The sequence below is a fragment of the Argentina silus genome (genome assembly GCF_951799395.1).
Source record: "Argentina silus genome assembly, chromosome: X".
In the NCBI taxonomy this organism is placed as follows: Eukaryota; Metazoa; Chordata; class Actinopteri; order Argentiniformes; family Argentinidae; genus Argentina; species Argentina silus.
In genome coordinates this window covers 33,106,248-33,250,426 of record NC_139653.1, presented here as the reverse complement: position 1 = coordinate 33,250,426, position 144,179 = coordinate 33,106,248, and the positions used below count along the sequence as shown (strand labels likewise).

At 41.3% G+C, this 144,179-nt stretch overlaps 7 protein-coding genes and 1 pseudogene across 14 annotated transcripts; 6 read left to right on the top strand and 2 right to left on the bottom strand.

Moving 5' to 3' along the window:
• Positions 1 to 26,684: 26,684 nt before the first annotated feature.
• b3gat1a (beta-1,3-glucuronyltransferase 1 (glucuronosyltransferase P) a) lies at positions 26,685 to 36,583 on the top strand (the record flags this gene model as incomplete). The annotated part of the gene is made up of 4 exons (XM_083694531.1): positions 26,685 to 26,796; positions 28,233 to 28,741; positions 34,871 to 35,167; positions 36,497 to 36,583. The coding sequence occupies 4 exons, from the start codon at positions 26,685 to 26,687 to the stop codon at positions 36,581 to 36,583; spliced, it is 1,005 nt and encodes a 334-aa protein (XP_083550657.1).
• A 4,349-nt stretch (positions 36,584 to 40,932) lies between these two features.
• LOC310822342 (beta-galactosidase-1-like protein 2) lies at positions 40,933 to 56,550 on the bottom strand (annotated as a pseudogene). Its single transcript has 15 exons — positions 56,546 to 56,550; positions 55,287 to 55,331; positions 55,112 to 55,180; positions 54,978 to 55,049; positions 54,119 to 54,222; positions 53,741 to 53,843; positions 52,818 to 52,886; positions 51,722 to 51,884; positions 51,079 to 51,159; positions 50,942 to 50,954; positions 46,205 to 46,358; positions 45,736 to 45,922; positions 41,665 to 41,752; positions 41,304 to 41,376; positions 40,933 to 41,019 (listed from the first exon to the last, which is right to left on the bottom strand). The product of its transcript is annotated as a beta-galactosidase-1-like protein 2 (transcript).
• A 275-nt stretch (positions 56,551 to 56,825) lies between these two features.
• Positions 56,826 to 63,448, top strand: LOC310822745 (beta-galactosidase-1-like protein 2; the record flags this gene model as incomplete). Its single annotated transcript, XM_083695207.1, has 18 exons — positions 56,826 to 56,989; positions 57,096 to 57,164; positions 57,431 to 57,526; positions 57,623 to 57,731; positions 57,886 to 57,978; positions 58,331 to 58,412; positions 58,579 to 58,643; positions 58,769 to 58,853; positions 59,016 to 59,153; positions 59,251 to 59,331; positions 59,615 to 59,721; positions 59,881 to 60,027; positions 60,159 to 60,230; positions 61,413 to 61,491; positions 61,728 to 61,815; positions 62,673 to 62,784; positions 62,963 to 63,079; positions 63,318 to 63,448. 18 exons carry the CDS (start codon positions 56,826 to 56,828, stop codon positions 63,426 to 63,428), a joined length of 1,815 nt encoding a protein of 604 aa, XP_083551333.1. The 3' UTR covers positions 63,429 to 63,448.
• A 2,118-nt stretch (positions 63,449 to 65,566) lies between these two features.
• Positions 65,567 to 71,644, top strand: ilvbl (ilvB (bacterial acetolactate synthase)-like). Its single transcript, XM_083695924.1, has 14 exons — positions 65,567 to 65,962; positions 66,736 to 66,937; positions 67,261 to 67,388; positions 67,575 to 67,825; positions 67,973 to 68,072; positions 68,205 to 68,302; positions 68,397 to 68,533; positions 68,627 to 68,761; positions 68,867 to 68,981; positions 69,129 to 69,298; positions 69,432 to 69,502; positions 69,602 to 69,673; positions 69,765 to 69,870; positions 70,347 to 71,644. The coding sequence occupies exons 1-14, from the start codon at positions 65,849 to 65,851 to the stop codon at positions 70,523 to 70,525; spliced, it is 1,878 nt and encodes a 625-aa protein (XP_083552050.1). The 5' UTR covers positions 65,567 to 65,848; the 3' UTR covers positions 70,526 to 71,644.
• Positions 71,645 to 77,258: 5,614 nt separating this feature from the next.
• On the top strand, positions 77,259 to 89,137 carry fam118b (family with sequence similarity 118 member B). 5 transcript variants are annotated; one of them, XM_083694538.1, is made up of 9 exons: positions 77,259 to 77,497; positions 77,954 to 78,043; positions 78,302 to 78,554; positions 81,625 to 81,852; positions 83,755 to 83,883; positions 84,128 to 84,443; positions 87,582 to 87,623; positions 87,806 to 87,871; positions 88,161 to 89,137. In XM_083694538.1, exons 2-9 carry the CDS (start codon positions 77,961 to 77,963, stop codon positions 88,172 to 88,174), a joined length of 1,131 nt encoding a protein of 376 aa, XP_083550664.1. In that variant the 5' UTR covers positions 77,259 to 77,497; positions 77,954 to 77,960; the 3' UTR covers positions 88,175 to 89,137. The 5 variants fall into 5 exon arrangements, with proteins under 5 accessions (XP_083550664.1, XP_083550663.1, XP_083550662.1 ...); XM_083694537.1 differs by having other exon boundaries at positions 78,251 to 78,554; positions 84,128 to 84,425; XM_083694536.1 differs by having other exon boundaries at positions 78,251 to 78,554.
• A 113-nt stretch (positions 89,138 to 89,250) lies between these two features.
• On the bottom strand, positions 89,251 to 98,307 carry srpra (SRP receptor subunit alpha). The gene is made up of 14 exons (XM_083696163.1): positions 97,993 to 98,307; positions 97,376 to 97,459; positions 97,119 to 97,282; positions 96,658 to 96,812; positions 95,367 to 95,532; positions 95,020 to 95,170; positions 94,751 to 94,893; positions 94,484 to 94,602; positions 94,271 to 94,357; positions 93,889 to 94,061; positions 91,246 to 91,459; positions 90,932 to 91,095; positions 90,547 to 90,645; positions 89,251 to 90,324 (listed from the first exon to the last, which is right to left on the bottom strand). Exons 1-14 carry the CDS (start codon positions 98,113 to 98,115, stop codon positions 90,196 to 90,198), a joined length of 1,971 nt encoding a protein of 656 aa, XP_083552289.1. The 5' UTR covers positions 98,116 to 98,307; the 3' UTR covers positions 89,251 to 90,195.
• A 5,881-nt stretch (positions 98,308 to 104,188) lies between these two features.
• On the top strand, positions 104,189 to 107,623 carry tirap (toll-interleukin 1 receptor (TIR) domain containing adaptor protein). 3 transcript variants are annotated; one of them, XM_083695186.1, is made up of 6 exons: positions 104,189 to 104,308; positions 104,760 to 104,828; positions 105,432 to 105,556; positions 105,892 to 106,467; positions 106,622 to 106,801; positions 107,123 to 107,623. In XM_083695186.1, the coding sequence occupies exons 3-5, from the start codon at positions 105,550 to 105,552 to the stop codon at positions 106,792 to 106,794; spliced, it is 756 nt and encodes a 251-aa protein (XP_083551312.1). In that variant the 5' UTR covers positions 104,189 to 104,308; positions 104,760 to 104,828; positions 105,432 to 105,549; the 3' UTR covers positions 106,795 to 106,801; positions 107,123 to 107,623. The 3 variants fall into 3 exon arrangements, with proteins under 3 accessions (XP_083551312.1, XP_083551314.1, XP_083551313.1); XM_083695188.1 differs by having other exon boundaries at positions 104,197 to 105,556; positions 105,892 to 105,962; positions 106,100 to 106,467; XM_083695187.1 differs by having other exon boundaries at positions 104,197 to 105,962; positions 106,100 to 106,467.
• A 6,882-nt stretch (positions 107,624 to 114,505) lies between these two features.
• Positions 114,506 to 140,303, top strand: st3gal4 (ST3 beta-galactoside alpha-2,3-sialyltransferase 4). Its single transcript, XM_083696333.1, has 12 exons — positions 114,506 to 114,732; positions 127,705 to 127,768; positions 129,143 to 129,214; positions 130,300 to 130,372; positions 130,735 to 130,824; positions 132,070 to 132,167; positions 132,606 to 132,669; positions 133,070 to 133,165; positions 134,323 to 134,512; positions 134,781 to 134,918; positions 139,738 to 139,890; positions 140,049 to 140,303. The coding sequence occupies exons 3-12, from the start codon at positions 129,193 to 129,195 to the stop codon at positions 140,136 to 140,138; spliced, it is 1,014 nt and encodes a 337-aa protein (XP_083552459.1). The 5' UTR covers positions 114,506 to 114,732; positions 127,705 to 127,768; positions 129,143 to 129,192; the 3' UTR covers positions 140,139 to 140,303.
• Positions 140,304 to 144,179: the final 3,876 nt, after the last annotated feature.

Sequence of the window (144,179 nt, the reverse complement as noted above, 5' to 3'; positions counted from 1 at the left end):
TCTGGGAGGGGGACACAGTGGAGTTCTCCACTGTGATGGAGAAATCTTGGAGAGGGTAGGCTTTCACAGGAAGGAATAGCAGCTCTGTCTTGTCAAGATTGAGCTTGAGGTGGTGTGCAGACATACAGGCAGAGATGTCTGTGAGACACTTAGGGACATGTGTCGCCACCTGTGTGTCAGAGGGAGGAAAAGAGATAAAAAGTTGAGTGTCATCAGCGTAGCAGTGGTAAAAGAAAGCGTGTTAAAAAATTACAGAGCCAAGAGATTTGGTATACAGAGAGAACAATAAGGGTCCTAAGATAGAGCCCTGGGCAACACCAGTGCTGAGGGTGCGTGATATAGACAGCGACCCTTCCACATTACCTGGTATGAGTGACCGGCCAGGTATGATACAAATCAGGGAGGGTGGGAGGGTGGAGAGTAGGATCTGGTGGTTTACTGTGTCAAATGCAGCAGTCCAGAAGAATGAGAACAGAGGACAGGGATGAAGCTCTGGCGGTGTGGAGGGCCTCCGTGACAGCAAGGAGAGCAGTCTCAGTAGAGTGTTTTTGGACAACAGATGGGACAAGTAATGGCTTCTGGTAAGGAAAGGAAGGATGTCATTTGAGATGGATTTGAGAAGGGGTGAAGGGATGGGATCGAAAGGGCAGGTGGTTGCCCGATTGGATTAGATACGTTTTAGGACATCTTCAGGGGAGACGGGGGAAAGGGATGATAAACCACAGCCAAATCTACTCATGGTAGTAGTGATAGCCAGAGGTTGAGTGAAAGAGCTGCTAATGTCATCAACCTTCCTTACCAAGTAGGTGACAAAGTCATCTGCAGAGAGGGAGGGGAAGGTGGGTTGAGGAGTGAGGAGAATGTAGCAGATTCCTTGAGTCAGAGGCAGATGATTGAATTTTAGAATAGTAGAATGAAGCTTTAGCAGCAGACACAGAGGAGGAGAACTTCAGGAGGAAAGAGTGACAAGAGGCTAGGTCGTCAGGATGGACAGTTTTCCTCCATTTCCTCTCAGCTGCTCGAATGCCTGTTCTAAAGACGATCTTGCTGACCTAGAGGAGAGTGGACAGAGAGTCAAAAGATGAGGAGAGAGTGTACATGAGGATGGAGGAGGCAGCATCAGTAGACAGAAGGGATAAGGATTCAGTTGAGGGTAGGGACGATAGAACAGAGGAAGAGAGAAAGGTGAGAGTGAGGGTCCGCAGGTTGCAACGGGTAGTAACAGTATGGGTAGAGTTTGAATGGGAGGGGATAGATTTCTGGGGAAGGGAGAAGGATACAAAGTGATGGTCAGAAACCGGAAGAGGGGTAACAATAAGGTTTGAGGTGGAACAGGATCTGGTGAAGACATGGTCAAGCTGATTGTCAGCTGGTGAAGATCAAATGAGGACAAGAGGGAAACTTCTCTGATTTGATGTTGAAGTCAACCAGGACAGTGAACTGTGTGCCGTCCTTAGGGAAGAAGCTGAAATGACATCAATCTCATCTAGGAAGTCACAAGCTGACCTGGGGGGTGATTGATAACAACAATGTGAAGTTTGACAGGGAAAGTAACAGAAACAGCATATAATTCAAATGAGCATATGGACAGATGTGATGGAGAAAGAGCATTAAATGTCCACTAAGGTGAGATGAGGAGCCCTATGCCACCCCCTCGACCAAACGGTCTAGGGGTGTGAGAAAAGGAGTAGGTGCTGCTGGAGTAGCCATGTTCTCCGATGTGATCCATATCTCAGTGAGAGCCAGGAAGTGGAGGGACTTAAAGGAGGCAAAGGTGAAATAGCAGGGATGGGGAGAAAACACATTATAGCCGGTGAGATTCGATTCTAAAGCAAAAAGGAATATAGCAAGCGCTGATGACAACAATACCGAAAGCAGCCTGTGGCTCTTCTCTGTCCTTCCTCGATAGACTCTCACAGAGTCCCTCGTCTTTGTGTGCCCGAGTCTCCCACAGATAGACTCCCATGTCTTTGCGCACCTGAGTCTTCATGCGCAGATGCTGAGAAGATGAGGCTTATGCTACATCTGGCGCTATCAGGCTTAAGCCCCTCTCACCTACAGTAAGTAGGGGTTTGAAGGATGTTTGAAAAGAGAATGGTTTGCCTTATCACCTTGCCTTATCTGATAGATTGGTAAAATCAAGTTTATTATTGCAGCTCATGAATTACAGAGATTAAGAATGGAAATGGTTAAAATGTCAGGTTACGTCATCACACATTCTCTCACAGCGCAGAGTAGCGGGGGAACTGTTTTAGCACAATTATATTTCGTGAGAGGGTGCTGTGAGGGGGGTGATGATGTCTTTGGATGAACCTTAATTTAGAAATAATTAATGTCTTCATGGACACTTCATAAAATGATGTCAGACATTGGATATATGTGGCAGTGTGTCCGCAAAACTGCATATTAATTATCTCATAGGATATAATGTTTCTCAGCTGATTCCGCGCATTTCAGCTATATGGACATACATATGTTACTTAAAATATATAACGTACATAACTCAAAGCGGTGCCAGAGTTGAATGTTGAAATGTGAAAAATCAACAATCAACATCAACTCAAGAAAATATTACCCTCCCCCATCAACATTACATCAGCCCAGGGACGGACTGGGACAACAAAACGGCCCTGGATTTTCCGGCGGGGAAGGTGGGTGCGGGCAGGGCTGCGCGTAGCCCATAGATCGCGTCGCCCACCGGTCCTGCAGATCGACCGGCCCGTACACCAGCCCCGCAGCTAAATCTCAATTTTCGCTAAAGCACGGAGCAGATAAAATATTGTAATGTAATCTTGTTTTGTGTTTCTTTATCATAATGTCATGCTATGAACTAACGGAATTCGTTAAATGAAGAGCTATACTGTTCTAGGGGAGTGCGATCATTCCAATAGTTTTTCTCCCGTGGCTAGATAAATTGTCACGCTTTTCTTTGTTAATGGGAAATTGTTATGAATGTATGGAGAAGAGTGGGCATGTCTAACACTCTGTATTTGATACGTGTTAATGTTTGGAATGCTGCACGCGGCCTATCCACGAATTATATTCAAATGTATTTAATACAGTACGTGTTAATATTTGGAATGTCACACCCACTGATTTACAAAGCACAATTGTCCACAATTGTAGACATGATATGTTCTAAATTAAGGTTTATCCAAGGACAGTACGGGCAGTAAAACTGTTAATATATAGTTACAAATTGCCAAAATCAACTGAGAAAACCCTAACCCTATCCAAATGGAAACAACAACTCATAAGCTATTCTTCACATAATTAATCAGGCGACAATGTTTGTAAACACACTGTAAACATATCCATCATGCTCAACGATGCCTCCTGGTGGTGGTTTTGACGAGGTGAATGACCTAAAAAAAAAACCTCACCAGCGGCATCACATGCCCTCGCGACATTGTCACAGCGGCTGCACGGCTCTAAACTTCGGCCTACTGTATCAGCCGTCCTACAGACAGTAATTCGCCCACAAACTACCAGTCAACACCTTCAAACACAGCCAGATGGCCAATCAAAACAATAAATAAAAGCTATTCAACAGAAACTATACAGATACTAGCTAGAAACTGACAGACTAACCAATCCCACTTATTCAACCAAAAACTGACAAAATTACTAGCTAATCACACTTAATTCAAATACAGAAGGAATTCTACTCAACCAATCCTGCAGACACAGAAGATTCTATATCACTATCACTTACTAACATTTGCTAGTAATAAATGGTGAGTCAATTGTTTACTATAGTAAATTATTTATAAACTAATCAACATAGCAGTCTTTCACCATAGATGTACAGGTTGTGATGATTGCTGTGAGGGCAAGTTATAACTCAGTCAATCTGTGGGCCTCATGAAATGAGTCGCCAGCTACATAGATTCAGATGAGTCTTTCTCTCCCTCTCTCTCTGGAGGGCTGTCACACACACGCTGAGTCCCAAAGCACCAGGAGACCGGGGTTGAGCTGAATTAAACTGAGAGGATGTCCTTTCAAGCTCTGCGGAGGGCCACAGAGACACATCCGCCCTCACTGAGAGATTGAAAGTAAGAGAGAGAGAGAGAGAGAGAGAGAGAGAGAGAGAGAGAGACAGTGAGAGAGAGAGTGAGACAGAGAGAGAGAGAAGGGGGGGGGGTGCGCATCCTGGCAGCCTGCAACCGTTTAACAACCCTGCTTATTAATTAACACCAGAAATACAACAGTTGCCCGATAGACCCTGAACAAATCTCTCTCTGCTACTGGCTACTAACTGCTGCTGCTGACCAGCAATGCATTGCAAAGCATGTTGTATATTTGTTATGAATTGATTAGGGATGTCATTTTTTAATATGAAATCACAGTATATTTAGGGGTCTAAGCAGTGAAGCTGCACAGAATCCTATTGTTTTTGTTGCTGATGCCTACTATTAGGGGTCTAAGCAGCGAAGCTAAGCAGAACCCTATTGTTATTCTCCTGCATCTGCCATTTTTGCAATGTAATGCAAACAGCTTTTAAATGCAGTAGTAAGGCAGAAGAGCTTGCAAACATGGCAAACATAAGTCTAACACTCTCAGGACCTAACAAGTCATATTCTGATCTGTCACATGGTGGTGCTATAACAAGCACATATTTATATATTTTGATCTGGTTGACTTAGAGTCATGACATGTGGAACAGATGGCCAGGGGTATGTGTTCACCTAATCCATAGAATATGGTTGTGTTTGACCACAGGGTGGCACTATTAAAATGTGTTAGCTTATAGCAGACATGTTGTTTTAGCTAATCTAATGAAACATTTTACATGGATTTTATGTTGTCTATGTATACCACATTTCATACAGATCTGCAAAACAGGCTTTGGAGAAGAAGATGTTTAAAGTATGCTACAACATTGAAAACAAAACAGAATACACCATATGCATTTCTCAGACTTTTCAAAATGACAGAAAACGCTAACAGAACTCTATTTTGGTTACTCAAAATACATTGTGGTCAAGTATTCTGTAGGTTCCCTGTGAAATACTGTATGCATTGCAATATTGTGCAGTAGCTTAGACCCGGGCATGGCTGCTCGCAGCTATATTTACCCATGATTTTAGTTTATACACTAATGAGGCAGGTGGAATGTTATTTGGGGATGTTTTTGTAAATCAAGCATTATTGTTTGACTCCCTTGGCAATCAATATACACTATTAAGCACATAATGTAGCCATGTACAGTATAGTCACGTAATACACAATACAGTTACAGTAGAATCTAATGCCCACAATTTCATATATTTGTATGGAACTATTTTAAGTCAATTTCCACTTTTTAATGAAGATACAGTACAGCAGTGTGTGGTCAACGTTATTAGATGTAGGCATTCCAACTAGCCCCCCACCACAATACTGTTATCTATCTTTAGGTTAGGCTGCATCATACTGTATCTTGAAAAATTATCATCAGACACAACTGCTTTGCCCTCCAATAGCAGTGATTGTATTTTTCCTTGTGCCTGGAAACCACACATCCATGAACTTCCTACCACTGCATCTTAATTTCAGCATGATTCGCAGTGAGCTCACTCTTGACTCCTCACCTGTTATTAATTCATAATGGCTGGAGTAAATTCCTTGGCCTGTCTGTCCTGTTCCAGAATATGAGGGAGACACCAAAGTTTGTCACACTGTTGACTTTTTTTCCTTTGTTACGTTTACAAAGTTTTTGTTAAGTACTGCTTGTCATGGTTACATAATCATTGTCTTTATAACTACTCCTCTTTTTGATAATCATCAATTTAGAAGGTTTTTTCCACCTACAAAGTAACTATATCAAAACCTCCTGAAAATGTGAGGAGCAATTTCAGTTCTGATAAAAGAAACAGTTCAGAAAATGTCCCAAAAATATGTATTTTGAGCAGAAATAATAAAAAATAATAATAATGCGGTTTGTCAACCTAAGTCAGCTACTTCCTGCAATATTATCAAGAGATTAATATTAAAAGCTTGCAATGGGCATGTCATTTATTGATTAGAAGAAAAAACTGCTTGTTTTTGTGATATATTGTTAGACATATTACCATTTACCAGTTAGTTTTTGTGGGCCTATTTAAAAATAACATGTGAAAATTTGTTTTTTGTCTTGGTGTGAGTTAAAGTTAAACTTAGTGATAAGGAGTTTATACATGTATGTGTTGTGTCGTGATGCAACTGTTAGAAACTGTATGGGAAATGTTTTTTAAAACCCCAAGATGCGGCTCATGTCTTCAGAGTAACCCGCTATGTGGGGATTCTTACATCCAGTGTCTACATACAGATATAAGCCACATACGTACTGTAAGTACATGCTTGTGGCATGTTGAGGTTTTTCTGCCAATTAATTTGGCAATAACACAGTATGAATAAAATCATGCATATGCAAAGTGATTACATATCACAATGTGAGGTGACTGAACATACTCCTCCACGCACAAGAACAGTAAATCAGTTTAAACTAAAAAATGAGTGAACAAGTTCGGTTTGCTCAATATGAAGCACCAGTTAGCTGCAGTAAATGTACTCTATATGCACAGTGTAAGCTCTGGAAGATAAGACAGCTGGGCCTTTTCTGAGGCGTGGTGAGATCCCATGGACCTGTGTGAGGCATTGCAGCAGATCATAGCTCATCAAGGACTCCTGGGCCAGTCAGCATGCAGGATAAGACAGCCACATCTAAAACCGAAAACCCCCAGATCTTCTGCATCTCCATGGAGACCAGGCAACCGTGTGCCCCACAGCAATACAGCAGTAACAATCCATGCTAAAGTAATCTCACCACTCTATTTTAAGGATAAACACGGTTTACAGTTTCAGGACTTTACAGTTTACGGTTTCTGTGTACGGTTTCTGGGGTTCAAAAACAAGGGTTTCATTCTCAGGCCCCAAGTCAGTAAGAAGCTTCTTTGCAGTGTATATGGAGCTGGGTTGGGATCCAAGTACAACATGTATTGCCTTTTTAACAGTTGAATGTCACATGCTAGTTGGAATAACATGTAAACAAAGTGTGATATTAATAATGCGCTGGACTGGAGTATATGATGAAAGACATATTTTAAATGTGAAGTTAAATTAAGTTTGTTGTTGATGCACTGTAGAGAAATCAACAATGGTGTCAGTGAATGCCACTCACGCACACGCACACGCACACACAGAAAGAAAACAAATGGTTCTGCTCATAAACATGTAGGCAGAGAGCAGCTGCATGCAAGCAATTTCAGCTCTGGAGATTTTCAGCATAACTCAGTGATGTGTGCATTGTTGAGCCTGGAGAAAGTCTTGAATCTGTTTCAACCCTGAGGAGTGTAAAAAATCAATCTGTCCTTCAGTTGGAGCCCTGTGAATTGGAGAAGGAATTACAAATAATGCTGAGTCCCAGAAACCCTTTTCTTTACCAGAGCAGAGGTCTTCAGCACAACATGGCAGCATGAGAAAGTATAGTTGCCATTCCCCCTGCCCACTGTCCAAAAGAAGCTAGGATACATAACATATTCACTTTTGTAATCTTAAACAGTAAATGGTCAGCAAGCATACAGTTTGTTTGGGTTCAAAGCTGGAGATGGTTTACACTGCCCAAGACAACCAAGATACTGTATCTACTTACGCCAAAACAGAGTTTCTAATTGATCCCATTAGAGCATTAAATTGGAAGGACCAGGTTACCTAACCCTTAGGGACTTTCTCATTTGTCGAAATGAAAAATAATTGTATATATGTATGGGATTACAAATCTTTAAAATACAAGTATACTATGTTATAAGTATACTGAAGTACACATTTAAGGATATGACAACATGAAACAAGTATACTTGAAATCACGCCGCTCACCAGTTACGCAACCCACAGATCGACTGGCCCCCGGCCCACAGATCGACTGGCCCCCGGCCCACAGATCGACTGGCCCCCGGCCCACAGATCGACTGGCCCCCGGCCCACAGATCGACCGGCCCACTGGGAGTTCTCCCAGTACTCCAGATGGCCAATCTGCTACTGGCCATCCATAATTACGGCCATGACAATAAAAGTATACTTTCTGTAAGTATACTAAAGTGCACATTTACGGCCATGACAAGTATATGAAAGTACAGATTCAGTTACATGACAAGGAAGTATACTTTTTGTAAGTTTACTCAAGTACAAATACATTAAATTCTAGTATACTTTTTGTAGGTATACTAAAGTACAGCTTCAATTCCTTGACAATAAAGTCAACTTTAAAGTACATTCAATTCTAGTATACTTTTTGCAAGGATAGTAAAGCACAAATTTAAGGGCATGAAATTAAAGTAAACTATGGGTAAGTACACAAAAGTACAAAGTCAGTACAACTTCAGTGTACTTTAAGTAAGTATAGAAAAACATGAATATATTTTAATATATTATATTAATTACTCCTTTAATCTATTTTCAGTACATTTACTGTAAGTATACTTTTTTTTCCCGCTTGGGTATGCCCTGAAAAATATCACATCATTACATTGTTGTAATTGGTTGAACATTTGTGCTGAAGTTTGTGACTGTGGCACTAATGGCATGTTTGAGTTCAATCAAATCACCCAGCTAGAAATCATTACTGGGATCTAAAGGTTATAGGGCTAATGGGGTCATCAATAGTTAGGTAGATTAATTCATCAAGCTTATGAGGAGACGTTACACTGACGGATCATGCAAACTGGTATCATTTATGGCTGTCCGGGAACTGATTATGATCAAGGATTACAGTACATTTCAAGTGATAACTGCTAAATGAAATAACCTACTGCCTAAGAGTAGAAATATTAGAATCACCACCGAGTCAGAATGCAAATCAAAGAAATTGTATAATGTTAGTAACAGACCACACTGAAGAGAAAAAGATTTGTGCAATCAGGAGGCCTTAACGGAGAGAGAGTACCAGGTTTGCTATTGTGTGATTGAATGCACTGATTATAGCCGCCGTAGTCGCATCCATAACCTTCCCTAACTTCATTAAAGTGAAATGTTCAACCTCCTTCCCCTAGAATTTATGGCTGCATGGCTTAATTGGAGCCATTTCCACTTGTAATGTGTTAATATGGCATCCCCTGAGGTCCTCATTAGTGCACCCCCCCCCTCCCCCTCCCCCTCCCCCTCCACACACACACACACACACGATTTAGTCTGTGGCCAGAGTACCTTGGCCCCCAGCAGACAGCGAGTTTTATCCATGGACACTAGAAAGTATTTGCATGCTGTCTTGATAGTGTGATTCTTTCACTGTGGTCTCTCCTGAGAGACTGGGGCACTGAGGCCTACAAAGACTCATCTCAGATGTTTCAAAGCCACTTGAAAAGGAACATCAGAATGGTGTTGTAATGTGTCATTTGAGATATACAGTATATTATGCAATGTATGGAAATATTCGGTATGGTCTGACCTTTGACTATGACTACAGCTGAGAAACCCTATATATATCCACAGACAATCAGTCAGTAAAGCACTATTCAGCAATCCCATGTTGTACTTCTACTCCATGTACTGTATGCATATCCTGCCCCTTGAAAATAGCCTGTGAGGTTGGTGGTGTTGGTTTGTATGTGATCAAAGTCACCGGTGAGCTCTCTGCAAAGTCATCTTACAGTGACGTACTGTAATGTAGCATCAGCAGATGCAGAGCTGCTGTGTCAACACTGTTCTGTGAGTGTCATTTTTCTGTCCCCCACCAGTGATATACAAGGACAGTAGAAGTAAAAGGATGACAAAAAATTCTAGCCAGTCGATAATTTGAGAGGGCCAAAACAACGGAATGGAGTTGAAGTTTGAAATGTCAGAGGCTTCTCATTTAAAAATTAAGCCAAATTCAAGTTGAGGCATTTTAAGTAAGGTTTCTGGAATGGGAAACAAAAAGGCCTGGTTTATTATGTGTTTAGCATATCACTAATTTGGCATTTTACCAAGGAACTTCAAATGTCAATGTTTCTCTAGCACTGTGACTGCCGATGGCACTTGTTCTCATTGAAGGTTTTACTTACGATGGCTGTTGTACTGTATAGTTGATTCACTTACTTAGACAAATGTACTTATTTTAAGTCGCTTTGGATAAAGGCGCCTGCAAAATGACTTAAATGTAAAAGTAAACACAGTCCCCTTAATGCAGTGCTTTTGTGAGGGTCAATGTTAACTCTTGCAAGCTGCATTCTTAAAAAAATGGAATTACTAAAGCCATTAAAAGAAACTCCACCACAAATTAGTCCTCTCCAGTGGGCTGCCTTTTACTGGCAGGTTCAAAGCTAATGGTAGCAAGTCAGGAGGAAATCATACACGCCAACAGTCTGACTAATTATGTGATTAAGAAAACAACAGACATGTATAGACATTGTGCTCATGTAGACTGGTAAATTGTGTGTCACACAAATGCAATTTCACCTTCCGTAGCTCATGAATGTTCAGGTAACCCCCCCCCCCACACACACACACACACACACACATACACACACATCACTCATATAGTAATACTCTTTCAGGTCACTTACAGTGACACAATACAATACAGCAGTTGTCTGGCATTTCCTATTGAAAAGTATTTTAATAAACATTATTATTATTATTATCATTTCTATACCAATTATTTTCTAACCCAAACAAAACTCATGTGTGCCTCAGCCTTGGATGAATTCCCCCTGGTTTAATTAGTGATGATCAGATTCATAATTATATATTTTTGCCTCCCCACAGCCGTATAATTGGGGGACTTTGACTTGAGAATCCTTTATGTGAGGAATCCATCATCTCTCCCTCATTAGGAAACTTAGAGCAAAGTAGAGCTAGCACTTGTACATGCAGTGTCTGAGAGAAAGGAGGTTATCCAAAACTCCTACCCAGGATGCCTCCACTCTCAAAGGTTAGACACATCATACATCGCTGTGGTCAATTCAACATTAAAACAAAGTATATGATTATTATAAATAATAATGATTACTGCTAAACAAGCTAGCAAGTGTGTCCAGTGCCTTCAGTGTAAAATAAACATGCATCAGCTTGCTGCTTAACACTGAAAATACAATACTTAAAAATACAATACTGTTATTTAGGACTGAGAGTCAGCATTCATGATCTCACTTTCGTATCTATTACTGCTACACATAGGTCAGACAGAGACATGACATGGCGTGACCTCAATTTAACCTTTTGTGGGAGGTCCCAGTGGCAGTCCCTGTGGTCCTAGGCGACTTGTGTGCATCTTACTTGAGCTGTGAGTGCCTACTCTGGGGTTCAGCTTTAAGAACGCGCTCTGGGTGAACTGCACATAAATTAGAGTGGAAAGTGGTAGACAGTCTAGCCCCGTGGTTATCAGCAGAGGATAACCTGCCTGGAGCTGAGCCTCCTAAATCTCTCATCAATGCTGAGGTAGCCGACTCTGTTCTGGATCCTCGGCATCAATCAAGGGCAACAGTCGGTGCAAATGGCTTACTTAACTTTTCCTGAAAATAAAACAGCCATTCTCATCTAAATCAACTTGGAGAAGTGCATTCCCCACTGCTCTTTTGAACTGTTATGTTATATGTTATTAAGCAGCATTAAAGTGGACAGACCACTGGCCTTGTGTTAAGCAAAGGGAGGAGTATATACAGTGGGGGAAATAATTATTTGATCCCCTGCTGATTTTGTTAGTTTGCCCGATTACAAAGAAATGAGCGGTCTATAATTTTTATGGTACTTTTATTTTAACAAATAGACACAGAATATCAACAAAAAAAGTCCAGAAAAACATATTATATAAAGTTATAAATTCATTTGCATTTGATTGAAGGAAATAAGTATTTGATCCCCAAGCAAAACATGACTTAGTACTTGGTGGAAAAACCCTTGTTGGCAGACACAGAAGTCAGAGGTTTCTTGTAGTTGGTCACCAGGTTTGCACACATCTCAGGAGGGATTTTGGTCCACTGCTCTTTACAGATCCTCTCCAAATCCTGAAGGTTTCAAGGCTTTTGCTTGGCAACTCGAAGCTTCAGCTCCCTCCACACATTTTCTATAGGATTAAGGTCTGGAGACTAGCTAGGCCACTCCATGACCATAGTGTGCTTCTTCTTGAGCCACTCCTTTGTTGCCTTGGCCAGATGTTTTGGGTCATTGTCATGCTGGAAGACCCATCCACGACCCATCCTCAGTGCTCTGGCTGAGGGAAGGAGGTTCTCGTCCAAGATCTTACGGTACATGGCCCCGTCCATTGGCCCCTCAATGCAGTGAAGTCGTCCTGTACCCTTAGCAGACAAACAACCCCAAAGCATAATGTTTCCACCTCTGTGTTTGACGGTGGGGATAGTGTTCTTGGGATTGTAAGCATTCAGCATTTCTCTCCCTCCAAACACGAAGAGTCGAATTTATGCCAAAGAGTTCAATTTTGGTCTCATCTGACCACATCACCTTCTCCCAAGCCTTCTCTGAATCATTTAAGTGTTCATTGGCAAACTTCAGATGGGCCTGTACATGTGCCTTCTTGAGCAGGGGGACCTTGCGGGCACTGCAGGATTTCAATCTGTTATGGTGTAGTGTGTTACCAATGGTTTTCTTGGTGACTGTGGTCCCAGCTGCCTTGAGATCATTACCAAGCTCCTCCCGTGTAGTTCTGGGCTGATCCCTCACCCTTCTCATGATCATCCTTACCCCACGAGGCGAGATCTTGCATGGAGCTCCAGGCCGAGGGCGATTGATGGTTATTTTGTATTTCTTCCATTTTCTAATAATTGCACCAACAGTTGTCTCCTTCTCACCAAGCTTCTTGCTGATGGTCTTGTAGCCCATTCCAGCCTTGTGCAGGTCTACAACTCTTACTCTGATGTCCTTTGAATGTTCTTTGGTCTTGCCCATGGTGGTGGAGAGGTTGGAATGGAAGAGATTGATTCTATTGACAGGTGTCTTTTATACCCATAACAAGCAGAGCTTAGGAGTACTTTCTTAAAGTGACAGGAGTAATCTGTGTGCCTCATGGGCATATAACCGGTCTGTATGAGCCAGAATTCTTGCTGGTTTGTAGGGGATCAAATACTTATTTCCTTCGATCAAATGCAAATGAATTTATAACTTTATATAATGTGTTTTTTCTGTTGATATTCTGTCTCTATTTGTTAAAATAAAAGTACCATAAAAATTATAGACCGCTCATTTCTTTGTAATCGGGCAAACTAACAAAATCAGCAGGGGATCAAATAATTATTTCCCCCACTGTATCTACATGGCTGACTCAATGTGGAAACGAGGCAGTCTTGAGTGCCTACACGCATTAAGCACATTTAGACACGTACAGTATCATCTTTGTTTACATGTCAACTCACCTACATTCAAAACATTATGTTGTAAGTGAATACATTCTTATAAACCAGCTTAAAGGTACACTCAGCACAATGATATTATCATAGTATAGTATGGGGTTACCTCCTACAAACAGATTATTTAAACATAGTTCATAACTGCCAAAACTGCCATTATTATGTCCAATGTGGATGTGCCACAAGCAAGGGCATAAATCGCAAAGAGCAATAATTTTTGACCTGGAGGCATTTAATCACCTCGTTCTGATATTCACATTCCCAAGACACCAGCATAACATCTCGCCAGAATTGGTTGTTATTCAGGGGTGGTGGAGGCTGTAATTTACCCTTTAAACAAAGCCCTGTTTTGACTCATTCACCCTCAGTGAATCATAGCCATTCAACCAATCTGTGGTGGCTTTTTATTGTGCTCCAAGGGTACTCATAAATTGGACCCAAGTTGTTTTCTCTCAGTCTTCTTTACAATTTTGCTGCCTCTAGAGAAAGAAAAGCCTATAAATATAACACAGGAATCTGAGATGTACAGTGCCCTGCATAAGTAATGGGACAGTGAAACATTTTTCTTCTTTTAGCTCTATACTCCAAAAGTTTGGAATTTAAATCAAAATCACTATGAGGTTAAAGTAGATATTCTCAGCTTTTATTTGAGGGTATTTATGTAGATATTGCTTTCACCATTTAGAGATGACAACACTTTGTATACATAGTCTCCCTATTTCAGGGCACCAAAAGTAATGGGACAATTGGCTTGACAGGTGTTTCTGTTAGGTCAGGTGTGTTCTGACGCATACTTTATGCAGGCATAAGAAAGCTGTCAATGTCTAGTATTGATTCTAGGCTTTGCGTTTGCCTTTGGAGTCTACTATTGGCGACTGTAAACATGAGGACCAAAGAGCTATTAATGAAAGTCAAGGAAGTCATTATTAGGCTGGAAAAAACTGTCAGAAATGTAGGCAAAACTGTAGACTTACCAAAATCAACAGTTTGAAACATGGTGAGCTCAGCAATTGCAAACAGGCTGGTAGGCCAAGGAAGACTTCTACAGTGGATGACCAAAGAATGCTCACCATAATAAAGAAAAAACCCAAAACAACTATCCCACAGATCAGGAACACTCTCCAGGTGGTAGGTGTGAATGTACCAGAGACTACCATCTGCAGAGTATGTCACCAGCCGTACTACAGAGGCTGCACTGCAAGGTGCAAACCACTAGTTATGCTCAAAAAGAATGGTCAGGGTGATTGCAAGTGGAAAGTTTGGAGGAAAAGAGATCTGCCTATCCATGTTTCATCTGTGAAACATGGTGGATGGGGTGTTATGATTTGTGCATTCTTTGTCATCATGTCCAAGACATACAATTTCACGATTACCAAGTTCAAAACTTAGTGCTGAAGACTGAGGTGCTGCCTAGCCAAAGACAGGGCAAGAAGACAGAGTTGTACAAGGTCAACAAGACAAACAACTGTATCCTGACTGCGAACTGCACCTGTATGGCTGGGTATGTACCTAACGTTAATTTACTAAATTATCTTACCTTTCCATTATTATTTACCCAATCCAAAGTCAGTGTCATTCATTTAATCTAATAAAAATGCACTGCTCATTTGCTGCAATCATACAGCTGTGGTTATTGACATATCTAGCCAAGCAGCATTTAAACCAATGTGTTAATACATCAGATAGCTAGGAATAAATCTCTATACCATTTTCCTGCAGGTTAGGGTCATGCTGCAGCCATGCAGCTGCACTTATGTTAAAAGTTGAGCTGTGAGTCAGGATGGGAAAGACAGAGAAGTCTTGTACTTCAGGAACTAATATGTGGATCCACTCATCCAAGAAAGAGGTGAAGCCAGGCAGACTGAGAGAAATCAGCAGAAAGCCTAAGAAGACAGACAGCCAACTGCAGCCAGCCAGAACAAAGCGTAGGAAGACCAATGTCAAAGGTTATATATGATATATGAGAAATTATTTTTGGGTGAACTATCGCTTTAAGTATTTTAATGCTCTATACCTGTCTAGAAATGTACACAATCTGAATGTAGACAAGATCAGGTTATGGACATGTAAGAAGCAGGTATAAATGAGTACTTTAAAAAAAATGAATTGCATCATGTAAAGCCATTACTATCACACATAATTAATACAAAAACATTATTATAACAAGTTAATGACCAATGGAACCAGTTGTGGTTGCAATTTGTATTAACAAAACAAGTTATCTAACATTTCTTTCATTATGCTTTCAGAGCTGACAGATGAAGACATAGCAGAACTGAAACTACTGGCACCTGAAGCAATAGTATGCAAAGTCGGGCATTTTTAATGAGGTTCTCGTTCCAATCTTTTCTTCTGAGGGCTGAGGGCAAAGACGTCTGCGGTTAGCATTAAAAGGAGTGTGAGTTGATGGTATTTGGTAAAGATTAACACCTTTGTTAAAAGCTTTTCGATTCTGACATCCCACTGACACGTTTTCGGACTTTTGAACTTTCTTTTTGCAACCGACATGCACATTCAAACCCACATGATGTCAGTGTGATGTAGTCTGATAATTCACCTATAGCTGCCACTAGAACTGACTAACTTGTCTTAATTGATAATGTAACTGCAGAATGCAGAATACAGAAGAATGTATTCTGAAGTCAACAGAAACACCTTGTCTGCTCAAGTACAAGCAAATGCCTCCAAATTCATTGGATGGTGCTTCTTCGTACACTCATGTAAGACACTGACCCAACACATACTGGCATAGCAACTAGGGAGTTTTTTCACAGCCAAAAAGAGGAATGTTCTTGACTGGCCAAGTCAATCTTCTGATTTAAATCCAATAGAACATGCATTTAATTTCCTGATTATACAATTTTAGGCACAAAGTCTTCAAAACAAACAATTGAAGACATTATATGAATCTTTCCCATTACTTTTGGTGTCCTGAAAAAGGGGACTGTATGTGTGCCTACAAATCTACATGGACCCACAAGAGCTTGCGTGTGCACACACACACACACACACACACACACACACACACACACACACACACACACACACACACACACACACACACACACACACATATATATATATACACACACATACTTAAAGAGACACACATAAAGAGACACACACTGGGAAGAAAGAATACTATTACAATGAAATTCAATACAAGCACAATAAAGAACACAGCAACAACATTTTATGAAAAACCCTGCCAGACAGCCCATTCTTGGTCATTTCAAAAGCAATTAAGGCTGTTTGAATCAATACCTCACGAATTCAAAATTCACATGTAATGACACCTCCAGGCGAAGTTGTTCTTTTGGACTGTGACAGGAACATCGATAATGACCTATCACAACCTCTCTCTTCGAAGTTCCCTAGGCATCACTGATAACTGTTCCGAGCCCAGTTGGTACAGTATGAGACCAATGAGTGATTGATTAGACAGACAACGACATAATGTCTCCTCTGTGTCTCTCTTCTTCTGACTAGAGAGTACATCAAAATAATACCACAGTGAAAGGGGTTGGATTTTTTTTTTAGTATTATTGGTCTCCGGGAAATATGAGATGGGAGCCAATCGATCTCAAAAGTCAGAGACTGGCTCGATTTTAAACTTGAAACGAGCCCCTGACCTTGTGCCTTTGAAGACTCAGCCTTGCGAATCTGAGGGGGCAAAGGAAGTGAGAGCAATGTGGCATGGGCTCCATCTAGCCCTCTGATAGGTAAAGAAGTGGGGTTTACGCCATGATGTCTTCACTTCCAAATCCTTGCACTCGTAAGAGTGAGTCAGAGGGATGAGTGGAGGCTTCAAATTCCAGTTTGAAATTGAGCTGTAGTGGCACAGGAAAGTAATCCATCGTGTCACAGACTGTCATAACTAACAGAGAGTGGTGAATAGTTTAGTGGGAAAGGGTTGAAACAGGTGATGACACTATTCTGATTATTACTGTATAGAGCTGGAACTGTATAGACCTAACCTCTGAATTAAACATTTAAAATGTTGGCTATATGGGGTACCATGTTTAGTTATTTTAGCAGCTATTTATCTTTATTCTGAACTATTTACAAAAAAGTAAACACATTTATCTGGCTTGCGCGCCTCTCTGCCTTCCTATTGTTTCAGACAGCAGAGGTGTGGTCAAAGGTGACATCATTTAGTGTTTGTTCACAGTCAGAACAACTTTCGTTCTTTAACCCTGTGTTGACATGATGCTACTTAACCAGCAACAGGTGCTACCTTCACGCCTGGTTAGACGTTGTTGATAAATGCTGTCAGCCTCGCTGTCAGACATTGATCATGGCTGTCTGCAGGTCAAACACTGCTCTGTATTTATTATACCTTACACATAGACAATACAGATCCCATTGCACACCATGGGGACGAAATAGTGGATTTCGATACAAATGTGTGCACAGCCACAGTTACCATATTAAAACTAGTTAGCAAGGCTAATTTATCCTGGGGGAACTGTTGTACAATATACCTGGAATTCCCACGGGCGTGGCAATCTCCCTCCATGTTTTCTCCTTTCTAGCCGGATCCTTGTAGTGTCTGAAAGCCTGATTGTACAGGAGAATGTGTTTCTATACCTCTATAATTAGTGACTCCACGTCCATCGTACTTTTACAACCTACACACGGTTGGTTTATTATTGTTTAAAGGAAGTATGATTGTGAATCCGTTGTGAAAACCAATGAACAGATGGGAGAGGCGGGACTTGCTAAATAAACGTTTTGAGACAATGACGTTGCCGCACGTGCGCGGCCAGTGTGGTTTTCATGTTAGAATAATCTGAGCATCGAATTACATTTTGGCACAGTATCATTTCATGAACAACCTCAACATCTTCCAGTGACAACCTATGTTCGTTTTTTTACTCAAATGTTAGAGTAGAGAGTCATATGTTTTTGTTCAAGTGATTTTAGTTTACATGGTTTAAGCATTGTATGTTTTATAACTGAGTGAAAGTGATGGCCGGCCGCAGCCATTATACTACGATATAGAACAGTCGTTCACGGCCGCGGTGGAGTCTAGTAGGGACGGATTTGTGTGTCTCATAATGTGTTGTGTTGAGGAGGGGAAGGTGTTCCTCTGTGGCACCCCCTTAGAGAAATGTGAACCCCCAAACTACATTATGTTTTTTTGAGCATGGATATGTGACCATTTCTGCCAGATTAGGTCTTTATGTCACTGCAGTTAGATACTGTATACTATCCATCTGTTCCAGACCATGCAAAATAGCATTTCTGATTGTCATCCTTCCACCTGATTGGTCTGGATCCTCAGACGTGTTCTTCAATTTGTGACATGTCTGCAAAATTGGACGCGCTGGGTCATTGGGGGAAGCGATTGTTTTGAAATCTTGTGCACATCAAGCGAATACATTCCCCACTGAATTACCGGGTCAGAGGCAATTTGCATTTATACTATGCCTCAATAAAAAGATTGGGCCCCTGCTGTTCTCTCTGAACAAACAAAAAAACATCTTTGCAGTTCATTTGATCTTCCATCACAAAGCGTCTAAAATTATACAGTCGCATCTGCAGTCGACCAATATTTGAGCTGCAGCCTACGCAGACATCCTGGCTCAGTGGAGCATCATTTGTGGCATTCATTCTCATGCCTTTAGATGAGACGGAATGCTAATTGTCTTCATCTCCAACAGCACCAGACTCTTGGCAAACGACGTGAGTGTAGCTACTGTACACTCTTCTCCCAGTATCCACATCTCAGGCAGAAATGAAAACAAACTGTCACGGCCATAGACTGGGATTAAAAACAGAGCCAACAAGGCAAAACACTCCATACTGTATGCAATTTACATATCAACGTATTGGTGTTAACTCAGTGAAAGTGAGTACTACGTGGTTATTTTAGCATCCTGTGAAAGAGGGAGTCCTCCTGTAAACAGGAATGGAATAATATCCCCATCATTACCGTAATCCTCCTCTGTTCCTATCAGTACATTGACCATTGGTTCCTGCTCTTGTAGTGAGTGGCATTATGGTTGAGATATACATATTACAGTATAAATGTAGTGTGGCATGCAGTAGACTTAGGCCCCCCCCCCCACCCTTTTCCCACCTGGTCTACTCATAATCATAAAATAATCTGTTTTATGATCATGAGTAGACCAGGTGGGGAAAGGGTGGGGGGGCCTAAGTTGAGCTCTCAATATGAGAAAGAAGACTCATGTGGACTTGTTTAGAACTTTCAGAGATAATCACATTGTTCTCACACCTCTTTTGGAGGTCTGGAGAATTTTAGATTAGCCGAACTACCTGCTTATCTTATTGAACTGCTTATCTTATCTTATCTATCTTATCTATCTATCTATCTATCTATCTATCTATCTATCTATCTATCTATCTATCTATCTATCTTTCTTTCTTTCTTTCTTTCTTTCTTTCTTTCTTTCTGTGTAGACTGATTCCACTTAAAAGAACTTCCATTAAGATTTTTTATAATATTTACACTTTTGGAATTTTACTTGCATGCACAGCCGAAACCGCTTGACCTGTTAACTTCAAATCAAATTTTAAATGCCCAGACTTGTGTAACTTGTAACTTTAAAATGTGTAGACTGACTCCACTTAAATAACTTTCATTCAGTTTTGATACTATTTACATTTTTTAAAATTATAAACCTTTTTAAGTTGCATTAATTAACATGGGTTTCTATGAGGACCATTGGGTTCCTATGATACATTTTAAAATGCATATCCTCTTACATCTTTTAAGCTTCCAGTTTAGAATCCAGTTTAAAAATGTGTATTAACTGACCTGAAATAACTTCTATACAGATTGTATATTAAATATGAAGCACATTTACTCTTTCTCTCTCTCTATTCATCCATCTATCGTCATCCTTGTAATTTGATTAACTAACTACCAAAATAAGATATTGCAAGCACAAGTTTCTTCAGGAACTTATTTTTCTAGTTCTACATGTACTAAGAGTAGCTACATTATTTTCACATTGATTGGATATTGAAGATAGACATTGCCATAGCTTATTTAACCCTTTGACGCGCATGATCAAACTGGTGGTAACAGTCTAGAGTGGTCCCTCAGATGTAGAGTCTCAGTGATTCGCACACTTGATTAGAACATCTATTTACGATTGATGTAACAATCAGCAATCAGCAATCAGCACAAATTATAGTCTTAGATGTCTTTACAACTGTATGTCCTCAATGTCAGCAGTTTATGTTTTTATGTAGATATTCACAGATGTAGCAACAGCATGACAGTTCTCATTCAAATCGGAAAATGTAGGCTACGCTATTCCTAGCTCAGGGGAAAGAGCGGTCTTGCAAGCGGACTAATTGAGCCAACTTTCAACTGACAGAAACCATAATATAAATTAGCTTATAATGATTACAATTTACAATGTATCACATTACAGGTGAGCTCAAAAGTAATAGAAATAATTGAATAAAACACTTTCCAAAAGTTTAAAGTAATCTGATGGTGGCTATTGTTTGTGCGCGCTGCTATGATGATTTTTGTTTGGGCTGTCGCACTGTTTTTTCACAGAAACATTTTGCACAAATGATGTCTTTACAACTGTATGTCCTTAATGAGCAGTTTACTTTATTGATGTAGACTTTCAGATATGCACAGAAGTAGCAACAGCATAACATTTACATTTTAGACATTTAGTAGACGCCTTTATCCAAAGAACAAGTACATTTGTCTAAAGTAAGTGACTCATCTATATATCAGTCATCATAAGAAAAACAAATCTATGCTAGGACCAGGGGCCATTGGCAGTCATAATGCTAGAAGAAGGAAGGATTACTTTATTATTATTATTTACAGTAGAGAAAGTGGGGATGAAGAGGTCTTTAGGTGGGACAGTCAAGATGTAGCCTGAAGAGATGGGTTTTCAGTCTACAGCAGAAGATAGGTAGTGACTCTGCAGTCCTGACAGTTGTGGGAAGCTCATTCCACCACCGTGGTGCCAGGATAGTGGAAAGCCGTGACCGAATAGCGAGACCACTGTATCCTCGTAGAGGCGACGGTGCCAGGCGGCCAGCTGAGGTGGAAGAAAGGAGTGATCGGGCAGGAGTTTGGGGGCTGACCATTGCTTGCAAGTAGGGAGGGGCTGTTCTCTTTGCCGCCCGGTAGGCGAGCATCAGGGTCTTGAATCTGGTGCGAGCTGCTACCGGGAGCCAGTGAAGGGTGCAAAGGAGGGGGGTGACATGGGAGAATTTGGGGAGATTGAACACCAGACGAGCAGCAGCATTCTGGATAAGCTGCAGATGTCTGATGGCGGAGGCGGGGAGACCGGCCAAGAGTGCGTTGCAGTAGTCAAGGTGGGAGATCACAAGTGCCTGGACCATGAGTTGTGCTGCTTCTCTCGTAAGGAATGGAAATATCCTTCTGATGTTGTAGAGTTAGAATCTACAGGAGTGTGCTGTTGCTGTGATGTTCGCCGCACAGGATAAGTGGATGTCAAGGATCACCCCAAGATTCTTGGCTGTCTGGGAGGAGGTCACAGTGGAGTTCTCTACTGTGATGGAGAAGTCTTGGAGAGGGCAGGCTTTCCCAGGGAGGAAAAGCAGCTCAGTCTTGTTAAGGTTGAGTTTGAGGAGGTGGGCTGACATCCAAGGAGAAATGTCTGCAAGACAGGTGATGCGTGTCGCCACCTGTGAGTCAGGGGGGGGGAAAGAGAGAAGAGTTGAGTGTCATCTGCATAGCAGTGGTAGGAGAAACCATGTGAGGAAATTACAGAGCCAAGAAATTTGGTATAAAGGGAGAACAGTAAGGGCCCTAGTACGGAGCCCTGGGGGACCACAGTGGTGAGGGCGTGTGGAGAGGACAGTGACCCTCTCCACATCACCTAGTATGAGCAATCGGCCATACAAAAGAGCGATCGGCAGCAGACCAGAAGAATGAGAACAGAGGAGAGGGAGGAGGCTCAAGCTGAGTGAAGGGCCTCCGTGACAGCAAGGAGAGCAGTCTTGGTAGAGTGCCCAGCCTTAAGCCGGATTGGTGAGGGTCAAGAAGGTTGTTCTGAAGGAGATAGTGAGACAGTTGGTTAGAGACAGCACGTTCAAGGGTTTCGATAAGAAGGAGAGAAGGGATACCGGTCTGTAGTTATAACACAGTTCTCATAAAGATTGGAGGCTATATGTTATTCGTGGCTCTGGGGAAAGTGAGCTAACAAGCAAGCTAACTGAACCAAATCTGGTCTGACAGAAAGCATAATATAAATTAGATAATAGCGAATACATTTTCCAACGTATCACATCACAAATGTGCTCACCAGTGATCGAAATAATTGACTAAAACACCAAAAGTAGAAAGTAATCCAACAGTGGCCATTGACTTGTTTGTGCATGCTGAGATATAATTTTTTCTTCCCCATCCAACCAAAGATAAACAAGATGACAAGATGGGTTCACTTTTTTTTTTCATTCACTTTTCAAGTCTTCCAGAAAGTTTTGCTATGGGTTTCCTGACATTCGAGTGAACCATCTACTCACCTCATTTCGCTAAGATAACTTTGGTCAGACAGACGTTTACGTGACACCCAGAATGCATTGAATGATGAAAAATGTAAACAAACATGGATGAACACATAGACAGTCAGCATCATTAGTTGGAAATGTCTAGAACGTACGTGCGAAAAGATTAACCTAGCTAGCTATTAGAAGGTACTAAGACGAAATATAGTGCCGTCACATCAGAATATGAATCCACTGCTCATTGCTTTTAGTGGCATTACAACCTACTTCACTTTAAAACTCAGTTGGCTTTTATAGTAATTGGCTACTTTTAGAGGTACTTATATGCACTGTTTGTATATGCAGAAGTATAATGAGTACCCATTTCATTTCGTTTTAAATGTGATTGGCGAAACCAGCTGGCTAGCTGACCAATCTATGCTAGTTTTCATCCTCATTGCCAAACTTAATAAATACACACTGCACACTAAATTTTTAAACTCCTTTGCTAGTCAATCATGTAAAAGAAATTCACTGGAAAGAAACTTAAAAACGTTTTTATAGTTGTTTTAAAAAATGTATACAAATGTAACAAATTGTAACAAATATTGACAATGCCAACAAACAAATATGTGTTAAGAAAACAAACATGTAGGCCTAGGCTCCTCCCTCGTCAGGGATCATCTCAAAAACTAAAACAGTTAGAGGGCCTCAGACCACTGCCTATGTGGTGTCTCAGCATCACAATGGCCTGCCAAAAGGATTAATCAATAGGGCTATGGTCAGATAAATTCTCTGTTTAGGCTAACTCATCAGATGGGCTTATAATCTACCAGGACCCTGGTTAATTAAATCAGGTATGTTAGAAACACTGTGCTGAAATAAAGATATTGTAGCGAAACAGGGTTGTAGCACACCACTCGAAAGCAGAAAATGAACCCCGGCCTCCCACCCCCAAAGCAAGTGCACAATCTTAATACAAATCGGGCTGATCTTCATAGCAGTGTTCCTAAGTAACAGGGTTATTTCAATGTGCACCCTACACATCTCCCAGGAGGTTATCCCATAAAGGTTTGAAACAGTTAAAATATGGTCATGATGAAAAAAGTGTGCCCAATATACTCAGAGTTGTAGACTGTAGCAGGCATTGTGTAAAACATGTTTTAATGTTACCATTAGAGTGCATAGTCTCAACCAAAGGCCTTAACCCTAACCCTAACCTCTCTGAGTAAGTATCAGGCTGTGAATCTTAATCAACATGCCCAGTGCTGAGTGTAACATTTGTTGCTTGAAATATAGCAAGTATACAAGACCAGTTTTGAGTTAACCCCTATGTCAGGATTTGTTATAGGCTACATCAACTTTTAGGTAGTGACTATGGTCTGTCCATGGACCTATGCGACTACTTTGAAACCCCCCGAGCCCACCCTGTCCCTGTGCGTAAAAATTCTACCCGAGACCTCACTGGCCAGTCTCTCCTGGACTGCCTCTCTACAGTCCCGCCAAAACATGCTTCGGAAATTAGGTATTAGGCTATGGTTTACATGTCAAATGATGTGCTATATAATGTTACAGTGCAGTAACACCGAGCGGCTCGCCAATATGGCAGAAAACGCTAAGACAATGTCCAGGCAAAATATCCCAGCAAGTCAAAGTAGGACCCTTTCAAATATCTAAGTAGTTGGTAAAGTAATGGAGTCCGGGCACATTCCACTAGAGCAATTGCTACGTCTTGGGCTCTGTTCAAGGGAATCTCTGTTTCTGAGATTTGTGCTGCAGCCAGTTGGGCTTCCCCTCACACTTTGGTGAGATTCTACCACCTGGATGTCACTGCACCTTCTTTGGCGCAATTAGTCCTTGGCACTGGAACTGATTAGGGTGAACCGGGTACATATCAATGTGCTCACTCAGGTTTTCTGTACAGGCATTGGCGATCAGGGCAGTGTACAAATGTCTCATTGTGAGATGTCAACTGAAAGAGAACCTTGGGTTACAGTGTGTAATCCCAGTTCTCTGAAGGAGATGGGGAGGCATCTCACCAGATTGACACTCTTTTCCGGGCTTATGAAGAGGCTGACCATGCCCCTGGGTTAGGGAGGGATCAGCCACGCAATGCGCTCCTGGCCTGTTTTAGGCATGATTGAATAGGGTGTCAGCGAATAGGGTACGCAAGGGTGCATATCCCATAGTGAGATGTCTCCCTCATGTCCTTCAGAGAACCAGGATTACATACGGTAACCCAAAGTGTTCCAGCACACAGCATATACCTGCTATAGTGCCATTGGTCTACTATACTTCAAATGTTCACCACTGGGCAGGTTGCTTAGGATTCAAAGCTTCTCTTAAAAAATCCTAATTCATACTCTTAGAGTATGTTTTCTCCCAAGATAGTGATTTACATTTTGCATAACAAGATACAAGTTATTTTATTACCACACAACCTAGGTTGGTGATATTTGTTTTCAGTACAGCATGGTGGGGAACCCTACATTCACTGACATACACTGCAATGAATAGAAGACAGACAACGCAAAATAGTCCAATGCACTGTAGATTGCACTCGGTCCATGTAACACAGGGTCCTTTTCCTCTCATTGTTCACTGTTACATGGTAATGTTTTGGGTACAGTCACATGCCTTTGGAGCGGTATAAGGTTTCAGAAGCTTTAAAATTGTTTTCCTGTCTATAAACATTTCCCTGTGTGATATCAAGCTCACTACCACAAAGATTACCTTAATTATCTATAGACTGTAGAGATTTTCCTGGACTTGTTATTTCAATCACTATGTAACAAAGAGGACACATGGTCTGTAAATTGTTTTCCAAGTAATCTTCTGTGTCAAATAAGTATGCCTGTACCTAATAGTGAGAAATATTCAGTAACGGCAGAGAGATATTGATAAGCAAAACAGCCTTTTTCAATGCAGTGTCCAAGGCCTTTTATTTCTATCATAGAAATATACCATATAATGTCTAGTGGTGACAGAACATACAGACAGATGTGGTGTGAGAGGCTTAACATAATGTGACTGAGATTGCCATTACCTTGCTTGTTGTCTTCCAGGTCTTGAGGTGGTGTTTCCTGTTTGTGTTAGGAGGAGGAGGCATGGCTGGCTGACATGTCGTGGAGGATCCTGCCACATTGCTCATCCTACACTGTGCACCCCTCCCCCCTGCGCATCACCAATGGTGCCATGATCCAGTTCTAACCGTGGGTGAGGATTTAAAGCCTCTTTCATCAACATTATCACACTACATCAGACCACTGTTGCATGTCCATGGGTCCCTTAGCATCAGGAAACCACCTGTATGATAGGCATCAGTGAATGATAATAGATTGAATTCATTCATATGTCATTGTCATTTCACTCCTTTGCATTAAAATGAAATCCCCCCCCCAAAAAGAAAAGAAAAAAAAATCATCACTGTAATCACAGAAATGTCCATGCAATGAAATACATAAGAAAAGGGCAAAAAATTATGTTGTGCTAAACTGTGCCTGTATACAGCTCTGGATACCCAGCACAATGACAATTTCCACTGAGGAGTTCCCCTGCCTGCTTCTCCACTGAAGCAGAAAAAAAGGCTTAAAACTCTTCTTGACCCATTTATTTATCAGTGGAAGTCTTTTATGTGGCTTATGATGCCTCAGATGCATTCACATCAGCAAATTAAGCCTCTTGCCTGACAGCGTGTGCATAAATGGAGCATTTATGTGCCAGGACGATAAACAGAAATGACATGTGCTATTATGTTGTGCTAAAAGACTCCGACATCCTGAAGGGGTTGGGGGCGTTAGATACTCATTTGTACCCAACCACATCTTGTATGAAATGGTGAATGACTAATTTACTGGCGGCCCTAGCTAACATCTTCTGTTGCTCCTCCTTTCATTCTGCAGGTAATGACGAGGCATAGAACCAATCCTGGAGATGCCGAAGAGAAGAGACATTCTTGCCATCGTGTTGATAGTGTTACCGTGGACTCTGCTCATCACCGTTTGGCACCAAAGTGCAATCGCTCCACTGCTCGCCATCCGCAAGGGTATATACTGTACTCCATTCTCCTTTGAAGGCTTTTATCATGCATGATAAATTATTATTGCATTATTTGGGCCTATGTAATACGCTTTTCATTCATAAACACTTATTCATAACTAACAGTGTTATTAGACTTCTAAAGCTCAACTTGAGCTTAGTCACTGTCAATTGATTCATTTCACATGGTGCTTGAAAATTACATGGTAAACTAGTATAGTAACTACATGGTTATTACTTATGTTTGGTTTCAGATCACCCCAAATTAACACTGAAAACAGCATTTCTCCTGTCAAGGAGCACACATACAGTAATCAGAGTACATGCCGATGGTCTTCCACAGCATCATTCGCCGCTCATAGATCTCCAGTTATTGGCTAGATTGTGATTAGAGTCAATTATCACTTATTAGTAAGAGTCCTTTGAATTTGCATGGCCTATCCATAGCTTTTTTTGAGTAGGTGCAGCCTGATCTCACAAGTAAAGCTACAATAAATTACAATTTGGTCTTCAGCAACTTAGTAAACCTATTTAGCAGTTAAACTGTAGCACACTCGTCAAAACAGAAATTATCACCACTCCTTCATAGTTACCAGAAAAGCTTTATTGAATTGACTGAGTGCATATGTTTATAGGATCCATCCACACAATGTACATAAGGCTGAATCATTAACACACTCTCACATGATGAGTAATCTTAGCATAACCGTGACCTCCAGAGACCATAAACCAACAGTGTGAAATGTCAAGTATGCTGCATAGTTAAGAAAACCAAATTAGGGTGACAGTAAATCAATAGCTTTTCTTTGCAACCTTACTTTTGCCTTTGAGGTAAAAGGTAGCCAACTGTAGGGACTGAGAATTAACTGCAGGCATCATTGTTTTAAAAGGAGCTACAGGTTTTGGCCAAATGTTTTCTCGCAAGCTTTGATGAACATCTAGCCATCAGGAGATTGTGTTAATCTGTGTGGTGCAGAAATATCTTTTTTTATGTCTGAAGTGAAAACCTCTCTCTACTGTAGCTCAACAGAGATAGAGATTGCCATTAGCTGTAGTACAATGAGGAGGAAAATTAACAACCTCATTGATCCCATAATGATATTCCATCTGTCATACCGGGCTATGGGGGGCACCTAGTCATGACTTTACTACTGGGATACACTCTGGGTCTCCTGCCACTGTTGTTGCATCTAAAATGAGCATAGGGACAGCAAAGGGAGACCCCTGTCCATTGTAGCTGTGTTGTCCACTCACGGTCCCTGCTTTCACTTTTTTCAGCCTGTCACCACCTAGTAAAAGAGATCTTTATCATACCAGGGAGGCTTGCAGTCCATCGGCACCGACTCTCAGGTACTTGGCTCTTGGATTGCGTCACCTGACAGAATACGTTGGGCAGCCCCGGGGTGTGCTAATGCCTTACATGTCTTCCTGTCCCCCCTGCAGATGATGGAGCTGACGGGAGGAGTCAGGCCGGCCAGGGTACTGACTCCAAGGAGTACTGCTCCTCTGATAAGGACATTGTGGAAGTGGTGAGGACCGAGTATGTCTACACTCGGCCCCCGCCATGGTCTGACGTGCTACCCACCATCCACATCATCACCCCCACCTACAGCCGGCCAGTTCAGAAAGCGGAGCTGACCCGACTGGCCAACACCTTCCTCCACGTGCCCAACCTGCACTGGATCCTGGTGGAGGACTCCCAGAGGAGGACCCCCCTGGTCACCCGGCTGCTCCGGGACACGGGTCTCAACTACACTCACCTCAATGTGGAGACGCCCCGGAACTACAAGCTCCGAGGGGACACGCGAGACCCCAGGATACCCCGAGGCACCATGCAGAGGAACTTGGCCCTGCGCTGGCTCAGAGAGACCTTCAACACCAACAGCAGCCAGGCAGGCATCGTGTACTTCGCTGATGACGACAATACTTACAGCCTGGAGCTGTTTGAGGAGGTCAGTGCTGGGGCATGCTGTCATCAGATGACCACATACATCACTAGCAACACTGTCTGGTTTACAGTGGCAGTACATGAGTCATAACATAACATCACAACACATGTACCTATTTTTATCATGCTGTGTAGCACCCAGGGCACATAGATAGATAGATAGATAGATAGATAGATAGATAGATAGATAGATAGATAGATAGATAGATAGATAGATAGATGGATGGATAGATAGATAGATAGATAGATAGATAGATAGATAGATAGATAGATAGATAGATAGATAGATAGATAGATAGATTCCCATCTTTAAACTTTTCCCACTACCAAAATGAGACTTCAAGTCCACATAGTTTCTTCTGGAACTTATTTTTCTAGTTAGAAAAGCAAGTGCAACTACTATTCTTCTTTGACATACATATTATTATTATTCCAATTCTTCTCTCCTCCTACAACTTTGATACCTATTAAACGTTTTAAACGTTACAAACTTGAAAGTGCATGATTTCACATGGAGGTCAATGGAAACTAAAAGATAACATTTTTGAACCACTGCTGATCTTACACCTGTTCAGCTATTAACACCATTTCAACTGTAAAATGTGCCAAGAACTCCAAATCATTAACTTCTATAAAAGTAGTTTTGATACCTATTACATGCTTTAAACTATTACACTTTTTGTAACTCCAAAAGCTCTCATCCTGTTAACATGGTGAAATGTTTGCAGAACACATTCTTAGAATGATTACACAACAATGCATTCTCTTTGCTACCAGTGCTACCCCACTGAAGCCACAAACTATTAAGCTTTTTGTAAATCAAAAAACTCTCTTCTGCTTTAAGGGGCATGACGTACGCTTTTTTTGGAAATCTGCTACCTCTGGCCACAGTTCAAAGTTCCAAACAACAACATCCTCCCTAAAAGTAATATAGCACCCAAGAAATGGACTTTCCATGTTGGACATTAGCTATTGTGTTTCTGCATACGCGCATGATTAAAAGAGGCAGCCACTAGAGACAGAAAGGCAAAAATCGGGGAGACCACTCCCCTAAAACACCCTGGCAGTAACAACATGTTTATATGATATGATCCTTGACAACCACTTATCCTGTGTGGTGAACATCACAGTGACAGCACGCTCCTGTTGATTCTTCCTCTACAACATCAGAAGGATACGTCCATTCCTCACCAGAGAAGCAGCACAACTTTTGGTCCAAACACTTGTGATCTCTTGCCTTGACTACTGCAACGCACTCTTGGCCGGTCTCCCCACCTCCACCATCAGGCCTCTGCAGCTCATCCAGAATGCTGCCGCCCGTCTGGTGTTCAATCTCCCCAAATTCTCCCATGTCACTCCCCTCCTCCGCACCCTTCACTGGCTCCTGGTAGCAGCTCACATCAGATTCAAGACCCTGGTGCACACCTACCGGGCGGCAAAGGGAACAGCCCTTCCCTACTTGCAAGCAATGGTCAGCCCCCAAACCCCTGCCCGATCACTCCACTCTTCCACCTGGCTCGTGGCTGCCTGGCACCGCCACCTCTACGTGGATACAGCAGCCGCACTACTCTTTTCACTGTCCTGGCGCCCTGCTGGTGGAACGAGCTTCCCACTGCTGTCATGACTGCAGAGTCACTACCAATCTTCCACCATATATTGAAGACCCATCTCTTCAGACTACATCTTAATGGTCCCTCCTAAAGACCTCTTCACCCCCACTACCCCCCTGTACAAGTTTCTCTCCTTTTAAAAAAAAATAAAAGAAAGAAAGAAAGAAAAAAAATCCTTCTTCTAGCATTTTGACTGCCTATGGCCCCTGGTCCGAGCATTGATTATTTTATCTTATGATGACTGATGGATAGATGATTCACTTACTTAAACAAATGTATTTGTTGTAAGTCGCTTTGGATAAAGGCGTCTGCTAAATGCCATAAATGTAATGTAAATGTAAATATGCAAATCGAGTGTTGGGTAGGACACTCCATTTTAGAAAGTGCTTTTTCCGGACCAAAACAGCATTCGTAAATGAAATATTTCTTTCAAGGGATCTCATTCCCTGATTGCTACTGGTTAAACATCGTCATTACAACCATTAGGAAGCTTTTAGAAGGCTTTATTGTAACATACTGGACCTTTAACTGAGGTTGGAATATAGCAATTTAGATGGAGTTTATGGCAGCCATTAAATCACTTAGCAACCAGTTGTTGCCCACTTATAAGTAATAGGAAGAACAATAGTGGGACTTGCTGAAGCAAACCCACTAAGTAATCTGATTCATCTCAGTCTTGACAATTAAGTGTGACTTGTCCTATGAATAGTAGAACAGCAAAAGCAATACATAGGCCTAGTTGTGTTACCAACAGCTGTCCAAGTACATCTAACAATGCCAGGAGAGAAGTTTGGACCTGTAACCAGGGTCTCAGGCCGTCCATTTTGACTGAAGACATTTGGAAGCATCACCTGAATGGATGCTGCTGGGCCCCTAGAGCATCAGCCTTAGGTCTTGTTAGTGTGAAAGGGGACGTTGTAAATGGTGAGCTCCGTATCCATGGGCCTGTCATTACCTTTCCCTAGGAATCAGGCACAGTGCACTCCCAGGAAGCCCTTCATCACCTCCAGGCTCCAGGCCTCTTAATGGGATGGAGTAACAAGCTTTAGGACTGAGCTGTCTCAGGGTTGACCAATAGATGGAGTCAGTAAAGACTTCAGTGCTCCAACCCTACCTGACAGAGCAATAAATATCTACCACTCTCATCGACCTGCTAACAGGTGTAAGTCACAACCCATGAAGGGATCGGAGTGGAGATGAGGTAAAAATACCATCAAATGCAGAGGTTCGAGGAAGACATCCAATTCAAAAGATTACACTGGAGATAGCTTGTGTTGTTCTGAGTCTGGTAATCTAGACTAATCTAGACCAATTTACCTTTGCTCTGATTGACTTCAAATGCAAAATACCAAAATGTGCAATTATATCACCCAAAATGTCATGTAGTCTTGCCCACTGTGATCAATAACATGCCTACTTGCTGCTTGATTACACTACCATGGTTACAAACACAGGGCTGAATGAAATACAAAACATGGCCAACCTGGTATTGCTTCATTAAATTAATTTCAGAAAATACTCTCATCCAGCCATAGTGAAGATACATAAGAAATGGTTAAAACCAGCAGCTAAATTGTGTTTCTTTATACCGGTTTTAAGTCCAAAACAAAACATGGAGGAAAATTCTGTGTAGAAATACATAGGCAGAGGCTCTGCTGCATATTGTGAAAATTAAAATGGCTCATGAAAGATGCATCTCACACAGTTAAACTACATCCCTGTGAAGGGGTGCATTAATTATTAAGCTTTCCCTTTCAAAAAATGCTTATGTTGCCTTTCCAAACCACAAGCCTTATTTACTTATCAACCTATTTCTAGCATGTCTTCTCCATTCACCCTTAGCATCAGGACTCAATGCTGTGAATCAGCTCGCTTAAAATAGTATCATCATCACCGTCCAATAGGTATATAGATGAGAAAAACTATTATAAATATACTCAACCAAAACATTACAAGCTGGAACAAACAACCTTTCGACAGTGTTCTCTACGGAGAAAGACTGTATGCCATAGAATCATCCTATAATAGTACCTACTGTATTTCTGATGATGATTTAGAGCACTGTGAAGATCCCCATCTCACCCTTTCATGCGTTCCAAATTGATTAATGTGCCTGGATGTCTGTCTTCTCACTTTAGAGTTTGGGATTAGTTTCCTTTGTTGTGCTCTGACTTCAGAAATACAGCCCCTGTCTCTGTGGGCCTCCCTCATAGCCTGCCCCAGTAAATGGAGCAGGAACCAGAGCTTATACACACAGACAACACAAAATTTGGCACAAACATTTCATATCCATGAAAATGGGCCAGAGACCAGCGAAACCCATAAGGAGAAGAGATATTTCACACATACTGTGTTGTAGGTAAGATGATCAATTCCTTTAAGAATTCTACTGTAGCAGATACAGGATGGGGGGATGTTAGTGGAGATAAAGTTAGATGCCAGTTTTCAAATTGACAGAAATCACATGTTACCCATGGAAGAGGGTAACACACACACACACACACACACTCACTCACTCACTCACTCGCTCTCTCACATACACACACACACACAGGTACACAGAGCACACACAGAGCTTGTTAAATTGGACTATCCTGCACAGATATGTTTCCAAACCCACGGTTCCCCATAAACCCCAGGCCCACTCCATCCTGCTCACACGCCTCCTCTCTGATCCCTTGAGCTGATGGTTGATAATCTGATAGTGTGGTAATACATGGGCTCAGTCACTGAAGCCTGTTTCCAGTGCCACCACTATCACCACCACACACACGCCCAGCAACACACCTAGTTTAAAACGCACTTCCACAACAGTACATCAGCACTATTATTTCTGCTGCATTTACTGTGAATAAATGACTTTGCCGTTGCAGCCCCCCCCCACCTACCCCCTCTCATTAGAAAATGTGCTCTTATGATCTGGGCAGCTCCCGCTACAACAGATCTAGTCAAACAGAGCAAACAAGAGTGGCAGAAGGATATTTTGATGCTGTAAGATTAAAGGACAAACAGGGACCTGTAAGGAAAGGAAGGGCTCTCCCTTTAAAGCATCTCCTTAGCCAACCTGCTCCTCAGACATGGCACTTTCTGTAATGGCCCTGGTTGTCAAAACCCACTTAGCTCTGTTCACATTTAGAATCAGAATCAGAATCAGAATCAGAATCAGAATCAGAATCAGAATCAGAATTCTTTTATTTGGCCAAGTATATTTGCACAGGAAAATGTCTTTGTGCGGTTGGTGCATGGGACATAAAAAAACAATATATAAGCAAATATGAACAAAAAATTTACAAAATAGCAAAAAATCAACAAAATAGCAATAACAAATTTACAAAATAGAACAATAAAACAATACATTTTGTAGGCTGTGCGAGGCTAAGTGGCAATGAGGCTAGAGGCTGTGAAATGTGTATGGGGCATGTACGCTATAAATTAGAATAATTTTAAATAATTATAAATTACAATGTCAGTGCATTGTGTGTGTGTGTGTGTGTGTGTGTGTGTGTGTGTGTGTGTGTGTGTGTGTGTGTGTGACAGGGTGGGTGGGGTGGGTGGAGGAGTGGAAGTCCCAGAGTCAGTGAGAGGCAGGGAGCTTGTTTGTGAGCCCCACTGCCATGGGGAAGAAACTGTTCAGGTGGCGCGAGGTTTTGGTCTTGATAGACCGGAACCTTTTGCCGGATGGAAGTCTATGGATGAGGTGGTGACCAGGATGGGAAGGATCAGTTATGATCTTTCCTCCTCTCTTACTGGTCCTGGAGTGGAATGGGTCCAGGAGAGACCCACTTTAGGCTGGGTCCAGGTGCATCTCGGGTTCCACTGATACAGCATAACAAACAATGTAGCTTGTTGGTTTATATTTTCATTATTGCATGGAATAAAAAACCTCCATCTCCAATAATCTATGTAATGAAAATGTTTGGCATAGACACAGTTATTCTCATTTTGTTTATTCTATTTAAATAGATTATTCAACAGGGACACAATGTGAAATAATCAACATATTTTAATACACATAATAATTAAACTGGCAGGGCCCTTTTGGCCGTTCCGGAGTATAGACTGAAGACAAAAGGTGACCGTGCCTTTGCCATTAGAGCCCCTAGACACTGGAACAACCTGTCTGAGGATATTAGGCTAGCAAGATCGGTATTTTCTTTTAAATCTCTTCTTAAAACTCTAAAGACTAGCCTTTAATTGATGCTGCCCCTACAGTATTCTTTTTAATGAGTTGTGTTTTACTGTTTTCTACTTTTAGTAATATTTTAGTTTTCGATGCTGCCCTTATTCTTTTGAATGTGTTGTGTTGTTAATTTGCATAAAAATAAAGTTTGTTATTATTATTATTATTATTATTGTTATTATTATTATTAGATTATTATCTCAGAAAACATTGAAGCTTGATAATGCCAGCTACAGTAGTAATAGCTGTTTGTCTGTAACACTGTTACGGTGATGGCAGCGTGTCTATTTTATCAAACAACACAGTAAAGACTAACACTTTCCTCCTCTATTTTCTCCCCCAGATGAGGTCAACCAGGAAAGTATCCGTGTGGCCCGTGGCCTTCGTTGGCGGATTGCGTTATGAGTCCCCTAAGGTCAACGCCGCTGGGAAGGTATATGGCTGGAAGACAGTGTTCGACCCTCATAGGCCCTTCGCTATTGACATGGCAGGGTTTGCCATCAACCTGCGGCTCATCCTCTTCAAGCCCCAGGCCTACTTCAAACTGCGGGGAGTGAAGGGGGGCTACCAAGAGAGCAGCCTGCTCCGAGAGCTGGTCACCCTCAACGACCTGGAGCCCAAAGCAGCAAATTGCACTAAGGTAATGCCGAGTGGACTGGTCACTCCTACCGAAGTCATTTTACATTGTATAGTTTGAAATTTTACACCAGAATTATGCTCATGTCAACATATTAGAATATTATTGTGTATTATTCCCTTTTTTGAGATGGACCAGTAAGAGTTATTTCAAAACATATTTTATTTTAGTCAATACACCTGTTGTTCTGGGTGCAGTGATCTCAATAACTCTCATTTTATGGCAAAAACACCAGTCAGAAAAACATGAAATCGATTCTCTGATGATCCTTTGATGGATCAAACTTTAGTTCAGTTGCCTCTGCAAGTTCACCCTCTGCAGCACTCCAAAAATATACTGTATCACCAGATGCTGGATTTTTCAGTACATCGATTAGGTAACTGACAGACTCCACCTCCACACACATATGAGTTAAAAAGGCTTCAGGGCACAGTGTGATTGTCTATGCCCACTCTATTTCCAGCATGTTCCCTGGCTCTGGTCTTTGAGCTGCTAAACCTCTCCCTGGCCACAGCGAAGTCAGCCAGAGGCCTGAGCTCACCAGCACACACACACACTCTGGTTATAATTTTTTCCAGCGCAGGACTCCTGAAGGAGAGTTGATGAAAGGGGGGGGTGGGGGCACTCCAGCACAGACAACCATGAGGAGGGGCGGGGTCAGGATACGTGCTTATAATCTACCTCTTCAGACACAAATGTGACTATTAACCTCCTCTACACCTGGGTAAAGTGGGAGTGGACTCCTGGCGCATCTCAAATGCGTCACATACATTATTCATGGGAATGGCAGTGGAGATGAAAGGCACTGCTGCTTAGACACGGAAGAGGGGAGGAACATGAGCTATATATAAACTTGCTTTTCCTCCTGCCATCACTCCACTAGATGTGTGTCCAGTCTTCACGGTCAAATCGTCCCACTCCAAAGGCTTGATTGGAGCAATATGACATACACGAAAGAGCTATGCTGCCTCACAATGTGTACAAGATATGAGCATTACTTTTGGAGCTTATACGATTACATATTGAATGGGTTTTCAATGCAAGACACCCCTTTATTGTTTGGGTTGATGGACTTTTAACATGCAACAGCTCAGAACAAAACGAATCTCTTCCCCATAAATCCCATATAATGTTGAACAGGAGAACTGACACATTCACTTGAGTAGCTCTTCACAGATAGGCGCCCTATTGTACCATCTGTACTGCTGTTGTTGCTATATTTGGTAGTAGATACTCAAGATCATCACCGCAGCCCACACGGAAAGGGAGAGCGGAGGAGTGTGTGCGTTTGAGTGCCGTCACTGATGTCTTTTCATTGTTATTCCTCTGCAGATTCTCGTTTGGCACACTAGGACAGAAAAACCTGTCCTTGTTAATGAGGGAAAGAAAGGATTCACAGACCCCAACGTGGAGATTTGACATTGTCTCCTCAGACAAAGGGTAAGAAATTTTGTCATGATTTATTTAATGGTCTCCAAGTTCTCTGGTATTTCCAAGAAACTACATAGTTACAGCTGTATTCATAGCTGTTTCTTAAGAATTGCTTCTTGTTATTTGGGGAGTCGTTGTAACAAATACCAGACAGCAACAATTGCTATCTAGAAAAGACTGTGTCCAGTACCAACTGTAACAAAGTAATTTCATTGTAAATTAAAATATATATATAACAAAGATGGTATTCATCCAACAGGCTGGTATTTACCAACAGGCTGTCTTGAATAGGCTACACATATTTTTGGATGTGAGACAGATATGACTTTAAAGACATTGTGCTAAAAAGGTCATTCATAACGATTTTATTATAACTAATTAATCTGTACTGCAAATTAACTTAATGAAACATGTGTGCAGTTTCTCAGCATGACCCCACTCTCTGTTCCAGGTGGTTGGCTTTGGACCCTGAAAGGAAAAAGACTGTCTCTCCCACAGTGCAAACAGCATTCATGTCGTCTTAATCATCTCGGAAATAGAAAGACTGCCTCAAGGGGGAAATCTAATCCTCTTGACTGAAACTAAACACTTTTAATATTGGGATTAAAACAGTACAAATGTATCATATTAAAGCACAGATTAGTACAAGATGGCAATATTTATCAGGTTCATGTGTTGCCAACAGCAACACGAAGCAGACTGTGAGAGCAGCCACAAGGAATCAATGAGGATCCATGCTCTCTGCACCTGCATGGTATGATACTGCGTCTGTAGTGTCATAACACAAGAGACAGCACAACACAAATGATTAAGGGAACCAGTGCAATGCGATGGAACATTACTGTCCTGAACAGGTTAATGACACATACCATTGGTTGTCCTTTCATAGACGTGGACCTGCACAGGGCAGGAGGACAGATACTGATCTAAAAAGGGTCTGCAAAAGACTGAAAGACCAGACTGGACACCGACCCCTGGTCTTCACCTTTAACTTAAAGACATACTGAGATGGCCTCCACGTCTTCAGACTGAACAAAAATGGCCAACCTGAACTACACGTCTCTTAAATTGATTTCTTCTTCAGTAAACCCAAGTTCAAAAGGGAAGGAATGTCCTTTTTGTATAACAAAATGTGTCTGCTTTTATTTTATTTAATTGTTTTGGGTGTTTACATGCATTTTCTTGCTAGTTCAATACTACTGACTTTTGCCTCCATTTGACCGCTGGGTATTCTCTGTGTCATTCGTAGACATGTCATCAAATGTGTAAGCTAAACATTCATTTGAAACAACTGCAATTGAGATGGACTCCTTATGGTTAGGAGCCACATGATATTACAGGTCAAAATCCCTAAACGTAACTAAGCACTTAAAAATCATCAATGACTGTGTTCCCTTAGTGACAACACATGTAAATACTAAGTTAACACAGGAACATAAACAAAAAAGGAAAATAAACACTAGATTTACTTCAGCATTTTGAGTAACACCTCACTATATGACACATAACATGGCACAGGTTAACTCATGTTTCACCACAGGAGAATATAACAGCACATCACCAATTCAATTTTGAACCTACAGTATGTTTGTGTAAAAGACCCTTTGCTCAATGACAAGAACTTTGGCAGGTGACTTTAAGATGGCTTATTTTACCACAGTAGACATAGTAGAGTGGGGACAAAATAAAACAATGTAAGTCACACAAGCTAAAGGGAAAGCATGGATAAGTATTAGAGCTATGCAAGGTGCCTATGAAGCTCGTGGTATACTTGGACTCTTACCATATCTATCAGTTCCACTACATTGTAGCTTTGTTTCTATATGCTTTACCTTGGGTTACGGTAAATGAGAGGTAGACAGACATGATACTAAATGTTTCTGAGAAACAGTCTTCATTTAAAGATCTATGAACTGCAGAGAAGCAAGCAGAAAAATGTACCCTGAACATTAGAATAACAATGATTTGAACAGCAACAGTATACTCAAACTTATGTTTTCTTGAACGCCTGTCTTCATGCATGTCCAATCGTAGTTTCTCGGCCTGACAAAACTGTAACTTATTCTTACGGGTTGAAGATAGTTTTGCTCTACACAATTCTTGGCAATAGCAAGCAAAACTTAATGACAAGCACAACAAAATCAAATGTATGAATTAAACAAACCTCGTAGCAAGTCACATGAGTTAGTGACAAGCTCAGATACACCTACTGTATACAGTATTAAGGTTTCATGTCAGAATTATACTGCACGGTTGCACATTTTTGCAGTGTCCTTCTGATTGTGTTAATATAAGCGGGAGAAACAAATGGCAACCCACGAAAAGGGAGTTAGCAGTAGTTCCCACAATAATACAGTGGTACTCTATAAACGTATATAAAGCTCTGTAAATGAACCCTATAATGTTATACAGAACCTGAGATCACACAACTCATTACCAAACTCTTATTAAGCTCTCCTCTATTCAATAAATACATCCTCAGTGCATTGGCCTTCTGACAGATGGAACAGCCCACTAAACTATAGCTCTGAGGGTGCTTCATGGAGAGATAGGGTTGCAGGCTCCTCTGTGATAGATACTGTAGTTGTAACGTATCATACAAATTATATGTTTCTACCACTCTACCACATTAATTTTCAAGTTGAAATAGCAACATGTCATTGGCAATCAATTCCACACAGTCAATTGGATACAGTTTCTTTGAGGAATTCAAACAGAGCTTTTTGAGATCAAAAACAGTCTTTGTGGTCGTTATTCTCCATGTTAACCCCTTCATTAGCCATTCAACATCGACTGCATGGGGCTATGTTGCACAGTGATGTACCAGTATGAGGCACGAAATGTCTTATGATCTGTTATATTCTTCAAAATGTCAAGTGGGCTCTGTCTATTTATTCAAAATCAATATTCATATATTTATTTATGTATTTATTTCAAGTATGAATGTCCTCTTGTCCAATTGACTTAGAATTGAACATTAATTTGTCCATGTTTCCCTTCCTTTATCATTGCTCTCAGCCACTGAGATCCAGTTAAACATTACACATACCAGCTAAGGTCCCCTAGGGTCAAATTTAGTTTAGCACCACCAGCAGACATCATCTCATTTAGCACTGTTGATGATCCACGTTAATTTAATATTCTGTATTGCTCTGACCTCAATAGCCATCAATAGCCTTTATTTTTTATTCAATAACCCTTAAAATTGATTGTGTCCATTAACGTGGGTATGAAAAATGTTTGGGCAGTCTTAAGAGCCCTGAAATGGAAACTGACTGTAGAGAAAACACGAGAGATGTGTAATACAAAGTGGAAGTGCAATTTTCCCTATTGGACATTAAATGGAGTTTACTCCTAGAGTTTTTTTTTATGTGTGTATAATCACTTACAAATTATATGTTAGCTCTAGTGCTCTGACAGTATAACAATTTCCCATTGTCACATTCCTTTTCTTCCCTTTCCAATTCTCACTGATCGAGCAATGAGCAATAGCATTCTATCATTCAAAAAACATAATAGTGAAATGGAACAGATCTATCCTGTTTTTAGTTTTGGTAGTGGTAAAGTACAATACAAATGTAACAAATGTGATGGGTCAAAGGCCCTGAGAGCTTTCTGGGTCCAGTCACAATTTCATCCACTCTCCGTTTACCTACTTTGATCCGCTGTCGTCTTCCAACCTTGTATGAATCACACTTCTGCATGTAACTCTCAATGTTGTTCATTTCCCACTCATACCTCCATTTCAGAGAGAAACCATGATTATGACCTTTATCAAGACAAATAAACAACTGAAAAAGAGAACTACCTGACAAGTGTATTTGTGAGACTTAACTGCACTTCTCATTCAGTTTGATTAATTTCATTAAATCGTATCCCTTTGCAGTTAATATTGCAAGAGGAGAAACACAGTAATATCCATGGTTATGATACAGGTTTGTGCTATAGTTTGGTCTTAGTACTAGGCAGAGACACGGCTGACATCATGGGCTTCAAATACAGCCAGTGATCTTCACAAGTTCATGGCTTATCAAAACCAAATGGTAAATACATCGAAATGTAGTGATACACAAATAGAAGTGTAATGCACAAACAGTAATACAGATATTGCGATATGGTATGCGATTGAATGTAATGAGGGTACGCTTACTGCATGTTACTTACTGTACAACAAGGTAAGGTGCTAAATTAGTCTGGATCATTTAGAGACTGGTGGTTTCCGATAGGAATATAGCATGTACAGTGATGTGCATTGATTTTGATTAGGTCCCTCATGGCAGTCAGAGTGTGAGAGGATAGAGCTCATATACATTGCATTAGCGCATATTAGCCCGTCCTCACTGAATGTCGACAGTCATTCCAAGGTCAGGCTTGCTGGCGAATTGGATTTTACCATCAGCTTCCTGCTCCTCAAACACAACAACCTGCAATAAACAAACACAAAAGGCTTTGAAACACAGCAGAGGTCAGCAGTGGGGGGTTGAAGCGTGGAGTCAACATATTCAGAAGCTGCATAAGGACTATTCGGTTAAGCGCTGCCGAGTTCAATATCATCAACGCTGCAGGAAGGGAGAGCTGGAGTAGCTGTATATAAAAATTGTTGACCTGTGATATTTCTTACCAGAGCAATTGAGTGTTTTCCTGTGGAGGATATGAAGAGACGTATATGGGAAGCAGTTAGACATGGAGACAGTTATGGCATCACTACCTGATTGTTTCCTCTGTTTAGTCAGGGGGCTGGAAGGTAGATGGTTTGCTGTGGACCAATGGACCAGTGGCATCTGAGGTACTTTAAGTGGTATGGTACTATGAAATGGTACGATTAGTGACCTTTTAATTAAATGTACTGTGGGAAGTGGGAATGCTTATTTCTTATGCTGATTATGATGAATTTTTAACATAATGTGGGATAATGGGAAGCAACACTAAAAGCTATGTCTTTATTCTGCAATCTTGCATTGTAATTCTATGCTCTGTGAGAAATGGAAAGATAATCAACTCAACAAAATCAGAACCAGACAGGTGCAATGACAGAGAACAACAAACATGACTAAATTATCAGCACAAACTTATTCAGAAAGCCTGGCTTCATATCCAGACTGTATATGATGAAGTCTCGTAATGGAGTATTGTTCAATTCAATATTTCCGACAAGACCTGGAAAATAGGCCAAGGCTGTTTTCAGAAAACATTGAATGTTTTGAGTGTGTTGGTAATTTGTTGATATTGAGCTATTATCAATACTCTACAAATACTGTAAATGAGCTTGTACATCCACTAGGCTATCACTGACCCAGATAGGTTAATCAACTGAATGTGTAGCTTTATTCTACACATCCAAGAGTTTTGTTTCCTATTCCACAGTTCTCCACAAGTAAACTCAAGGTTCTCTCCCTCTTAAACGAAAAAATACATACAGTCCATGAGAAAAAAAATATTTGAGATGCAGGAGTATTCCATGCAAAACACCTAAAGAAAATAGGAGACATTTGCCTTTCTGTTGGACTGCAGTAAGTAATTGATCAAGACCAATCTTCTGGTGTACTTTTGGATAAACTGAATTAATTTGTTTTCCAATAAAAAGCGGGTGCAAACTTGGTGATTGTGATTTCTCTTTCTTAAAATGTGTCTATAACTCGCATCAGATTCAGGTGGAACGAGCTTCCCACTGCTATCAGGACCTTTTCATCCCCACTACTCCCCTGTACAGTTTCTCTACTCTAAATAATAAAAGGAAAAAAAAGAAAATTCCTTCTTTTAGCATTGTGACTGCCAATGGCCCCTGGTCGAAGCATAGATTTGTTTTCTTATGATGACTGATGTATAGATGATTCACTTACTTTAAACAAATGTACTTGCTGTAAGTCGCTTTGGATAAAGGCGTCTGCTAAATGTAAAAAATGTAAAATGTAAATATAACTTGCTGCTGGCTTAATGCTGGCACCTTAGTGACAAACACATACAATCTGGTATATGATAATATTCATCTTATCTGTCCACAAGACCGTTTTACAGACCTCTGCAGGTTTTTAATGTACTTTTTAGCAAACTGTTACCTTACCATCCTTTTTTTAGGATAACTAGTGGTTTGCACCTTGCAATGAAGCCTCTGTAGTTCGGCTGCTGATGTATTCTGCGGATGGGGGTCTCTGACACTGCGGGTCTCTGACACATTCATGCCTACCTCCTGGAGAGTGTTCCTGATCTGTGGGATAGCTGTTTTAGGGGTTTTCTTAATTTTGGTGAGAATTCTTTGGTCATCCACTGTAGAAGTCTTCCTTGGCCTACCAGCATTACCAGCCATTGCTGAGCTCACCAGTGCTGTGCTTTCTTTCTTTTTTAATGATAAGCTGTTGATATTGGTGAGTCTAAGGTTTTGGCTATGTTTCTGGTTGATTTTTCTGATATTTCAGCCTCATAATGGCTTCCTTGACTTTCATTGACATCTCTTTGGTCCTCATGTTGACAGACTCCAATGGCAAATGCTGAACCTTGAATCTGAGCCTGCAGAGCATGAGCCTGCACAACAGAACAGACCTGACTAACCAGAAACTCCTGTCAAGCCAATATTTTTTGTGCCCTCACAGAGGGACTATGTATAAAAAGGGTTGTAATTTCTAAATAAAAGAAGACAAAATGCTTCCTCTTTCCATTACTTATGGAGGTCACTGTGTATCCTGTGTCCAAAAGCATACTAACACCATGGGCCCAAATTTGCTTCCGCTAAAGAGCACTGCGCAACACTAAAACCATGTGCACTGTTTTGGTAATTTGGTGTCATTGCAAAGTGCATCTGGTCCGACCAACACAAACTTTACACCAATATAGGCTGGGCAGTAAATGGGAGTTTTTGGAGTTGGCTTTTTCAAACACCTACAGTATGACGTTCCACATTCAATACCTACCAATAGGCGAAAAAAGGGGTCACGTGAATGCGGGGTCACATGAATGCAAGTGGTTTTTTTGGGCTTTCGGAATGCTGACTTAAATCAGGAAATGCCTGAGACAAAGGTCATTCTTTCCAGTTTACTGTACCCCTGTTTACAGTAAAAACAAAATTAGCAGACACTAATGCAAGGTCATTTTATTTTTAGTCATTGTTTAGCCGGCTGTTAACTTTGAAGCTAAGTCACCGCATCCCCTGTGCCTAACCAATCTGTGACTAGACTTCTACAACATCCAAATGTAAAACATAGTAAGTCTAGTCACAAATGGAGCTACAAAATAAGCATACATACATCTGGAGAGCCTTTACACACAAACTAATTCCACCCATGGTAATATTGGAGGGGAAAATAATATGAACTAGCATACTATAGGCCTATATAGGTCCACCCCCATGTGCATGATTGCCCACACTGATCATTGTCTTACGACAGGTGGCATAATTCTGACATGACACTTGGAGCCTACAATAGGCTACTGTAATAATAACCATACAGTCCTGATAGTGTTAATGTCACGGGGTGAACTGAACTGAACTGAACTCAGGACCTGGCCACTAGGGGAGAGCATTGTGTTTTGTGACTGTTTTTGTCTTCACCCGGCCCTTTTGTTACTCTGTGTTCAGTCTTGAGCCTACTACATTGTATGCACCTGTATACCAACATTTTGGATTATTGCAAACCTTGACTGCCGTGTTCTTCCTGCACTTGGGTCCACACCACTCCACCATGTTACAGTTTTGTTTCCTGTTTTGTGCGATGACTTGGAAGGGGCCGCAATGCCGGAAGGGACGTGGGAGTTGGGAGCGAAACCAGAGGCATAAAAGCACGATGGGGGAACAATGATGGTATCATGACAACAGATCTCTATCTGCTCCACAAAGGTACAGTCGTACCATAGCCTACTCTACCTGCGTGAGTTGATGTTGTGTGTGAACCCTGACATAGTATATGACTTTGCCAAAATTGTCTACCCCTTATCCATGTCACGTGTGCAAAAGAGGCTATTATAGCCACCACTCCTCTCGTGACACTTTTGGTGTAGTGTCGGCAGGATCCCCGACAAGCACAACAGCATGAGTAACCCTGACCCACAAGCTGATTTGGACCAGGAAAACCCCCAGTGTAGTGATTCTGGTGAAGGAATGTCTAGCATTACAGCTCTGGTTTAAGGGTGCCTCTTGGGTTACAAAGTTTTGTGGAGAAGGGAGAGTTATGACATTTGTTAATTGGTGGGCTCAGGTAGACTCCTTCTTACGTGCACAGGACTTGAACCGCCAGCAGACGGTCGATTTCATTTTTAATTCTTTGATAGCAAGGCACACAGGCAAATTATGGTGCTGGCAGCAACCGACTGAGACACAGATAAAAAGATCCTTGATTTGCTGGGGAAGAAATATGGGGCGCATGTCTGTGCTGATCAATTGTAAGCAGAATATTCTGATTGTAAGCAGGCAGTGGGGGAGTGGGTTTGTTAGCAGTGATGGTACGGTGGACCCAAGTGCGGAGAAATACTCAGACGAATAAAGTAAAGTCAAAAACCAAGAATGTTTTAATAAGATAAATGGGGCACGGTACACAAACAAACACTGGGGGAAAAAAGGTAAAATAAAAGTGGAGAAAACCAAGCTCCGTTAACAAAGGTACTCACTTAACAAGGGGGATGAAGTTGAACTTAAGAAGTAATAATCACGATCTAGGGCAACGGGGTAAACAACTGGATATACAAAGCCAACTGGCAGACAGGGTACTCACAAACAGACAGGGAGAATCTCCGACAAAGACATGGGGAACACACAGGTTGCATATAACAAACACAAGACAGAATACACAGGTGAAATGGATCCTGGTGATTGGGAGAGCACTGGCACCGGAGCGCCAGAGGAGGGCACCAGAGTCACCAGACAGCAACCTCAGGCATGACAGGGGTTGAGGATTTCAGCTTGCGTCTTTGTGAGTCTTTCAACAGGAAAAATGACCCAGACATTAGTAACATGGACAGAGTTCTTTGGATTCAGTTTGCTAGAGGCCTGCGGGAAGGGCTTGTGAAACCAGAACTGCAAAGGGAGATGCGATGAATGACACACCATGGCCTTTGAGGCGGCTTGTAATGAGGCTCTGGCTTTGGAGCGAGATAGTCGTATTGGGGGGATGAAGTTTTGGTTTGCCAAACACTTGCCGCCCTACTACCTCTACCCTCTATGTCAGCTCCCCCACCTTTTGACGTGTAGCAACTAAGGGAGTCCCTAAGGGCTGAGTGCAGGGCACCGCCAAGCTCCAGAGACAGACCTCCGTTGTGCAGTCCCCTGAGACCGAGGTGGTGGTCTGGGCCTATGTGCCCCACACGATGTGCACCCAGAACCACCCTGTGATAGTAGAGGATCTTGCAGGAGATTCGGGTGGGGAACAGGAGTGGAAAGTGGCGAGGTCAGTGAGTCATGTGCAGGGGAGTAAAGTGCCCCTTAGAGTTTGTAACCCCCACCCCTTCACTGCTACATTAACTCAGAGGCAGGCACTAGGCATGGTGTCCCAAGTAGACCAAGGGGTCATCCAAACCCAAAATCAACTACTTCTCAGGACCACAGGCCCACAGGAGGTTGAGGTGGACATCCGTCGAGTATAGGGGGCTAATGTGTGGCAGGTGCAGGAGACCCTGCCATCTGACCATCCAGCGCATGAATTGCAAGGGGAGGGACTGTCCCCTGTGGAACAGCAGCTCATTGCCTTTTTGCGCAAGTGGACCAATGTGTTTGCAGCCCAGGTACAGACCCGTTGCTCCCAAGTTGTACTCTGAACTGAGAACCCTGCTCCAAGGGATGCTGGAGAGTGGGGTAATCACAGAGAGCTCAAGTTTGTGGGATGCTCCTGTGGTCCTGGTTCGCAAGACGGACCCATATACATTTTTGGTTGATTACCGTAAGCTCAATGCTGTCATTCACAAGGACGCTTTCCCTTTACCCAGGATCGTGGAGTCGCTCACAGGATTGCAACAGGTGGCCTGGTATTCCTGGTCCCCGAAGATCAGGAAAAGATTGCTTTTGTTACTCCCCTTGGCTTTCTCCAATCCATCTCCAAAGACCTCCTTCCGTTCCTTACCACCATAATCAATTCCTCTCTATCCACAGGATCTGTCACAGTTGCCTTTAAGACAGCCAGAGTCAAGCCTCTTCTCAAGAAACCAAGTCTTGACCCATCTGCTGTCCATAACTACAGACCGGTATCCCTTCTTTCCTTCTTATCTAAAACCCTTGACTACTGCAACACTCTTGGCCGGGCTCCCCGCCTCCGCCATTAGACCTCTGCAGCTCATCCAGAATGGTGCTGCCTGTCTGGTGTTCATTGTCCCCAAATTCTCCCATGGTGCAGCAGTCGCGCTACTCGGTCACAGCTTTTCACTGTCACAGCTTTTCACTGTCCTGGTGCCCCGTTGGTGGAACAAGCTTCCCACTGCTGTCAGGACTGCAGAGTCACTACCTATCTCCCGCTGTAGATTGAAGACCCATCTCTTCAGGCTACATCTTAACTGTCCCTCCTAAAGACCTTTTCATCCCCACTACCCCTCTATACAGTTTCTCTACTGTAAATAAATGAATAAAAAAAAAAGCATTGTGACTGCCAATGGCCTCTTGTCCTAGCATAGATTACTTTTTCGTCTGATGACTGATGGATAGATGATTCACTTACTTAGACCAATGTATTTGTTGTAAGTTGCTTTGGATAAAGGCATCTGCTAAATGACCTAAATGTAAATTTAAATGTTGTATCAGTTCTCCCGAATGCCATTCGGGCTTGGTAATGCACCTGCTACCTTCCAGCGCCAGATGCAGCGTTGCCTTGCGGGTCAGATAGACGATTACCTCCTAATCTACCTAGACCACGTGATTGTGTATTCGGTGGACTTCCAGACACACCTGGCTGACCTAGAGGGGGTGTTCCAGTGCCTAAAGGACCATGGGTTGAAGCTCCAGCCCACCAAGTGCAGACTCTTCCAGCAAGAGGTTAAATATCAGCCATGTAGTCAGCGGTGGAGGAGTGGCTATCAACCTGGAAAAGACTGCAGTAATGAGGGGCTGGGCAGTCCCTGCCACCGTGAAACAAGTCTGCTGCTTCCTGGGGTTTGTGGACTACTACCACCTTTATTCCCGCCTTTGCTAGGGTTGCTGCCCTGCTACACAAGCACCACTGGCTGTTGCTCTGCTCCAGTCTCATGGACCACAGAGTGCCAGGGTGCCTTTGAACAGCTGAAACTAGCCCTGTTCTGTGCCCATTCAAGATTCAAGATTCAAAGTGTTTATTATCATATGCACAGCAGAAAACATGTTTCACTGTACAACGAAATTCTTGCTTTGCTGTCCGCAGAATGCCAACCAATGTAAAATATACAATACTAAAGAATATACAATATATACTAAACAAATGTACAAGACAGCAAAATTTAAGGCATAAAATAAAATAGCAGCAATAATAATAATAAAACAGTGCAAATGTAGCAGTGCAATTATGCAAACTGGAAAGTTCAGTTATTGAGGTAGTACGGTTATATTAATCTCCTATGGGTTGTTTAGGAGTCTGATGGCAGTGGGAAAGAAGGAGTTCTTCAGTCGGGTGGTCCTGCATTTAACACTTCTGTACCTCCGGCCTGAGGGTAGAAGTGTGAACAGTCCGAGCTGGGGGTGGGTGGGGTCCTTGAGGATGGAGGCGGCTCTCCTGTGGACTCTGCGGTGGTAGATGCTCTGCAGAGAGGGCAGTGGAGTCCTGGTGATTTTCTCAGCAGTCTTCACCACTCTCTGCAGGCGTCTGCGGTCCATAGCAGTAGTGCTGCCATACCACACAGTGATACAGCTAGTTAGGATGCTCTCAACAATGCAGCTGTAGAAGTTGCTGAGGATCTTGGGCGACATGCCAAACTTCCTCAGCCTCCTCAGAAAGTACAGCCGCTGTTGGGCCTTCTTAACCAGCTGAGTGGTGTTAAGTGTCCAGGTGAGGTCCTCGCTGATGTGGACGCCCAGGTATTTGAAACTGCTCACCCTCTCTACTTCAAGTTCCCGGATGTACAGTGGCCGATGAGGTCCCCTCTTCTTCCTCATGTCCACTATCATCTCCTTCGTCTTGTCCGTATTGAGGGTGAGGTTGTTGTCCTCGCACCATGTTACCAGACTGGCCACCTCCCTCCTGTAAGCTGCTTCGTCCCCGCCAGTGATGCATCCTATCACTGCGGTGTCGTCTGCAAACTTTAGGATGATGTTGTCCTTGTGGGAGGCGACACAGTCGTGGGTGAACAGGGTGTAGAGAATGGGGCTGAGGACGCATCCCTGTGGGGTGCCAACATTTGTAATAATGCTGGCTGAAGTCCTATTGCCAATCCTGACAGACTGGGGCCTGCCAGTCAAAAAGTCTAGGAGCCAGTCACAGAGGGTGGGGTGCAGGCCAAGTGTGGACATTTTGTGGATGAGTCTGTGGGGGATGACTGTATTAAAAGCGGAGCTGTAGTCTACAAAGAGCGTCCTGATGTAGGAGTCTTTGTTTTCCAGGTGGGAGAGGGAATAGTGGAGGACAGCAGCGATAGCGTCTGAGGTGGACCTGTTGGGCCGGTAGGCATACTGCAGGGGGTCTAGGGTGTCCGGCATGCTGCTCTTAATGTGTGCCAGTACCACTCTCTCAAAACACTTCATAATGATTGGAGTGAGTGCTACTGGCCTGTAATCATTCAGGCAGGCAGGTTGGCTCTTCTTGGGAAGGGGGACGATGGTTGTGGTCTTGAAGCAGGAGGGAACAGTGCTGTGACTGAGGGAAAGGTTGAAGATGGAGGTGAGAACATCAGCCAGCTCATTAGCACATGCTCTGAGAGCCCGCCCAGGGATGTTGTCTGGTCCTGCTGCCTTGCGGGGGTTGATCTTCCTCAGGGCTTTGTTTACCTGGCCTGATGAGATGGTTAGTGGAGGGGAGGGGGGTCGGGTGGTCCCGGTGTCTGTGTGCCTCCTCTCTGTGCTGTGGCTGGAGGTCTCAAAGCGGGTGTAGAAGATGTTAAGGTCGTCCGGCAGGCTGTCTGTGGAGCTGATGGTGTTGGTGGTGGTCCTGCAGGCCTTGCCACATCCGCCCGGAGTCAGCAGTGGAGTAGAAGCCGTCCAGCTTCTCTCTGTACTGCCTCTTGGCCGCTGTAATGGCTTTTTTCAGTCCATACTTCGCAGCTTTGTACTCCATCTCATTGCCTGATCTAAATGCAAGAGAGCGAGCACGTAGCATGTGGCGTACCTGACTGTTTATCCAGGGCTTCTGGTTGGGAAGTAATGCAGTATGGGGGGCTGGGCAGTCCCTGCCACCGTGAAACAAGTCTGCTGCTTCCTGGGGTTTGTGGACTACTACCACCTTTATTCATGTCCTTGGCTATGCAGTCTTCACACTCCCATTCAAGCTGTACACTGATGCCAGCCAGGAAGGTTTGGGGCAGTCTTCAGTTCTATATTGTGCGTGCTCCTGGACTGATTGAAGCGTGAGTGTGCCTCAGAAATAGTAATTTCAACTGCAGTAACATAGACTAAATTACATCAAAGTCCCCCACCCCCTGAACACTGATCTTGTAAAACTGCATAACACTGTCATCTTCTATTTCATTTTATTTCTTACATCCACAGTAGGCTGGTAGTCTGACATGTATTTTAAGGTTTGGATTGAAATCATTTTAAACACTGTCACTCTCTAGCATATTTTGCTTGGCTGTATGCAGATTCAGTGCATGCATCTATTTAATCAAATAATATTCAAAAACCTTGGCATTTAACAATGTATCCATTATAAATATCCACAAAACAATAACCTTCATTCTTGTTCTGACATTATTGTTCCAACCAAAAGAGATTCAGGGCATGTATTGTACTTTATTTCATGAGCCATGTTGTCATCAAACAAGTGTACACGTAAATATTCAAGTAGATATTCGATTGACGTATTTCATTCGATTCCTGCTGAATGACTCTCAAAATGCACACTGTATGAGCTTAGAGCCAAAAAATATCAGATATCAAATATGATCTAATTACAAAATTAGGTCATGTACTGTATATGTATATGGTTGTTGAATAGAACATAGGCTTTCTCAGATGGTTTATAGTGCTTGCTCTCATCTAGGCCAATGGCCATTGTTCTACACACTGCAGAGTACACAGATGAAACATGTTGAGGCAGCCCTGGAGATTTTAGTTACCACAAGGCTGGATAAGTGTAAGATTGCTCTGAATGCCTGGCCCAGTTCTGAAGCAACAGTATTGGATAGCTACACCTTATTCTCTGATAGACTAGGTTGAAGTTTCATGTTGTGTATATCTATCCAATCTTCTCAGAGCTACACACGTGTCTTGGCCGGGGCTAGGGGCAAGGAGCAAGGAGCTAGGGGCTGTTTCTTTACCTGAGGGCTGACCCTAAAGACATATTGTCACCCGTACTCATACCATATTGGACAAGATAGACCAGGTTGCCCAAAATGGCCCAGCTAAGGTGACTTTGGAAGAGAGACAAGGCACAGCCCCTTACGTAGACACTCACTGTGGTAGCGGCTGAATACATTCCTCAGAAGACAGTACTTGGTGGTGTAATCCCCAGCCTCAAATAATGGAGCATCGTAATCTGAAAGATAACATGCTATCAGAACAGCAGGCGTGCCAGCGAGAGATCGAGACAGGGATGCCTCCTCCTGTGTCCGATGAGTTCGCTCTGCTCCTATGAAACATCTCGAGACAGCAAGACCCATATTTTTGGGCTATCTTGATTGCACGAGGTTGGATCCAAGGGAGGGGTATTTGAAGAAATTAATGTAAACATAAGAAGGTCAAAGTGCCGGTTCCTATTGCTCAGTGTTGGAGATCATCTTCACTTTAGAGTAGTGAGATCACCGCAATGTCAAGTATCCCAAAGAGGATATAAAACCCATTATACCGTCTTTCATTTACATTTCCCATGCACTTTATTAGGCGATGAATTCATTATGCAGTGAGTACTCAAATGCAGCCTGAGGTCAAGCACTATTGCGGAGTGATACCACCATCTACTGGCATACAGTAGCATTACTTAAAGCAATTGTACCTAAAAGCTGCCAATAACTGCTGGAAATAACAAGGTTAAGTATACACACATTGAAAATTTGAAGATATTTGGATGGAAAGTAAAAGAAAGATGAATATGAACCTACCATAGCTTGTTACCATTGTCTTAGGCATGGGTGTGGCAATTGCAAAGACCCAATTCACGAAACCAAAATTAGTCTCTCCATGGAACATGTAGAGATTGATTGACATGTCTTGTTTCAGGATCTCCAGAAACCATATCTGCCAAAGAGAGGGTGACAATGACAACTGTGGGTACAAACACGTATAGAGCAACGTTGTGGGATATCGGCCTGTAATGTGCCCAATGATACACTTGACTTTTACAACACAAAATATGTGAAAGAAGAACCAAGAGACATCAAAAAGTGTTATTGCGTTTGATATTAGTCTTAATGATCTGCACACGTTGCATTAATCTGATTGCCCTCAATTAAAGTTCAGTTGCAAGATGGAATGACCTTCACCACACTTTAATAGGTAGCTGTAATTCATTATAGGGCGACCAGTTACAATGTCTAATGGGAAAAATGGTTTCTTTTTGTATTCATGAAAATGTACTTATTTTCATTACAGTACCATCATTACATATAACATGGCCACAATATCCCAAGGCTGGCTGTAGGAGCTAGTACTGTATATTACATGGTCTGGCGTTATGCAGATCATCTGTGAGGTATGGGTTAATTATTGACTCTCTCACGTACTGTGTTCTTCCCTTTCCCTGCTGTGAAGGGCTGAGTCAGTCTTATCTAACATAGGCTACAGCTCACATGTAAGCACTAAAGCAATGCTCTATTATGTGACAAAGAGTACCTTTCTTCCATTAAAATAAGCATCATGCTACTGTATATGTGTAAAGGGAGTATATTAAAGTGAAAATGTCAACATGGTTGTCAATGCTAAAATTGGCTTAGGAAAAGGGTTTGAAAAGGCATTTGAATCTTTCTTTTAGGAATGCTCTTAAATTGACATTCTTGGTGCTTTTGACCTGCAATTCCAGAGAGGGATACAGACTAAATCTGGTTTATGATGCTTGGCTCACAAACAAGCACGTATGGAAAGCATATTAATCTCTGACAAAACCATACCACAAAGGAGAAGTGACCATATGCTAAGCGCCGTGCCTGAAGAGGTCCTGCTGTTGGGAGGAAATATGGCTTACCCTCAGCAGAAAAAAACATGGTGAAGGTCGCCCCACAGGTCAAACCACCCAGACCAATACTCCATCACCATCTTTGGCTGCTGGGGCTAGATGAAATGCATAGAAAAATATACAGATTTTGTATCTCATTGTGTATTCAGAATAAAGCTGCTTGAGTATTTGTCCTGTTGTTATCGATGATTCATCTGAGAAGAGCATTTGCAATGTACTCCGCTCCTTTTAGATACAAAGGCATGTCTGACAATGCTAATGTGTGTAGGCTTCACAAGACTATCTGAAAGCAATTCACAGTTTATGACTCCATAATGTAATTTGGCTTATCTGCAGGTGTCAGGTGGAGCTGATTACCTTATGACAATGCTTGTGCTGGATAATAACAATAATGATCTTAATAGACAGTCATCTGGGCACACAACACAATATTTTCACTCACATGCATTACATCCAGATACTTTATGCCTTCTGGGTTGAGTTTCTGGAAATGTACTCTATGGCCTTTAATACTTTTGATACAGAAAAATATGGTTGCACAAACATAAATGAACAAACAGCAGTGTACTAAAATGACTTCATACTGCATTGCATTTGTCTTGTTTACCCCCTTAATCCGTACAGTATCTATCTAAACACAGGGCCTAATGTCTGCATTGTTTTCAGACTTCAAGTGGAGAGGGAATTAGTCAAGGAGCAAGCCTGGTGAGTCCTCATAGCAGCTGCCTGACACCAACTCGTCCTTGGCATAGACAGACCTTTTGGGTTCTGTGAGAATACTAACTACTGTACAGGCAGTCACATGAGCCAGAGCATTTACGATGAGGCAGCTGTCTGTCTGTTTGTCCAGGCTATACAATACCTCCATTCACTCTGACCACACACTATGACCACTCATACCTTGAAAAGTAGCCACACACAATCAAGCAGATGTGGTGTGTAGTCCTACCTCCTTTATGAATCGCGTGTATAACGTCCTTTGTGTAAGAGCCATACTCATTCTCCACTTGAACTGCTATAACTGGGACACCCTTGACACATAACTGGGAGTACTGTAATTTAACATATGGATGAAATAAGAACGAGTCCCAAGATCTCATGCTTTTCTGAGTTTTAAGACATTTGTTAACTCTTATCAGCGATAATTCCAGTGGAATTTACCTTTGGTTAAATTTGTTCAAAATAGAGCAAAACATGAGAAAGGGTTAAGAGACATGCTTTGAAAACCAAGACTGTAACAGTCACTGTATTAAACTGATACTGTATTCCTAAATGCAATCTCACTATTCATCCTAATTGACCCCATAGTATATGATGACTACAGTACCTGATATGGAATAACTCTAGGAATGAGCTGCTCAAAGAAGGACTGCCTCTGTGAAACCTGGGTAGGCTGTTCTCAATGTCATGTGTTTGTCACACAGCAGCCAACTGGAAAAACATTACAGTATCACTTGACAACTGAGATGGCCCACTAATGTTATGAAATTGTGTGCAAACAGTTAGATGTATACAGTAAATTGATACTTTGTGCTGTGAACGGTACTGTAAGTAAGCTGAACATCTGTTACCCTAACCTCCTATACCTCCCTTTCCATAAAAGCACAGTCAGTCAGATGTCTCTTCTCAGACTCCCTTGTGATACACTGCTCTCTGTTTATCCCCTTAGCTCTCTGATTTTCTACAGTACTTGGCCTCTACTCAAACAGTGTGACTTTATGCCCTTTTCCAGGAACCTGTCAACTGTGGTAATATGTGCAACAACATAATAAATCCTCACCTGCATTCTGTATCAACTGATCTCTGAAGTGAATGATGATTATGAGATTATAAATTTAAAAAAAGAAGAAGAAAACATGTATCTCGAGTAGCTGAATACATAACATTCAATTTCATTATCAGCAACAAATTGAGGGGGTTATCCAAAACTGTGTCGTGTTTCTTTATCCTAACTTTGTGGTACTTGTAGGCCTAAACATGTTTTTGAGACCACTTCCTTTACAGCTTGCAACTCTCTTTGCTTTACAGTTAACTGTACAGTGCCACTCAAAAGTAAATGGTAAAGAATATGATGGACACCAGTGTATCTGTTTACCGGACTTACTAGACAATAAAGGAGAGAGTGCCATAACAAAATCAATGAGAAAAAGTAAGGACAAAGCAGCGACAAATCTGGGCAGGCCCACTCAGCACATATGTAGGGTCTTGGATGAAGTATCACCCAGAGCCCTAACTGTGCTGCTAAGCTGATGTACGACCTGAGAGACAGAGAGATTGATAGTGATAAATAACAGGCATAAAGACCAGACACCTTTCTTACTCTAAATCCAATTGATCCTGGAAGATGAAAACCCCTCTCTCTGGCTCATGCAGGTTCCATGCTACATACCTGAAAGATAAAACATTATCATTCTCAGTAACTCTCCATATTTAAGCAGCAGTGATTCCAGGTAGGTCTGCAGTATAAGAGGACATGAGGTGCAGTGTGTCCCTACGTGGTGAGAGTGTTGACCCCACAGGGCCTCATCTTCAGCAATGAACTGGGATGAGTTGGCCCTCAGATCCACTTTCCTGCTCATTCTCCTCACTTCCGTTGGTAATACAGGAAAAGTGCGTCTCGAAAATATCTCCAAGCTCCTTTGCCGACCTTGGTTATACATCAGCACTACATATGCGAGCTCCCTTATTATTACAATGTTTTCTACAGAGGCACTCTGTTTATCCATCTGCTGATTTCCAACTGCACACATATTCTCTGTTACCCTGATGTATTATCAGTGTTCAAAGAAAATGCCACAATGAAAAGCATAGAAATAGGATGTACAACAATAACTGTATTTATTTTAGAATATAGAAAAGTAGTTTGGTGTGACAGTGTGGTCATTTAACAGGTGATGAAATGGTGCATGCAGGTGCATTCTATGATTTCCCTATAGCATTAGCTATCCTTAATTATTGTGACATCACATTTCTGATGTCTACACTACATAAGTTCAATGTATGGATCATCGGAGTAAAATTCACAAAATAAATGTTTTCCCGCTGCTAATATGATGCATTTTCCTGATGCTATACTAATGGGTGAAATGCACAAAATGTTTATATCATCCTGCTGGCAAAATTATTAATTTTGCTGATGCTATACAGACAGGCAACATTTGATATTCAGTCTACATTGTGCCATGTGCTGTCTGGGTAATTCATGAATAAAACTTAAACTTAGCCTACTTTGCCCTTCCAGATACGTATGTTTTGAAGTCCTAATTGTAAATCTCTTGGCTAATAACGATTTTCTGATTATACTATTCACACCATTATTATCATCATATAAAACTCAAGACAAATAATCATTGACATAAATGAAAATAGATGTTTTATTTTTATTTTTATTATTCTAATGAAAATAAGGGTACGAAAAAAATCATCACATACAAACAAATAAACACACACACACACGCACGCACGCACGCACGCACGCACGCACGCACGCACGCACGCACGCACGCACGCACGCACGCACGCACGCACGCACGCACGCACACACACACTGCATTATTGCACTGTCACTGCAACACAAAAGAACAGCATTATACAGTAGTTGTGTTCTAATCACAATGGGTCCCCTTGTCCATAACATTCTAGGCCGAACTTCATTGTTCTCCCCCCGTTCATGCTGCCAGTGCAATTCCTGCTTCAATAGGTAGTTTTTCAGACAGACTTTGTGAATATCAACATTGAGGTAAGTCACTTATACGGCATTATTTTTAACGAGGGGTCTGATTGTCATTTTAAGAGGTTCTTACTGTTCATACAACAAATGCTGCATAGTAGGCTTAATATGTTCAATTGTGGTTGTCTTAGAATAAGGTGTCCATGCCGTTTTAATAGGCCTATGCTTACTTTCTGGATTTGTAACATACAGCATCTCAAATATTTTTCATGGACAATATCATAACAATTATGTTGCCCAACAGACTATTTGACGTTGAAAAACAAATATTTAGTTTTCCAGACAGCAGTCCGAGGTGAGGAGAATGAGCAGGAAAGAGGGTCTGAGGGCCAACTCATCCCAGTTCACTCTGGAGGGAGAGTCCTTTCGCATCCTGGGGGGCTCCATGCACTACTTCCGTGTCCCCAGAGCCTACTGGGAGGACCGTCTGCTGAAGATGAGGGCCTGTGGGGTCAACACTCTCACCACGTAGGGACACACTGCACCTCATGTCCTCTTATACTGCAGACCTACCTGGAATCACTGCTGCTTAAATATGGAGAGTTACTGAGAATGATCATGTTTTATCTTTCAGGTATGTACCATGGAACCTGCATGAGCCAGAGAGAGGGCTTTTTATCTTCCAGGATCAATTGGACTTAAAGTAAGAAAGGTGTCTGGTCTTTATGGATTTAAAGTAAGAAATGTGTCTGGTCTAAGGGGCACATTAGTTTCATATGATTGTGTGTGGATTAAATTATGAGGTTGTCCAAATCTTTCATATCCTATTTAAGTTCCACAAAGGTCAGTCTACATTAGCCTAGCAGCAGTACCTGTGGAATGTAAACCTTTGACAATGGGAAAGTGTTTTGGTAGCTATTTAGCTGTTGTATCCCTTGAACATTTTCTGTGTCTCACTGTGTCTCTCAGGTCGTACATCAGCCTAGCAGCAGATTTGGGGCTCTGGGTGATACTGCGTCCAGGACCCTACATATGTGCTGAGTGGGACTTAGGGGGGCTGCCCAGGTTAGAATTTCCATTAGTAACTAACTTACATTAGCAGTTTAGTCAAGTTAAATGTTGAACATCCTTTGAGACAACTTTATGTTGTATTCCTTTTAGCTGGCTATTGTGTGACAAAAACATGAGGTTGAGGACAACCTACCCTGGCTTCACAGAGGCAGTGAACTCTTTCTTTGACAAACTTATCCCAATAATTAAGTCTCTGCAGGTAAGTTAATGTCAGTTAATTATCATGGTTATTTGAGTCTTCAAGAGGGAAATGTATTAACATTCAACCTTAGGTCATGTACTGCACACAGGCTTTTGTGGGCTGTGTAGCTGTCAATATCTTTTGTCCTCTTTCTTATTGTTTATTTGTGTAGTTTGAAGAAGGAGGACCCATAATTGCAGTTCAAGTGGAGAATGAGTATGGTTCTTTTGCAAAGGATGAACAATACCTGCCATTCATAAAGGAGGTAATACTAATCCACATGTAACTAAAACAACACAAAAATGGGTGTTACTATGGCTTTTGCTTTTGCCATGACTTGAGGTGGTAGGTACAGTGAGAAGGATCTGGAGGTGTGGCACTTTATACTTAGTGCTAATATTGACTAAACAGGATAAACCAGGTGAATCTGTTTCATGAGTCACTTTCACATACAACATAGCTTAACTGGTCTATGGTGCTGTACTAATAGTCCTAATGTTTATCTCTCTCTTATACTATAGTCCCAGTATACTGTACATTGATCATACATTTTTTTAATGCAGCACTTGCAGTGACCTTGCAGTGAAAGTAGAGTGAAAGTAATTCTCTTTCGGCAGGCTCTACTGTCTAGAGGGATCAGTGAACTCCTGCTAACATCAGACAACCGGGAGGGACTGAAATGTGGAGGAGTAGATGGAGGTATTAAGTTTCAGTATTGAATTGCAAGATCTTAAGGTGTATTCATGTTTAGGAATAGATATCTGTAGCTAATTTCTCCTCAGTAGTTATTTCTGCACAAAAAAAATCCTTATTTACATACTGTAGTACTGTACATTGTTACTCATTTAAATCGTCCTCTCTTCAGTCCTCAAGACAATAAACCTGCAAAGGCTGTCCTATGGAGCCTTACAGTACTTAGCTAACATGCAGGTGAGCATATTGCTAATAGTTGTCTATTTCCTTATTTTTTCTATAACTGAAAAATAGCATGCACACTTTGCAGTGGTGCAAAGCCATATTAAATGTGCCCTTTTGTGTCTTTGTCCTTAATGTAGCCCCAGAAACCTCTTCTTGTGATGGAGTATTGGTCTGGATGGTTTGATGTCTGGGGTGAATCTCATCATATTTTTCCAGCAGAGGGTAAGGCTCCTTCTCAGTCAATTACATGTAAAAAAAAAATAAATAAAAAAAAAAAAAATGGTTCAATCATGTGCAACCTTATATTAAGCAATGACATAATGCAAAGGACTGTCTCATTGCCTGCTATCTTGTGTAGATACTGTCTTTCCTCTTCCTTGGTAGAAATGATGGCTGTAGTGACAGAGATACTGGAGCAAGGTGTATCCATCAATCTCTACATGTTTCATGGTGGAACCAGCTTTGGGTTCATGAATGGAGCCGTGGATTTTGGCACCTATAAACCTCAGGTTGTAAGCTATGGTAGGTTTTATGTATATGGAATTGAATATTGCTCGAAAAGAGAAACATTGTCATTCATCTGAGTATGACCAAAGATAACTTGTAAATTTTCTTTCAGATTATGATGCTCCTTTATCCGAGGCTGGAGATTACACCACAAAATATCAGATGTTGAGGAATGTATTCAGCCAATACCACAGTAAGGCTTCTATTTCAATCATATACTTACAATTGACTTGTATTTTGGTAAATTATCTTAATTGAATCAGGACAGTACAGAGTTCACAGACATACAATCGGCATAATAGTTTGCATACATTCAGTGCTACAAGACAATAACAAAAAGTGCATATTGATTTTGATAAAGCACTGTGCATGCATTTACACCCAGAAACCCACACGATACAGTACCTCATTCATCAACAACTTATTATTGAGAACATTTGTCTCTGTACCCCCCCTCCACATACACACACACATAGGTGAAAAGCTTCCTGAGGTCCCCTCTGTTCAGGGCAGTAGAGCATACGAGCCTGTCGTCGTTCACCAGCACCTGTCACTGTGGGAGAGCCTGCAGTTCACTGACAAGGTGAGCTAGAGCCCTCCTGTCTGGTGGAACCAGGGCTGCTTAGCAAAAACATACTCCCCCAGATAATTAATGCTGACTATGCAATTCTGCAAGATTGTGGGATCTATCATTTTAATTGGTGTTAATTGAAAATAATTGGCTACTTAATCTTGCTTCCAGCCCTTTAAATCAGACAGTCCAGTCAACATGGAGAACCTTCCATTCAACAACGGTAACGGCCAGTCCTATGGCTACACTCTCTATGAGACAACCATCACCAGCGGAGGCATTCTGAACTCCAGGAACAATGTCAGGGACAGAGCCCTGGTGAGGACATTAATGATCATAACTCAGCTATTCATATTCATATTCATATTAGCAACAAGCATGATCATACTGTATGGTATGATGCACGGGCAGTAAATCATTGTTCTGAAAGAGGTTTTCTTGTGTTCTAGGTTTTTGTGGACAGACACTTTGTTGGAGTTCTGGACTATAAGACGGTGGAGTTTGCACTGCCTGATGAAAAGGTACGGTGTGTGTGCTTTTGGACACAGGATATAGGTGTGCAGCTGAGCTGCACTATCACCTGGGTACTTAATATTCAACACAATGTGTGATATTAGCCCCTGGTGATGCTAATCAATGTGTTTGTCACTAAGGTGCTAGCATTAAGCCAACAGCAAGTTTTCAGACAAATGTTATTTTAAGAAAGAGGAATCACTAACTTTACCTTATGTTGGAAAACAAGGACATTCAGCCTACTTTATCATCAAGATGGACTTGATAAGTTACTTACTGCTCTCAACTGAAAAGCAAATGGATCTTCTATTTTATTTTGGTACTGTATTTGCATTGTGAACTCATAAAAATTACTCAGGGGCTTAGTAAAGATAACTCACAAAAATCTATGATTTTGACAAAGAAAATTTAAGTTTCTATCTTTACATGAATATTTGAAGTACGGTACTTAATTTTGATTTGTTCCACAAACATCATATTCAGAAATAAATATTTTATTTATCCAGCTGCATAATGTCAACATTATATCTTTGAGTGCATGCATCTACTAATAAACATTCTGTTACATTTACTTACATTTGGATATTTACTTAACTGCAACTGTCATGACCGAGTTTTGTCATATAAAAAGAAATACCACCCGAACAAAACACATGAACATGAGCGCAGATGTAATATGTAATTTGCATATTTGCTAGGGAATTGTGGGTAAGTGTGAATTTCTGTTCTTACATTATCTCACTAACAAATGTACCTGTGATGTTGGTTCTTGTTTGATTCTAACTGTATTACCTCTGAGCTTATGTTTATGTTCAAGTCTACAGGTCAAGCCCTCCACCTAACATATTAAGGTTCTTCACCTTTGAGGAACTGTGTGGTACACTTTCAGAAGAAGCTGTGTTTGTTTGCTTCTGAGGGGCACCCTTTGAAGAACCCTTTTGATAAATTCTATTTTGAACCCTGTAATAGAGTAACGGAGTAACATTTCCAAAGAAAATTGAAGCAACATTAGGAACTTATATAAATTAAGTTTCATGAATCTGGTTATGAATACTAACTAATCAGAAAAATTAAGTAAATCAAACAGAAAAAATAGTTACCTCACTTTTTTAAGTAGAGCAAGCACAATATTTTTTACAGCATATAGGATGGCATTTACACACTTCTGCATGTTTTATTTTTCATTTAAGGGGGAGAGAAAATTGAGTTTATTTGTGGAGAACTGTGGAAGAGTGAATTATGGAAAAGCCCTGGATGACCAGCGTAAAGGTATGCTCAGCCTTCTCTTACCATTCTAACAACCAGAGTCCCTTGGCAGAGAGTGTGGAGTGTTGTTACAACAATTATAGGCTAAACTTTAAAGGTCGATCAACCTGATTTATGAAATTCAAATGGACTGAGGTTTTAACAATGCTCAGTAAAGCTACTGTACTGTATCAATGAGGCCTCTTTTATATCCTCTTATATCCTCTTATCCTCTTTTCTAACATATCATTTTGTTTTAGGTCTTGTGGGAGACATTGTATTGAATCATACCCCTCTAAAGGACTTTACAATCTACTGTTTGGATATGAAGCCAAGCTTCATAAAGAGGTTTGTCCTAATCATTTATTTTATATACAATTAGTACTGGTATTATTCTGTTGTGTATGTATTTATATAAAATTGCCCTGACACGTTGAAAGTGAAAAAACTAGTGAAGTTGTCCTGTAAAACAATAGCTGCCCCCCCCAGTTTATCAAATATCATCCCACATGCATCCTCAAGTAATCTGTAATCTGCGTTTTTCAACGCTATCCAAAAGTGCAGCACCTCCAACTGATGATCAATTTGATTCTTTCAGAATTTAGCTGGGCATCTAATTTTTATAAGACGATAAAACAGAATAAAACTAATTGATAAAAATTCATCCACACTCCACAGCATTTACAGGCATTAATCAAATGATTGTGTCATAATGAACTATGTCATATTATCAATAGGTACAATTTGAATAAAATAAAGTATGTGACCATTGAATGATGCATTACAACTACCCACACTTTAATGCATTCGGTAAAGGTATAGATATGTCAATATCATTGCATTCAAAAGCATGTTTTTTTTTTGTAAATTAATAATTTATACTAATTGATTAATCGATAACAAAATAATCATTAGTTGCAGCCCTATGATACATACACCACAGCATCTGTTAACAAAGATTCATTTGCTTGGCCTCGTTTAATGGGTAGTCATGTACGTATTCCCCTGAGATCCTAAAGAGTTATAGCAGTGATGTGATGATTGTTTATGTATGTGAAGTGAATGGTGAATGGTTGCTTGCTCTCTCTATATCATTTGAAAAGTACCTGATTTGACACTTTGAAATTGCATGTTAGGCTGGAGATGACTCATGTTGCAGTGCTGCCCCATAGTGTTTAAATGGGTGATTTCCTCCCATGTTTCAGACTGAGTGCAGGCCAGTGGAAGTCTTTCCACCAGAAGCCCTCATTCCCAGGATTCTTCCAGGCCAGACTGTCTGTGGACGGCCATCCCAGAGACACATTCATCAGGCTGCCTGTGAGTGAAGAAGCATATAACATTCTGTGTTTATGAGAGCACCTCCTCTCCATACTGTATCCTTGAATCAGCTGTGGATCACTCATCAAAAATAGTAGTGATGATTAAGTCATCAAAGGTTCCAGAAAACTGGAAAACCCTTGAGTTTCAATTCACTGATTACAATGTGCAACCACAGGGTTGGAGAAAAGGAGTGGTTTTTATCAACGGGCAGAATCTTGGACGCCACTGGTCAATTGGTCCACAGCAGTTCCTTTACCTCCCTGGACCTTGGCTTAAAATTGGAGATAATCAGGTACAACAAAACAGTCTCAACACATTCAAAGAAATAAATGACAAGGTGCTAGGCGACAACTACTGCTGCTGCAGGTTATGTTTGAATTACCTAATACAAGAGCACATCAGCAACACGTACCATATACTGTATATAATATACCATTGTATGCATTGGGTCCTATTGAATCGTTTCTCATCATGCTTGATGACCAATATTTATGTTATGTTTTTTTTATTTGTTTTTATTTATTTTTTAGATCATCGTGTTTGAGGAACAGAAAGCTGATGAAAAAATACTGTTTGCTGAGAATCAGGATCATGGAAAAACAATTGATGTATACAAACATCCTTTTTGTGTTCTGCTTTGATATTGTGAACCTAACTGTGAGTGACAAAAAGCCAAAGTTACTCTCACAGGTCTATAACATGGTTACTTACTAATGGACATTGAGACTACAGTATGACTACCTAAACACACTGAGTTTAATGTGTTTATGTGTGTGCTGTGTTTTTGTCAGATTTGAGGTGTTTTTTGTGTTTATTAAGTTTACATTTAAGTCATTTAGCAGATGCTTTTAGCCAAAGCAACTTCTGAGTAAATGAATCAACGATACATCAATCGCCATAAGTAAAACCTAAGATAAGAAGAAGTGCCATCGGCAGTCACAGTGCTAGAGTAAGAAAGAAAACAAGTTAGGTTTTTTTTATTTTAACTTCTTCTTCAAAAGTTCAGGTAATGTCCAACAGAGTGTGGAGAGGAGTAGGAGTAGCCCAGGAGTTGCCTAAAGAGATGGGTCTTTAGTCTACGGCGAAAGATGGGTAGTGACTCCTGACAGTGGTGGGAAGCTCATTCCACCTCTGGGGCACCAAGACAGAGAAGAGCCGTGACTGAGCAGAGCGACCTCATAGAGATGGCGGTGCCAAGCGGCCAGCAGAGGTGGAAGAATGGAGTGATCGGGCCGGGGTTTGGGGTAGTAGTGATAGCAAGGGGTTGAGTGAAAGAGCTGCTAATGTCATCAACCCTCTTTACCAAGTAAAGCAGAGGGGGAGGAAGGTGGGTTGAGGAGTGAGAACATTTGGAAAACAGTTTCCTTGGGTCAGAGGCAGAAGATTTTTAGAATGGTAGAAAGAAGTTTTAGCAACTGATACAAAGGAGAAATTAAGGAGGAGAGAGTGATAATTAAGAGGTTAGGTCGTCAGGATGTTCAGTTTTCCTTAATGTCCTCTCAGCTGCCCGAAGCCCTGTTCTACTAGCTTGCAGGGATTCAGACAGCCACGGTGCGGATGGAAAGGATTGTGCTGGCACAGTGGTGAGTGGGATGGAGAAGGCAGCATCAGTAGACAGAAGGGAGAATGATTCAGTAGAGGGTAGGGGGGATAGGACAGAGGAAGAGAGAGGTGGGAGAGAGGGTTCGTAGGGTGCAGGTGGTAGTAACAGTAACATGGGTAGGGAAGGGAGGAGGCTACAAAGAAGGAGAAAGATACAAAGTGATGGTCAGAAACCGGAAGACGGGTAACAATAAGGTTTGAGGTGGAACAGGATCTGGTGAAGACAAGGTCAAGCTGATTGAGTCGTAGGAGAGTGAGAAAGGGGAAGGTCAAAAGAGGAGAGAAGGTCAAGAAAGCCAGAAGAGTGAAACTTCTCTGACTTGTGTTGAGTCACCCAGGAGAGTGAGCGGTGTGCCGAAGAAGGACATCCATCTCATCTAGGAAGTCAGCAAGCTGACCTGGGGGGCAATAGATAACAACAATGTACTGTAATGTGCAATATGATAACATGATTGTCGGTAAATGAAATCCTGCTTATTGGTAATTAAAAAATCAATGGAGAAGTTGTTGAACATGTGAGTACAATTCATAATTTTGATATCCATGCTTTATTCCATGTATTCAGTCTGAACTGTTTTTGTTCAATTTTAATGTAATGTCACAAAGGCTACATTGAAAGACAAGAAGTAAGAGAATGCAGTTACAATGGAAAGGGGAAATAGAATAATAGAACCAAATCCAAAGGATCTCACGATCAAAATTAATTAACATTCCATTTCCAGTACTCTCATTCTGTAGTATTATGATCATTTTGTTGATGACACAATATTTTGCCCTAAATAGAGATAAATATATGAATGATAAAAAAACTAGTAATTTCACCTGATTGTCTTGTGTACATTGTTCACAATTTCTGTTGGACTGCTGTTGTGTGTCAAACAAAATGCAAGATAACAGGGCTACATACTATTATATCCAGAACGCCATACTGTACAATATGTTCCCTGAATGCAGACTTAGATAAACCAGTTTTTCTTTAAATACATGCATTACACTTCATCTTTATTCTAAGAATATGTTGAATACACTGTATCTTTATACTCAGGGTGTATGGAATAACAATATACACGCCCCTATGCGTATGTGGGCTTTCTATTGGATGATTTGCTTGTATATCATTGAGGTAAATCTTCCTTATTCACAAAGACCCGGTAGTAGGGTACTATCGACAGTTTGCTGCGGCAATTGCGGATCTTTCAGTGACAACAGTAGGCAGAAATAATCGGTCATTTCAAGTTGAAATACAGTCGTTAGTTTCATTGCACATGCGTTGAATAATGTTTTCTCCGCGTTTCTTAAATAGTAGTTCTACATTATGCCATCTGATATGCATAGCTTATTTACAGCCTGAATAGTACCCTATACAGTTGAGCTATTAGATCAGTGAAAAAGCGTGGATACTGTAACGACCACATTTTTAGTTTTATTATAGTGCTTCTGTATTTTCACTACATTGGAGATGGATATTTGGAGCGATATTGGCAACGCTCTAGGGTGTTCTGTTGGTTTTGCCATTGGAGGACTGATTTTTGTAGCATATAAACTTGGTTTACTGTATCAGTTGTTTCATAAGGTAAGTAACTTGGAAAGCAACATTTCGGTTGCTCTATTCTGTCTTGGTGCTGGCATGCTCCCTTGCTGTCTCGAATAAACTTGCATCATCGGATCAGATGACATCTTTAATTGACAGCTAGGCCCAACGGTATCTTTCATGGTGTAACCTTAGTGGTACCCTATCTCGATCCAAATGCACTATTTTCTATTTCAATCTTTAACTGCAAGAAATCAATGATCAGTTCGCTTTACAAATTGTTGAACAGCATGAACGGACACAGATCACTCATAGAAGAGAGGTAAACCTGCTGCATGCATGGGATTCTATGTAATATGAGAAGAAGTGAACTTTGAACTGCTTTGTGGCTAAGTAACACAAAGGTCATGAAAACACTGGGTACTGATAGGCCTAAGTCATGCATTATAGGGACCATTTCAAAGACAATATGCAGTTAGTTATGCAATGCATTAAATATGCAACACTAACACAAGATAGTGAGAGAACCTTTGAAGGCTGAATGTGCAGGTGAGACCGGGGTTGGAGTCAATACCATTTTAACTATCAATTCAGGAAGTGAATTGGAATTCAATTCATGAATGGAAGAATCCTTATTGAACAGAAATGGTGCTTTCCATCCCATTAATTGAATATCAATTCATCATCTGAATTGAAATGGAATTGACCCCAATCCTACTATACACGTTCTCGACTGTCCCTGACAAGACAGCTGTTTGTGTGATCCTATAATCCTGTCCTGTACAGTTCTATGTCTTCTGCTTCCCCCCCCTCAGACTGAGACGAAGAGTCCGCGCCATGGTGGGGAGAGTGTGGCGGAGGTGCTGCGTGCCCATGGGGTTAAGTTTGTCTTCACCCTGGTGGGGGGGCACATCTCACCTATCCTGGTTGCTTGTGAAAAGCTGGGCATCCGCATTGTGGACACCAGACATGAGGCAACTGCCGTCTTTGCAGCTGATGCAGTAGCCAGGCTCTCTGGTAAAGTGTTGCCAGTTCCCTGCTCTATAGCTGTCAGGCTCTACAGTGTATTTTCACACACACAAACACTTTTCACACACATAAACATTACATCAAATATCACATTACACTGTTCTCCAATAATCCTTAGAACACACAAACTCAAGAAATTGAAACAACATCAAACAGTATATACACTACAAAATAAGTTTGTTTACTACCACTGCTGGACTCCTATGCTTAAAACTATGGTACATCAGAGTAAAACTGTAAAAGGGGAACATCAGGATACTTCCAGTTGGATTAATTTGTCCACTCATTAACAGTGTTCCTCCCTTTGACAGGAACCGTTGGCATAGCTGCTGTGACGGCAGGCCCAGGCCTTACAAACACGGTCACAGCAGTGAAGAATGCTCAGATGGCTGAGTCTCCACTGCTTCTCATGGGGGGAGCTGCTGGTACACTACTTCAGGTGAGTCTCGTTGTGACTCCACAGAGTATCTCAGTACCCCAGTCTCTAACCTGTACCTCCTAATGCTAGGGACACACTATCCCAATACTGCACTATTTTGTATGTAATTGTATGAGAGTCCTCTCACATCTGATTTCTGCTCATCACTGCCTCACTCTGACCTCATGGTGGACACTTGATGTGCAGGGTAGGGGAGCGCTGCAGGACATTGACCAGATGTCCCTCTTCAAGCCGCTGTGTAAGTTCTGTGCCTCAGTGAGGACTGTGAGGGAGATCGTACCCACAGTGAGGAAGGCCCTGGCTATCGCCCAGTCTGGAACTCCAGGCCCTGTGTTTATAGAGTTTCCCATCGACACACTCTACCCTTTCCACCTGGTGTCCAAAGAGTTTGGGGTCAAAAACCCTCCCAAGGGATTGATGGGTAAAGTTGTCACCTGGTAAGTCATCTGCAGGATGGTGTGCTGACAATGCCTTCATGTTACGCATCCCTTCTTAATCCTTGATATACTTCCTTTAAGAATTTTAATAGCCTGTGTTACTGTAATTGCGATGGTTACATACACTTGAATGTTTTCTTTCGTAAGGTACCTTGAAAATCACCTAAATAACTTATTTGCGGGGGCCTGGGAAAGCAGAGACATGTCCCCTCTCCCTGTGGACATCCCTCAGGCCTCAGACGATCAGGTGAGAATGGCCGTCTGTAGCGTTCTAAGAACATTGAGCCTATAATGGCTTCACATTCAGTTCATACTGGAGCCACTAGTCAGCACACGTTTCCTCTTCATTGTAGTTCACCCTCTTTTGTTACATCCTCAGGTTCAAAAGTGTATCGAGCTGGTGAGTAGAGCCAAGAAACCTGTTATTCTGCTGGGCAGCCAAGCAACACTACCCCCAACACCTGTAGAAGATATCAGGTATTACAACAAATATAAGTACGTATTAACAAAATACTTCATACCTAACCGATCCAGTACAAATGGCTTTGAGACTATATTTCTCCCGCAACAGGAAGGCCCTACAGTCACTGGGGATCCCCTGCTTCCTGGGTGGAATGTCCCGTGGCATGCTGGGTAGGGACAGTCCCTTGCACATCAGACAAAACAGACGGGACGCCCTGAAGGATGCGGACCTTGTGCTGCTAGCAGGTGAGACTAGCCCTCTTTAAGTCTTGTTTATGCAGGTGTGGTGTCTTTGTCTTTGTAAGTGTACATTTATTACAATTGTGGTATCTTTTCCAGGCACTGTATGTGACTTCCGGTTAAGCTATGGCCGAGTCCTGAACAGGCGCAGCAAAATCATTGCTGTCAACAGAGACAAGACCCAGCTGCTGAAGAACTCTGACATGTTCTGGAAGCCCACAGTGGCCATTCAAGGTCAGTACAGCTAACTGAAGTGTTCATGATTAAGAGGCTCATTTTCTGTACCACTACCTCTATGCCCTGTTGGTGTTCATTGAGAGTCATATGTCTGTGTTTTAGGTGATGCTGGTTCCTTCCTCCTCCGCCTCTCCAAAGGCCTGAAGGGTCATAAATGTCCTGAGGATTGGCCCCAGAGTCTCAAGGCAGGGGACATCACGAAAGAGAAGGCAAATAGGTATGATTATAGTACAATATATCATTAAATATTTTAGCTTCCATATACAGATTTTTCTAAATCACCAAATCCAGTGCCCTGAATGATGCAGGATGTGGCTGTAGTTCCCAATGTAAGTGCGTTTTGCTGGCTGTGTTTTCCAATCAGGTCTAAGGCAGAGGAGAAGACGGACCGCCACTTGAACCCACTTAGTGTTCTCCACTGTGTGGATGAGCTGATGGCTGAGGACAGCATCATAGTGGCAGATGGAGGGGACTTTGTGGGCAGTGCTGCCTATATCATGAGGCCAAGGGGACCACTCCGTTGGCTGGACCCAGGTCAGAACTCTAATAGATAGTATTTATATTTCATGTCACTCAAAGATAAATGTTTAGACTTCAGAGTGTTTCTATGTTGTGATCATCTCTGTATTTTTGCTAACATTACTAAATATTTTCCTCATCCTAACAGGGGCATTCGGGACCCTAGGAGTTGGAGGAGGGTTTGCACTGGGGGCGAAGTTATGTCGACCTGAGTCAGAGGTATGATCCAAAGCCGGTTTTAAGGGTAGATCCCTAGTTCGTGTTTTGTCAAATGTTTACATTTTTGATGACATGTAGTTGACTGAGGTTCTCATTCAGGTGTGGATCATCTACGGTGATGGGTCCCTGGGATACAGTGTGGCAGAATTTGATACTTTCACCAGACATAAGGTACATTTATTATCAGAGCAGACAATCATGGCATGAATATTCAGTCTTAGGACTTGTTCACATAAAGTGTCAATTTCCCTCTCTCTCCCAGACGCCAGTGATAGCTGTGGTGGGGAATGATGCCTGCTGGAGCCAAATCTCCAGGGAGCAGGTGCCTATCTTGGGCAGCAACGTGGCCTGTGGCCTGGCCTTCACAGGTCTGTATGTTGGCCTATGGCCTGGCCTTCACAGGTCTGTATGTTGGCCTGTGGCCTGGCCTTCACAGGTCTGTATGTTGGCCTGTGGCTTGGCCTTCACAGGTCTGTATGTTGGCCTGTGGCCTGGCCTTCACAGGTCTGTATGTTGGCCTGTGGCCTGGCCTTCACAGGTCTGTATGTTGGCCTGTGGCCTGGCCTTCACAGGTCTGTATGTTGGCCTGTGGCCTGGCCTTCACAGGTCTGTATGTTGGCCTATGGCCTGGCCTTCACAGGTCTGTATGTTGGCCTGTGGCCTGGCCTTCACAGGTCTGTATGTTGGCCTGTGGCCTGGCCTTCACAGGTCTGTATGTTGGCCTGTGGCCTGGCCTTCACAGGTCTGTATGTTGGCCTATCCCAATGCTGTGCTGCAGTGTGTGCTAAGACTTGACTTGAGTCCTTAGTTACAAACAGATAGCCAACATGTTTTCCCCTTTCAGATTATCACACAGTTGCAGATGGATATGGAGGCAAGGGCTACCTGATAGGGCGCGAGGATGAGGAGAGGCTGGCTGACATCATTACAGGGGCCCAGAGGGAGACCCAGGAAGGCAGGGCAACACTGCTCAATGTCCTCATAGGGAAGACCAACTTCAGAGAGGGCTCCATCTCTGTGTAGACCCTCTGCAAGCCCTGGGTGATCTGATTCTCTGGGTCTTAAAACCCTCCACCCTAGAAACCCAAAGCTTTTCACATGATGCAGAACAGTACAACTGCCGCAACTTGCTGGTGAAGAAGGGAAAGAGATGAAAGGGTGCTTTGCTGAGGGACCTCAACAATTCAGGAACTCATTCATCTCAGCCTTAGTCAGCCTCTTATAACCTGTGTAACTGACAATGCATTATGAATCAAACCATTTGAGAAAGCCAAACATGACATTTAGGCCTTTGCTGCTGTTGTGAGATAGGCCAGTAGCTTGGCTGTATAGAATCCCAACTCTCTATGGTTTCACCAGGATAACAGATTGATTTACCAAACCTGGGGGTTGCATTGGATTTCCATCTGACACGGTATATGTACAGGGTGTACTTATACTGTATGGATATTCACAAAGGGAAATGGGCATACAAAAATTTGTACCACTGCCTCAGCACCAAGCCAGAGTTTGCAGGGTTCTCTACAAACGTTAGATCCCACACACATAATAATACCAATTAATTCAAAATTATAACAACTGACGAGTATATGCCTTTAATTGTTGAATGTACGTACTACTCCACTAATTCATTAATCAACAGAATGGATACACAAATAAAGTTTGCTGATTCAAATGTTATTCCTATGCAGTAGCTCTGGTTTTCAAAGGGATGATATATGCTGCCGTTTGACATTGCACTATTACATAGATACAGGGTACTGCAACTGTTGTTTGTCCATCAGACAATGATGATTATAAGATTAATTTCCAGGTTGTGTTAAGTTGATTTTTCAGATCATGCAAATTTGAATGTTTAAAAGCTTTGATATGTTTTGTGTTGCTTTGGATTCAATCACTAAGTACAACTTAGATTGTGTGGGGGTTATTGTATTTAGTGGGGACGATGTCTGTTTTGTATATGGATCTGATTATGTTTGATTATATACCATTTGATCTTATGCATAAGTGCAGTTATACCATTAGACCTTGTTTGCTTTTAAATGATAAGGCACTTGGTAATCTATTTGGAAATCAGAACACTGGGTCTATAGCAAAACTTTGTTTTTGGGTTGCAATAAAGGAAAGAATGAAAATGCATTTGAAATATTTCTGGCTTTCATGGCTTATCACCTTATTACACGTTCATGCAGGTCAATAGTGTCTCATCGTCCTAGATATGGGCATATTTAAATGAAAATAATGCCTGATTTTGCTGACATTGTCAATTGTTCAATTAAGTGGTGTGATCCTAACTAGCCTCAGTCACGACTAGCTTTTAACCACACTTCTCTGCCCTTTTATCATAGGTCAAGACTTCTCTGAGGCACCTGTTACTCTGCACAATAAGGATGGGTCTCCCAGACACAGGTTCAGCCTAATCCTAGACTGAAAAACATCTTCAATGGACATTTTCCATTGAAAATATGATAATCTGTGTCTGGGAAACCAGTCATTAATGTTATCAAGATTTATTGAAAATATGATAATCTGTGTCTGGGAAACCATTATTAATCTTAATGTTACCAAGATATTTCCACTGTTGTATGAAAAATAGTATCCAGATCTCCAGCAACAGCATGGATAAAGGCCTTTATTTCTCAATGAATTATAATTAATATCCTTTTGACTAATACATATGATCCTTGTAACCTTGAATGGCACTTCCTGCTTTACACATATGTGTTCCTTGCATATTTCTAAACCAATCAGATTTTTTAACAGACAAAGCTCAACAAGCACCAGTACAATGGTCTTCATAAACACTGTCAGTGGCGTCTCTTTCCAAAGATGCAGGTCAGAGTCTGGCATGCAAGATCAGCACCACACTATTAGGGCCTCAATGACCTTTGGCCCACTCTTTGTAACTGCAATTCAATTTTTTTTTACCAGTGGACGACACTCTCTCATCATTATTTGTGTGTAGTAGGTCCACTGACAACTTTACATACTTCACACTTTTCAAAGACATTCATGTCTTTAATTTGTGTCCAACAAGATAAGTCCCTGAGGTTTTCTACTCGAACATTGAAAATGGCAATAGAATCATCCAGTAGCTATGGCTTCTGTCTGCCAACTGGTCCCCTAAACTTTGACTTGCAGCTGCATGTCATCAGAAATCACTCTGAAGCCTCTGTTTATAAAAATCTAAGTCTAAGCACAGTCACAAGGAGCTGATATCACCATACACACAATGGTATGCTTGTTATTTCTATTTGCCTGTTTCCATTGGGCACCATGATTTGAGTCTAGGGAAAGTACTTTTTCTTCAGCTGTCCTTTAGGGTCTACCTAAGACACATTACATGTCACATTACAAGTGGCACAATTCATCCAGGACACTCACATCAGTTTAACAATTTATTGCATGACAACTGTAATACATTTAGTCTTGGCGTATTTAAATGTGTCTGCTCTTTAGAGCTCCCTGCCTGAGTTAACAGCCACAATTGCGGCTATATAATATAGCAGGGAGCCCATAACTTAACAGACCCCCCATAGGTAGTGTTATGGAAAATACATTCATAGAACTATTTTCAGGTTATACACTTTCATATGACTGATACAACTTGTGTAACTACTGTGATGACATTTTCTCTTGCCACTCCTCTAAAGTTCTATAGCCATTGTTCTGAGAAGCACTGTATGATTTACCATATGAACAGCGGTGATCTCTGAGGGAGTGGTAGGAGAGAGCAATAGTGGGGGGACAGGTGCATCCTGTCGATAGGTGTGAAATGTTGAACGGCGATTAATCAATAAGAAAGTCTCCCCATTGTTCATTCTCTCCCGCCCTTTCTCACGTAAGCACAGGCCCATCAGCCGATAGCCTTGGCGGCGCCTGTATTATGTTTAAACTGTATAAAAGACGAACCTGATCATTGTCTCTTTAGACTTGTGCTGAACGGACCCCCGGTTCTACGCTGGGCTGCTGTTACGCTCCTGTCTCTTGTTTGCAAGCAATAAATACCGGACTCAGATATTGTGGCTACTCAGGACTTGTTTCTTGATTCTTACCTCCGAAGAGCTAAAGTATAGAGTGGTAAATCCTAGACTTCCACCACAGTAGCCACATACAGAGCGACCTATCGGGTGGAGGCTAGGGGTGGTGGATGGGATGACCACACAAAGCTAGCTCTCACACAAATATAGCTCTCATAGTCAGTACAACCATGTCAACTGTTGAAGCTATGGAGGAGTGTTGACTTGGCTGGTTATATGCCTTGTTCCTTGAACATGCGCTGTGTAGTGCATCCATGTAAACCAGCTATTCTGTCACCTGACGGACAGCTGTACCGTTGACTTAGAGTGCCCTAACTGAACTAACGCTAGCTTAATTTAGTCAAACTGAATGAATGGAAGGCTAGAGCCTCAGTAAGAGTCTGGTATCATTCCCATGTAAAATGCATCCAATGCTGAAAGAAACCATTACATCTGCAGTTGACATTGTGCACATTATTTTGTTGAATATATACCAAATGTGCATTGTCACAGCACAAGGTTGAAGTTTATAACCTGGGTTTTACTGGTGTCTTGTGCATGTTAGCCATCTGTGCTGTCTCAGGAATGTTGAGGCTACAGTCTGATAACAGTTAACAATCTGTAGAACTGTTGATAACACATGTAACATGTCCCCAGTATGAGGCCAGGTGAGCAGTTTGAGTAAATTCTTAAATCAAGTCTAATTTTATATCTACAGTATAGCACATTTCATACCAGCAGCAGCTCAATGTGCTTTACAAAGAAAACTCTAGCAATCAACATAGCAAACAGAAAAAGACAACTTAATAAAAGACATAACAGAAATAATGAATTAAAAGATGACACATACTGTAACCTAATGCTCACAGTACACCTAGCCCAAACACACACATACATAACATATACCACGTGCACATCACACAATACAAACACACACAGTCAGTTAAATGCAGCAGTAAAATTATATGTTTTCAGGTTTTTTTAAGACCTTCTAATGTTTTTCCAGTATTTCTAACGCTAATGGCAGGTGCATAAAAGCTAAATGCTGCTTCCCCCACCATCTTAGGAATGACAAGGAGGCCAGTGCCAGGTGATCTAAGGGACCTTGAGGGTTCATAGTTTACAAGGAGATCTGTCAGATATGCAGGTGCTAAGAGATTTAAAAAACAAGAGGAGAATCTTAAAATCAATTCTTGAGCTAACTGGGAGCCAGCGTAGTGACTTTAAAAGCCCAATATCCACAGCATACCATCTCATCTGTGAAATAGTAGAGGGTGTGTTATGGCATGGGCATGTATGGCTTCCATTGGAACTGGATATGAAGACTGTTTAGTGTGTGATGTATGTGTAAAAGGGTTGGTTATGCTTCCACTTGCCACTTCAGGAATATGTATTTTAATGGTTATGTATTCAGATTGGTTGGTTGAATTTACATATCAATAAGGTGTAATACCATCATGCTTGCAGATGGAGAGAGATCGCTATCATCAATTCTTCCCAGTCTACATTTAGGAGCAAGCAGTAGGTCACGTTCTAAAGCATTGTTGTCTATTGATGTTATTTACTATTTGTACAAGTTATTTGTGTACATTGCCTGGTGTATAACATATGTACAGTACACAGTTAGACACTAGGAGTGAGTGTGATGTAATTATAACCATGCATTTTGATATTATTGCTGATTAGCTAGCATGCTGAAGAACTGTTCGCATTTAGTTTTGAGAAGTCATGCATGGTTGTTCTTCCTTGCTACAGATCTATGCTACATCAGTCAACATCCTGGTACATGCTGCATGTTTTATGTGCTCATTCAGAATGTTGTCAGAAAAAGGACACAGAACTGCGATCATTGGCTGGGCAGTTGTTCATTGATTACAACGCAGAAGTAGAAGTACATCATACATCGGTTAAATATGGTTTGGTAGTGAAGTTCTCAGCATGGCTAGTTTTGGTTGGTAAGCAAATTTTTGTAGCATGCTTTTGTTGGATACAAGAAAACCACAATGTCTCAAACTCAGTCATGATCTTTGATATCCAGTTGCACCAATGTTAGTTAAACACAGTTTTCAACTTCTCAAGGGGTATAGTATGAAGAGAGTTAGGGAACTAACTTTAGCTCTAACTCGGGATTTGGGGAAAAAAAAACCTCCCTTTACTTATTATTAAATTACTGACGGGATGATGGTAGGCCAGTTCTTAACAGTCTAATGGCACACAGGAGACTTGGGATTGAACCTGAGCCTGATCAGTCACATGGTATTGTGACTTGGATGGGTCTACAAATAGGAGGAGGTCAACGGGTGATGACGTGTATCCAATGTGGTTTGCAACCATGCTTTTGTGATGAATAACATTGCCTGAGAACGCAAGACTTGCGTTGGCTCCTGAAGTTAAGCTAAATGGGGAAACTCTTTTGGCACATAGGAAATCTAGGGTCAGCTTTGAACCCAGTCGGTCACACTAAGCACAGATATTTTCATGTGATCCGAGTTTTCTCTTTCGCCATGGTATCATCAGAGGAGAGGGATTATGAGGGAGCTGATACCACTTCAGTTAGAGGAAAATACATATCCTTGATCAATATACTTTTTTTCTGTCCTATTGAATTACTCCAAGAATATCTTACAACATAGGTTAGTCTCCTAGTTTCCTAATGGTGCCATTACAAAATCTCAGCTGCGTGCCACTGTCTCCCAGGAGGTGGTGGTAAACTTGGGTTTGCTTAATAACAGATGCACACAATTGCAGGTCTAGGGAACAGTTTATGGCATGCAACAAAACGTCTTATCAGGTGCGTGAGTAATTAACACAGTCTCCCTCTCTATTGACCAGTGACACAGAGTATCATTACATCTAATGTTCAACTCTCAGCAATCAATGCAACACCATATGCTCATAGGTTATCATTAAGGACTTTACTTTCCCTAGAGGGCTGGTGTGAGAGAGTTAGTTTGTTACACTGTAATTGCACATAGAATGAGACTATCCTTGCCATATACAGAAATATAGAATAGAATAGAACACTTTATTTTTCCTAGGGGGAACTTCAGGTGTGGCAATAGGAATATAGGTAAATGCTGTAGGCCTAACAGCAGTTTCAAGTTTCAAAGTTGTATTGTCAAATGTACTTGGATAAAGAGTGTATGACACTGCAATGGCATGTTTTTCGAAAACACAGAATACATTAACAACACAATAAAGGGCCAACAGTAACATCACAATACAGTGTAATACCCTAGCATCATACTCTACACACAATGCTACAATGACAGCAGTGATATGAGGCATACAGTGTGTCTATAATACAAATATGGTAGATGTAATCCGCAGTATGACAAATAGGCTATGATGACACGTGACTTTAGGTCGGATGACTGTAAATCCTACTTTAACGCAGGTGCCGATCAGCCCCAGCCTTATCATCGAACAGTGTCGTGTCCCAATTGCACTAAACCTCCCATGCTTTTCTAAATTGCATTTCTTTCTTGTTTGCATATGTAAAGAATAGCAATTGAGGCTTTGAAAAGATGGTGGGTAAACTGTACATTAAGTCCAAAACTGGTAAGGCATACAGTAAAGCATGCTGTAGTAGTCCCACTATCACCTTGATGGCGCATTTTGTCTTACTGTAGAGTAGGCTACAGCCAGTTAGCCAAGGGGATTTCAGATCTCATCTCAGTATCACGTTTGCTTCAGTTTCGTCGCGTCATCACACTATCACTATCAGACCACCAGCCGCATATGAGTCGACAGCTTGTGTACACAGAGGAAGTCGACTGAGAAAATCGAATAGCTAAATAGATTTGCTAATAATAACATTTACGCTAGACTCACTCAGACTTCGCCATGGCAAGTACCGGATTTTAAAGCAGTATAGGTCCGTCATCTGCACAAGATTGTAAAATAATACTGATACCAAACAATCGGCAACAGCAGAAGATCTCTCTGACCAAAAATACTTTTGGGAATTATCAGGGTAAGTCGTGTCACAAGGATTGATGTGTCAGTAGCAAGCACATTAACCAATAATGTAGCTAGCTAGCTCACAAGCCAACAATGGACGACAGCAACGCAAAATCAGTTTTAGTTGTTAGCGAACTAGCTAACGCGCAGTTTACGAGGTAATCTACAAAAATGAAAGTTTATCGCCGCTGACTATCTGTTGTTCGGTGTCTGGCAAGGTTACTGTGCCAGTGTGGTCTGTCATCATTGATGACTCACTTTAATAATAACGAGCTAACGTCGTTAGCTATCTAACCAAGTACATTTAACAGTCAGTGGAGAACTTTTCTCTCACCCTTCTTTACATGAGTGTTATTACTGTGTAAGCTACTGTAGCGATGTATGTTACCTACAGTACAGAGCTAAACAGTGTAGCAAATATTAAATGGCTAGCATTTATCAGGCTCTGATGATCATTGTTGTGTTACAGGAGCCGAATGGCCTCTGTTGTGGCAGTGAAAACTGAGAAGCGACCTGTTGCAGACACTCAGGATGTCGACTCAAACTCTAAAAAACCCAGGTAATGAAAACCGAAGGGTCATTTTGTATCGAGTTCCTGACTTAATGTTAAACCTATTGTATTAGTTTATATATGTCTAGTCAGGAACCGTTGTTTGTTGTTCCTAATAGTTCTGTATCAACCTAGTTCAAAGTTCAAAGTAGGCTTTAGTTCAGACAGCAGCTGAGTAAGCATGCCAAACTTTGTTTAACCTTCATGTTGTCTAAGGATTTGGGCACCAACATTGGAACCATCACTCAATCTCTGCCTGCCCCAAAGGAAACTGCTGCCCAGCCTGAAGACCAAGCGGGCCCCCGAGCTGGTCCTAGTGATTGGTACAGGGGTGAGCTCGGCTGTGGCCCCTCAGGTCCCCGCACTTCGTTCATGGAAGGGCCTGATTCAGGCTTTGCTGGATGCTGCAAACGACTTTGATCTTTTGGAGGAAGAGGAGAGCAGGCGCTTTCAGAAGAGCCTGCAGGAGGACAAGAACCTTGTCCACGTGGCCCATGACCTCATCCAGAAGCTCTCCCCGGTAAGGCTTCAACTCATGTACACACACACACACACACACACACACCGACCAGTGTTTCTCCCCTGCAAGGATCTGTTTTGCCCTGCGTAAAACGTTTTGGCTCACATAGAACTCAAGAAATTGTTGGGGTAATGGCAACCCTGGATGTGGGTTTTTGGGCCTCTGCACCTTGCCTAAGAAAACATCTGGGGGAAACACTGGCACACACATTGACAGCCACATGTGTACAGCTTATTGGCTCAGACCATTGACTTTCATTTCAATCTATTATTTGTCATGGAAATACTAGCTGTAGTTACAGTGGCACATTGTCATCTTAGCACTATCTAATGAAAACAATGAAATTAGAAATATCTGCTTTTAAGTTCACTATGTCCTTATCAGGAGTGGAATTGTACACTGAGTGACCGACTGTTCATGTTTTCAACCACACTACTACATTGCTGCCTTGTTTGGCAAGACAATGACATGTTGGCAAAAGCAGCCATGGTATGCAGGCTAACTCAACAGCACTTTTTAGGCCTGTTATTTCTTTCGATGGGGGAAAGAATCCCTGCAGTGAATATCCTCCCATTGATTTCTCTTAATAAGTCAACGAACCAATGGACCATGACTAAATTATGGAGAAATTCAAGGGTGAAAACATTTTGGGATTTCCGCATCTGTCCATTCCCCTCATACCAGTTGAGCTCAATTCAGAACCAGTTAATGTGGCCTTAATACCATTTGCCTATTGTGTTAGTCATGTCTCATCGCACCTTTACCATTGCTAAAAAATGCTTTGTTTCAGCAGCCAGCTTGTTATCATAAAGGGGACAAACAGTGCACTGTGGGTTTATCCAGCGTTTTTATTTCAGTCCACAATCATGCGGACATTGGAACTTTGCTGTTGGCTATGGATTTGTCTATGGATTTGGGAGGCTTTAATGTTTTAATAGGGCTGCTGCCTTGTTAAAAACAAGTTTTGTAATCACAGAATAATGCAAAGCCATCCCCCTAGCCTTAGTTTCAGACTAATTGTGACTGACAGATCACTCCATCAAACTGAATAGCTCACAATCTTTTTTAACCCAACACTGGTACACAAGAAGAGATACACTAGCTATTCGTTGATGTCTCTTATCACTGCTGCTGGGTATTTCAAGTTGTATGCAGCTAGCAAGTAAGGAAAGTCTCACATTTTGGAGAAGACAATATGCTGAAAGAAAGGTTTAGGGAAAGGAAATATATTCAAGACAGGACACTTTCCTAGCTTTTGTGTGTATAAATGAGAATTGTCATTTCTTGTTTTGTTGTTGGAGACATTCTTGCCTGTTAACATACTGTATCTGCTCAAGAGAACAAACACTGCAATGAGTAGCTGGAGAAGCACTGCCCTTCACTATAACTAAATTAAAATAATATGACATTTAGGTTGACAAAAACGAGATGAGACGAAGTTGGACTAAATGTTGAGTTTTTGGAGAGATGGAGGTGTTATTTGTTTGGTCCAATCAAAAGCATGGATGACAATTCTAAGACTTTATCATTGCAACGTTGCAATACTGTTATTGGTGGAAAAGGTGCTGAGCAGAATCACTGATCTACAAATTACCTGCTATAAAGAAATAACCACCAATTGTGTGATAAATATCAGCGAATCTGCATAGTGCCTTGCTGAGGCTGATCCTCTCAAACAAAGAGCTTGTTTTTGCATTGATTACTGCCCTTTCTTCTGCAGAGTAATGTGTTTTAGGTGTTGGGCTGGGTGGAAGAGAATTGTGCGATAGGTTGCCATCCCTCCAAATTGTGTTGTTCTCACAAACTAGGAAAGCCTGATCTCAACTAGGTTATGTGATAGGATGTTATACAGTGGAATATGATGGCAGGACAAGGCCATATGTTTGCACACATGGAAGTCAGTGATTTATGTTTACTGTGGGTTAATGAGGTAATACATATGTGACGAGACTACAATGTGACTAAAATGAAATGACAATAAGTTGACGAAAAGATCCCATAGTTTTTGCCCATTTGACAATAACTAGACTATATCATTATTCAAATGATACAAATATGACTCAAACTTGAGGCTATTTTACAATCGAAGAAATGTAGCCTAAATTACTCTGGATAAGGACATACTCCTGGCACCTAATGTCAGCTAATGAGACTAATCTAAAAGCTAGACTCTTAAGATAATGTGTGCGACCTAAATCCTCTCAGGCTGTTGTTGAATGACCTAGGCAAAATACTGACAGCAATTGTAATTAGAAGACCACTAGGCCTATATCCAAAGATTGGTTGAAATTAAACAATATTTATGATCAAGATTTGGTTCACAGATCTCTAATCTGTGTTGAATAGGCTATAGGCTTATGCCTCCACCTAAACATCAGGCTCATAGAATATTAAGCATATTTAGTTATTACATAAGTCCCTAGACAGAAGAACAACGTAGTTGGTAAGGACGTCAACGGCAGGGTGGGTAGCTAGATGATTGCTCTCTGGGTAATGAGTTCCTTCCTGGGGAGCAAAGGTATCCTGCTGTTCATCTCACTAGATCTCTAATCTCTGGTGTCCAACGGCCTGTTTCTCTGGTCTAAACTCAACACGGGAGGGCGTTCTCTGCTATTCATAGTGGCCCTTCTCTCCTCTCCTGTTTTCAAACAGCCACTGCCAGTAGAGTGTGCGTACCCAGGCTCAGCTCAGTGTAATGAGATTTATCCGTCAGAGACACCCATAATCTAATGGCCACTCAAACAGCCTGCCCTCAGGCTCTGTTTTCCATGCTGTTTATGCCACTGTGCAATATGCGTGCTACTGAAGGCAGCTAACTAACTAATGAAGTTTGGATAGCTCATCAGTAAAAAAACAACAACAAAAAAACCTTTTTTTCACATGATGAGGAGGGAAAATACAAATGTTTTAACCCCTGTCAGGTGGGAAACACTCCTTGCCCTTTACATGAAAACCATATACTGTCATAAATATAGCTATTCAATCATTAGATATCCAACAATTTCAAGTAGACTCCAAACATACAATACACCCACTTATCCCTATTATTTCTGCTCCTATGTCATTGTAGAGAACGGGCAACGTGCGTTCCACTTTCTTCAAGGACTGCCTTTATGAGGTGTTTGATGACCTGGAGTGTAAGATGGAGCATGCAGGGAAGCATCTCCTGCGCTCTGTACTGCAGCTGATGGAGAGCGGAGCCCTGGTTCTCACCACCAACTTTGACAACCTGCTGGAGATCTACGCTGCCCACCAGGAGACCAAGCTGGAGTCTTTGGACCTCACAGATGAGAAGAAGGTATAAACACTGCAGATGTTCCACCCCTATTTCCCTTGGGAGATAGTGAACCTTTGCTTTTTAGGGTCTGTTCTCTTTTCCTTGCACAACACCGTACGCACGCAGATCTGTGTTTTATACGCCTCCAGTGCGTATTCTAATGTCAGCCCAATGCGTGCCATTTTGCATGTTTGGGGCAGAGAAACGCACATTTGAAGGGTGTGTCTCATGAATATCATATTATCAATAGCACATTCACATCTGATATTTTATGCGCAAAATCTCCATGTTCCCTGCGCACTGGAGAGGCTGCATTGGATCAAAATAGCATCTTTTGCTATCAGTATTTTATGGATGACAGTTGATTCAACAGTAGGCTAACAGTAATGTAACAGTAATGTAATATTGTTCATGTCTTGGCCATTTATTGATGTGACACTGAAAATAATTGAAAAACATATACTGTATGTAGCAGCATTGAAAGAGCAAATAGCACTGCAACCCATATCTGCGGTAGAGGTTTCACTTGTTAGTGGTCTCGGACACAAGAATGGCCGCACTGATGGAGGGAATCCATCCAAGAATAACAGAATACATACAGTTGTATTGTATGTTGTATTGTCATATTACTGTATGTACTGGGATACAGGAGAGGTCATGACAGTACAATTACATTTTTATTCGCAAATCCTCCTCTCACAATAACACACGCGAGGGAGGGTGTACTATATCATGGATATTGAAACTGCTGTGTTATGGTCATAGAGGTGCAGCCGATGAAAGTCAATTTAGAACATGTTTGATGACTGTTTTATCAAAGTTACATTCAGGCACTATGGACAAAACATTATTTTGCCTGCATATACATCTTTCTGTGCCTGTCGTTTAGGCTTAGACAATTCAATTGAAATCGATGTGATCCTATGGTTTATTGAAATGATAGATAGATATAAACATCAAAGACTTTATCAAATGGGAGAGACCTTCTGGCGAGTAACAAATTAAACAGTAATAAACAATTCATAAACAGTGTTATCCACAGGCGACTAGGGGAGATCCACTTGGGTCCAAAGATAAAGGTGCAACCCCATTTGCATTCCTTTTGACCTGAATAAAAAAACCAATCAACCATTGGCTCAAACACTGTGGAACATTATCAAAAACATCACAATACTGAAAATAATATCAAAATACTACTCATCAGAAAATTACACTAAACATTACTACAACACATCTATAAAACATTAAAAACATGTCAATCACAGTGAAACAATAATTCCTGAGAACAGAGCTGAGAGAGTTAATCAATGAGTGATGTCACCGCAGGACGTCCACCAGATGTGCCCAATGCCCATTCAACTGTAGCAAAGTAATCTAAAGTGCTCTGGGATGTGAGAGCAGGGCATCAATCACCATTCACACTAGGACAGTTACCACACACAATCACATGTCCAAACCAGACCAAATGTCTCTGGGCTGCAAAACACTTTTCTCATTGCTTTTTTCAAGGACAGAAATAGTTTTTTGATAGTGTTTGGGTGCCCAGCCCTTTAGGCTTAACCATTTGAAAAACTTACTACACATTGGCCTAACTGTATGAAAGAGTCTTCTGTCTGTGGTACATATAGTATGCATGTGGTGGGGTCCCAACTTCCCTTCAAGATTTATGGTTTTATCAATATTTGTCTTTGATTATGAATAGAACTATGTATTCTTCCTAAAGCAGAACTGAAACGTAGTTTCCATGATGCCACTGCAATTTAGCATGATGTAGCCGCCTTGCTTTTTAGATATGGCATTTATGCCATGTCTCCATCAGGACTAATATCTGTTTATGAGAGATTTTGTTACTGTCCTTATATTTTACTCCATGCCCAGTGATTGGGTGTGATTTGACTGTGACGTGTGCTTCTGTGGGTGTAGGTCTTGGAGTGGGCTCAGGAGAAGAGGAGGCTGAGCGTTTTGCACATTCATGGTGTCTACACGAACCCCAGTGGTATTGTACTGCACCCTGCTGGCTATCAGAATGTACTGAGGAACACTGAAGTAATGGTGAGCATTTAGGCAGGCACAAGCAGCCATTATGAATGATACCCATATGCCAACAGAAAATCTAATCAGATGACCTCATAAAAAAATAAGAAGTCATCTATGTGTTTTAGGCCTAAATGTCATCTATGTGTTTAGGCCTAGATTAAGGTTTATTACTTGGCTATTAGCTTATGTTTCATGTTTACACTAACTGAAGTCAAGGCCCACTCCATCTAATGCGATACAAACTGTTTTGGATTGGTAGAGGGAGATCCAGAAACTCTATGAGACCAAGTCCTTTGTGTTCCTGGGCTGTGGGCGCACTGTGGATGACACCACCTTCCAGGCACTCTTCCTGGAGGCGGTCAAGCACAAGTCAGACCTGGAGCACTTCATGCTGGTGCGGCGCGAGGATGTGGGCGAGTTCAAGAAGCTCCGGGACAACATGCTGGACAAGGGCATCAAGGTCATCTCCTATGGCAATGAGTATGCTGACCTGCCCGAGTACTTTGAGCGGTTGGCTAATGAGATCTGCACCCGAGATGTGGCAACTAACGGCTGGGGTAAGGAAGCCCCTAAGGGTCAGTTTCTATGAAGGGGTTGCAAGCAACGCTGGTGGACCATACAGTGGGGGAAATAATTATTTGATCCCCTGCTGATTTAGTTAGTTTGCCTGATTACAAAGAAATGAGCGGTCTATAATTTTTATGGTACTTTTATTTTAACAAATAGAGACAGAATATCAACAAAGAAGTCCAGAAAAAACACATTATATAAAGTTATAAATTGATTTGCATTTGATCGAAGGAAATAAGTATTTGATCCCCTACAAACCAGCAAGAATTCTGGCTCATACAGACCGGTTATATGCCCATGAGGCACACAGATTACTCCTATCACTTTAAGAAAGTACTCCTAATCTCTGCTTGTTATGCGTATAAAAGACACCTGTCAATAGAATCAATCTCTTCCATTCCAACCTCTCCACCACCATGGGCAAGACCAAAGAACATTCAAAGGACATCAGGGTAAGAGTTGTAGACCTGCACAAGGCTGGAATGGGCTACAAGACCATCAGCAAGAAGCTTGGTGAGAAGGAGACAACTGTTGGTGCAATTATTAGAAAATGGAAGAAATACAAAATAAGAATCAATCGCCCTCGGCCTGGAGATCCATGCAAGATCTCGCCTCGTGGGGTAAGGATGATCATGAGAAGGGTGAGGGATCAGCCCAGAACTACACGGGAGGAGCTTGGTAATGATATTAAGGCAGCTGGGACCACAGTCACCAAGAAAACCATTGGTAACACACTATACCGTAACGGATTGAAATCCTGCAGTGCCCACAAGGTCCCCCTGCTCAACTAGGCACATGTACAGGCCCATCTGAAGTTTGCCAATGAACACTTAAATGATTCAGAGAAGGCTTGGGAGAAGGGGATGTGGTCAGATGAGACCAAAATTGAACTCTTTGGCATAAATTCGACTCTTCATGTTTGGAGGGAGAGAAATGCTGAATGCTACAATCCCAAGAACACCATCCCCACCGTCAAACACAGAAGTGGAAACATTATGCTTTGGGGTTGTTTCTCTGCTAAGGGTACAGGACGACTTCACTGCATTGAGGGGCCAATGGACGGGGCCATGTACCGTAAGATCTTGGACGAGAACCTCCTTCCCTCAGCCAGAGCACTGAGGATGAGTCGTGGATGGGTCTTCCTGCATGACAATGACCCAAAACATACGGCCAAGGCAACAAAGGAGTGGCTCAAGAAGAAGCACACTAAGGTCATGGAGTGGCCTAGCTAGTCTCCAGACCTTAATCCAATCGAAAATTTGTGGAGGGAGCTGAAGCTTCGAGTTGCCAAGCAAAAGCCTTGAAACCTTCAGGATTTGGAGAGGATCTGTAAAGAGGAGTGGACCAAAATCCCTCCTGAGATGTGTGCAAACCTGGTGACCAACTACAAGAAACGTCTGACTTCTGTGCTTGCCAACAAGGGTTTCTCCACCAAGTACTAAGTCATGTTTTGCTTGGGGATCAAATACGTATTTCCTTCGATCAAATGCAAATGAATTTATAACTTTATATAATATGTTTTTCTGGACTTTTTTTGTTGATATTCTGTGTCTATTTGTTAAAATAAAAGTACCATAAAAATTATAGACCGCTCATTTCTTTGTAATCGGGCAAACTAACAAAATCAGCAGGGGATCAAATAATTATTTCCCCCACTGTATGTATGTGATATGTGTGTGTCTGGGAAGGAACTGTAGATTACATTTAAACATTTTATTCACATAAAATAAAATATGAAACATTCACAAGAATTAACCTTTATTTCAATAAATACAGTGTCCTCCATAAGTATTGGAAAGAGAAGCATTTTGTCTTCTTTTAGCTCTATACTCTCAAAGTAGAGATTCTCAGATTTAATTCAATGGGTTTTGGTTTTTTTCAGATTGGGTTCACCATATAGAAAGTACAACATTCTTTAAACATATTCCCACTATTTCAGGGCACTTATGTTTAGTATTTGGTCGACAATCCTTTGCGTGCAATAACTGCCTGTCTGCAACCCATTGACCCCACCACACACTGGGTACATTCTCTGGTGATGCTTTGCCAGGTTTGTACTGCAACCATCTTCAGTTGTTAGATTTTTAGCAAAAAGACCTAAAAACAATCATCAGGAAATGAAATTCATGTTCAATTGGATTTAAATCTGAAGATTGACTTGACTAGTCAAGAGCTTTCCACTTTTTGGCCCTGAAAAACTTGAATTTTGAGGCATCATGTTTCTGTACACTTCAGAATACTTGCTGTTGCTGTCATCAATTAAGACAAGTTAGCCAGTTCTTGTGGCAGCTGTACATGCCCACGTTTCACAGGTGAGGTGGTATGCTGTAAATCTTGGGTAGATTTTTCCAAACGTTCCTCTTGCAATCACTCTGGTACATGATAATATTTGTCTCATCTGTCCACAAGACCATTTTCCAGACCTTTGCAGGCTACTTTTTAGGGAACTGTAACTTGACCATCCTTTTTGAGGATAACTAGTGGTTTGTACCTTGCAGTGAAGCCTTTGTAGTTCGGCTGGTGACGTATTCTGCGGATGGTAGTCTCTGACGCATTCACGCCTACCTCCTGTAGAGTGTTCCTGATCTGTGGGACAGTTTTTTTTTCTTTTTTTCTTAATAATAACATTCTTCGATCATCCACTATAGATCACTGTTTGTGACCAGTGCTTTCTTTCTTTTTTAATGATGTTACAAACTGTTTATTGATTTTGGTAAGCCTAAGGTTTTGGCTATGTTTCTGATAGATTTTTCTGATATTTCAACCTCATAATAGCTTCCTTGACTTCCATTGACATCTTTTTGGTCCTCATGTTGAAAGACACCAATAGCAGACTCCAAAGGCAAATGAAGAGCCTATAATCAATATTAGACATTGACAGCTCTCTTATGCCTGCACAAATGATGTGACAGTTCACACCTGACTAACCAAAAACGCCTGTCAAGCCAATACTTTTGGTGCCCTGAAATAGGGGATCTATGTATAAAAAGGGTTGTACTGAACTGTTGGCGTATAGAGCTGAAAGAGGACAAAATGCTCCCTCTTTCCAATACTTATGGAGGGCACTGTATATCCTTAAAATAACTATAATATTAGGGCTTAGCACTTACAGACCATAATTATCAGGCATCCTTACATTTCAGAAAACAACAACACAACGCAATACAACATGAACATATTACAAGGTAAATCAATATATCAATTCAAAGCTTACATTCCAAACAGACACATTCAGTTGCCCCAGTACTACCTTGGTTGAGTTGACATTCTAAAACACAAACACATTTTATGCTATGACTTCATGTTCAGGCATTGATGCATTGAGTTTGTACAGTATGCACTAACATATTAATTGTAATTTTCATAGGATCTCCCTTACAAGAAGAAGAGGAACCCCAGAATGGCTTTAATTCACAGAAAAGCCTCCTTCAAGGTTAGGATTATGTGGTTTTCTTTGGTGGCAGAGTAAGCATGCAAGATGCATTACCTGATTCCACTATTCATTCCACCCTACCCTAGAACCCATTATTTTCCTTGCATGCTTTTAGAATGATAGGAATCAAAGCTGATGTTCAGGCTTTTATAATTGAGAAGCCCAATTGGATTTCACTCCCCAACACAACTGGCTTACCTGTTTTGCATGGCAATCAGCAGCAAATTATCAGGTGTTGGTCCTTGTGTTATATACCTGCTCATCTAGTTCTCCTTCTTTTTTTGCCCAGACTACCATTCTTGACGGGCACAAACTGGGAAGTATGAGTCATTTTCCTCCACAGTTCCTTCTTAGAGTTCAATCTTCTACTACTCAGGTCTGATTTCATTGGATCTGCAACACCAGGCAAATATGGGCCAGAAGAGACCCAAGTCATTACTCTGTAGACACCCAGTTTAATGTTCTGTATCAGTTCTCATTACAAAGGGAAAAAAAGGCACAGGGAGCTAACAGGAATGTAAACTGAATCTGGCTGTCCAACCTGGCAACTCTATGTAAATGTTTCCATAACTCTACTATCTGGAATAGGATCTTGGAAAGGCCTATGGAAGATGATTAAGTGTATACTGTAGGGATGGAAAGGGATGAAAATAAGGACTTGATTTCTCACTCAACATCATTTGGAAATAAATCTTGTGCTGGGTGAAGTCAGTCGACAGCACAGAGTTTGGTGTGCTGCAGACTGTCCCTGGGTCTCTGAAGAGAAGTAGGCATTGGCAAAATGTAGCTTAACAAATCCACATATTCACAGCTCACCTCTATCACCCCTTTCAGGAACAACAATGCTGCCCCTCTTATAAAACTGTCTTGAGAGCATAGAGCATCAGTAGGTGTAACCATGTAGTCACTGAAAATAGTTCATGCCAGTATGACTGAAATGTATTACATGATTCTCAATGCTAACTTGAAACCAGCAAATTCAATGTGCACTCTGTGGAGCAATACTTGATACAGTTATGGATGTTTACATGTGTGTGACAAACATGTGTTCGACATGAGATAATGCAAGTTCAGCAGAGCAACCTTCCATGATGTTAGGAGAGGCATCCTGTATACAGTAGCAATCACTTGGCCACTCCTGTGCTGAAAAAGAAAATACTGTTCTTTGTAAGCCTTTTGTATTTTTAATACTGCATGTGTTGTTTTTGTGAAATCTTGTTGTAGGTATTTATAAGTGCTATTTTCAAAATAAAGCTTTTGGTATCATGTAAGCCTCTCCTTGTTTGCATACCTTCCCATACATACAGTTGGTACATCCAGCTACTTCCTGATAGGAAAGGTTACATAATATAAGAGACCTAGGTTACACAACAAATCAAGACGTTGTTACAGGCTATCATAGCAGCTTTATTTAGAAATGTTTACATTCTCATAAATTATGACAAATCTCTGTATAACTCTCGATTCTCTCTTTATTGCACTACTGCAAATTAAAGGGACAGGAGAAATTAAGACTTGTATTCATTCTCAAAATTATAATGGGAAATAAATCAAATTTTAAAACTTAAATTAGAAACCTAGTGCTCCAATAGGCCACACACAGGTGTGGTCCCTTAACACCTCTGGACTTGTAAGAAATAAACATTTACAAAAGGTTTCTCTTTTCACCTCCACCATAAACTGAAGGATCCAAGTCTCCAAATGCTGAGGAAAAAGGGGGGCATCGAGGAGATACCATTCTTATAGACCATGCAGTGAGGTTGCTTGAGGGAGACTGGAGAGGGATAGGCACTATGGTCACTAAGCTTTCCTCTGGGCCAGAGTGGTTACTGAAATATGTCATCCAGCAATCATTCAGACCTAACCTTCTCTTGTAAAATTAAAAAGGGGGAAAACTGACAAAATGCTAGGAAGTGAATTTGAAAAATCTGTGTATGTATAAAGTGAGGACAAGGAAATATTCTAGGCTCAATTTGATTGGATAAAATTCTAGACAATCTCTTTTGTATAACTTCAAGTTTTGTGTCATTGTAAAGCTAAAGCACAATTGAGGTACTTTTGATTTGGCCCAACAGTTTACAGATGATGCAAAGGAAATTCTACTTAGCGCAATTTCTCTCTCTTTTCCATTCTGGCTTGAAAGTCAACACCTGCCCTTTTCCCGGATGGAGCTGGGAGGAAGCCTGTATGCGTGTTTGAGCTGCGTTTGTTTGGTGCAATGAAGGGGTTGGTTAGGATTGGAGCTGCAGGAGAGCAGGACCAGACATCTCAAAGCGTAGTGTTGGTTGGCTTTGTCATGATGGTGAACAACACAGATGCAGCTCTTAGGCCTTCATGAGGGCGCACACCACAGCGCGTGCGTTGAGACTGCGTAGGTCATTGTAAGTCTGCCCAGTGCCCACAAATACAATGGGCTGGCCCGTGGTGTAGGTCATGGAGATAGCAGCACCAACCTGCGGGGTGGGTGAGAGAGTGATGTCAGCTTTCCAGCCTCAAATCAGAACCATCAAGGACACTTGTGACACATTCTGAGAAGATTAGTGAGGTCATTGACAGAATTGAACCCCTTTCAAAGAAGGTTCCAGTCAATATAACCATTGTCTGTATACAGTATAGAATTAATTTCACACTAAAAGTTGTTGTTTCGAAGTAACTTTTGTAACTGGGTGAAATACCTTGTCATCAATGGTGTCAAACTTGGTGAGAACAATTCCATCGATAAGGCGAGGCTTATCAGACATGGAGTGATCAGCAAGGGCTTGGTTGAATTTCACCTGAAATCATCACACTGGTTATACAATGTGAACTGCCCAATAGGCAGCTGTGCAAATAGGAACTTAAACATATTTTTCAACCTAAGTATGAGAAACAACCACCTGAATCAATAGCACAGGCAGTGCCATCTGCAGGACAGTCATGAAAACACACAGCCTTATTTATAAGGCAAGGTTGCAAATCATAGGAGGACTAATTTTGGTGCCTTTCTTGGTGCCAGGTTTTTGAACAGAATACTCTTCGTATTACAATATAGTATATGATAATAGTGATCAGGGTTCTCACCAGCTGGTCCACAGCCTCGTTGCCCACCAAAGCCTCCCCCACGAAGAGCACCAGGTCAGGCATGTTGACAGCGATCAGCTTGGCCAGGGCTGTCATCAGAGGGCCGTTGTCCTGCATCCGCCCGGCAGTGTCCACCAGTACCACATCAAAGGCCTGATTACGAGCTAGGGAAACACAGATAGCAGAGGAGGAGAGAGAAGGTTTGGACTTGATATGGTTGAATGGATGTCTAACAAGGCCCTACTCCTACTTGTGGTATTTTGACCGACTTTGGAGCTTATGCATCTAGAAGTATGGTAGGTGGGTATGGTTACCATAGGCGATAGCCTCCATGGCGATGCCTGCAGCATCCTTTCCGTAGCCCTTCTCATAGAGCTGCACTACGGGGCGCCCCCCATGGTCCTGAGGAGGGTGCAGGGAGTTAAGGCGGCGCTGGTGGGTACGCAGTTGCTCCACGGCCCCCGCACGGAACGTGTCACACGCGGCGATCAGCACGGTGAAACCATTCTCAATCAACCAGAAGGAGATCTGTACACAGAGGATGGAAGAGTGGGCATCAGAAACGCAACAGGATCAAAAAGTTTGGATTTGAAATCAAACACTTACAGGTTACAGTATATATTCTCAGCTTATATTTTAGGGCATTTGTGTAGGTATTGGTTTCACCATTTAGAAATGACAACACTTTTTATACATAGTCTCCCTACTTCAGGGCACCAAAATGAATGGGATAGATTAATATAATGTCCAAATTAAGCATACATGTTTAGTATTTAGTTGACAATCTTTTGCATGCAATAACTGCCTGAAGTCTGCGACCCATTGACCCCACCAGATACTGGACATCTTCCTGGTGATGCTCTACCAAGCTTGTACTGCAGGCATCTTCAATTGTTGTTTGTTTTTAGGTATTTTTGCCTCAAATCTTATCATCAGGAAATGATACATGATACAGACAAGATGTTTCTGTACACTTCAGAATACATTCTGCTACTGCCATCAGCAGTTACATCATCATCAATTAAGACGAGTTAGCCAGTTCTAGTGTACACACCCAAACCATAACACCTCCTCCACCATGTTTCACAGATGGGGTGGTTTGCTGTAAGATTTTGGCTGTTTCTGATATTTCAGCCTCATAATGGCTTCCTTGACTTTCATTCACGTCTCTTTGGTCCTCATTTTAACAGACACCAATAGCAGAATCCAAAGGCAAATACAAAGCCGAGAATTAATACGAGACTAATTGACAACTCTGCGTCCTTAGTCCCCTCCTCTACTCCCTGCACACCCACGACTGTGTGGCTAAGTCCAGCGAAAACTCCATCATTAAGTTTGCGGACGGCACAGTCGTGGTGGGGCTGATCTCAGACAACAATGAGAAAGGCTACCTGGACGAGGTGGCGGACCCGTCACTCTGGTGTCAGGAGAATAGCCTCATCCTGAATGTCTCCAAGACAAAAGAGCTGATTGTGGACTTCGGGAGAGCACAACAACTAAGGGCCTACACACCGCTGGACATCGGTGAGTCTGCTGTGGACAGGGTGAGCAGTTTTAAATACCTGGGAGTCCACATCTCAGAAGACCTGACCTGGACTACCCACATCAGTTCTCTGGTGGGAAAGGCAAGGCAGCGCCTGTTCCATCTCAGGCAGCTGAGGAAATTCAAAGTCTCCCGGAGGATCCTTCAGTCCTTCTACTCTGGAGCTGTGGAGAGCATCCTGGCTGGCAACATCACCGTCTGGTACGGTAACAGCACGGCCCAGGACAGGCGAGCTCTGCAAAGGGTGGTACACCTGGCAGAAAAGACCATGGGAGCTCCAACCTCCCCTCTCCATGTCCTGTACACCAGGAGGTGTAGGACCAGAGCCTACAGGATTATGAAGGACCCTCACCACCCGAAAAAAGGGACTGTTCCAGCCGCTGCGGTCAGGCAAACGCCTCCACTGTCATGCAGCAAGAACAGAGAGGCCAAGGCTGAGTTTCTTCCCCCACGCCATCAGAATCATCAACGATGACCCCACCAGTGCCCCCCTCAAGTCACTCACACACTCACTGACATCATAACACATATGCACACACATAATCATCCATCTGCTGTTTATATTGCTTACTGCTTATACTGTTCATATTGTTTATACTGTTTATACTGTCCATACTGTATATTTTTTAGTACTTCTATTTTTATTTTATTCTATTTTAAAACGTATTGTATTGTTGCACTACTCTGTGGCACTGTCACTTTTGCATTTCATTGTATACTTGTATGCACGTGACAAATAAAGAATCTTGAATCTTGAACTCTTTCATGCCTGTACAAATGTTGTGACGGAACACACTAAACACCTGTCAAGCCAATTGTCCCATTACTTTTGGTGCCTGAAATAGGGGGACTAAGTATAAAAAGTGTCTGCATTTGTATGTACACAATATGTACACAAATATATGTACACAAATATGTACACAAATACCCTACTGTACTACTGTATATAGTCACAACTAAACACAATGAAAACACGTGTACTGAGATGGCTTCATCTCTGTATACAGTATCTGGTGATTGGGATGATGCCACTAAAAGATGGCCATGCATCACCCAGTTTTGTAAATGCATGTGGTGGATGTGGTGAGTTAAGGTAAGGTGAGGTGAGGTAAGATGGAAGTCCCCTTTCCAGTCAGACACCATACCTTAAAATGTCCCTTGTCTACCTGTCAGAGAGTGGTCTTCATGGGTTATCGGTGACCTATGTATCTATGTCAAAGTTCCAGGGTATGGGGTCATCAAGAATCCAAGGTGCCAGCTAGGATTAGATTATTGTATACTATGCAATTAGGGCTGGTGGTCTGAATGAGGTTATGAGGAGAAAACCCAGGTTTTAAATACCAGGTAACAGGTAAGGTTGTAGGTATAACAGGGGCTTAAACAGACACTTGCCCTTAGGCATGGCAGATCTCACCTTGGCCAAATTGGTGGACTTGCCGACCCCGTTGACCCCACAGAAGGTGACGACGAAGGGCCGGTGCTGGCTGCGGGCCTCCAGGACGTCTCTCAAAATGTCCACACGCCTCTTAGGCTGCAGGATCTGGACCAGAGAGTCCTGCAGGGCCTGCTTTACAGTAGAGGCCACAGCTAGACACAGAGAGAGATAGAGAGAAAGAACATTTAGAATTGAACATTTAGAATGTTCAGGACATTTACTATGAACTAGCATTTCTGAATGAGGCAATCTAGTGGTGAATATAGTGATAGGGGTGGTGGTCTGTTCACTTGAATCCTTCCACAGGTGAACTAATCGTTCTTAACATGGGTGGGTAGCAACGTGTTTGCACTGTACTCACTGGTGAATGTGCCCATGACTTTGCCCTCCAGTTTCTTGGCTACAGAGTCACAGAGCTGGAAGGCAATTTCGGCTGCTACATTCTTAGCTGTAACACAACACAAGCAAGCATCTTAAATGAACATGACTGAGTCTAGAAAACTTGGTCTGACTGTGCCGAAATGTGGGATGCCACTGATCTGAAATGGCCTATACAACAGAGAGGACTCCATACCGATGAGGTGGTCCCTCATCTTGTCCAGAACTGGCTCCATGTCCTCCTGGTTCAGACTCTTGGAACCAACCAGGCCCTTGAGCATTCCAAACATTCCCCCAAAAGCACCCTTTTTGGGGCTAATGAAAAATTTGAGAAAAAATGACAGGTATAAACTTATTCTGCCATGTTTCTTATGATCTTAGACACACAATAATTCAATTCAAACAACTTTATTGAATTTAATTGTTACTTATTGTCTGAGACACAATAATATAAGAGTATCACCTTTTCTTGTTGGTGTTAGCAACTACCACTCTCTCCTCTTCCTCCTCCATCTCCATCTCCATCTCCATCTCCTCATCTTCCTCCTCGCTGGACTCATAATCCACAGTGAGCAAGTCACCCTTCATTGAGTTTAGCTGCATTCCCTGAGGAAAAGATATGGGTATAAGAGTAATCTAAAACACTTTTGAATCATGGTTTGAAACACAGATTCCACCAGAGCATCCCTAAAGGTAGGTTGCTCTACATGGTATAAACTAATAAACACATACCGGGACAGCTTGAGTGTCCTGGGCCTGGTCCCCAGCATCATGGGCACCATTACCATGGCTCTCACTGTAGTCCAGTTCCTTGGTGCTGCTGCCACCATTAGCCCACACCCGCTTCTCCTTCCCCTTAGGTTTCTGGGGCTTGGGGGACTTACTGTAAGCCAAGGGTGAAATACAGTAATTCATGATGCATAATAATCCAAACATTTTAGAGAATGTGTTAAGCATAAAGAATTCTTGCAATGATTTTTTAAAACACTTTGAGGACACTAAATAAAATACATTGTAGGGGTCAATAACGTTCCAAAAGGAGCTTTAACTACATTGTGTTCAAATAATACCACACTCACCTTGGCTTCTCCACAGGTGCCACCCCCATGCGCTTTCGGAAGAACTCCTCTCTCTTCTTCTGCATGATCTCCTCCTGGGTCAAGCCCTGATTGCCATTCTCCACTGTCTTCTGGACACTGGCTGGGGCCTTTGCTTGTTCCCCCTTCACAGGCTCAACTGCAGGAGCTAGGGGAGTAACCAGAGGAATGTCCATTTAAACAAAGTCAACCACAGCCATACAAAACATGACCAGTCTCCCCATAAACATCAACATTGGGGGGGGGGGGCATTATTGGACAATAATAATCTGAATTTCTTAATGGCCCACTAAAGGGCCTTTGATTTCCATATCAAATCATTTCTGGGTAAATGTTAGGTTACATACTTTAATTGTTTACAATTAAAATGCAAGTAGTAGCTTTTTTGCTTATCACAATTTCTCAAGCCAGCAGACTACACGACTGACTGGGCATGATGCTCACAATTTTGATTGACAGTTTGTCTCATAAGCCTTACATTCCTAGGACCTAGGTTCAATGTTTTTTTAGCTGGCTGTAATGTTGACCAACTCATTAGCAGCCTAAAACAGGTCGTTTTTTTCTAGCTTGCAAAATACAACACTGTGCCAAGTCAAACAACAAGATAACTTAAGCTACATTTGCATTCTGAACAGTCTTGCTGAATTTTACCACAACATTCTAAATGGCCAATTTCATCTAGAGTCGTCTGTTATGTGTACCTGCCGGGAGCTGACAATGTGTACAATGCTAGTGCTGGATAAAATGGGAGGGAGGTAAAATGTAAATAAATTATATGATTGGTTTATTTTACTACCCAGGGCACACTTCCTATTGAAGTATAACTTGAGCAGGTCGTGATGACAGACGCATAACCTCTTAAATCACATCCATTGAATACGGAGCATTTGAGGGAGAGTAGCAGGGCTAGACTTCTACATAAAGAGTACTGGAAAATGACAGAAACCTAATTGTTCATATTTGTGTAATGCTAATTTGATCTGGTGAAGCCAAATTCAAACCAAAACACTGGAAATTACATATTTCACTTTAGTGGGCATTTAATCTTAAATAATCACCTTACCCTGAGCAACAGTCAGGATTTCAGATGACTTTAGTGTAAGTAGAGTGTCATTTGCAGTCTGACTAATTAATTTCACTGTAATAATAACATGAAAAAGTAGGCTATTCTCTGAACTGACCTCAAACAGTGACAAGATTGTAAAGAACTATGAGTGATATTTTGCATACCATATCAACAACAATATTGTAATAGTCTGGTTTTAACCCTTACTCTTAACATTTTTATTCTTCTTGCCACCTTGTTCCTTGCCCTTATCCCCTCCCTTTGTCTCGATCATGGACTTCACAGTTTTCTGGGATTTGAGGGACTCAGTGAAGGTCCTCATGGAGGTGGGGCCTCGAGCTTTGCTGCTCTCCTCCGCCTCACTAGTGTACAACATAACAGGCACATTGATACCACAACATTGTACAGTACATATGATCATGTTTCACTAGCACACATTAAAAAGCAACCACATGCTCTCTGACACACAATATTTGAAATATGATAACATGTTATACTGTATGTCTTTGTAGGCATGCTTGTTACTTGATGCTAAGATCACCTTTCAACCATAGCCATAGATGATCTTAGTGCTACTCTCCCAAACTATAAAAAAGGAATATGTTCAATGATTAGTGTTTCAATTGCATTTGTGGTATCCTGAAGTGGGTGCTGTTGACTTTGCTTACCGAAGAAGCACGGTGAAGTCATCCTCAAACTCAAAGTTGTTGCTCAAAAGTTTAAGAGCCCCTTTTTGCTCAAGCTCATTCTTATAGCGATCCCTGAAGTGGAGCTGCACGTCATCTATGAATTTGTCCACATAAGTCAGCGTAAGGATTTTCTGAAAACCCACCTGCATAAAATTAGAGAGACATGGTTGATATGGCCTGAGGCAGCAACAGCTGTATGATGGATAGATTACAATTTTATAAACTAGTCAACTTACCACAAACACCAGCTCAAACTCATTGTCGAGCTTGTATTTAAGACTCAGGGCATCATGAGTAAAGGAATTGTTCCCACTGCGTTCCTAAATGAGTACATTTGTGAGATTCAACAAAATATAAGAGAGGTTAGGTTTCATCCCCTAATTTACAACATTTAATATATCCTGAAGACATTTAAGGGAGTAGTATTGTATTTCCTGATATCTAACTCTATATTGTCTTGTGTGACAAAAAATAATACGCTAACCTGTAGGCCTGTCACCCATTGTCAGTTCACAAGTCCCATGTCTGGTATTACGCAATCAGCTGACAAGCTGAGCATAGTAGCTAGCATTACTAGCTCGCTAGCAGCAATAACACACTCGCACGGCCCAGGCCCAGCAGTAAGTGAAAGACTTTAAGTTTAGGAACATTATTGTTTTCTTTCAATGGCTACACAGCTAAAACTGTACATTCGCACATTCGATAGAACTTACAACCAAAACTAGCAAGCCAGCTTGTTGATGAGGCGCTGGCTACGCTCTGTCGCATGCTGAAAAATAACAATGAGACCACACACATGGCTAGACAGCATAATAACATGACAGCTGTCACTTGGTGTTCAAGTGCTACTCACCTGCAGGATCACTGAGCGGATCAGCGCGTTGACAGGCCCAGTAAAGGATTCAGTCACTCCAGTTCCCTGAAAACACCATAACACTATGCCCCCCTTACTGAAGATGGTGAAGAAATCCAGCATCTTGCCACCACGTAGTATACGATAATACCAATATAAACAAAACAAAAACTAACACAAATGTGAAACGCGAAAAACCGTAATAAATTAATGATCTGACTAATCTTTTAAGTGCCCTCTCCCTCAAAATAGGAAATCTTACCAGATATACAGTATCTGATCAAAAGAAATCCTCTAAGTCTTGATCCACCACCACCACTACTGTTGTTTTTTAGACACGTCAGTTGCAGGACTAGGAAATGACGTATTCTTCCGGGGATTTCTCATTTGCGGCTGCGCAGTTCAGTGCGCAATATATATATATTAGATTTCGAGCCACTAAACTATCTTCTCATTATAACAAATATTTTCTTGAATCAAAAACCGTATTGATATGTCATTAATAACACCACGGACGTTTGGAACAGTCAAATCTTTGCATTGAAGTGAAATCATTGACGGTACAAAGACTCGATAGAGCATGTCCTGTATACATTCTTACTTCTGGTGTGTGAGTGTATATATATATATATATATATACATACATACACACACATATATGTTATATAATATTTTTGATTCAAGCAAATATTTGCTATAATGAGAAGATAGTTTAGTGGCTCGAAATATAATGGTCTGGTATGACACGCTGGTACCAGAAGTAAGAATATATACAGGAGATGCTGTACAGTCCATGATTTCACTTCAATGCAAAGATTTGACTGTTCAAAATGTACGTGCTGCTATTAATGACATATCAACCTTACAGGAAAGCATATTAAAGGGTATTATGTTTTCGTAAAAATGTTAAGGTTACAAGACTGTGTACAAAAATAGTCGCTGTTTTACTGTACTACAGTTGTTGTTGTTGTTGTTGCCTGCACTGTACTTGATGACAAACAGTAAACATTGTTCATTACATTTAAATTGTTTACATTTAGCAGACGCTTTAATCCAAAGCGATTTACAAGTACATTTGCCTAAAGTAAGTGAATCATCTATACATCAGTCATCATAAGCAAACATTTATGCTAGGACCAGGTGCCATTTGTAATCACAATGCTAGAAGAAGGAAGGATTATTATAATTATGTCTTTATTGTTATTATTAACAGTAGAGGAACTGTACAGAGGGTTTGTGGGGGGTGAAGAGGTCTTTAGGAGGGACAGTCAAGATGTAGCCTGAAGAGATGGGTCTTCAGTCTACGGCAGAAGATAGGTAGTGACTCTGCAATCCTGACAGCAATGGGAAGCTAACTCCACCACCGGGGTGCCAAGACAGTGAAAAGCTGTGACTGAACAGCATGACGCGCGTTGTAGAGGCGGCAGTGCCAGACGGCCAGCCAAGGTGGAACAGCGGAGTTATTGAGCAGGGGTTTGGGGGCTGACAAGTAGGGAGGGGCTGTTCCCTTTACCGCCCGGCAAGCGAGCACCAGGGTCTTGAATCTGATGCGAGCTGCTACCGGGAGCCAGTGGAGGGTGTGGAGGAGGAGGGTGATATGGGGAGCCGCAGTCTGATGGCGGAGGTGGGGAACCCTGCCAATAGTGCGTTGCAGTAGTCAAGGCAGGAGATCACAAGTGCCTGGACCAAGAGTTGTGCTGCTTCTCTTGTGAGGATGTATCGTCACAAAGGAGGACGTATCCTTCGGATATTGTAGAGGAAGAATCTACAGGAGCGTGCTGTCGCTGTGAAGTTCGCCTCACAGGACAAGTGGTTGTCAAGAATCACCCCAAGATTCTTGGCTGTCTGGGAGGAGGTCACAGTGGTGGAGTCGACTGTGATGTAGAAGTCTTGGAGAGGGCAGGCTTTCCAGGTAGGAAGAGTGTCATCAGCGTAGCAGTGGTAGGAGAAACCATGTGAGGAAATTACAAAGCCAAGGGATTTGGTATAAAAGGAGAACAGTAAGGGCCCTAGGACGGAGCCCTGGGGGACCCCAATGGTGAGGGTGGTGAAGAGGAGAGTGACCCTCTCCACGTCACCTGGTAAGAGTGATTGGCCAGATAGGATGCAAAACAGGAGAGTGCAGAGCCAGAGATGCTCAGCTATGAGAGGGTGGAGAGAAGGATCTGGTGGTTTACTGTGTCGAATGCAGCGGACAGGTCCAGAAGAATGAGAACAGAGGAGAGGAAGGAAGAGTGGAGGGTCTCCGTGACAGCAAGGAAAGCAGTCTCAGTCGAGTGCCCAGCCTTAAAGCTGGATTTGTGAGGGTGAAGGGGTTTTTCTAAAGGAAATAGTGAGACAGTTGGTTAAAGACAGCATTTTCTAGGGTTTTAGATAAGAAGGAGAAAAGGGATACCGGTCTGTAGTTATGGACATAGTCATTAGCTACCAGCAACCCTGGCCTCAGTGTGCATATTTTACAATAACAAACAATGTTAATTATTATAAATATTACAAATTAATTTAGTGATGAAAACATGCAAGTGTTGAGTTATATTCATAAGTTTATGAGTGTCGAACATGTCACCTCAGTTTCAGCCGCTAGTCATCGCTGTTTCACACTGTCTTTTGACATATCCACCATTATCAGTCTATCCAGAATACATGGGAGAAAGAGAAAAGTCTTGTGTCCTGGGTCTTTAGTCCTGTACGGCTAGATATATGCAGCTGATTGCTAGATGTATGGAAGCCTGTATGGTTGGAGCTTAAGTAAATCATTGTAGAGAACACGATATTTTCCACACCTTTCTAAATTACAATTTTTTAAATATATATTACCTGTGTTCTCTACATTCATTTACTTCAGCTCCAACCATTCACCTTATAATATTCTTTATCTTTTGATCTTTACAACTTCCATACTGGTTCAAGATTCAAGAGATTCAAGATGGTTTTATTGTCATATGCACAACAGTTACAGAGCAATCGCTGGCAATGAAATTCTTAAGTCTTGGGCTCCTCCAACAGTGCAATAAGAAGTGTAAATAATAAAAATAAAAATAAAAATATAGAAACAACAACAATAACAATATTTACCTAAATACAAAACTAAATAAATGTAAATGTAAAATGTAAAAAGTGAAATGTAAACAGACGTTTTTATCCAGATGTCGACTGGTATAAAGTGGCATTTTATAGTGGCATGTTATAAAGTGGCATAGTTTAAAGTGTCATTGTGGTGAGCTAAGTAGCTCAGGAGTTCAACAGTGCAATTACATATAATTGTACACACGCCTATTATATTTGTATAAACTGGATTGTACAGAAATGTTTTTCAATCATTTCAATTCATCTCTGGTACCACTCTACCCCTCAACACTTCTAGAATGCAGATCAGGTGAGTTTGAGTCTAAAGTAATGTCTTAGCATATGTTGCTGGCACTTTACTGGGGCCATACACCTCAGAGTGTCCAATTTGCACTGTGTAGGACAAATATAATGGAGTGTGCAATACTATTTTTCAAATATTTCAATACATCTCTGGAACACTTCTAGAATGCATATCAGGTGAGTTTGAATCTAACGCAATGTCGTTGCAAATGTTGCTGGCTATTTATTCACCAAGGTGATTGCAAGTTGCAGTTGAGATCTACAGCCCATGGTGACATTATGTATGAAAAGCCACCATGAATGACGTTTTTCCTTAGATCCCTCTCCACCTTGTTCGATTTGTGTAGATATATCACAATCACAATCAGAATCATTTTATTTGGCCAAGTATATTTGCACATACAGGAAATTGACTTGGAAGTCCCAGGTTCAGTGAGAGGCAGGGAGCTTGTTTGTGAGCCCCACTGCCATGGGAAAGAAACTATTCAGGTGGCGCGAGGTTTTGGTCTTGATTGACCGGAACTTTTTGCCGGATGGATATATCACACAATCTACACTTTAACCACACATTATAACACTATCTGATAATGGAACACATGACATGCCATGCACTCCATCTGCTGGACAAATTGGGAAGTTCAGTTCCGAATCTGGTGCCAAAATTAGCCCAGTTAGATTTTCTCCAATAGGAGAAGCGGGTTTTAACTGTTGTCCCGCCCATTGAGTACTGTCAATCAATATCACCAACGTACCAGTTTTCCAGCCAATTGATGTTGACGTTGAATTTTGCACTATATAGTCCACACTGATATAGTCCACACTACTAAACTGATCAGAGGCAGGTGTTCTCTGAGTTCCAACTAGCTCCTTCTAGCTCCATTAAGACTTCCGGTTTTGCTTTTCGCCGTATTTCGTTTTTCGCCAAAATAAAAGCGCAAGTTAAAACATGTGATGGGATCACAATATTTTCTCTTATTTTTTGCTGAAATAAGGACAAATTACCCAACAAAAAGTATATACAATTTTCAAAAAAGTATTTTTTATCTTTAAAATGTACATATTGGTGCAATTACATGTCATTTTACACATGCCTATTGTATTTGTATAAACTGGACTGTAAACAAAATGTTTTCCAAGGCTAAACATGATTTTCACTTCCATTGTACTCGACAACAGTTCTAGTATACGTATCAGTTGAGTTTCAACCATAAGGGAAGTCATACGAACAAACAGTTAAAAGCACTACCTCCCTAAATTGCATAGGGAACAACAATCATTTACACTAATTTGCATCGATCGGAAGTAGGTGGGCGGAGTTCCTCTATTGGAGCTCAGATAACGCTCAGTCTGTGTGGGCTGTGCGAAATTTTGCACTGAGCATGGCAATGGAGAGCAATTCTCAAACACAAGCAGATTTCTTCTAACTATGTTTTGTTCAACGTACATGTGAATCCAGCTTCTCTCACATAAACGCTATTAAAATTAACACATGTTCCCTCCTGACAAGTGAACACCTTTATCATTGCCTGAGAATTGCCCTGACTTCATATGAACCAAACTTTTCTGCTCTTGCACAATCAAAGAAGTGCAATTTCTCTCGTTAGAAGGGAAAAGGTGTGCTGTGTTCACAGCCAGTAAGTGAGAAAAGTATTATTCAAAAGAAAGACGTATGCACTTATATAGCCTTATAATAATGACTTACATTTAAAATAATTGATTGTAGCCTACTAAATAAAGCACTTTATACGAATGGTGTGCGTTGTTTTACAAGTGTATACAGTTATTGGGAAGAATAATGGCATAATGCAGAAAATGTCATGCGGAAAATAACATTTTGAAAATCTTACCACCTTCAGAATGTAGTTGAATAGCCCTGGCCTATTGTATGCGTTTATATTAATTTCCCCTCCCAATATGACCATGGATTGAATAAGTGGAATTTGACAACTGTCAGGATGATTCTACCAACCGTCTTTTCTGTTTGTCCGTAAAGGCTCCCCAAACGTATTTGCTATGTAGTAGGAATGCATATTGTCCTATAATTAACAGTATACAATGCTATCAAAGACATTCCATGATTTAATTAGTAATTGGCACAGAGAGCGGAAGCGATCGATCTACATTATACTACATGGTCATTCGATGTTTTAGTCTTACAGAATGTAGTAATGCAGAATATACACTAGGCCTACTTCCACATATTTATAGAGGATGTAGTGTGTCATATGAGGGATTATCCCCGACAGGCGACAACTGCTGCCGTTTATGATTAAATAAGTGTCTATTTTCGCCTTAATTAATTAAGGCGAAATTATTGAACAAAGAACGTCATAGGTGTTTGAATGTGCTACGTAGAGGAGGAGGGTCATCACGTGCAATTCAGGTGGAGCCTACAGCCTCGAGGGGTGTGGACTTGCTTACAACTTCCGATCCCAATCAAGAGATAATATTCTGGGATCCGATTCGTAGGTTTACTGTTACTGTGCGTAATATAGGCTATAAAACATGTCCATGTCATGTTTACAATTGATTTGATATGTATTCAATTTAATGATTATGTATGTGGTGTTATCTCCAGACACAAATCTTACAGCTGACAGGATCGATCATTTAAATGGTTGACAGTGGGTTTTCGTCATGGCTTTCAGATTCTGGAAGCGTGATCCCTGTTCTTCACACACTACAACTCGCCTCTAGTTTAGCAACAAACTGTGCCTGCATTAGTGCCAAGGTTCTGGTGTCACCAATCAGATGTCAATGATGAGCCATGACGATTCAAGATGACAGTGCCCATAAACGGCATTTCCTGATTTAACGGCGACAATCATATTTTTCATAGTCAGTCTGTAGTTCACTGAGTGAGTCTGTAATTCACTTCATCCAGTTATTATATATTACGAATGGGGTCCCTTCAGTTCAGGATGCATCAGGACTTCCTACCTGTTACGTAAGTAGTTCCCTATATATAGTATTATATTCAATTGCTTCCCTGATTTGAGAACGAACCCAGACAAGAATAAGGATCACGTACGTATAAGGGTTAGATTCACACATTTTAGAGATCACATTTTCAAAAAGCGCAGGTACTATTTCCCCTGCACTATGGTTTACTACCAGATGCAGTTTAATGTGAGAAAATAATGTGTCTGTAAATGTGCTTTTAAATCAACACTTGTGTCAGACAAACAAAGAGTAGCAGCTTCCTCTTTTTTTTCTGCTGGTAGTATGGTAGTATTATTGCTCATATACTGCACTACCTGTATATATTGTTCACACTGCACTTTTCTGCTTTTTTGCACTTCTGGTTAGACGCTAACTGCATTTCGTTGTCTCTGTACTTGTACTCTGCACAATGACAATAAAGTTGAATCTAATCTAATCTAATCTAATCTAATCAGTGAAACCTGTGGGGTGTATTCTGTGGTGGAAGTCTAGGATTTACCACTCTGTACTTCAGCTCTTCGGAGGTAAGAATCAAGAAACAAGTCCTGAGTAGCCACAATATCTGAGTCCGGTATTTATTGCTTGCAAACAAGAGACAAGAGCATAACAGCAGCCCAGTGTAGATCCGGGGGTCCGTTCAGCACAAGTCTGAAGAGACGATTATCAGGGTTGTCTTTTATACAGTTTAAACATAATGGTCGGCTGATGGGCTTGTGCTTACGTGAGAGAGGGCGGGAGAGAATGAACAATGGGGAGACTTCTTACTGATCAATCGGCGTTCAACATTTCACACATATCGGCAAGATATGTCTGTTCCCCCATTACTGCGCTCCCTCACCACTCCCTCCGAAACCACCGCTGTTCATATGGTAAATTATACAGTGCTTCTCAGAACAATGGCTATAGAACTTTAGAGGTGTGGCAAGAGAAAATGTAATCACAGTATTTACACAAGTTGTATCAGTCATATGAAATTGTATAACCTGAAAACAGTTCTATCAATGTATTTTCCATAACAATTCTTTTGGCTATTTGGCTTTGGCTTGGTTACATTTGATATATAGCCCATTTAACTTACATCTTACATGAATTGCATTAATGCTTTGTGTGATGATCTTTTTTTAAAGTTCTTGATTTGTACACTGAGGAGCAAATCAACTCAATGAAAGGAATCTATGATATGTGAAGGGTATTACAGTGCGATTGTTAATCTTTTTGGAGTGACTGGAGAATGGTATCCACAGCATGTATGGTGAGTTGATATTGTGTTTATTTCTTAAACTGATATAGTCCACAACTTGATAATAAGAAAATCTATTCACAATGGGTAATTCATCTTTGATTGCTTAATGAAGTTTTAACACATATTGTACTTCACAGTCTAGCCTAATAATAATGTCAGATGTGTTTGATTTGACACAAGATACATTTTAATTACTGATGTGCAATGCAAGGCAAAGACATAAATATGAATTTGGGGAATAGGCTACAGGTTCAAAAGTCTGTCTGCTTTTGAAATAAGTTATGATGTCAAATGACCCCTGTTTAATATGAGGTAAAGATTAAGAGTACCTTTTCTTGTCTCAGGTTGGTTCCGCAAACTCTTGGTGAAATCACAAAGAGAGTCCCCACAGTGCAACTCATCACCACATGTCCAGGTACCCTCCATGTACCCTTCTGTCAACAGCGCATCATCATCAGCTCCCACTTCCACTCATAGCCCACCATTACAACCCCTTGCTCTGAGCTCATCTGTTCGTTGGAGCCGCCAATATGATGTGTGTGTGTGCCACAGCTCGGAGGACATCGAAATAGCCATACGTCTGGCCTCCTACCTAGAAACCACGTTCTGTGGCCTACGCTGTTTCCTGGGGCAACGAGATTCCATCCCAGGTGGTGCCATTCCCACTGAGCTATGCCAGGCTGTGCAGAGCAGCCACTGTTGGGCCCTTCTTATCACCCCCAACTTCCTGTTGGATGACTGGTGCCAGTACATGATGCACCAGGCACTGGCTGAGGGGCCCATGTCCAATCGCATCATTCCCCTGCTCCTGAACCTGTCCACTTCTCAGTATCCACAAGAGCTGCGCTTCTTCTACTACATTGAGTTGAACAGGAATCCAGAGCGAGGTTACACACAGGTGTACAAGGCAGTGTTGAATTGTGAGTACTAGAAATCTATCATAACTATGGAAACCTCTTTAGCTACATTTGTTTGCTGAGTTTGTGTTGTGTGGTCGGCACCGAATCATCTAATGTCTACAAAAACACTAAATACAAATGACCCAGAATAACCCCTTTCTGTTTCCCTTTGCAGACTTGGATGACATGGTTCAAAAAGCAAATAAAGTTGATTGCAACATTGACAGTCCTATCAGCGGATTCAAAGGGGCATGCTGTTCACAAGAAAACAAACTGCTCTTAAGCTCGGAGCCTTCTGAGTCTTTGCTTTCACTAAAAGGGATAGAGAAGAGAGATGCTCCATATTAGGGCTCTTGTAAGTCACAAAATAGCTAAAATAATAAGGGGACAGAGGGGAATGACTGACCTGACATAACCACAATGTGTCATATGTATTGGAGTTACTGTCCTTATCAATAGATGATGTAAATATTGATTTTGAAGCCATGATTTTGTATAGACTTAGACTTAGTTTAGATCTATCTTAGATTAGTCCAGTGAAGTTTGATTGATGGTGAGCTATAGCATGCTGTGTGCGATAGAAGTGTCATAAAAGTTGATAATGTATGAATGCTGTAAATATTGCTTTTGAAATTGGGTTCCTGTAGTACTTTTACTTCTATCTTTTTTACTAAAGGGAGTACCAACCTACCTTGACTGGGTTTTCACTGGGATGCAGGATGGAAATGATCACGCTACAAGGACATGCCATTAGAACATAACATTCCTTTATAACCACCAATGCTCTTCAAATGCATCATCACGGTGGATTATTAACCTCCCCATATCTCAAATCTGCCAGCCTCAGGAGGAATAACAGAGGATGGAATAAGTGCTTGTATGTACTGCATTTGATATTACAATATGTAATGATAACCACCACTAGGTGGTGTATGTCTGCTACATAGTATCTGATGAACAGTATTATGAAATAATGAATGAATGAATGGTATCTATACATAATGAACAGACAAGAGCCAAAATCTAAAAGTTGGACTGCTCAGTTGCCACATTTGTGTGTGATATGTTTTATCCATGTATTTATGTATGAATACATGTGTATTGTATGTATTGTTAAGACCCATGTATTTCAGTGATATATTTTATGTGGGATCACAAAAGAAAATAAAGGAAAATAATCTTAGCATCAGGATTTGTCATCACCAACCACACATATTCATACCAATGATCAATAGTTATCGGACCAATTGACACACATTCAAATAGATTTCCCATGTCATTTTATTCTCCACTAAGGTACCATATTGTTTTATTTGGGTTGAGAAAATGATTTGTGTAAGTTTCCATTGGCTTCCTTTCTTGCTCTGGTAATTAGTGTTCTTGAACAGATTATTTTTTACTTACTGAGCTTTAGTTTGACAGTGTAGCAAAAATTGGATATGACGCCTCAAATCACCTTTGATATTATTAAATGTTGTTGGCAATGGCAGTCACCTGGTAATCAACTGTGGCAAACAGGACTGCTTAAGATTTTGGGGCACCCAATAGAGTCATTTTATTGAATAAGTAAGGGCACAAGATTCTTCTTTGCATGACATTTCTTCAAGGCATCTGTAAATCTTGATTTTAGAGTGCCTTTGTGGGTCATAGGCAAAGTTATACTTTGCAAATATATTTCTGCTGTGAAAACATTCGGCATTCCCTTTTTAATGATGCAATCTCTGTAATGGATTAAAGCAGATTAACAGGCATTTGAAATTAAGCTCTCTGTAAAAAGGCCCTCCACAATGGTCCCCTTTGTGTTTTTTGGACCAAGCCAACTTTGTGGCACAAATGAAAATCGTGACTAATCTTTGAAAGGCACAGATGCTCTAAGAAGCTTTTGTTGCCACCATAACATTTCTAGGATGAAGCAACGCTGCCGATATTACATGACAATGAAGAGGAGCTCTGAAAACTCACTTCCCACAGAAAAGACAGTTCTCCAGTTTACTCTTATCTCACTAAGGCCATGCAAACATGATTAATTGTTTAACTGATTTCATTTTTAGGAAAGTGAGGTGAGCTAGCAAAAACAAATATAAATAAAAAAAACTATCAAAGTGTATCGAGGGTATGAATATCCAGCTAAAATGGATAAACATGAAAGGTATGAGAACTATTCTGCTACATTTCAGTCTGATTTATTAAATACATTAACACAAACACAATGAATGTAGGGTCCCTAGCAAGATCTTAGCTTAAGTTGTTGTTGGTTTGGTTATGGAAAGGTGAGGGAGTTGTAATTACCTCATTATGCTATTTATAAGTCATATTTATCAAAATCCAGGTGTAGGCCTATACAAGCTTTCATGAAAATGCTGCTATTTAAATATTGGCCATATTTGACCTGAAACCTATAAAGCACATTCAGTTGTAGCCTAATGACACACATATTGCTTTCCTAAAATACAGCACTGCCCCTTTAAGACATCAGTCAGACCTCAGCCAGTGGCCATGTTTGAGTGGATCAATTTTGAGCAGTTGCCAGCAGCCATACCTGTTGAATAATGGGGATAACATCTGTCCGACTTGCTAAAACATTTCAGCTGCTTGAGATTTACAAGGTGGGGCATTCACTGATGGGGTGTAGGTGTCAGATCTCGCAGAGAAGATGTGGCAAAACGCAAGCTAACAGAAAGGTCAGGTCAGATAAAGCAACTTTTTCAAATCAATATTTAATTATTCAACTAAATTAGTTGTTTTTTCTGTCTGTTAGGGCTACAAGCAAACATGTACCAATGCCAACATTATGTAGCCTGTAACCTTGTTGATTTTCTAGTTTGAAAAGCCTGGGGAAATCCTTTGCAGAAAGTAGCTACAAAGGGGTGGAAACCTGTTTGAAATGAGTGATGCCTTGCAACATACCAATGTCATACCAATCAAATACATTGCTTGGGCGAGTTTTATCCTTCAGGTTTCTTCCATTTTCTACAATGTTGCAAGTGAGCATAAGCAACAACTCTCTGAAAAATAGTCCTACGTGGTCAGAGAAGACGACACGCGTAACAACAAATAACCATTCTACGGGCATGTGGGGGAGGGTTCTTGGAATGTAACATCCAATGAAATTGCAAGCACATTCTCCCATCACTCCATCCAGTTCAGTCCAAGCCAGATCAGCTAATCAAACATTTTCCAGACCTCCAAAGGAGGTGTGAGAACATCACAGCCTGTGATGTTATGCTATATTGGTCTCACAAATACCTTTGTAAGTCTTACAATGCCAACTTTTCCCAGTATTATTACATGTCAGTGTGGGTAATTGACGCATACTACTACAGTATTGGTATACATGGCTATGTAATGGCTACCTTCTGACAAGGTTGCTGCTACCAAAAGGAGTAGGTTGATATATGTGTGGCTGTGTTTGCTGGGCTTTATTAAGGGAGACACTTTTCGTGACCAATATTGAATGTTTTCTTGAAATTTGTACCTGAATCAGGAAAAGCCCTATATGTTCCAATGCGTAGACTGTGGTAGGATGAACATCATTATGGTATTTGAGAGTTGAGAATCTATAGTTTGCACATATATGTTCAGTTGATGGTTGTGTTATGTGGTGATTATTCAAAGAGAATTCATAGAGTTGTATTGACGATTTCAATAGCCCTCATGTTGTCACCGCCATGTTTTCAAGCTGTATAGTCAGAATTGCACTTCATTGTCCAACTTGAGACTGCACAGATAGTTGAAGTCAGAAGTTTACATACACTTAGGTTGAAGTCATTAAAACTAATTTTTTAACCACTCCACAGATTTCATGTTAACAAACTATAGTTTTGGCAAGTGGGTTAGGTCTACTTTGTGCATGACACAAGTAATTTTTCCAACAATTGTTTACAGACAGATTATTTCACTGATAATTCACTATATCACAATTCCAGTGGGCCAGAAGCATACACAAAGTTGACTGTGCCTTTAAACAGCTTGGAAAATTCCAGAAAATTATGTCATGGCTTTAGAAGCTTCTGGCTAATTGACATTATTTGATTTAAATGGAGGTGTACCTGTGGATGTATTTTAAGGCCTACCTTCAAACTCAGTGCCTCTTTGCTTGACATGAGGGAAAAATCAAAAGAAATCAGCCAAGACCTCATCCTTGGGAGCCATTTCTAAACGCCTGAAGGTACCATGTTCATCTGTATAAACAATAGTATAAAAAGTATAAACACCATGGGACCACACAGCCGTCATACCGCTCAGGAAGGAGACGCTTTCTGTCTCCTAGAGATGAACGTACTTTGGCGAGAAAACTGCAAATCAATCCCAGAACAACAGCAAAGGACCTTGTGATGATGCTGGAGGAAACAGGTACAAAAGTATCTATATCCACAGTAAAACGAGTCCTATATCGACATATCCTGAAAGGCCGCTCAACAAGGAAGAAGCCAATGCTCCAAAACTGCCATAAAAAAACAGACTACGGTTTGCTACTGCACATTGGGACAAAGATCTTACTTTTTGGAGAAATGTCCTCTGGTCTGATGAAACAAAAATTGAATTGTTTGGCCATAATGACCATTGTTATGTTTGGAGGAAAAAGGCAGAGGCTTGGAAGCCGAAGAACACCATCCCAACCGTGAAGCATGGGAGTGGCAGCATCATGTTGTGGGGGTGCTTTGCTGCAGGAGGGACTGGTGTACTTAACAAAATAGATGGCATCATGAGGAAGGAAAATTATGTGGATATATTGAAGCAACAACCCAAGACATCAGCCAGGAAGTTAAAGCTTGGTCGCAAATGTGTCTTCCAAATGGACAATGACCCCAAGCATACTTCCAAAGTTGTGACAAAATGGCTTAACCCTTGTGTGGTCTTCGGGTCAAATTGACCCGTTTTAAATTTTTACTTGAAGAAAAAATATACAAGGAAACTTTTTTTCAACCTGAAACTCCATGGCCTTGGCTTATTTACTGTGAAGAACATGTCAAAGAAAAAAAAATCATTGAGTGCACATGCTACACCCCCCCTACACATTTATGTCCTTCACAAGGTGTTCGGGTCAATTTGACCCGCATATACACAGAGACACACAGACTCACAGAAACATGCACACACACACTCACACACACATACATACAAACACATCGTACAGCCCGGGACAGGAACTTCTCAAAAGAAAGCTGACAATGGGTGGAACAGTCAGAAAAAATAAGACAGAGCTCCCACCTCAGCTTCTAACTGTAAAGAACAGGCCAGTCCATTCCTCCCACTTTGTGTTTACGGCCAACATGGCCCTGGTATCCTACATACCCAAAAAGGGCAAAAATGTGATGCTTATGAGCACTGGTGACACCGCACATACAGAGGAGACAACATGTGCCCAGGAACCCAGCTTCTCTAGCCATAGTGAGGAGGGTGGAGGACGCTCCTGCTGTCCCACCTGCACGACCCACACAACCACAACCTCCAGTGCCTGAAGTAAGTGTCCTGTTGTTGTTGTTGTTTATGTGTACATGTATCTGTGTGTGTGTGTGTGTGTGTGTGTATGTTTCTGAGTATCTCTGTATGTATGTGGGTCAAATTGAAATTGACTATTAGAAGATGTGGTGGGAAAAAAATCCTTAACTAATAAAGTATTTTCATTATTCTAGATTGCAGCTGGTGGCAACAAGAGGAAGCACAGCGAGGTGTGTGAACCCTCAAAGGACTCAAAGACACAAACCACATGCAGAAACTGCTAAAAGTACATCTGTAGTACACATACTCTCAAATTGTAAGATGTATTTTTCAGTGTACTGTATTTCATTGACAGTGAATAAAGCAGTGTACATTTCGTTCATGTTTTGTGTTTCTATTTATTGTAAATCATCTCAAATAATTTTTGAGACATTTTTGAGAGATGTATTTCATATCCAGTGACTAAATCGATCTAAGTTTGGTTCTCGTGTTTCTATTGTCGTTCATCACCTGTATTTGCTTTTCACAGCTTTGATTATAATAAGATAAAGATGAAAATCAAATGAGAATATCTCCTCAAAAATAATAAACATCAATGAAAACATTGTTTCATTTCAACTTTTCAGAGATAAGCATTCCACCCAAGTCCTTATTATAGCAGATTTTTTACATAAATTATAACTTTATCACAAAAAACGAATTACACTTCGTATTGTCTTCACTTTTTGGACCCTTTGGAAGTCTTCGGGTCAAATTGACCCAGGACATTATTGGGGCTTTAAAAGCAATACAAAAATACAAATTTCCATTCAAAACTCTTTAACATATATTGTCTTTATCTCAATTCCAAACAATATAGATAACATGTATGATTAATATTTGCAATTAATCTCTGCTAGATCATATTTAACAGTGGAAGTGTAATTCGTTTTTTGTGATAAAGTTATAATTTATGTAAAAAATCTGCTATAATAAGGACTTGGGTGGAATGCTTGATTAGCCTGACAATGATCGCAACAATGATCAATTGATAGCCTTACAAGCTTCCCACAATAAGTTGGTGGAATTTTGGCCCATTCCTCCTGACAGAACCTGTGTGACTGAGTTAGGTTTGTAGGTCTCTTGCTCGCACACGCAGTTCTGCCCACACATTTTCTATAGGATTGAGGTCAGGGCTTTGTGATGGCTACTCCAATACCTTGACTTTGTTGTCCTTAACCCTTATTGTGGGAAGCTTGTAAGGCTATCAATTGATCATTGTTGCGATCATTGTCAATACTGGGTACAGCAACCTGTACTTTTCTAACTGCGGTGGCTGGGCTGCAGACTCTCACCTTCCACAAAGCCAAGAATAACAGTTAACCTCTGATGGAGAATACTTTTGTTTTACGGGTCCATATGAGGGGTCCATCCTCATATTCTTTGACATTAGAAATCTTTGGATCATCTGGGTCTACCTGGGTGAAAATATGTATGAAAATACAGGACATATAAAAGCCCCTGAAGAGGGAACACAGATGAGACTGAAAAGGGCAGATCACTATACACCTCATGATTATGAAATACTGTGATGGGAAATAGACTTAAACAGTTACAAATAAACAGAGACTAGCAGTTCTCTTATCTGTTTACAGAGCCCCGAAACTGTCCTTGGTCAAAGAGTCAGTCAATATTTGCTCACCATTAACTGCAGAGCTGCAGAATACAAACTAGCATAATTTCAGGAATGAACAAGAGGTTCATTGCCCAGGACCTATTTTGCCAAATGTAATATATTTAACATTTCATACTGATATAATTAAACTAAACTAACTACAGTAACTGTACTTAGCAAGCATAATTTCCCCCAAACATACATGTCCTCTACACACTCAAGACAGCAGGTCTATACCAATCTAGAACCATCATTCTCTCGGTTCACTCAAATATTTTGGCACATTCTCCAGGAGCTCCACCTGCTCTCGGACCTAATCCTGCAATGGAAAAAGCAAGTGGAGCTTTCCCACTCTGAAATCAGCCTACTCAGGCAGGCTCAAGGACGAAACATAGAGAAGTTCTAATAGACAAAACAAACCTTGTGCTATCCAGGGGTGTTAGTTGCTGAGTTCGACAACAGGTGACATTTTATTAAGACACTAAACTGTGAGAAGAGTGTCATAGTTTAGAGTTTTGAAGAACTACATTGAATGATGCAGACTTAGGCCTATACTTAAACATTTTACAAACCATTAAGGACCAGTGCAAATCTGTCTCTCAGAAAAGTAAATACACATAATTATCTTCAACCACACTCTGATTTTGGTAGATTATAGTACATCACCAAATAATTTGTCTAATTGACCTCCTTCACTGAAATGCATTATGATTACTGAAAATATATGGCCAAAAGAGGGAAACACACATTAACTTGTGTTTTCTTCATTGCATAAAATTGTATAATGCATTATAAACAGCCTAGAGTCAATAGAAATTGGTGGATCATTTTCTCTTGGTCAGTCACGCACACATGCGCATGCGTCCATTTGAGAAAGAGAACGCGTTGTGCTGCTGAGTACATTCCAAAGGATCCGTTATCTGCGTGTGGAGTTAGCGGTCCCGTTAGATTCGATTGTCAAAATAGTATTCGTTTGCAAAAAAAACAACCCACGTGCTTCTTAAATGTGTTCGTTGGGGATGTGCTGCGTCGGTGATCAATGAAACTCAGTGGGCACCTCCCACACCGCGCATAAAGACTCCCGTTTCTTTCGTACATCATTGACTACAGTTAGCATAGTTGTCAATGCCTTTCTTCTCCTTGTGCCTGTTTCGGATTGCGGATAATTTAGCTATCTTGCTACATTGCTGGTAAGTGTATTTGGGTACGATTTTGTGTAGCTTTCTCAATCTCAAACTATAGCATACTACTCGAACGAATGTTCAACTCAAATTTTGCTTGTTAAATGGATGTTCCTGTCTATGTTAGAATTAGTTTAAAATCTTCTGGAATAAAGTTCTAATTATGAAATATGTCTGTGAGAATTTCACTTTGACATCATCTTGCTAATGTAGAATGTAACACATTTCTCTGAACAACGTATGCATGTATCACTGATGCTTTTGGTTGTTTAGAACTGGCATAGGCTAAACATTGCGGGCTATATCTATGAAATTTACCCACTGAATGTTGTACCAAATTTATCAAACTTTTATAAATGCTATGATTCGTGCTGATACATCCCAAGTAGCCTCTGGACACAGAAACACCCATAAAACACGTACTGGGTAATGGGAGCTTGTTGTTCACTGTATTCACTTCACTATTAGGCATATGCATTATTTGTACCACCATTACAAGGTAACCATTTGATTTGGCTGTGGATTAGGTCCTATAGCACGTAGCCTAATTTCTTACACGTAAATCACTGTAGGACCTGTCTGTAAAGATGTTTCTAAAATCAGTTTGATTCTCCACATGTCAGGTCCATGTGAGTGTCTGTCAAAAGGAAGTAAATTGCCTCCAGCCTGCCGAAGCAAAATCTGCTCCCTAAATGGAAAGCTAGTGGGTGACAGTATGCTTGTCAATCTGCAGTACACTGCCATGTACGTTGAGCAAACCACTTGTGTTGTAGGTCATCTTAAGATAGCAAAACGGTATGAGACTGGTATCTTGATAAATGGTGTTATAAGTATGTTATAAGTTATACAGTATTTGTGTTCTTATTCTCTCTATGGGATGAATTGCCCTATGCCTGTCTGGCTATCTGCCACCCTGATCCCCACAGCTGGATTAAACACACATGTGAATCCTCTGGATGAAACACAATGTGCAAATGTTGCATCAGGGGTATAATCCTACTGAAACTCTCAACGAGTATTTGTTCAAGTCATTTACTAATTTGTCAGCGAAGGGTGGCTGGGAGATGAAGGAGAGTAGCGATCCCCACATTTAATTGTGTTGTTGAAGAATAGGCTACAATACGACTGGTAATTCACAATGTTCTCTCATAAAGAGGATAACTGTTGTGGAGAAGTTAATGTGTTATGTCACAGATGGATTATTTCATGCATGGTGACAGGGAAACCTAGACTGTTCAAGTTGACAACCCCTCTTTAACATAGCTCTGTTCAATTGAACTTGCACAGTGTTTTTGTCTAATCTTAGTCATTTTGACTAAAATAGCCTTAAGTTTTAGTCATATTTTTGTCATTTGAATTATGATTTAGTCATTAGTTATTGTCAAAATGACGAACACTATTTCAGTTTTAGTCGACTTAATGTCATTTCATTTCAGTCACATTTCAGTCACATCACATTTGTATTGCCGCATTAACACATAGTAAACATAAATCACTGACTTCCATGTGCGCAAACATATAGCTTGTCCTACCAACATATTTTTCTGCATAACATCCTATCGCTTCTCTTGTACATGTCACATAAAGGGCAGTTTGGCCTATCAATGCAAAAACAAGGTCTGCATTTGAGATGATCAGCCTTAGCAAGGCACTGCGCAGATTCGCTGATCCTGACCACAACATTGGTCCTTATTTCTTTAACAAAGGTGATATGTGCAGCCCATTGCTCAAACTAACCGCCTCTCTTAAACGCGAAGATTTACTGACTGTCTTGATACTAGTAGTTTTTTCCCCCCGTCAGTTCATGGGTGCAAACACTTCTTCCGCGGAAACTTTCCATTCCGTCTTGTTTAAATCGACATGATAAGTAGCCCCTTTTTCTACCGATAGCAAGCGTGTGCCTGTTTGCATTAACGACTCGTTTTGGCCAGCTTAGAGAAAGTTTGCCGGGCAGAGATGGGATGGTCACGATTTGCGAATGACTTGTGCACGGTATTCATTTTCCACCAATAACAACATTGCAACGTTGTAATGAGAAAGTCTTACAGTTCTGCAAATGTCATGCATGCTTTTGATTGGACCAAGCAAATAACGCCCCTCTCCAAAAACTCTTATCCATTTAGTCAGATTTTTTTATTTTTTATTATTATTTATTTCGTCTCGTTATAGTTATCGTTTTTCTGGGTGTATTTAGTTAGTTATCGTCAGTTTTTGCCACAGAAAAATAGGTGTTTGACGAATATTTTCGTCATGAATTTTGTTGATGAAATCAACACTGAACTTAAGTCTTGAGTCTTAGCGTCATAACAAACATGAGCTTACCAACTGGAAATGGCTAACCATTGCGGTTTGTTATGACATCAGACAGCAAGTTCTTTTTTTTGTCTTTACCAAATTTGCAGATCATATTTGTTATCAATATAGTGATATCATGCTTGCAAAGACAATGTTTCTGAGGAACATGTTGATAGCCTAATGCATTTCAAGGTTCAGGCACCTGAAGTTGTAACACTGAAAGACACATCTCACAGAAACAAAAGGCCTACATTGTGTCTGTTTGACACCAATGAGTTGAAGAGCACTGATAGTTGCCAAAGCTGACCCACGCACACATGCACACACACACACACACACACACACACACACACACACACACACACACACACACACACACACACACACACACACACACACACACACACACACACAGGTGGGGTACAGGCTTACTCTACATGGGTTAGCCTAACCTTTAACTTCTACAATGATACTAATTGTCTACCATTCCAAAACACCACAACACAGAGCCCAGAGAACTGAAAGATGTGGGCTAGGCTCCCAGTCAAGTGAGGGATCACATCTCTATCTAAGCTCTATCTCTATCTCTGCCTTAGTTATCAAGATTTTAAGGGTTTTCTTGGTGCTCTGTGTGACCTCATCTCCCTATGGGGACCTGAGACAGTAACCCCTCTAGAGCCTACATGCCATTAGTAGAGAATGGCATTGTGAAATAGGCTTCATGACTGGGTAGTGGGTACCAAACAACGCTTGTTGATAGGCCTAGAGAATCTAGTAGTGAAACAAAGATGGTGGGTGGATGTGTCACACTGTGTGTCTTGATATGTTGCTGTACAGTTACAGTAGACCTAAATAAAAGCCCACATTTTTTGGGGTGCAAATCAGTCTCCTCTGTCTTTGCCTTTTCTTTGAAAGTCTTTTCTAAAAGCATAGTCATAAAAGTAATGTTAATTCCTAGAGTAGCCTAGCATGGTTGGATTATGTGTTGCATTATTTTGTTTCATGAATTGATTGTACGCAGACATGGCTTTGTTTAGATGTAGACCTGTAATCTATTCAGGATTTAGAAGAATCAGATGGCCAGTAATGACAAGGTCATTGTCCTCCAGCATATTTTAATAATGACCACAGTATCCCTACTTTGACCGTTAGTTCTATAAAAAAAAAGTCTTTTTTTATTTTTTTTATTTTTTTTAAACTACACATGGTTATATTTACATTAACATTTGAGTCATTTAGCAGACTCTCTTATCCACAGTGACTTACAATACATTCACCTAACTGAAACGCCTTTACATTAAAAAATCTGTTTCAACGCAAGTTGGGAAATACTAGGAGGCAGAGAGGTCTGAGGAAGAAGAGCCCTGATGTAGTCTAAAGAGATGGGTCTTTAGTCTGTGGCCGAAGATAGGCAGTAACTCTGCTATCCTAACAGTGGTCGGAAGCTCATTAGAGGCTAAGTAGTGAATTTTAGGAAGGGAGAAAGTAGTTATAACAGCAGAAACAGAGGTGGAGAAATTAGAGAGGAGAGAGTAATAGGAGGTTGGGTTGTCAGAAAGGCCAGTTTTCCTCCATTTCCTCTCAGCTGTCCCAAAGCCCTACAAGCTTGCGAGGATTCAGACAGCCATGGGGTGGGTGGAGAGGGTTATGCCAGCATAGTGATAAGCAGACAGATATAATATACTGTATTGTATCATATTGTCTTGTACTGTACTATTGTCTTGTTTGTAACACCTTTTTATCATCACATTATGCAACTCAATTTCCCTGTGGAGACAATAAAGTCAGTAAAGTAAAATAAGATAGGAGGGTGGTGGTGGCAGCATCAGCAGACAGAAGGGAGAATGATTCAGTTGATGGTAGTAAGGATAGAACTGAGGACGAGAGAGAGGCAAGGGAGAGTGTGCATGTTGTGACAAGTGGTAACGGTACTGTCTGGGTAGAGATTGAGTGGATGGAGGTGGATTTTAGGGTAAGGGAGAAGAAGTGAAAAGTGATGGTCAGAAACATGAAGGTAACAGTAAGGTAAGAAGTGGAGCAGGATCTGGTGAAGAGAAGGTCAAGCTGGTTGCGGAGGCAGACTGAGAAGGATAAGATCAAAAGAGAAGAGAAGGGGAAGAAAGACAAAGGAGTGCAACTTGTCTGACTGGATATTGAAGTCACCAAGGAGAATGAGTGGCATGCCATGCTTTGAAACTGAGGACATCCATCTCTTCAAGGAAATCACCAAGCTGACCTGGGGGCGATAGATGACAACAATGTTTACTTTGAAAAGGAAAGTAACAGCATGGAATTCAAACGTAGATATAGAGGAAGTGCTAGCTGACATTTCAACTTAGGTGAAATTAGGAGGCCTGTGCCACCCCCTTGGTCTGGGGGGTGTGAGAAAAGCAGTACGCAGTGAAGAGGGCTGTGATAGTAGCCGTGTTCTTTGGTGTGATCCATGGAGAGCCAGGAAGTGGAGGGACATGGTGGAGATGCAGTCCCTTTACTCAATTCCTTGTGTCCTCCACTCGCTTCCATTGCAAAAAACATTGGAGGAGAATACCTAAGTGGAGGAACCTAGATCAAAGTAGAGGATGTGAGGTATCAAGTTTCTAACAATTGAGAAAGGGTGTAAGGCTTCTGGACTATTTTAGGCTTTTTTCTCAGCTAAAATAGGCTATTCTCAATTGAGAGAGAGCCTTATTTAACATTGCACAATGCTGGCTGAATAGCTCCCAATAGCAGCTAGGCTATAGCACAAGGAGGAATTACAGTAAAGAATGAGGCTAGAGCTTTGCAGTAGCTGGGTGGTGCCTCAGACAGCCCCTGATCTGAACCCCTCCTCGCCCCTCTCAGGGCATGAAGACTTGGACCTCTGCCAGCCCCACAATCCCTACCAAGTACTCGACCCTCTAGTCTTCCAGCCTGCTCCCCACATGCCACACAGACAGCCATTGTGCTAGTAGTGGTCCCTGTGAGGACCTGTCCTCCTGCTCTGAGGAGCCATGTGGAGCTGGTTAGGACTCTTTCAATTAAGTCTTCTCTTCTTGCACCACATAATGGAAAGAGCAGGGGCGTGGATAGGGAGTGTGAGCTGTCAGGTAGTTTTTGGTTATTGGAAATGTCTAAGATTCTCATACTGTACATGAGGCTTAGTAGAAACACATTTAAGTGAAGTCTTGCTGAAAATCATTAAAGCCCCATCCAGTGATTTCTGCATACTGTACAAAACCCTGAGTTTACATGCTACAGTATTTTATTAACAGTGAAAAACATTCTACTAGAGCAACATTCCTTATTTGACCATGATTTTAAGCTATACATCATTTGTTTACAAAATCTCCAATGACAACATTGTTGGAGGGCCTCTTTCAATGTCACAGGGCCCCAATTTGCTAAAGAGTGCTGCATAGCACTAAAACCATGTGCAAAGACTCTTTTGGTAATTTGGTGTCATTGCAAAGTGTCTCCCCGAACACAAACTTTGTAGGCGGGGTAGTAAATGGAAGTTTTCCAAGGACGTGCAAAGGGGAGTTGCAAATTCAAACACTTACTGAATGACATTCCACGTTCAATAATTGCTAATAGGTGAACATAGACATTTATTTGATCATAACAGGCAGTAGTTGTCTCCTGTCACGGATAATCCCTCATACCACCAGTACATCCTATATAAGTATGTGGAAGTAGGTGTATATTATTGCATTCCTATGTTCTGTAAGCTTAAAACATTGAATGACCACTGTATGTATGCATACATCAAGCGCCTCAGCTCAGATTTTTTGTCTCATTGGGTGGCCAGTGATGATATTTGAAAATGGAGAGAGTATATTGTTTCGGCAGCAAAGCTCTTGCTTCTAGGTTGTAACATAGCTATCTATTGAACGTAGCTACTGAGATAGGCAGGGGCGTCATTTCAGCTAAACTTAGAGGGTGGCAGAAATGTAACATTTCCCTGTAGCCCCACCCTGGCACGACTCTTGTTGTGTAGTCTTCAATGTTGTTCCCTTAAATGTTTTGTTTTCCTATGAATTTTCTTTTAGGAGAGACTAAGGGGACATTCTGGGCCTGCAAACCGATGTTACATTTCTGAATTGGTTAAAATGTGTTGGTGTCAGGGTTATGGTTAGTGTCAGGGTTATGATTCATGGTTTGCAGGCCCAATGTGTGCAGGGTTCCCAAACGTTTTTGTCTTGCGATCTTTTAACATAAATAATTTCTGTGTGACCATAACTTCATTGTCGGAAGGTCGCTGGTTCAATCCCCACCCTGGGAGGGTGGGAGCCAGATGCAAGCCGGCAACCAGACGGTTATCATATATATCTAAAGTGAACATTAGACACACAACTTCTATGACTAATATCATTGGACAGTGCAACAACCACAAGTCACTAGAATCACCAAAAATATATTACATAGTATGAAGAGACAAAACTCCAAGCCACAGCCTGATACTACTTTTCAGACATATAGAACTGATATTGCATACTGGTCTATAAAACAATTCTAATGGAGGGATTTGAAGGGGTAATGGGTGACTTTTGGATTCTTCATGTCTTAATCACTATCAGGTAGGACTTTCGTCCAAAGCGGATTTGGGGTTTTATTTCTCTTGGATATATTATATGAATCCCAGAAAATGAAATTGGCCAATTTCGGTACAATCAATTAAGTTATTTCTCAGAGATTAAACTATATTTTTACAAAATAATGTTGCATCTTATCTGTTTCTAACGACAGAAAAAAGTTCAGAGAACAATCTAAGATGGTGGGTGTCCTTTGATTTGACATGGAATGACCCATTAAGGCAACTGTAAGACTACACTGAAGTGGCAAGTGGCACAATTATGGTTATGTGCGAGAATTGCCTATTCATTTAGCTGATGCAAATGATAAAAAAACATGAGAAAAGTTGTGATGGGTTCAACATGTGATAGGTTCAACATTGGATTAAACAGCATTTGGAGAGGAGTATCAGGTTAAATTTGGCGTGCCACTGTAGGCTTGTTGAGTACATAGATTATGATATCATAGACACTTCAGCTCATGGTAACATTTGTTGCCTTCAACTGATAGTATGGGCATTTTATATGTCAACATTTTTTATCCATTCCATCATTTACAGTGAAATCCTGATTGGCGAGGACAATGGACATCTTCCTATCATATTCACTTATCCCCACCCACTCATTGTTGGAGACCTTCCCTCCACCCCTACACTAACTGAAACGTTGCTGAACGAAATTACCAATTTAGTGGCCGTGCCCAGTGTTAGTGTTGCGCAGCACTCTTTAATGGAAGCAAATTGGGTTTGCTTCATAATCCCTTGATTATCAAGGGATTGCCTAGGCTATATTTCATTAACCTATTTGAAATACTGAAAATAATGCTGACAGTGGCTAAGACAAGACATCCATATTGGCTATTTGCATGAAAAGCAGTGGCCTAGGCACTGGCCCGAGCCTAGGCCCAAGGTCGCTGTTGGATCCTAACCGAAATTTAAACTTAAAACAGTCATGTGGGTCTGTGTCACTGTGTTTGTTTTTCTGTCCACATATGAGGTGAGAGCCTCAGCAGAGAGGGAGTCATGTGATAGTGGAGAACTCTGAAGGGGAGCATGAAGGGGTTCTTTTATGCTCCTGCTAATGTTAATATATTGAGATGTGATTACAGCGTTAATTAGTGGGCTTGCGTCAGCAAGTCCAACTATTGTTATTGCTCATACTTATTCTTATTCTTATTCCAATTCTTTCGATTTTTCGATATGCTACTCCTACAGCTTTTAAGCTATTCACACCAATCAAACTTTAAAACATGTAGAGAGGTCTAAATTGAGTTGTTTACATTTATATTTTCAAACTCATTATACTTTTTAAACTAATTAGCTTTTTGTAACTCAGAAACTCCTATCTTTTAACATGGTGGAATGTTGAATTAGACCAACATTTTGAGAGCCCCATTGTTACTGCATCTCTTGAATAAAAACAACAGGAGACCTGCAGAACACATTCTTCGAATGATTACACAACCATGCACTCTCTTGGCTACCAGTTCTACACTGAAACCACTCTCAACCCCTCAACCAACCAACCCTCTACTCACTCCACTGAACTACCCCAGGCTCATCCTATCCATCTCTCTATCTATCTATCTATCTATCTATCTATCTATCTATCTATCTATCTATCTATGACCTTCTAACATACTATCTATCTAATGTTCTATCTAACCTTTCAACTACCTGGCCATCATCCTTTTATCAGTCACTACTGCTTCACTCAGTATAACCCATACTGATTAACCTCTTCATTGTTTTGATATTTCCATACCTCCCCTCTCTCATCTATCCATCCTCTCTTTCATCCATCCAATCAACCAACCTATCTCCCTTTCTTTCAACTACCCAGAAAATCATCATCAACCCAGATAAAATCTTTCTAATACCCATGAAACATTTAAAACTATTAAGCTTTTTGTAACACCAAAACCTCTCATCCAGTTAACCAACCAATACCACTCCCAACCACTCAGCCATCCAACTCTATACCTACTCCACTAAAGTACCCCTGGCTCATTCTATCTATCTATCTATCTATCTATCTATCTATCTATCTATCTGTCTGTCTGTCTGTCTGTCTGTCTGTCTGTCTGTCTGTCTGTCTGTCTGTCTGTCTGTCTGTCTGTCTGTCTGTCTGTCTGTCTGTCTGTCTGTCTGTCTGTCTGTCTGTCTCTATCTATCTGTCCATAGATACATTCCATCCATCCAACCAACCAACCAAGCCATCTCTAACTTTATCCGCTACCATAATCTCACTTTCTTTCAACTACCCAGCAAATCTATCTATTGAAACATCTTTAAACCTTTTCCACTACCAAAATAACACTTTGGAAGCCCACAAAGTGTCTTCTTTTTCTAGTTTATTTTACATTTTTGGTATGCTAATCCTCCTACAGCTTTTAAGCTATTCACACCAATCAAACTTTAAAACGTGCAGAGACGTCTAACTTGAGTTACTTACATTTATATTTTTCAAACTCATTATTCTTTTTAAACTAATCAGCTTTTTGTAACTCAAAATTCTGAGAGCCCCATTGTTACTGCAACTGCTATGGAACTTTCACAACTCTTGAATAAAAACAACAGGAGACCTGGAGAACACATTCTTAGAATGATTACAAAAACAATGCACTCTCTTGGCTCTCAATTCTACCCCACTGAAACCACCCTCAACCACTAGACCAACCATTTATACGACTCTCAACGACTAACCAACAAACTCTCTACCCACTCCACTGAACTACCCCAGACTCATCCTATCTATCTAACCTTCTATCTTTCCAACCTTCCATCTCTCTAACCTGCCAACTACCTAGCATCATCCTTTCCTCCTTTCACCAATCACTACTGCTTCACTCAACCCATACTGATTAACCTCTCAATTGTATTTATCTATCTTTACCTCCCCTTTCTCATCTATCCATCCTCTCTTCTATCTGTCAATTCATCCATCTATCCTTCCAACAAACCAAACCATCTTTAACTTAATCCGCTACCATACTAAGACTCTTACTTTCTACCCACAAAATCATATCAAACGTGTTAAAAGTTTACTGATATCTATTAAACTTTTTGTAACTCCAAAAACTCTCATCTAGTTAACCAACCAACTCTACATCTCTCTACCCACTCCAACTACCCAACCGTACAACATTCTATCTATCTACAGTGCCTATAGAAAGTCATCATACCCCTTTGAAATAGTTACTATATTTGTCGTACAGCCTGAAATCAAAACCCATTAAAAAAAATTTTTTTCCAGCTTTATGTACAAATTTAGCCATACAACATAAATGAAAATTTATGAAAAATGAAAAACAAGAATAACAGGGTTGGAAAAGTCATCAGTCCCCTGATTTAATACTTTGTAGAGCCACCTTTTGCTGCAATTACAGCCATCAATCTGTTTGGATATGTCTCTACTAGCTTTGCACACCTAGATTGGAAAATATTTGCCCATTCTTCCTTGCAGAATTGTTCGAGTTCAGTCAAATTCCGTGGTGAGTGGCGATGGACTGCTCTCTTCAAGTCCATCCACAGATTTTCTGTCGGATTTAAGTCAGGGCTCTGACTTGGCCACTCAAGGACATTCACCTTTCTATCCTTAAGCCACTGCGTTGTTCTTTTGGCGGTATGTTTAGGATCGTTGTCGTGTTGGAAGGTGAATGGCCTGCCCATCTTCAGCTGTCTAGCAGAGGGACGCAGGTTGTCCTCAAGAATTTGGGTGTACTTGGCAGCATCCATTTTCCCTTCAATCCTGACCAATTGCCCAGTCCGCGCTGAAGAGAAACATCCCAACAACATAATGTTGCCACCACCATGCTTCACAGTAGGTATGGTGTGTTTTGGGTGGTGTGCTGTGTTTGGTTTTCGGCAAACATAGCGCTTGGAGTTCAGTCCAAAAAGTTCAATCTTAGTCTCGTCTGACCATAAAACGTTTTTCCACATGGCAACAGAATCTTCCAGGTGTGTTTTTGCATAGCACAAACGAGACTGACTGTGGCACTTTTTCAGAAAAGGCTTCTTTCTTGCTACCCTGCCATACAGGCCAGCTTTGTGTAAAGCTTGTGAGATTGTTGTCACATGCACAGACAGACCAGTCCCAGCCATAAAGACTTGTAAGTCCTTCAAAGTTGCCTTTGGCCTCTTGGTAGCTTCTCTGATCAATGTCCTCCGGGCTCAGTCATCCAGTTTGGACGGACGGCCTGATCTTGGCAAGGTGTTGGTGGTGCCATACGCCTTCCACTTCTTAATGATGCTCTGAACGGTACTCAGAGGCTAAAGCCTTCTAAATCTTTTTGTAGCCTTCACCTAACTTGTGCCTTCCTACAACTTTATCCCGGAGGCCTTTTGAAAGTACTTTTCCAACCATGGTGAATTCTTTGCAGAACCATGCACTTCTAGTAGTGGAATCCTCAAGAAACAGCTGGTTTTATTCTGAAGTAATCAAAACCACTACAATTGATGTCAGGTTGGGGGCAATTAGCCTGGTGTTTGATCTGGAAGTTGATTGGTTGCACCTGAGCAAGTTTATAATGGTATACTCTAAGTGGCTGATCACTTAACCAAACTAGGTATTTCACTAATTAATTGTTAATAATTGTCCAGAATTTTTAAAAGGTTTATTTTCACTTTGATGAGGGGGGTTATAATGTGTACATACAGCTCAAAAAAGTTAGATTTGATTTATTTTAATTTCCAGGGTGTAATGTGACAAAAGCTAAAGATTTCACAGGGTATGATGACTTTCTATAGGCACTGTATCTATAAGTAACCTTCTTACCTTCTTATCTCATCTATCCATCCTCTCTCTCTCTCTATCTATCTATCTATCTATCTATCTATCTATCTATCTATCTATCTATCTATCTATCTATCTATCTAACCTCTCATCTACTGTATATCTGACTAACCTTCTCTCTTCTATCGATATATTTATCATCTATCAATTCATCCATCCAACCAACCAACCAAACCATCTTTAACTTTATCCACTACCATAATAAAACTAATTCTTATGGAACTACTCTTCTAGTTCTTGTGTGCTGACACACAATGGTTTAAACTTTAGGGTAGTGCAGTTAGAAGGGGAATTTAAATCGATTGGGACTTATCTGCCAATTAGGCTAAGGTCTGATTCAATTTGTCTGTGCTTTTTCTGTTTTGGTGTTTTATGGTACACTCACAGGATGTATGCCTATTTAGGATTTGTGAGTCAGACTTTCATTTTTATTTTTTTATTTTAGATCACTGACAATGACAGGGACCCACAGTAGACTATGATTAGATAGCTTGGGCATAACAGCATACTGGGCTTACTGGTAATCAGACAGACAGACATAATAATCACTCTTTCAACATCAAGAGGATGAGGTCCATTATGAATGTCTGACTCCACTGATACACTGCAATACTGAGCATTAGTATCAGGCCAATATTGGCCTAAAATGTTGGATCTGGATTCTGAGAAAGGGAATTCACAATCCGATGCCATGACGCAAACTGTTGTATAAAGGTTGTCAATCATGTCAGTCATCGACTGACGACTGCACAGCTCAGATGATACACACCACAATAACAACCATGTCTGTGATCTGGTTTTACTTCACACTTGAGACAGACAAGTAAAAATACTTGTTACAAAATTTGCAAGGTGAGTGTTTCGAGGGGTGGCAGTAGCATTTCACATTTCAACACCACCAATTTAATTAGGCACATGAAGAAGCGTCATTCCAAAGAACACGATGAGTTTACTCAGGCAAGTGCTAATAAGAAGCAGATGGTGTGGTATATATGGTATAATTCAGTCATATTGTAAGTATTTCTTCTGATGCAAAGTTATGAAACTTTCCCATCTTGAACATGGTGTTTACTGTTTTTAGATGGACAAGAATGATGCCAAGCATAGCACATCCACACACATAGCTTGTATACAGCCATTTAAACAAAAGAAGACAAAAAAACAAGTTTTTTTATCTGAATCGTTACTCAGTATTGGCCGATACTCAATGTTCAATACACGGAATCGGTATCGTCAAGGAAAAGGTGGTATAGGTGCATCCCTACCATATACTATTATGCATCCTGCTCTTCTCTGATTTTGTTACCTTAAACCACATCTCTGAATCATTTCTCTTTTTCAGGGAGGACCCCAGAGTCACAGCACATCTCTGTTGTTTCGAAGACTGGAAATGAAAGAAGGCAAAGGTAGGGGATTAAAGTAATAATTAAATCATTGACATGTCTTTGATGGCCTCGTATGAAATATTAAAGAAACAAACTGGGCAAACATGAAACACAATGCTGTATTTCTTTAACCAGACATGAATTATTAATTGATTAAAGGCCTTGTGTTTGTTCCTATGCTTGGTTTGCAACACACACCTCACACCACCTTCTTTTGCATGTTTTGGCATGCATGATTTAGCTGAGATGACAGCAGCTGTATTTAACTGTTGTTGCTATGCAGAAACTAGAAGTACATCTTAAATGGCTATATTTAGTTGTCAATTCTCCAAATGGGAAAATAAATCTGTAGTTAAGTGAAGTGTTTTTCATTTTCACAAGCTGGGCAGATCATCATGATTCTTCTGAATGATGCGGTTTGTTGTCAGATTATGCTCAGAGACAGAATTGATATGCGCCCTGTTCTGTGTGAATGAAATAGTCCGACATGGATGACATCAGTGGCCCTATAATCTCATCTAATCCGTAATCTAACTTTGGCCATTCTAAAGGAGAATTTAAAGGAGCAGATTGCAGTGAGTGAGCTAGATGTGAGTGTGATTTAATCTAGCCCAAGATGGAGCAGACAAGCGTCCATCATTCCAGTTCATCCTCTTTAAGGAGCTACACATAACATTTTCACAGTACTACAGCATATAATTGCTTTGAAAAATTTGCAGGGATTGTGGAGCAATAGCGTTTAAAAGTGATTGCTCCCCACCAACGTTTCGTTTGACCATGGTATTCGCATATTGAATTCTTCTGGCCGGTGTGGTCAAATCATAGCTCGTTACAGAAAGTATGCAAATCAAAACTATCCATAGCAATTATTTATTATTACCTGTTCACTCAACATGATGGGATCATATGGTCTGGATAGCCAATTTTGTGATGAAAGGTAGCTATTACCAATGGCTAGTGTAAACAAAGCTCATTGTAATTCCCACTTGGCCACAGGGGAGATGTAGCTCCTTTAAACTGATTAGCCCCGGTCTCTTTGCATGTCTCTCTCTCTCTCTCTCTCTCTCTCTCTCTCTCTCTCTCTCTCTCTCTCTCTCTCTCTCTCTTTGTCTTTCTCTCTCTCTCTCTCATGCTTATTTCTCAATGAAACATACTGTAGTAATGTTTACCATCAGTAGTGCTACAGGGTTCCCTGAAGTGCAGATGTAATCTACACTGAGTCCGCGTTTCATCTCACTTCCAATTTATCATCTGTGAGGAGAAATATGTAATTCATGGTTGTGTTTTAAAGGAGTTTGGGTGCAATGTTAATTTCATTGGCCTGTGATACGCCGGCAGATTGAGCCAGATGTCAGAGGTGCTAATGTGTTGTTCTTCCTCCACTCCCCATTTCAGGATAACATCATGTGCTGTACAGAGATGAGAGGGCACAGGAGCATGTGAAGATGTCCCTAAAGGTGGCTAAAAGTAAGCTCTGCTGCAGTTGGAGGTCACACGTGTACTATATGTAAAAAGGCTATATCAACAATGTAGTTACTGTGTCTTCATTGTAGCTGTTTCACAGGAAATGAAAACATGAGAGACTTTGTTTTCTTTTTTAATAGGCTGTGTTTGCAATACAGTAAAACTCTAGGCTAACCTTGCTCAGTTTTCATGCATTCACACTTGCGTCTCTTGCGTTTTTGTACATCAAAGAAGTGTAAGCATGACAAGCTTGAAATCTCACACACATTGTTTTGCAATGTACATTTACTTCTGCCAATGCACATACTGTATAAGACACATTCAAGCCTTGCATGTCAGCTATTTTCCAGATGTCTCTCAATGTGTTATAATAATATATATAAGACAATATGAGAACACACAGCTTGGGTCTGCCTTGATAGGCTCTATCTATTTCCCCTCCATTTTACATCATTAACACCTTTAGAAGGTGCTTGCTTTTGTCATTTACATCTTTGTTCCAACTATTTTTGCTTAATACTGTTGTAGTCCTAGTTGCTGCATGGCAAATGGTCCTGTCTCCAAGGCCTATCTGGGTCTGTTAATGGAAGTCCCAGAAAGCAGACTCAGCTTGGCCAGTGTTTAGTTTGGCAGAACATGTTTGCCTTTACAGTATAAGTACCATTTGAATTCCTGGAACAAACGTGTGAGAAGTGGTGCCTGGGAGCTGAAAGAGGTCCCTCCCAGTCCCCTACAGATAGATTGTTTGCTATGTGTTTATCTAGGAGAATGGTTGTGGTCATAGAGCTGTTACTCATGCAGAGCTAGAGGGGACTTTGCTCGATATGGGAACTGAAAGTTCTAGGGACTTCTATGGGATTTTTCGTAACAGCTCAATAACTGTTTCTCTCCAGTTCATGTTAAGGCAGCTGTAGGAAGTAAATATCTGCCTGTGGTCTTTGAGAAAAGATTCAAGCTAGTCCTGCGATAATTAACAGCAATTTGCAATGCTATTTCATTTTAGCATCTAACTCTGAATTATAGGAAAGAAGGGGGTTTTGATGTATCTGGCTAATCTTTTGCATGTGGTTGTCCTCTCCGTTCTCCAGCATGGTGCCTTAGACTACTCCCCGTCATTCTGTTCTTCATCTCCTATTACTGCTCCTACCTCTTCCTCCAGAGGTAAGACAAGACCCCTCCTCAGCCCTGACGCCCTGCCCTGTCTGCTACTCCACTCTCTCTGTGGACTGTGGACTGGCAAGTATAGCAATCACACAGATACGCATCTATGCGTAATTGGCGGAAAGAGAACCCTTCACATGAGGTCCCCTGAATCACAAGATGATGACAAGAAAACATTCACCTTAACTGATTATCGCAAGTTTTAAGTGGATAAACGGTGGTCAATTTCGGCTTCATAGATGCCCACTTTTGGCATCTTTGTCTGTTTCTAACTGACTCACTGGCAGGTTGAGTTTTTAGGAAGTCAGCAGCTTCTGTTCCTGCTACTGCCAATTGTGGTGATCTGTATGCTTGTCTTTCAGCTATGGAGGAACCAGTAAGTCACCAACTCCCAGCAAGGCGCTATGTGGTGGCTGGCTAACGCAGAAGAAGTGGGAGAGCCTAAATTTTAAGTGAGTAATCGTGTGTCTGTCTTTTAAGACCAGGGGGGGAGGAGATGGGTTGCAGAGGGAACACGTTGTGTCAAAATGTTTACTGGAATTGGAGTTGCCAGCTACTTTGGAAATTTGTGAGCTATTTTCACCTAGTCATCAGTATAAATAATTTGCTACGCATTAAAGTACAATTCTGGAACAAGCGTTGAAAGTCCTAATAGATTTACATTGGGAAAAAAGAGCATGAAGATCATCCATGTCTAAGTGGAGCTTTAGATTTGAACATATACACGATTTTCAGGAGTACACTGTACGTTTCTATTCATCTGGCTTGCTGAGAAACCTTTGTTCGGGAGACATGAAGATTTGTTTTTACTTGCGCTATTATCAGTTTATTCAGCTGGGTATTTATTGGAGCAGTGATATTTCCCCATCTGTGGTTTGCCCCAACAACCTCTGGGTCATACGTTTATTTCTCTAACCCACTAGACCATACAGAGGGACATACATAGGAAAGATTAAGAGAGCCCCCATTTTCTCAAGGTAATTTCTGTTTGCCAAGATGATTATGATTTGCAAGCATGGCAGGGATGAGAAGGTCAAATAATATTGCTCATGCAAATCAGATGGCACTAGAAGACCTTCTAGGCAATCACAATGTCATTCTCTTTATTAGAAGCCCCCAAGATGTACACTAGTGTCTCACAGAGGGCTAGAACTGGCACACACACAGGTAATAAATGTCTCAGCAATTCACTGTCAAAGACAGTTACTCGTAAACAGCTGGTCTAAAGCAGACATATGTTAAATTCCAACCAGTGAACAAATACAAGAAAATATAGTAAGACAGACATTGCTATGTTTTCACATACATGTCATTAAACATGTGGTCACATATCTGTCTCACACCTTTCCATGGGGTCTTGGCATATTATTATATTCTTTTTAAAATGTTCTTAGCAGTAAAAGTCCCAACAATTGAATTTATTAAGGGGCATTTTTGCTGAATGACGTCATACAAACACATCACAAAGGGGAACATTTTAAAAGACAATTAAAGAAATTTGAATTTCACTTTACTTTGTAGAATTTGTCTGCCCTAATAGACATAGGTTAATTACATACAGTATACATTGACAGTGAGAGAGAGCTATAAGGCCATTTATACACATCATTTATACACACATCAATATGTAACAGGTCTCATGAATCCTGTAATGAGACGCTTTGCATTTGATCTTCTATCTCCTATTTCCAATATAGCATTAGCAGACAAACACAGCTCTTTTTAAAACTGGAAGATTTCTTCTGGCGACAGCATCTATCAACACTGGCATTACCCTATGGTATTAAGGGCAGTGGTATGTTCACTCCTTTATCCCCTCCCTGTTTTATTCATTATTGTTCCTGTTTTAATTTGGAAGCTGTTTGCATAGATAGATGCACACACACACACACACACACACACACACACACACACACACACACACACACACACACACACACACACACACACACTCTCCCATACACATTAACCACATCACGATTAGCCTGCTATAATGTAGTGCAGAAGCGCTGAGAAGAATAGTCAATATGCACATGAAGTTAATGAGGCCTTTACAGAAAATATTCACATTAAACGTACAGCTAGTGAATCAGACTGAGTAACAGGAAATGATTCCTCAATGGACGTAGAGTTTAATTTGTCCGCAGACATTTTAATATTAAGCCGTCCTCAGTACCTAAACTATACAGTGCATCCAAGTGATCACACCTTTATGTATCACCCTCTTTTCCAGAGCTGCTACTGCTGAAGGTTCTAGCTGTCATTGCCAATAACAACATGCCAGCCAGCATTGAAAAGTAAGTGTGAACATCTCTCTGCCAACTTTGCAAGAGTGCTGAAACCAACTTTGTTTTTCTCTTTTTTCTTTTTTTTTTTTTCTTTTTTTTTTTTTACTTATCCCTGTAATTACGTTGTTGTCATATTAGGCTCCAGTGGAGTGAATATAATGAGTGGACATGCATTACTGTATGTGTCACGCCCCACAAGGGAGCTGCCTAATATGATTATCATTAATCTCTATAGGAGCTGGAAGTAGTTAAATGTCAATATGCCAATGGTATTGTTGAGGAAGTCAGTCACCCTTCTGAAGACTTCAGCTCCCAGGCAACACACATAGCACAGTTTAAAAGAAAAATAGTATGTTTATGTAAAGCTATGAATTACTGTGAATTTAATTTCTTTGTTTTATGTCCTCAGTCTAGACTGTAGAACCTGTGCAGTCATAGGAAATGGGTTTGCCATTAAAAACAGCTCCTTGGGGGGCTTCATCAACAAGTATGATGTAGTTATCCGGTAAGCATAAAGGCCTAATTGCTCCATCCTGTTAGCTGTTTCCTACCACAACATCTATATCGGTCTATCCCTCCCATTTCCCTTCTCTGTTGAACCAGAGAGAAACAAACTGCCTCTTGTATATGTAAATATCTTTGGCCAAACTCTAACCACAATGACTCACCACAACTGTTTAATTTCAAATCTACTTTATGATACACTATGTTTGATTGTGGAGTGTTTTCTCCTAATGCCAATGGTGATCCCTCTCAATTACAGTAGATTTGCATTGCTTAGCCTCCACAGTACCTTTATACCATTTCCATGGTTCTCTAATGTTTTCTATGATGGGTAGTCCTCAGAAGAGCCTAATTCTTATTGTCTGTAAAGGCACTCTGGCCTGTGCGGTAATGGCCATCTCAGACGACTGGCTGACCACGCTTTAGTGCTTTTCTCTATGCAATTAGTGAACCGTTGAGTTAACTCAGTCCCTTTAAAAGGGGGATTTAGGTTACATAGCACAAACACAAATCAGATTTATAGCCTTGGAATGAACACATGCATTTGGAGATTTTATAAGCCTCTTACAAATAGAACAGTTTGGCATGACCCCCCCACAATGCACTTTTCCATCAACTCTTGTCTGACGTCTCCATTCTCATAAGCTAATCTAACTGGCTGAGGAAAGCCAGTTCGTTGACATTTGGCGCTCAGTAACAAAACCCTGATGGTCCACAAGCCTGTATTAAACTGTACAGTCTTAAACACGACACAGTTAGACTGAAACTGTATTCTAATGTTATGTCTAATTGTTATGTATCCTAGCCACAAAGTAGCATTTTATTTTCTGATTTAGGTGTTTTTCACCATGTCTCCTTATTTCACGGTTGTGAAAGTGCATTCTGTTATTTAGAGGCTTGAACAGCCTTCAAAAGTGATGCTAGCACACTGACTTGTGAAGGTCACTAGTCTCCTTCACAAGCCGTTCATTGACAAGTCTAGCACAAGGCTACATCAATTATAACTATTACGGTGATGATTGTATGTTGTTGTTGTCCAGAGTATTACTGTTGAGAACCACTTGGCAAACATATTGATAGAAGTATTTTAGAATACTTTTTTTCCAAAAGGTAATGGCTGAGTTTCTCCTGAAACTTTCTTTCTCTGTCCTTATGCAGGCTAAATGATGCCCCTGTGAGGGGTTATGAGGAGGACGTGGGAAACAAGACCACCATGCGCCTCTTCTACCCCGAGTCAGCCTCCTACAACCCTGGCATGCACAATGACCCCAACACCCTCATGGTCCTAGTGCCTTTCAAACAGCAAGACCTCCGCTGGCTCAAAGAGATCCTATACAATGAGAAGAGGGTATTGGATGTGTGATCATGTACACACGTCTCCATTTTAGCTGCTTTCCTGGTACTTGCAATCCATCCGCTGTGTACAGGAACAGTTCAACACTCCCTAATTTCCACAAAAAGGGAGCCTCAATAAAGCTTTTAGCTATGTAGACACAGGCTCTATGTGTGCAGTTGCTAGCTAAGTAACACACCTTTTCTTCTTCTGTTTGTGTGCTTGCGTTTGTGTGTGTGTGCTTGCATTTGTGTGTGTGTGCATGCATGCGTGTGTGTCCCAGGTGAGGAAAGGCTTCTGGAAGCCCCCTCCACAGATCTGGCTAGGCAGGACCAGTCACATCCGGGTGCTGGACCCATACTTCCTACACCACACAGCCAGCAGGCTACTACAGATCCCCCTCCATCCAAAGAGCAAACAGGTGAGGCACAATCTCCATTAACTTCAGTTTCTGTTTCAGTTTCAAGTTTATTGTTACGTCTCATACACAAGTGCAGGGAGTAAAATTCTTAGGCTTGATTCCATGACAATGCAGCATACAAAAAATACAAATAAGCAGTAGGCAATGAAATAAGGTCAAGACAATAAATGACATAAGTGCAAGACAAGTGAGACAGTTAGACAGTGACGGTTTTTGGAGACACATAAGACAATAGACATGACACAATTTACAGTATAAATAGTAAAAGTAAAAAAGTAAAGTGGGTCAGTGGAATGTCATTATTATTGCACTGTGCCGTTGGTGTAAAAGGTGGTTGTTTAAAGTGACTGTGTGCTAGTAAAGTCCATTCTGTGGGTGTGCTGGGGGTAAAGTCATGAGTCTGGAGTAGGCTTGTTCATGAGCCTGATGGCCTGGGGGAAATAGCTGTTGTTGAGCCTCTGAGTTTTGGTCATGTGGCTCCGGAGGAGGCTCTGTCTTTTGGACGGCATCAGTTCAAACAGGCTGTGGTTGGGGTGGCTGGGGTCCCTGATGATCCTCCGTGCTTTGTATATGTCATGGATGGAGGGAAACTCACATCCACTGATGCGCTCAGCTGTCCGCACCACCTTCTGCAGTGCCTTGCGGTTGAGGGTGGTGCAGTTGCCGTGCCAGGCAGTGATGCATCCTATCAGGATGCTCTCAGTAGTGCCCCTGTAGAAGGCCCGCAGGATCTTGGGCGCCATGCCAAACTTCCTCAGCCGCCTGAGGTGAAAGAGGCGCTGCTATGCCTTTTTCACCACCTGATTGGTGTGTTCGTCCCAGGTGAGGTTGTTGGAGATATGGATGCCAAGGAACTTAAAGCTGTTGACCCTCTCTACTGCGGACCTGTTGATGGTGATAGGGTCCTGTTCCCAGCCTTTCTTCCTGAAGTCCACCACCAGCTCCTTGGTCTTGTCGGTGTTGAGAGAGAGGTTGCTCTCCTGGCTGTACTGGGCCAGGCGGTCGACCTCTCTCCTGCATGCCGTCTCATCATCGTCTGTGATCAGGCCAATCACTGTAGTGTCATCAGCGAATTTGATCACAGAGTTGGAGTCATGAGTGGCCAGGGAGTAGAGGAGGGGACTCAGGACACAGCCCTGGGGGGCTCCTGTGTTGAGGGTCAGGGGGGTGGAGGTCTTCAAGCCCATTCTCACCACCTGTCGTCGGTCTGACAGAAAGTCCAGTATCCAGTCGCATAGGCCGGGGCTGAGGCCTAGGTTTCTCAGCTTGGTGTCGAGCCTGGAGGGGACAATAGTGTTGAATGCTGAACTGTAGTCAACGAACAGCATCCTCACGTAGGTGTTCCTCTTCTCCAGGTGGGTGAGGGCGTAGTGGAGTCCGGTGGCGATGGTGTTGTCAGTGGATCTGTTTTGCCTGTAGGCAAATTGGTGAGGATCCAGGGTGGGAGGGAGCATGCTGCAGATCTGGGCCTTGACATGCCTCTCAAAGCATTTGCTCACGATGGGAGTGAGAGCATCAGGGCGCCAGTCGTTTAGGCATGCTACCTTGTTCTTCTTCGGCACTGGGACAATGGTGGATGACTTGAAGCAGGAGGGGACTGAATAGGTTGAATATGTCTGTGAACACACCAGCCAGTTGCGCTGCGCACACTTTGATCACCCGGCCTGGGATGCCATCTGGTCTGGCCGCTTTGCGGATGTTGACACGCCCGAACTGCCTGCGCACGCCTGCTTCGGTGATGACCAGAGTGCTGGCAGTGCTGTCTGCGGTGTGTGTCCTCTCTGGTGGGATGGCGTTGGAGTTCTCGAAGCGGGCGTAGAAGCTATTCAGCTCATCCGGGAGAGAGCTAACTACACTAGCTGCGCAGCCAGGTCTACCTTTAAAGTCTGAGAGGTGTGTAGCCCTTGCCACATGCTGCATAGTTGTGACTCTATCTTTTTGCTGTATTGCCGTTTGGCTACCTTAATCACTCAGCAGAGGTCGTAGCGGGCTTTCTTGTCATTGGTGATGTCACCGGATTTGAAGGCTGTATCTCTTGCGGTGAGTGCAGCTCTGACTGCGCTATTAATCCACGGTTTCTGATTTGGAAACAGCCGGACAGTCTTTGTGGGGACAACTTCCTGTATTCCGTGTTGTATGAATCCCATGACTCCTTGCCATGTAACTTCTGGGCACTTGTGTGTTCAGAGTACAGTATTGGCACAAATCCACGTGAATCCATGTGAGGTGGACTTCAGCTCTACACAAAGTTTGAAAAAATTTGATATGGCAGCAGTGTGATATTTCATTAGTGACGTTCTTAAACTGCTGGACATTTGAACAGCATGCTGGAAATGATTAAACCGGACTACGCAGAAGGTCAACAGTGGTCTTCTGTACCACAGTACCAAACAATTGAACACACCGGCAACTCATTATCAGATAATTATCTGTTTATGCACTTTGAGATTATTCTTGTATAATGAAAAGTACTTTATAAATGTAAATAATAATAATAATAATAATAATAATAATAATAATAATAAGTATTATCTTTATTATAATAATAATAATAATAATAATAATAATAATAATAATAATAATAATAATAAATATAATTATTATTTATTACATTTATATAGCACTCAAAGTGCATAAATAGATAACATACCGGCAACTGATTATCAGTTGTGTTCCATGCGTTTTAGGGTACACACACAGCACATCCTCAGGAAATAATAGTCTGTTGAACCAGGGCCAGCGTTCTGTTCTGTATACTGCCAGTATATTTCTACCAGTTTTGAAAAGGCAGGTCAGAAACCTCAGTTTCTTTTTACAAAGTTAATGACCCAGAAATGGAGGAGCAAGAAAAACAGACTACAGCTAATTATCAAAATAAGAGTGGAACATGCAGAATAAATCAAGAGAATAGAACATTATATTTTCATTGTATACTGTTGAACTGTTTTCTTTTTACAAATTCGACCGCAACTCCCCAGCTAAGGAATTCAGGTTTTGAAATGTATGATACATTGATTTGAACTATAACTCATCTGGAAAGATGTTTTTTATTGACCATGTCCATCTGTCAAGAGGAATTGTTTGTTGCATGGCGTACATGTCTTTGAAATGGAACAAAGCCAGTTTTTGTTTAGTTTAATTTGTTCCCCCACAAGGCCCTTTGTAATAGAGTGAGACTGCACACCCCTTTTGAACTGCAACATAAACACAACTGTCCGGTGCCTGTGTGGAGGGAACAGCAGGGCAGCCCTATTGGAGCCCTGCTCCATCTGCATGGGCCCACAGGCCAGATAAGCTCAGAGCTATCTGGCGGGCCAGGAGGAGGCTGTTTACTCTGCTGTGAATGCAGGAACAAGAACACACAGACCACGCCAAGCTCTCAGTCCTGGCCTCTCTATCTCCCGTCCTCTCGTTCTCTCTCCCCTCTCTCCCTTTCCCTGGGTCAGAGGGACTGAGTATGCCATGTCAGCCAGCTGCCAGCAGGAGTCTGAGAGGCCCTGACCACAGTATCTGCCGCCCCCCTCACACACATACACACTCCCCCGCCCCCTCCTTGTGGTGCCATGTTGGCAAATGTCCACTCTCCCCCAGACATGGCCTGTGAGAAGGCAGCAGTGGGCAGCCCTGTCTGCATAATACAGGGGCTGACTGAGGAGGGCTAACTAATGGCCCTGCCAGTCAGACAGTCAACCCCCCTCTCCCCAACCCTTGTCCCAAAACAAAGCTCCCAGCAAGCATTCTGGTCTGGCTCTCAGCAGTGACAATATTCATCCTCTTGCCCTCTCACCAAGGCTCTACGGGCCCTGGCCCAAACTATGCAAAGGCACTGCTGCAGAAGTTTAAGCACTCGGCTGCAGACCACATGAGTCTTAAGCACACAGAATATCAGATGTATCCCAGCCAGGCTCATGAAAAAAGGCACTTATGCTAAGTGCATTAGGAACCTGATTTGGAGGAATGTCCCTGTGTGGAGAGGAGTTTCAGAGCTTGGCCATTCTGGTGCAGTCTCTTTCCTTGTAAAGACCCTGTGGCTCACAGACAGACACTGGAAACAGACATGTCTTTCTCCACCCCAGGCCTCAGCCCTAGAAAAGACTGAAAACTGGAGGGGAGGGAGCTGATATGATGAGCAGACCAAAGGTTTTATTCTAATGTAACAAAATATACATATAGATCCCTCAGACATTTATCTTGGAATGGAATATTTTGTTAGTTTTTTGCTTAAACTTAAACTTAAACAACTGATCTTGCTAACACGTAGAACATGCTCCAAGTACCTCAGTAGGAGGTTGTTTGGAGGGTAATTTGTTCCTGGGACAAGAAGGTTCTTTGGAAATCTTGTGTAGCTTAGGAACCTTTATGATTACATGGAAATGATAAAGTACAAATACAGAAAATCTATTGGACAGTGGGACATTTGGACAAGACATGGAAACAAGTAGTCTGTTCCCTCCAGATCTCATATGGAAACAATTCTTCTCTACTACCCCAGTGAATGTTGGTAATCATTGACAGTCGCTAAGGGGGGAAACAAATCAGCGTAGGAAATCTCCTTGCATTCTATGTAGGACAGAGGGTCCAGAAAGTCATTATACCATCCCCATTTGTCCTACTGTACAATTTGAAAACACCACATCACTCTGTAACATGCAAGCAATGTCAACTAACTAGCCCTTTTCCTTTACCATAAGCTACTAACTTAACTGACTCAGGACAAGAGGACTATGCTTCCACAGGCTTCTGCTGCCCTCTAGTGCCTAAACATGATACTGCATGTGTTTATATGGGTCTCACTGGTTTTGGTTTCTTCAACCTGCAGAAACCAGTGCACCCTACCACAGGGATCCTAGCTGTGTTTGTGGCACTCAACTACTGTGACGTGGTCCACATAGCTGGGTTTGGATATCCCACATCCAAGAACCAGAAGCATCCAATACACTACTATGGATATGACACTATGAAATCTATGAAGGTGAGAGTGGGATGCCCTTTACTTTCATATTTTTGTGATGAATGGTGAACAGAGATGCATTATGCCATAGTACTGTAGTTGCTACCTTGAGTGCATTTGAGTGCATTATGGATGATAAATGATGCTTTGATCTTTAGATTTGCCTTTTTTTCTTTCAGGATTCCTACCATGACCTCAACCACGAAGCAGAAGCCTTAAAAAAACTAGAAGATTCAGGGGCTATCCTATATCTGCACCCTCATTCCTGACACAGACAGGCAGACCGACACACACAGCAATTTGGATTCACTTTTACTACAAATTGAAAATAAAAATGTTAACTTAATTTAGAGTGTTTTTTTCTGAAATTGTACCACTGGATATTTTATTGAATGTAATGAATTTGTATTAAAAATAAATATGATTTTTTTTTCTTTTGCAGCTAATTAATGTCTTATTTGCCAGTCTTAATCTTTTGTAGACATGTGTTGATGTTTGTTGCTTGTCTATCATAAGAGTTGTATGACTAGGTCTAATAATATTCGGTAAAGAGGTAGCTACTGTAGTTGGTCTGTATATAAGTGTGATAGTCCATGTAAATCGTTTTGAACTGCTGTATCAGATGTTCACACTAGATGGCGTGAAAGACTTTCTCTAATGGTGGAATGAGGAGCCCTACACTTTACAGCATTAGACAGAAATGCAGGCTGAAGCTTGAGGCAGTTCCAACAACAGCAGCATATGTTCAAAAGAGACTCATGAACATATGGATGACCAGAAGACAATGAGATGCTTTTTATTTAGATTGACTTAATACGCTCCTAGCGACAGATGCTAATGATGGTTTTGCCTCTCTAAACGTAGGGCTCTCATTATTAGTGCTGACATGAATGGGGTTCTGCCTATGGCATTTCATCCTCACTGTGAATGGCCAACCAAAGTCCCACAGTAAGAGTCTTACACAGACCGTCTCTAGAGTCAGGAGATGTACAAGTCTAACTGGAAAACGAAGTTCTTGAAGAAACTTTGTGGGCTTGCAAAGTCTTATTTTCGGTTAGGGTTAGGGTTAGTTGATCAAATTAAAAGATGGTTTGCAGTATAGTTAGTCTGATAGATGGATAGATTAATATATATATATATATATATATATATATATATATATATAGAGAGAGAGAGAGAGAGAGAGAGAGAGAGAGAGAGAGAGAGAGACATTTGCTTAATGTTTAAAAAGTCTAAATAGTATCAATCATCTGTGTAGAAGTTCTTTAAGTAGGGTCAGTCAGTATATATTTTTAAGTTGGATCAAGCTTAAAAGATGAAAGAGGAGATGCATTTTAGAATGCATCATAGGAACTCAATGATCCTCAGAGAAACCCATGTTAAATCATGCAACTTAAAGTTTTAAACTTAAAACTATTAAGCTTTTTCTAACTCCTAAAAACTCTCATCCGGTTAACCAACCAATTCTACCACTCTCAACCACTCAACCAACCAACTCTCCACCTCTCCACTGAATAATTAAATAAAAAGAATATGACTCACTGAAAATCTCACTCGTCTGACAGCCCAGTCAGCTGCTGTTTTTACTCACCCCTTCTGAAAAACACTCGCCTCGAGTGAGCGGGAGAGGTTAATTTTCATCCCTGCCTTCTAACATACTATCTTTCCATCCTTATATCTATCTAACCTTTCAACTGGATAGCATCATCCTTTCTTCCTTTCACCAGTCACTACTGCTTCACTCTGTATAACCCATACTGACTAACCTCTTAAATGTTTTGGGTAAAAGGTTAACTTTTATCTTCTAGGAATCTTAGTTTTATCAAATTAAAGCTGAGAATCTCTACTTTAACCTCATAGTAATTGTTTGATGTTGTATCCAAACTGTTGGAGCTAAAGAAGTGTATAGAGCTAAAAGAAGACAAAATGCTTCTTCTTTCCAATACTTATGGAGGACACAGTAGTACTGAGAATGAGCCCAATGCCAGGGGAAAGTCACCAAGTGTTTATGCGTGTACAATAGTTGGAATGTACAATAGTTGGAATGTTCAATGCATGTGGCCCCAACCCGCCACTTAACTATGACCTTCAAGTGTTCAATCGGTTTGAAAGTTGAGCACATACTGTACTTCTGATGTTAGAATCGAAGTGACTGAATGATGGTTCTTGCCACACAGATGTGGCATTTACAAAATTACACTGATTGGCCCAATTTTGACAAAACTATGATGAAAGATGCGTCTAAGAATGGCTACAGAAGCACCGTGCCTCGCTTTTTTTAGGCAAATGCATGTTGGATGGACATGGTCCCTAATGCAGTAGGCCCATAGCCTAAGTGGCCGTCTCCATCGAACACGCTTTTGCGCGTAGTCCTTATTTGATTCGTTCAGTCTAAGCCTTACAGATTTTGATTTCTCAAAATGTTACTCCCAAATTCATAAGGCTATATGCCTACTGTATTAGGCTACATTCCTAGCTCTCCACACTATTATGACATTTTTAATGATGAATTGACGTCACCTTGAAACTCCTATAGAATCTCTATGGCGCATCTTTCACCATAAGACACATCTTTCACCATAGTTTTGTCAGAATTGGGCCAATCAGTGTGATTTTGTAAATACACAATCTGTATATAAGTTTCATCTAACATACAAACGGACAGAAACCGCATCATAGTCCCCCCTCCGATTTCATGGTTCAAATCAAACAGCTTGATTGATGGGAAACCAAAATAAAAAAATGCAGCCAAACAGGCACTTCTGTGGCGTGTTTGTTTTACAAAACGGAAACCCCATCTCGTTTCTCCAACCTATGAACCTCCTGTTGTCTCCCTGCACCCCTCCCTGAAGGTGCAGAGATGAACGACTCATTCTGGATCAGAGAGGTCATCCTAGTATTATGTGACCTAACTATTAACCATGTAGCACAGGACCATGCAATCTGTTATTCTCACTGTATCACTGGGCAGGGAGTTTTACCCTTTTGAACAGTTGTCACACATCCCAAGTGAGGAACGGCGTATGTCCGCCCGACACAGTCTGTTATTTCACATAATGCTAGAATAACCTCTGTCTGATCCAGAATGAAGTTCATTCCTCTCTACACGGGAACACCGGGAGGTGCATCCCCATGAGGAACAGAGCACATTAACAGGACACATCGTCTTTACTTCACTTCAGTTCTACCTCACTTAAACCACTCTCAACCCCTTAACCAACCAACTCTACCACTCTCAACCACTCAACAACCAACCCTCTAGCCACTCCACTGAACTACCCAGGCTCATCCTATCTATCTATCTATCTATCTATCGCCTTCTAACCTTCTATCTTTCCAACCTTATATCTATCTAAGCTTTCAACTACCTAGCATCATGCTCTCTTCCTTTCACCAGTCACTACTGCTTCACTCAGTATAACAAATTACAGATTAACCTCTTAATTTTTTGATCTGTCTATACCTCCCCTCTCTCACCATCCACCCTCTCTTTCATCTATCTAGGGCTGCAACGCTTAGTCAACTTAGCCGATTATTTTGATTATGTAAATCCATCGATTTGCATAATTATGATCGACAAATCATTATTTTTTTTAAAACAAAATTATATCGGGGTAGGGTTTGAGGTCTCATACTATGTATAGTAAACAGTAAACAATAGCCATGTGCACAGTGAACAGTTTATCAAAATTCATCCTACACGCACCTCAAGTAATCTGTAATCTGCGTTTTTCAATGCTATCCGTATGTGCAGCACCTCCAACTGATGACCAATTGATTCTTTCAGCATTTAGCTGGGCATGGATACAATTCATGTCATGATAAATGCTTTGCCATATCAAAAAACACAAAAACTGCCGACTGATGGGTATTCGATTCTTTTAAGACAATAAAGTACAATAAAACAAATTGATGAAAAGAAGGAAGACATGGATAATTGCATGTACTTACCCTTACCTGTATTGTAGGCACTCCACAGCATTTACAGGCATTAATCAGATGATTGTGTCATGATGAACTGTCATATTACATATACAATGTTACTACATAAACTGGGCTAGTAATATCTTAGCTGGTCTAGTAGCAATTCCTGTTTACTAGCCTGGCTGGCCAATGCCCAAAATCCTTAAGTTCCATCCCTGTTAGAAGGTCATAGATAGATAGATAGATAGATAGATTGTGAGGTTGTGTGATTGTGAGGTTGTGTGGTGTAGGACCCAGAAGCAGAGAGGAGACCAGCCAGTTTAAAGGCAAATGCCACTTTAAAGAAATAAACCAAAGAGGTAGACAGGAAAAGACTTTAGAAAAAT

Bases quoted from the DNA above. Each gene is read 5' to 3' on its own strand.
- tirap (XM_083695186.1), top strand. The intron at 106,468-106,621 runs GTGAGTACTAGA...TTCCCTTTGCAG, and splicing joins GTACAAGGCAGTGTTGAATT to ACTTGGATGACATGGTTCAA.
- ilvbl (XM_083695924.1), top strand. From the start codon at position 65,849: ATGGATATTTGGAGCGATATTGGCAACGCTCTAGGGTGTTCTGTTGGT. The intron at 67,826-67,972 runs GTAAGTCATCTG...TTCTTTCGTAAG, and splicing joins ATGGGTAAAGTTGTCACCTG to GTACCTTGAAAATCACCTAA. The intron at 68,982-69,128 runs GTATGATTATAG...TTTTCCAATCAG, and splicing joins ACGAAAGAGAAGGCAAATAG to GTCTAAGGCAGAGGAGAAGA.
- st3gal4 (XM_083696333.1), top strand. From the start codon at position 129,193: ATGTCCCTAAAGGTGGCTAAAA. The intron at 132,670-133,069 runs GTAAGTGTGAAC...TTATGTCCTCAG, and splicing joins ATGCCAGCCAGCATTGAAAA to TCTAGACTGTAGAACCTGTG. The intron at 134,513-134,780 runs GTATTGGATGTG...TGTGTGTCCCAG, and splicing joins TCCTATACAATGAGAAGAGG to GTGAGGAAAGGCTTCTGGAA.
- fam118b (XM_083694536.1), top strand. From the start codon at position 77,961: ATGGCCTCTGTTGTGGCAGTGAAAACTGAGAAGCGACCTGTTGCAGAC. The intron at 81,853-83,754 runs GTATAAACACTG...CTGTGGGTGTAG, and splicing joins ACCTCACAGATGAGAAGAAG to GTCTTGGAGTGGGCTCAGGA. The intron at 83,884-84,127 runs GTGAGCATTTAG...TTGGATTGGTAG, and splicing joins TGAGGAACACTGAAGTAATG to AGGGAGATCCAGAAACTCTA.
- srpra (XM_083696163.1), bottom strand. From the start codon at position 98,115: ATGCTGGATTTCTTCACCATCTTCAGTAAGGGGGGCATAGTGTTATGG. The intron at 94,358-94,483 runs GTATGGAGTCCT...GTTGTGTTACAG, and splicing joins GATGAGGGACCACCTCATCG to CTAAGAATGTAGCAGCCGAA. The intron at 91,096-91,245 runs GTAACCATACCC...GTGTTTCCCTAG, and splicing joins CATGGAGGCTATCGCCTATG to CTCGTAATCAGGCCTTTGAT.